Below are 144,179 nucleotides of genomic sequence, written 5' to 3' on the forward strand. Positions count from 1 at the left end.
ACATTCAACTATTACTCACTTTGACATTTGAACAGAAGAAAATAAAACAAAACTTCCCTTCAAAATATGAATGTAAATGTGAGATTCTAATGGGTATTTTGTGAAGGACCATTTTTAAACATTTTACATGCATGTGTTCATTTGCAATCAGGCTTATCGGACACTGCTAGGTGTGAGACAGACTTTGCTCAGAGTCCTGAAAACAAGATCAGGACCTGGAGGAATCATGGATCTATGATCTGTCTTCCTTCCCATGAGTAGGCCAAGAAAATATTTTTAACTTGACTTTTAAAGGTCTAGACAATGTTTTGCAGAGCAATCTGGGCCGAGAAGACTTTTCCACAATGGGAATAAACATCCGCCCGTGCTTTAGATTAAAAACTTGGATGTAAATGTCTGTGGGATGGGAGCTCTTGTTTTGCTGGACCGGAATGGTTTGTACAAGCACCTCAGTGCAATGGCACAGCGCGTAGGGAGCACTGCAGGGCGGCACAGCCCGGTTAAGGGTGGCATAGTTTACCCAAAGCATTTGATCTTTTCATTCACAAAGCATCCCTCTGCAGGATGGGAGGGGAAAAAAAAAAGAAAAAAAAATCGATGCCTTACTGCAGATGTTCTATGATTTTAATCCTTCCCTCCCTCCTCTTTTCTCTTATAATTAATCGTATCACACTGCCTCAGTTTGGATTGGTACGACTGAAACTGTGCTGATCACTGTGAGCATCCCCTCATAAATACTATTATTTGCTAATATTACACAACAGAATAGCTATCACTTCTTGCCTGGCATTTTCTAATGATCATTTGATTTGGTGAATCGATTTTTGAAAGTTAAACATCTTATTAAGTAATTGTAATAAAGTTGCTTGAAAATACGGGGAGGAGAGAACGCAAACGAACACACAGGATGCTCAATTGGTGAAGATTTTGGGTGGAAGATGTGGGCATTGGGTTGAGTTATTTAGAGGCACGAATAGCCTGGCTGGCTAGGCTGGAGAGTAAAGCAAGCTTCTCATAGTATAATTAACGATACAGAACTAGTTGTAATATAGGAGTGTCATGTATTTCTTTTGTGATATAAGATGCTTGCTACAGTGATAACAATAGGGTATCAATTATCCTTTTAAGTTTCTTTGCCTCTGATGTGTTCATTTTCTTTGCTTGCTTGCCTCTGTTTTAAATTATTCAGCTGAATTTAGAGTTCCTGAGTGGGATTTAGAGTTCCTGAGGGGGGATTAAGAGCCCTGCGGAGCCGATGGAAGCTGTCGTCAACTTACCAACCCACCCGGGACGTCTCCCCAGTGCTTTCCTCCTTCCCACCTCAGCAGGGCATCCCCAGGGGTCCGAATTGGGGGGTGCAGGCAGGCAGCTGCTCCCCGGGCTCTGCAAGCCGCGACAGCGGGGACAGCACGGGGCGGCCCTCACCATAGGAAACCCCCGAGCTTCCCTGTGCCAGCTGACTTATTTGCCTCCCCTTGAGTGAAATCATTTGCTAATGTAAGAGTGGGTCTAAAGTGTTTCAGAAGAATGTATTGAGGAGCTTAGATCGCTTACATAATTTTGAAGATTTCAGATCAGGTCCTCAAGAAGGACTAAAGTTTCTGAAATAGCACGCCTCTCCCCAGCACAGAGAAGTGTAGGTGGTCTCACCGTAAAACACAGTGACTTTATTTAGACCTCATGCAAGTGAAATTTAGTCACATCACTCCAGGCAAGCAGGTATTAAAGAGAGTTTTGACTTGAATATCAAAAACATCTGAAGAAAACAATATTTGTTAAACAAAGAATCATTTGGGATAAGACTAGCTCATGTTAACATAAAAAGAACATGCAGGGGAAAAAAAAGAGAGAAAGCAAGCAAACTTGGTATAAATCAAGTCTAAGCACTCCACCAATCATCAGCTCTCTAAATCAAGAAATCTGGCAGATTTTCCAAGTGAGAATCAATCTTCCTGTCTCTGCAGTAAATACTGTAATCCTTTTTCCAGCATGGTATAGAAAATGTAACTGCCACATTCAAGATTTATTGAAAAATAATACTGTTTGAACGTTGCTGTTCCAAATGTTTTTAAACAAGAGGTCAGAAGAGTTAGCATGGCTCTATTCACCTCGGTTCAAAATGGTTTTGGTGAAAGACATCTCCAGCTGATGTTATCACACACGTGTAGCGCAGACCCGAGCTGTAGGTACCCTCTGCACGCCTTCACAACTAAAGCTTTTAATGCAGCTGCAACTACACCATACATTTGCTGGAAAAGCTGGTTTCCTTCACCCTCCCGCATCCCTGCCAAGCACTGCTCTGGCAGCAGGGCTTCACCTGCATTGGGGTGGGGGTATTCGAAGGCATAACGTCTTCTAGGACCATGCTGGGATGCTGAATCATAGAATGTCCCGGGTTGGAAGGGACCCACAAGGATCATCGAGTCCAACTCCTGTCCCTGCAAAGGACACCCCCAAAGCTCACTCCAGGGAATTTTGGGGAGCAGCCACCACACTCAGTATGGTCATGCCTACAATACTGTCGAGGCAGGACCACGGAACCAGCTGCCCCTGGCACCCCTGGCCCAGGCGCACTGGAACGCCCTGGGCAGACCAGGCTGGCACAGGAGCAGCAGGGACGAGCAGTGTCCCCGGGCACACCTGCGGGCCAAGCTGCCTTCCAGCTCTCAGAGGAGGTATTCTTGTAGCTTAAAGGCTGGACCAGGGCTTGGAGTATCAGACATCCCAGCTTTGACCCTGCCCTGAAGAGGTTTTAAGCAGAGAGAGGAGCAGCAAATCTTAGGCTACCATCATCCCAACATTTACCGGACGGGGAGCGGAGATGCAGACAGAGGAGGTAACTCGCCTGCAGCCACACGGGGAGCCCATAGCAGTCCCTTATGGCATGTTTGTACGGCGCCCAGCAGAACAACAGCAAACTGTGACTGTCTACCAGTGCAGACCCATCACCAGCGTACGTCATCATACACACGTACACCAAAATCCTGCATTTTCCCCTGCAGCAGTGGGTTTCAAATTTCTGTCATTGCAAAGCTTTGAGTAGAAGAGCAGCTGCAAGTAGAGTTTGTATAAAAACAAACATGGCCCAAGTTGCCTTTGTTATAAATTTTCCACATCTCAAGAGCAGATTTACTTGTGCTTACCTCACTCCCCATCTGTCACACACCCGAATGTTCCTGCTCCAGCTCCTGCAGCAGGTAGTACCTGTTTCCAGAGCCTGAGGAAATGCACCTGCCAGCTCAGCTGACACCCCCTCACCTCTTGGGAGTGGCAGAGATGCTGAAAGCACAAAGAGCTCAGCGTGGAGAAAAGTACCCAAAAAGCGAGGACAGTGAAATAGGCAGGAAGCCCAGGCTAAAATCATCTCTGCCCCCCGTGCCCCTGCCTCCCCCAGCTATTTCAGAACTGCAAATCAAAAGCTCAACCCTCAGAGGACCAAACTGGGATAGGAAAGGAAACCGACTACTGTCAACATCATCGGAAAGTGACCCCTTAATTCTCAGTACAGTGTTGTAAATCATTGCTGCTAACATTGGAATAGGTTCATACAATAAGAAATTCAAGTGATTTTGTGGAAATAACCCTGAGGCAACGGGGAAAGGGAGAGGGAAAAGCCTATCATATTAAGAAACTGTTTAAATTAATAAGTCACTGAAATAACCAAGACAGCTGAGGTTTCACTAGAATTTTTAGGGACACTTTTAAGGCATAATAGTGAATTGACAAAAGGTATTCTTCTCTTTGCCTATTGATTAAAGTCTGTGGGACTTCAGCATGCTTACGACGAGACCAACCTGCAAGCGTTTCGCTGGCCCGCAGCTCACGCTGCTGTTGTACCGATCCTCCCGGGTTGTTACTGTCATTTATTAAGCTGTAAAGTTGGCAGAATTGCAATGAATGGGACCCCCTGGAATATTAGAGTTTTTGACACTTTGTGTTAACACCAGCGTCCTGGCTTAATTCCAGTTTGCTTAATTATATCCCAGCACTCTCAAATCCCCGCACTGTTAGCTGGGGAGGACGATCTCCCTTTGCCTCTCGGGCCCTTGCCTTGCTCTGCAGCACGGAGCAGCTGCAGCATCCAGTCCCGGGGGTGGCTGCATTTCAGTGGTGGGTGAAATGATGGCTGTATATCATCCCTATACCCACTAGAGATTTTTTTTAAAGTGCATGCTTCGAGATGAAATCTTACGTAAATGGGAGAATTACATTGTATATCCATTATAGCCACGGCGGGAGGGGGAGGCTCCGAGCAGCAATGTTACGGAGCGGCACCGTGAAGAGCCCAGAATTCAGTCTCGAATATCCCTTGATGTCGAACGAACAGACAGATGTTTTTCAAGCTGGCCTGGCAGGTAGGCGGCACTGAGTCACAACTGAGCTTCCTCACTTGACCTTCAAGGGAGAGACTGATCTGAGTAAAACTTTAATAAATGCATGTTATATTTATCACCAGTGAGGAAAAGAGGAGGAGAGGATATGTTGTTTCCTTCTTGTTTATCCTGTAGACTCTCTAAAAACTTATAATGAGAGCTCGGTTCGGTTTAGTTTTTAACAAAAAGCAATTTGTATGCCAGAGAGAAAAGCTGAGGTTTGATTTTCCTTCAAAGTATATATGATACAACAACGAATGTGTCTGCAAAGCAGCAGAAAGGGACCTTGCAGATTTTTTTTTCTACATTGGTAAAAATGTTTATTCTTTTTCCAAAGGAATATATGTCTTTGACTCAGTTTTCTGCAAATACTTTCACTGTCTCAGAGGCCAAAGTAACATTGAATTTGAAAATGCTTTAAGTGTCTCTCTGGAGCTGCAGTGCAGATGTGTCACCTTCCCCTTTTCCCCAGGAGCTGGGCTCGCTTATCCCCCCATCAGTCAGGAATATGCCCCAGCAGGGAGCAGTCTGATGCTCCTTCAGGTGAATATGCAATAAAGACGGGATCTGAGCTGGTGTTCAAAAATCAGCAAGACCAATTTCCTTTAAAAATTAATTACTGCTGACATCTAATACAATTGCAGCAGGCAGGCAGACACCAGCAATTAATTAATAAGCAGTTTTCAAAAAAGAGAGTATTGATTTGTTGTTCCTCATAAACCTGGAATATTAGATTGGGGATGAGACAATTACATAAAGCAAGGGAAGAAAATCGGCCTTCATGAATAAGACAAATGGAAAGGAGCCTGGGTGTCTCTGATTTCCTTACAGGATACTTGCATCCCATCAGGGTCACTGCACCATAAAGGCACATTCAAAATAGCTAACTCATTCTTCGGAAAAATTAAGTCTCTCCAAAAAATAAATACTTAAATAAACTGAACAAGCCACAGACAATGCTACCGAACTGGAGCCTCTGATATACACCCAGCAGCCGCAACCCCCAGTCTGAGGGACCACCCCATCGCAGCAGCTTTGGCATATTCATCCTCCGAAGCCACAAGGGAGGAAATGTGCTGCTGTCCCCTTCCCGCAGGTGGGCAGACGAGAGTCTTTTCTGAGGTTAAACAAAGAAGCCCTGCTACAACAGGGTCTCGCATCCATCGCCCCAGCCGCAAGGCTGACCCCCTAACCTCTGGCACGCCTCTGTGTCTGCACAGGCTGCGATCGTCCCGGCAAGAAATTACGTGGAAGTCACACAGGTTGCCAAGGTATAACCTTGCTGCAGTGTCCGGGTGCAAGGAAGCAAAGAGGCAGCAGGACCTTTAAAAGCTGGTGAGCAGGGCTGAGCACAGCTGGCTGTCAGAGCTGGCTGTCACAGCCGGGCAACCCAGCAGGTCCCCGGCAGCTCTGGTGGCTGCAGTTTGCAGGAAGGCAAATGGTGCCTGAAGGATCCTTCCCAGGACGTTTTTCACTCTTGCCTCCCCAGGCACGTTTCAGGTACTTGGAAAATTCACATGCTGGAACCAATTAAAAGAAACAACCTTCACGAACACTCATTTTTAGATAGGTGCGCTCTGTCTCCTCCAGACAACAAGGTGATACACCTGGAACCACCCACAGAGACCCCGGGAGAGACAAGCTCTCCCTGTCCCCTGCTCTCCCACCCAGCACAGAGCCACTTTGCCGCTTGCTGAGCAGCCAGCAAGGGCACGGCCACCGCTCAGAGCGGGACGTGGCTGCCGCGCACAGCCCAGGGTGAAAATTTCCCAACAGATCATTTCTCCATTGGAAAATGTCAGTTTCTCAGCCCTGGAGCATTTTCTGTGACCAATTTTGTTAAATTCCATCTTGTTTCCCTGCAAGCCTCCTTCCCTTCCAGACAGCCGTGGTACGCGTGATCCCGAGACAGCACGGCCCCAGTATCTCACTATCAATCACACTCTGTTTTGTCCTGGGGCAGAATTGTCTCTTTTTAATTATCTGCCCTGTGTGACTCCAGTTCATCACTCCAAATCACCCCTCTCTCTCTCCCCCCATACATGTTATTTCCCCCTCATAAATATGCTTTCCCATGAGATGGAAGCTCCCCTTCCCATTGTGCCCGGTGCAGGTAGCAGCACCGGGGTACAGGGTGCCCAGTCCTATCCCCCAGTGCTGCTGCTCCTTTCCAGTCGCATTCCCCATGCCTTCCCCATGCCCGCCAGCCCAAGGGAACTGGCTTCCAAAGGAAAAAAAAACCAAGCCTAATTAGTACCTGTCCTAAGCCCACATTTTTTCAGCTGGCTCCATAATGAGGTCGCTTAGATTAGAACTACAGAAACACAAAACAACACATTTCAGGGAAATTGGATGTAGCGACAGCAAGTTCTGTTAAAAAGGATTTTTCAGGTAAATTCTGCAAGAAATCTTGGGAATCCAACATTTCTCAGTGACCTCAAAGGGGCACTGCACTGCTTCAGCTCTCTCGTATCTCCCCAACATACTCCAAAGTAATATTTCTTGTTCACAGCTTTAACTTTATTTTTGAAAAACATAAATTCAAGGATATTTTACAATTAAGTGTCATTCAAAAGCCAGAAAGGACACATGCTCCCTTCTCAGAATGCCTCCACAAAGTGTGCCAACGTTTGGGGTGTTATTTGGGGGTTTGACTGAAACAACATCCTGATTCAACAGGGGAAAAAGGTTCCTGCTGAAAGATGCTGCCCTCCCCTGCCAGAGTCCTTTGAAAGCCTCTGCGCCGCATCCCCAAAAGGAGGGCGGCAGGACCCGCGCCGCGAGCAGGCAGGCACGGCCACTGCCCTGGCCATGACTCTGCCCTTCCCTGCCTGCCTGCACCCTAGCAGGTCACCCGCCTGCTGCCGGCTGCCTGTCCTCTGCCTGCCTCTTGCAAAGCCCAGGGAGGTCTCCAAAGGAGGAGCATGTCATTCGGGCAGCGAATATTAACTCTGATGACCCAGTGTTTAATGACAACACAGTCACGCACACAAATCCCAGCGAAAAACAAGCACCGGCGAGATCTCGGGCAGGCTGTTTCCATGGATGAAGGGCAGAACCGCCTGTTGGAGCTAGCTGGCGGAAAAAACCCAACGTTCTTTGGTCCAGAATTTCACGCTCCCTTCCTCCCTGCAGCGAAGCGCGTGGTTTGTAAGCTGTCAATTCCCATTTCCATTCCTGCCACACCTGTACCCGTAGAAATGAAAGGGATGCTGTAAGTCTGGGAGCTGTTAGGTGTGTCTGTGCCTTCTCCAGCTGCCTCAAAGGCTCCGCTGAGGTGCGCTTCCTAACCCACTGCCATGTGCTGCTGGCTGCCGCGAGCGCGCTCTGGTGCTGTTGCCCTCCGCAGCAGGAGCGTCTCTGCAGCCCTGGCAAGGCGCTCGCCCCCGTTGGCTGGCGGTAAGCGGGGTTTGTCATGCCCAGATGGGACGTCAAACGCGCAGAGAAGCGACAGAGGCAGGTTGAAGGGACGGCTGGGGTCGAGGAGGCAGCTTGTGCAGCGTCTCAGTGAGATGAAACAGCCTCGGCTCCAGGAACATGATGAAAGTTGCTGTTCAGCGGGCTGGATGTCAAGCCCGCGTTCACACCTGAGTGCTGCGGAGCGCGATCTGCTCCGTGGGGCAGGGAAAGCCTCGAGCGGTGCAGCGTGAGCCGTGGAGGGGGAACACACCCCGGTTTCACAGCCAGCCTTCTGCCCAGGTAAAGCCAGGGTGTCCCACGGGAGCCGCGGGGCTGCCACATTTCACATTGCCTGAGGACCAAGTTGGTGGTGAGCAGAGGTAAAGGCACCTGTACAGAGGTGCAGGTATCCCACTGTGCTGAAAGTCACTGTGACATGGACAGGACCACCCAAGTAACTACAGACCTGAGGCTTTATTTTCCAGTCTAAGTCTTCCTATATTTCTAATCTGTGGCCAGGCTTCCAACAACCTGCAATGATGCAAGTAGTGAATGAGGCTTTAAAAATACCTGACAATCCTATCCAGTGACTCCAGACCTCTGGAAATGTGTCTCTAAGGGGCCTCAGTGAAGTACTGTTCTCCATACGTGCATTTTTAAATCGTTATTTAAGATCTTCAGTCACTGGGACACCCACAGTTGCCAGTCCCTGGATCCACATCCAACTTAATATGGGGGAGATTTTCAAATGAGTCTTTCAATGTCACCTGCACTCCACAACCTCCATCTGTTCTGCAAACTATCCCCCGGAGACTGAGAACATGTCACCTCCCTGATTTACACAACATGCCAGGGAACAGGGACGTGATCACCTTGCCCCTTTAGTGTTCAGCATGCTGACAAACAACCCAATATTACATTTTCAAGGAATTAAAGCCTGACTCAGAAAACCGAGGCTTCATTAGCAGAAGCTGTTTACCTGCCGCCAGGATGAGGATGGCTGTTCACCCCATAAACCGCCGTGGGTTCGGTCGGGGAGGGCGCGCAGACTCGGGTGCTGCGCAGGCGCGTGTCAGCGCGGCTTCACTGGCTTTGATGAGTGTGAGGGGGACGTGCAAAATCTCACTGTTATAAGTTTTTGGCCTGAGAAAATTATTCTTCTTAAACTGTGCTGGCCGGCAGGTCACCTCATAGCCTCACCTCCTCACCCTCCGTCACAAACCCTTTTTCTTTTAATATATTTTATCCTGTTGCCTGTTTCCAAGGAATTTGGCAATAACTCCAGGGCCTCTAAGTTGCCAAAATTCTGACAGGTTTCACCCCAAAACAGGCTGTTGGCTGCAGAGCGGGCTGACCAGCAGTTCTGGGTCAAAGGAAATCCTCCTCCCTGGTGCTGCTGCTCACAGAGGTGCTTTCCCTGACAGCACTGGCCTCTTCCCAAGAGGCGTTTCGCTCTCCATGACCGCCTTCCAGGCAGGACGCGCTTTGCTGGGAGCAGACAGACGACTCCACCGAGCCCTGCACAGGGGTAAATCCAGGGGCAGGCAGCAGCTGGGCTACTCACACGTGCAGTACAGGTGCATATGCACAATGTAACACCTGAAACCACAGCAATTCTCTGCTGTGAAAATTTACTACCATTCATCCAGCCAAAGACAGAGCACCGAGGGGTTGCAGGTGCGTGAAGCAGCGAGAGAAATAAAGTGCATCGGACAGGCAGGCTCCCCGGCAGGGCTGGGTGGGGGCATGGGGGGTCCCAGCAGACTTCCCATTACTCTTGTAAGTACCAGTTCTTGAAAACCATTGTGAGGATGCACTCCACCCCAGGAACAGCTTGTGTAAAGCTAGAGCAGCCTTATTAGAGAGTATCTGAGCACACCCAGGCTCAGGGTGGCTGATCTCATAATTTTCTTGGAAAGTTATATCTTCCAAATGTAGAAATACGTTTGAATAGAAGGCTTCCCTGTACCCCTTTCCTCTGAAGTCTGCAGTACTCTGAGGGTTCCCGAGAAGATGGTGCATTTCCAGAACAACGCAGAACCCCCCGCAATGACCTGGAGGTGTGCAGTGGGAGTGGGGAGGGAGCACCAGAACACGCAGGTTGCACGTCAGCCCTGCCATATGTCACATTTGGAACAGGGGTCCTGTTCCATTCCCTACTCATTTATCTTCCTTTTTATTTTCTTTCTTGTTTAAAGTAGTAAATAAAACAAATACAGCTGGTCTTATGTCTTGTTTCTTGCCTTTTTAGTGGTTTAAGCCTAGGTGACAAAGACTGAACAGCATCTGAACCCTATGGGATGCTGTCACCCATCCCTGGCAGCATTAGGAACATCATCTCACCTTTCTCAGAGGTTTTAATAGCACAGCCCTTTTGCTTCTGCAGCATTTAGGTAGGGTATCACACTCAAAGGACGCATCTTGTGGCTTTTTCCTCCAAACCAACATCTGAATATGTGTGTCTACAGTCTGCCCGGACCATTTCTTGACAAACCTGAGGTTTAGTCCTTCCTTTATAACACCTCCTCCAACACCTGCAACTCTAAATGCAAAATATTGTTTTCAGAAGTGACTGAGTCAGTTTTGGAGATGGGAACAAGAAAAGGATCATCAAATACACGATTTCCAATGAAAAGCCTCCACCTGCTCAAGCAGGTCACCCAAAGCAGGCTGCCCAGGACCACCACCAGTTGGGTTTTGAACATCTCCAAGGATGAAGTTCACCTCCATCACAACCTCTCTGAACAGCCTATTCCAGTCCCTGACCATCCTCACAGTAAAGAAGTTTAGGGGTTTTTTGTTAGGTGTAATTTCCTGCATTTCCATTTGCACCCATTCCAGTTGCAGAACTGGAAGATGAATTTTGGAGTGCTCCATGCGCGCTCAGATTGCAACACAGTGGCAGAAGATCTACCCACGGGACTTGCTGTAAAGGAGCAATCCAATCAAGGGGAGTGCTTGTTTTCACGTCACCTGCAGAGAGAACCGCTCTTCATCTACTCAAAATAAGCCCTGCTTCAAAAACCATATTGTGAGCAAAGCTAATGGGCAGAAAATACCAATCTGCCTTTGATTGCATGGGCAGGAGACCTTTGTTTCTCCCAGGAGAGGGAACAGGCCCTTTGCAATAAAGAGCACTGGCACCTTTTGTTTTGGCCTGGCACCTTCTCTGCGCACGTGAGGAGCTGGCGTTGCCTCCCTGTGACCTACAGCATCCCTCCTAACCTACCCGCTCCGCGCCTCCACCGGGGCCCCATTGCCACCAAGCGACCCCAGCAGCCGGCGCAGGGCAGACCCCACGGTGGGAACGACACCTCCCCCTGCGCAGAGAGACCCCCCTGGTGCTCTGCCCTCCGGCGCAAAGAGCAGCCCTCCTCCCTCCTCCTGTCCGAGGGGGAAACAGCACTGACAAGCAGCACTAGGCAAAGTGTGTCATTGCTTAATGTGCTCATCTGCTTTTATCATGGCAGGGCTATCCTCCCCCTGCTCACCTCTGGAGCATGAGACCACATATTATAACTGCCTGGCGAGCACTGCCACGCGTTGAGAGCTGCACCGTGTCCGATGGCTGTGCCATGTCTGATGGCTGCCCATTAAAAATAGCATCAGAGGGCAACCACACTCCTGCCCGCCACCACCGCCTTGTTAAAGCCGTGTGCATGGACTATTTCCAAGCCCCAGGCACGCTAACCATAATTACAGTCCTGGGGTTGGGGGTGTTCCCCTGCCAGCGGGGTGCAGCGCAGCCCAGTCCTGGCCGCGCACCCCTGGCGCCGTAGCTGCCAGGCACACACAGGCCAGCGGGCTCCAGCTGCAGGTGAGACCCTGCTGGCACGGCGGGGAGCGGAGCGCCTGCCACGACCCTGCGGAGGCAGGATGCTTTGGGAAGCCAGAGCCCACCCCTCCTTCATGAGAAGGGGAAATGTGCTTGTTTTGACCTCGGTCTGCTTGCTCACATTTAGCAGATCCACTGACATCGTACCCAGGTCTCCTGCTCCAAAGTTTAAATATTATTTAGGGGTCACTCTCCTCCTTTGGCAAAGGCCAGCAGAAGGCTCCAGCAAAGATCTTCTTAAACAGGGACAAGTAAATTGACCTTAACATTTTTCAAGAGGGGTTAATTTCATTTTAAGGTCCAATCCTTGCTTCCTATTATATTCAGAGGAAACAAACACAGAAAGCATTTACTCTGCTGGGTCTTCCCTCATATTTTGATATTCTTCCTTTGCATATACACCAACAATACTTAGGAATATTCTCAAATCAAACCTTGCATGGCAAAAAAAAATAAATAGTTTCCAATAAATACATTTCCAGGGAAGCCAAATGACCTAATTCCATGCCTTAAGTCAGGCATGTGCTTAAATACCCGATTGAATCATAGCCTCAGTTTCTGTATTATGTATTTTTTCATAATTAACAAACAAATTGAGAAAGAAAAAAACCAGCTAGGAAGCAGGACAAAATAAGAATGGCTCTTTTTGCCCTGCATTGCAATTGCATAGCAGAGATAATGCAATGCTCTCACTGGATCCTTATGCACTGTGACAAGGCAATTTCCTCCAGGCTGCTTATTCACTATTCAACTCGTGTCTTATTGACTGTATAAATCTAATGTGAAAATAATTCCTTATTTCCCTTAAGATAGCAATATAATGAGAAAATAGCACACCCTGTAAAACAGCTAGCCTTCACAAAAGTTTTAAGTGGTGTTTTTGGGGCGTGTGTCTTCTCAGGAATGCGGTGGTTGATGCAGATGCTCTCCAACGCGGCCACACGCCGCTATACGGGCCCCAGCTCGTCTGGGCAGGAGTATGGGGGAAACCTGCACAGGTCCCTGCTGGGCCACAGCATCTGCCCTTGGCTCTGCCCCGGGTGGGTGCAGAGCAGTGCTGCACCTCCCGCACGGGCGGTGCCTGGCGGGGCTGAGCAGACCGGCGCAGCTCCCCCAGGAAAGCAGGGGGAGAAGGCGAAAAGAGGAGAAACAATTGCCAGCTTCAGCTCGCTCTTGCCATTGCTCAAATGTGCTCCAGAGGTGCAGTAAGTCAGGGAGAAAAAGGGGACGCGCGGAAAGGAGAAGGCAGAAAACGGAGAGGCGTGCTGAGAATGCTTCCTAGCACTTAACACAAACCACTGAACATGTCCAGAGATTTCAATTCCCTCAATTCCCATGCCCAGACCTGTGCCTAAACTCGCAGCTGCTTCCAGTGCAGCCCCAGCACTGCAGCGGCACCGGCTCTTCCCCCTCTTCAGTTACAACCCCACTCCCAGGGACTTTCCAGAGCCAGGTTATAAAGCATCCCACTAATTCTCAGGTTCTTGTATGCCACAGTTAATTATTTAGTGATAAAAGGTTCCCTAGTGAATGTGTCGCAGGCTTCCTGTGGAAAGATCAAGCTATAAAGTGCTCAAGGGCGAGGACTGGCGATCAAAACTACTATTGTGGTTTGTTCTTTTGGAGGCTCCTCCCTGCAGGAGGCCAAGGCTGGCTGGTCCCCCGGGGAGCTGGAGGCATTTCCTTCCAAAAGACAACTTCGGTCTCCCCCAGCTCCAACAACAACGACAAAATGTGCAAAAATGCAAAATCCACGTGTCCCGCTGTCACCAGAGGCTGGAAGGTCCCCCTAACCCTCCCCTGCCTGGCGGCCGGGGTGCCACTGGAGCCCGGCGGCTGGCCAAGGGCCAGCAGAGCAAAGCCGCCACAAGGCACTGGTCTCCCAGCCGCACCCGCTTTGAGAGCTTTCCTCCGCCTCCAGCACAGCCTCCTGCCTGATGTTTTGCAAAGGGAGCCCTGGCTGTGACCTCCAGGTGCACAAATTAAGGCAAGCTCTGCCACAGAAGAGCAGGTTTCGTCCTGGCATTCGGGCTGCGTTTCATTTTCAGCATCTTCCTTTTGTTGCATTGCATTTTTTCTTCCCTTGTTATTTAGCACTTTAGAGAAAAACAGATTAGAAATGTCTCACCAGAGGCTTTGGTTTGGGGAAGTAGAAGGAAGCAGTATTAAAAGCATATTGAATATTCATTCAACAATGAAATCCTAATTCTGCTTAGCAGTTCATCTTATGGAAGCACATTTCAAAACGAAACTTGAACATCAAGGTGAATATTAATTATGCTGCTGTTGGTTTTTTCCTCAGCGGATCTCATTTCTAAGTTGCAGTTCTGCAGAGTCTTGTACACAACTAAAGTTATCACTGAGGCTGAACAGAAAAATAACATAGATGAGAGTTATACGTGCGGGGCGTGTAGCAAATACTAAAGATTTGTAAAACACAAAGTCCACAGAAGTTTAATAAATAATAACAACTACTCAATCTGTAGAGGCTCTCCAGGGCATCACGATTTCAACAGCAGCTTTAAGCCTGGGTGGTATCTCAGGACACAGCCTCCACACAGGGGGTATCCCTCAAGGGTGGCTTCTTGTCCTGCTGCCCATATTCTACTCCAGGGTGGACAGTACCTCCGGAGGAGGAGGAGGGGAGGACCAGGACCCCCAGCTGCTCACAGGGCTTGCCCCATCTGAGCACAGGAGAAGGAGGGGGCACTATTACAGACGAGTGATGCTGGGTCGGGGTCTGGCTGGTACCTTGCGCCTTCACCGTTTTTTGTCAGCCACATGCTGTCACCTCGAGGAAGTGCATGACAGGAGGAAAAGCAAGTGTCTCACTGTCAGCTGTACAGTACTTGAACATAACGGCAGGGCCAGGCTTCATGCTGAACTCTCCAAACACCTATTTTCTATTGAAGGGTTTCTTTGCAGCCTTTACTCAAAACTATTCCCCAGCTTTTCAGAAACAAAGTCCCAGTTCACTGTTATCAGGCATGAATTGTAATGTACGTGTGCAAAGGAAGTAAGAGGAGTCAGTTTTTATGGGGAAGCTGCCTTAGGGATTTCATTCAAAATTATCATCTTCAATTTTATTAAAATCAATAGGAGATTTTATTACAGTATAAATTAAATGGGGCTATTTTCTCCTCAGATACCAGAAGCAATAGTATGAAAATCGCTTCAAGCGATGATATTCATCCAGATGCCTTAGCTAATGTTATCTATGTACAAGTGTGGAGTTTCATTTCTTTTTCTCTTTTATTTTTTCATCCCTTAAACACCAGGCATAGTTCATGAAATATGGCTGAGGCTTACAGATGATACTCAGGTATTTTTTAAAGGCTCAGGCTTGGTAATGGTTGAAACACTGGAGGGAGCTCAGGAAGGACCTGAGAAAATTATTGAGGGCTGTAGGAAATGCTCTACAGTGAGCGATTAAAGAGCTCGCTCTGTTTAGTTTATTAAAAAGAAGGCTAAAGGTGACTTGATTACAGGGTAGTAATACGTTCACGGGGAGAAAAGTACCAGGGACTAAATGGCTTTCAGTCTAACAGAGAAAACAGCAACAGCGATCAGCAGCTTGCACCCTGCCAGGCACGCGTCCTGAGCGGGAGAGCAAGGTGCTGTTGGGATGAGCCCCTGGCTCTCCTGGGAGCCAACGCTGGGCGACCCTCCCTCGCAGGTTTACACCGCTGCCAGGAACAGCTCCTGCTTTCTGCCCGTCGCTGTGCCAGGGGCCGCTGCGCAGGCTGGCCGCCTGCCGGCTGATGCGCGTTTAGGGGGCACTTGGCAGACAGCGGCCACTTCCAGAAAGCAGCAGGGACAAGCAGCCGGCTGGGAGCGCACTGGCAGTCCTGTGCTGGCTGCGGGTTTAGCAGCTTAAAGAGATTTGGGTTCACATTTTTGCAGGTAGCACCTGGTCTGCTAGAGCTAGGAAGATTTTAAACACACGTTTAGGTGGGAGTCTAGTAATAGCACTGTTTTGAGAACTGAAATTTCTAAAACCAGTCAGAAAACTGAGGTTTTGATTGAAATGCTGGGGGGGGGTGTGTGCTCCAGGAAAAACCTGAAATGCTGTATTACAGTAGATGTGAGATAAGCTGTAATAATAGCCAATATTCTGTCAAAGTTGATCTAATAATCACTTAAACTGGACTTAAGTGCTTGAAAGGTTAATGTGGTAACAACTCATTTCACCAAGCTGCCATATATCAGTAGACAAACCATTTAAATAAATATATACACACTCAAAAGAGGGTCAGCAGGGCCCCATAAATGCAGGTCATATTCTGAAATGTTGCCAGTTACTGTCACTCTGAAGGGAGAAATTGATGTTAGGCTGATTTACATAGGGAGAATCTGGCCCTAAATCCCAAAGACAGAGAAATTAAACACAGACAACAGCCGGTTACATGATATTTAAAGTTCATCCCAACGCACGATACAAAACTAAAGCATCCCCAGCCCCCCACAGATCTTACAGCCTCTGCAGAAGTCTTGAGCCAAGAGGTGTCTGTTATCACCCCGGGGACACGGGCATGCACAGACACCTTGACAGCTGCCCTGTCTCAGCCCGGTGGCTAATCGGGCTCAGACCACCGCACAGCGATCTTGTCGCCCAACTATGCAGAGTGATGCTGGCAGTGACAGAAGTGGTTGCTTCCAGGCAGGGCTGGCAGCACCCGCAGCAGCTCCTCTCCAGGAGAGCAGCAGTCCAGCCTGCTGGCCCACCCACTGCCCCCAAAACCAGCAGAAATGCTGTGGCTAGGAGGTGGATGGCTGCTAAAATGGTCTTCCTGGGCCCGAAGCGGCAGAGCTGGACCTGAGCCTCAGGTACCTCCAGGGGCAGCGGTAAGGCAGGGGGTTTGGTGCAAAGATGCTGCATCCCCTGGCTCCCACCACCCCGAGCGCGCCCATTAGCTGCCCCCCTCTCGCTGCCCTAAACTGCCTGAACGCACACCGCACAAGCCAGCGGGTGAAGATTAGGGGAGGTCAGGGAGGCTGCAGACATCCACGGCCCCACCAGCAGGGAGTGGGTCAGGCGAGATCCGGATGCGGGGCAGGGCAATGCCCACGGCCACCCCCCGCCCACGCAGCCCCTCAGGCCTCACAAATGGCAGGAAGAGAAAAATAAGGTCCCACCTGCAGGTGGGCTTGGAGTTTGTAAAGCTGAGATACACAAATGAGGGGAGCAAGGGATTATTCACTAATAAGAGGGGGGAAGGGGAGGGGAAGAACATAAATAGGGCTGTTCTGAGATTTTTGTTTTAACTAATTCCATTGAATTGGTGGGGAGAATTTACTGCAAAAGGTAGGACAGAAACAGAGATGTTGGGGCTCTCTTTCCCCCTACAGTGTCTTATACCATTACCCCACTGGCAGCCTCCGGCAAGCCACGGGGTACCAGCCCCTCGCTGTTCTGCACTGCAACACTTACTGAGGTGTCACAATGACAAAATTTGTGTAGCAGCACCTTTAGTCTTTTTCAACATAGCAGGTTTTAAAGCAATTCCTTTTCCACTTTAAATCAGACCTTTAGTTTCTTTGGCACTGGGAGAGGAAAGGGATGAGCGTTGAATAGTGATTTAAAAGTGCAAAAATAAATCCTAAGGCGTGACAACCTTAAGGGCTTTCAGGGGCCTTTGCACTCTCCTGTGCCTAAGCTTATCTTGGAGCTCACGATCGCTCTTCCTGAGAAAGTGCTGCATATTCACCCCATCCCAAAACAGATCTGTCTCCTTCCAAATGGGATCCCTCCCTATTAATGATGGAGACAGCCCTTGACAACTAGTTTAGATAAACTGCTTCACCTTCAGATACCTAAGGTTTAATGAGATATATCCCACCCTACATACAGCCCCACGGTGTTTCAGGAGCTGCTGCAGCCCTGAGTTGACGCCTTTGGGTCTCTGCACAGCAGGCGTTTGGGCTGCAAGCCCTGGGCAGGCTCTGCCTTTGTTCAGACTGTATGTCACAAGGCCCCGACACCCCACCATCACCTCTAAATGCTATTGTCACCATCACAGCAATCATACATAGCAATTAATGTCACCAGGACTCCAGTAAAGGCATAATAAATCATCGAAATAACTGGTAAAAATTAGACACAGCATATGCACTTGTCCCTTGTATGCACTTGATGCTGATCAAAGCTAAGGACTGACATATTTATTAGAGGCAGACCCAATACGGACAGCAGCTGGGCCAGCTTCCCACACACAGATTTCTCATCATTTCTATTTAAGCCCTCGAAGCTTTGATAGACACATTTCCAACTCGCTATGGTGTCGCTGCCGGTTCTACTACCACCACAAATACATCACTGCCTGCTTGCTGAGCTCCGAAAGGCTGCATGTCCTGAGGGACTCCCAGACCTGCTGGTATCACGGGGAGAGCTCAGAAAAAAACCTGTTTCGTCTGAAAACAATCCTACTTGTGTAGCATTTATTCTCTGCAGATGCTGCGTCTTGTTCTTTCTTTAATTGGGCCATTTGCATAAAAACTAGATTTCTGCATCCAAAGTTTATCAATTCTAGTTGAGGTTTTTTGTGCAGGTTTTTTTTCCCCTCCACTGCATTAGTCTTTGGTTTGGGGACACGACAATTTCTATCTTGCTAATTATGATGTCAAAACCAAAGGATTAGCTATTCCTCTAGGAATATATGCAATAAGAGGTGATTACACAGCATTCCTGGTTTTGTGCAAAAGCCATTGGCATAAGCGAGTAACACAGAAATAATAAGGACCAAATGCTGGCTGGTCTCCGTGGCTGCAGAAGCAAGCAGAGCTGGACACAGTAATGCTGCCTTTACACCAGCCGAGGACAGATCGCGTCCTCTCATCCACAGCCCCCTTGCCTGAAACCTGTGTATCGTGCATAAGGGTTTTTTCAATACCTTTCACCCTTGTTATCGGTAAGGGAGTTCACATACACTGGGACAACACCGCCGGCCCCCGGTATGACTACCATCATGGGAGAGCAGGCGTAGCTGTGTATTAGGTCCTTCAAAAGCCATATATTCAGTGGCACTAATTTAAAAAAAAAAAGAAAACCACCACAAAAGAGTAAGCGCAAACCCAAACCTACTTTCCCCTCTTGTAATGGTTACATTATTGATCTTTTGTTCATAATATTCAACCTTGATTTTTACATAATGAATCAACAAGTCTTTCCAGCCCCCAGAAGGAATAACAAATCTGAAAGCCGTGACTGCACAAAACAATCCAGACGTTATTTCATGAAACTTACTTTGCATGTAAGTATATTATTCTCTAGGACAGAAGAGGAATGGCTTAGTCATATGTGCTTTTCCCCACTCCCCCTCACATCAACAGCCTTCTGACTCATTTGAGCGTGACATTTTTAAACAAAAGCGAATGCAGCGCAAAGCCAGCCTCTTGCTTACATTTTTCCCTTGCATTTGGGAAACCTGCATTCAGGGTGAGCAAATCTGGTTACCTGCCCGACTTCATCAGTCTGCCTCTGGGCCTCGTGAGGCAGGTGGAGAGCTCGCCACCCAAGCGCTCTGTGGCTGCTGCGCTGGGGGGGGCCCGTGCCTGCCACCAGCCCCGCTCCCCCCACGCCCGGCAGGAGCTGGGTGATGAGCAGGACCCCTTCCCCACACCATCCCCAGGCAGAGTCGGGGCAGCCCCCAAGCCCCAGGCAGGTCCCAGGTCCGGGTGCACAGCGGGGGCAGCCGTGCAGCTCATCCCCGACCATCCCCGGGCAGCCGCGCACCCGCAGGTGCCCCACGAGCTCTGCAGAGAGAGGCTGAGCTGGGCTGTGAACAGGCAGCGCGGGGTCTGCCAGCGGGATTCAGCTGCTGACCCTGGAAATGCTCCCCCTTCGTCTTCTCACCCCCGTTTTTCAAGACAAAGCCAGGGAAGGTGGGCGAGCTGTGCAGCTCTGGCGGGTCCTGTCCACCCCGCCCGAGCCCAGGTGCGTCCCCGGGTACCGGGAACTCCTCCGCTGCAGCTCATGTGCCTCAGAAGGAATCAGGCGCTGCTTTTCCTCTCTTCATGTACAGTTCGCCTGTATTGAACAGAGCCATGCAGCGCAGACTCTATTTTTCCTATTTTTAAATCACTGAGCTGAAAAGCCTGTTTTTAATGAGAGGAGACGAGCTCTTTGTTAGAAATGTGACAAATAAGGTCTCTTGTACGAAAAAGAAAAATTCTGCAGGCTATTAGAAGAGACACATCAAATACAAACTGGATTATAAGCACAGCAAAGTAATTATTTCTTAGAGAGATACCATTAAAATAGTATGTAACACTTTTTAAAGCCCTGATAGACAGATAATGAACATGGGAAACTGATGAACACAGACAGGAGCCGAATTTGTTAAGAAGGAGGGGGCTCCCATGGAGACACCAAGAGATGTCGCAGGACCTCTGAGCTCTGGATCCCTCAAGATGCCTGTCCCTGGGATGTCCACACCATCACCCCACCCTGGACACCAGTTCAGGCTCTACTAAGGAAAAGCTGGTGGTGAAATCAGATCAGTAGAAATCCAGACCAGTGAAGATGGCAAAAAATAACCACACATGCCACAAAAAGCAATAATTTTTCATTGATCCCATTATTTCTGAGAGAGAGGAATTTCCCCCAGAGAGTGATAGAGTGGAACTGTACAAACAAGGGATTTTTTGGCTCACTGACCAACAGAAACAATAAACATTTTTCCAGGTAATAGAAAAAGTTGCAAAATTCATAGTTGAAATTGAATGAAACACCTTGTTTACCAGCTGAGGTTGGAGGGTTCGTTTTTCTTTAAATGAAACCAAAATAATGTTTTACCCTTGAGACTACAATCTTTTTCTTAAACAAAATGTAGAAACAAAAATGTTTTAACTTTTTAAAAAACGTAGATGGTTTCTGTCAAAATAATGTAATGTTCTCAGCACACGTTTGAATAATTTCAGTCAATCTGAGTACGAGGTTTTGGGATAGAAGACTGAATTAAATAGAAAAAATTATGAATCAATAAAACCACTTGAGGAAAAAGCAAATTCTCAGTAGGAATCCGATGGTTTTTAGCTACCTGGCCATGTTCAGTCACACTCATGGGATCCTGTCCCGTCCTTCATGACAACTGAAAGAATTTTAGTAAGATAAACACTGGAGGGCTCCAGGGCTTTTTATTGAAACTCCCCATCAGATTTCTCCAGAAATCCATATCTGATCCCAGCCGCTGAGCCGGTGCATCGTGTCGGCGGGAGTCACCGTGCACAGAGCAGCTCTGGCTGCCGCAAGCGCCGCCACCCCCCGAGGATTCAGCACCTCCCAGCAGCACCCATCCTTCAGCCTGTGAAAAATCCCTCCCTTCCCAGGTGCTTTATAGCCCTTTGTGGTGCAGATCACTTAGCCTTGGCTTGGGTTCTTTAAAACTGACTCACTGCATCAAATCGGCACAGCCAGCCATTGTGGAAAGGCGATGGAAAGGTAATTCACAGACCTGATAAAAAATTAATTTGCTGGTCACGAGCGTGAAAGCCAGGACTCAGCTGGGTTAACCCATTTCCAGCGATCCTATGACCTTCCTCGATAGACAACCTTACTGTCTCTGTGCTGCAGTTCCTTATGCACGAGAGCAGGACCATGCATGGTAGACCAGAAGAAAGCCCTGGATCCTGCAAAATGTCCCACAACTACGGCAAAAATCAGCATTATCAACAGGATAGCAGGGTTTGTGTTTCATTTCTGTCCTAATGTGTGACACACGACAGCCTTCAACATCTGCCTTTCTTGAAAGGACTATGAGTCAGCCAGGACAAAAGATGTTAAAGTTGAGAGGATTGCTTCTGAGGCTTAGGCAAACGTGAGAAACAATGAAAATTGCTATGTGGCACCTTTATGCTGCTGTGGACTCCAGGCATACTTGAATTTGAGTTGTAAGGGTGAGAAATTGAAGCCAAATCCATTGGTACCACCCACAGCTTTTCACAAGTTTATCCACATAAACCATTGTCAAACTGGGTTAAGTGGCCTAATAGCCTGTATTTACGGCAGATCATAACACAGAACTCGGCCAAGTACATGCTTATTAACTGAAGTCCAATCGCTCCCCCCCAGACCGCTCTTCATTAACTCATTTCATTAACGAGAGCGGGAGGGGCGAGAGCCCCCTGCCAGTCGCCACAGTGCCACGGCCGCCAGCAAGAGCCGAGCGCTCACCGTCCGCAGCGCGCACACGCGAGTGCAGAGCGGGCTGCGCCAAAGCCGTCGTCGCCCGGGAGCATCCCTTGGATAGCACTAAAACGTTAGCGGGTTCGCGTTATTGATCCACGGCGCTGCAAAGAAGCCGGATTTGAGCACCTGTTTCTAGCGCTAGGCAAAACTGGGGTACCAGCAAGAGCCCCTGCAGAACGGACCCCAAGAGGTGTAGTGATCGCTAGAGCTAAGGTACAGAGATTTAGCTGAGCATGGAAGGGTACTTTCTAGGAAAAAGACAGAGTGTTTCTTTTTTTTTTATTGGGAAAAAAAAAGCAAGATATAGTGTATGAATAGTTATCAGAAGAAAGTACACGGGACCTTTCTTTGTATGCTACAAATGGATGCCCTTTTAACACGCTCTCAGACAGACATTTACGGATGAGCATGCCCGTACACCTCATCAGACACGTTCCAGCTGCTCACAGCAGTCTCCCGTCTTTCTACACTCTAAACCCCCCCATCCTTGTGATCCTCATTAGGCATCACTGAAAGAAACAAATATACAATACTCCTGTTTTCTTCACAGAGAATTTATGTAGAATATCATCATTAATGTATAAAAGTATAGACATAAGGCCAATTTTAAGTAGTGAAATAATTAAATATAGCAACAGACAGGCAGGGGATGGGTAAATTCTTCATCATTTGACTCTTTAAAGATCAGATATCTTTTGGAAAGACACAATTTATTTTAAACAGAAATTCTAGCACTATACAAAGGAATTACAGAGTGAGAGCCTAGGCTTAAGGATGTGTAACATGGCACACAGAAAGATCCTGGCCTTCAGGTATACAAATAAAATAGACTTTTTCCCCCAGGGTTACTATGTCACAACAGAATTAAAATTAATACTGTATTAACCCCTTCCCTGCAGAAACGTCCACTGGCTACGTTTCTTAGGCACATTTTTTATTTCTGCTGAATTTAGGAGTGTGGAAAGAGCATGAAAGCAGTTGCTGTCCTTACTCTAGTTTGCCAGCTACGCTATCTCAGTGCAGTAATCCCCAGTACAGACAAAGCTCAAAATATTTAGACTCTTTACTGTGACTGTAAGATATGTTCTTCAAGACAAACTCCCCCAGCAGTGTTTCCAGAGGTGTTTAAGAGAAGTAGTTATTGAATAGACACTGATGTGGTTGGGACTGATGCTGTAATTGCCGCTGAGGACCAGAGCTACCGACTGCAATACCAGCCCCCAAGTATATTGGGTGCTTATAGAACTAATCAAGATACTACAAGTTGTAAATAATAATTAACAAATGTAAGTGAAAATGAACTGAATTCTAGCCTCACAGAGTTTACTGTTTGACCCTCAGTCTAGCTGCTTAATAGAGCAGAGCAAGACGAAGTGCCTGCAGCGGAAGCACTGGAGAACAGCAGTACTGACCCTTTCGACCCAATGGACGTAAAATATGGGACACTAATTTGCTTTTCAAAATGTAGGGCAAATGACCAAAATAAAAGATGCAGCAAAATTAGTAGAGCAGAAAAGTCCAAATGATGTGGTAATAATTCATTCTGTTAAAATCAAATGCCTGTTGACACATGGTGTAATTCAATATAGCTATTGTTACCACTTCATGGTAGCAGGGGAGGAACAACAGGTCATGGCAAAGAGTGCTCTTGCCTTTCTTCCTTTTGCTTTTCAAACACCTTCCATCCCCCCTTATTTTTTTAGCGTACTGCTGGCAGGAAGTCAGATCATCAGTGCCTGAAAATCAGCTTCCTAATAGGCTTCAGTAACCCGTTTTGGACAGTAAAACCTATTCTCTAGAAACATATGCATGAAATAAAAAAAAAGGATGTTTATGCTCTGTTTTTCAAAACTTATGTAGCCCCAGCTCCTACTTATTCCTTTTTCTTGCTTTCGCTTCACAGAGCACATGAAGGGTCACTGCATTCCCGTGAACATGTGTTATTTACAGGAGGCATTCGATAGGAAGAGAGACTGAGGAGCTGCTGCTTGCAAGGGGGTGGGGTTAAGCAGATCGGTTTGATTCCAGACTAGATAAGAAGGTGATCGGGAATCTGGGCACAAAATCATTTCTTCATCATCCTCAGTTAAATCTATAATTCCGCCAGTCGACCACTACTTCAACTTTGTCTTTACATGGTTGTAGCAGCAACCATACAGTTTCATGCCAGTAGAGGCTATCAGGTAAAACACCCAAAAATAAAATGTTTCAGATGCCAAGAGACTGGGAATTCGTCTTCCACAGCAGTGGGAGGTGAATAAACTCAAGATGCTTAAGCCTTAGGAGTGAATCTATCATAACTAGGTCAATCTGGACTGACACAAGGGAGCTTAAATGAGGAAACGCCCATTGACCAGAAGACTTAAGTGCAGAAGAATCCCTGGGCATTTCAGAATATTTGTGCGCTGCTATTTCAGATCTGTTCTCACGCCCAAGTTGATGCTCAGGAACAGAGGAGCTCACTCAGGGAATCTGGCCCCACGCAGGGTAAGACCTGGCAATGCACCCGAGGTACCACAAGTCCCCTGGCATTGGATTAAAAAAAAATATCAGCAGGAATGGGAAGAGCACTGGCAAACCCAGAGCGCCTAGTGAACGTGGGAGGCTTGGAAGGAGCTTCAATGAACCCGGTGGTTCCAATCATCTTTAGAAGGTCATAATATAAATTCAGAATTAACACATACTGTATGGTCTAAACTTCGGGTTTCGTTTACTCAGATTTACACCAGCTCTTAGGGCTGTTCCCTGGGACCTCATTTATATGGGAAGAAGTTCCCACCCTTTGTTATTCATCCAGTGAGACAGAAGCATGACACATTTGCCTGGCGGGCAAGATCTCACGGGGTGTCCAGCGGGTGGGGGCACAGCGGTTGGGCAGCGGGGCGAGGACCTCCAGACAGCCTGCGCAGGGAGCTGCATTGCCCCGACTCCTCGACGCGGACTGCCTTTGCTGTTCTGTTACTGCAATGGCAGCAAGCTATGGGAGAGATGGAGGCAAAGGGACACAATAAATGGAAAAGGAGAAAGAATTTAAGAGGATTTATTCCCCTCATCTCTGTAACAGGCATGGAGTGCTACAGATAAAAACCGCTCCAGTCCAAAACGTGCGAATGCATGCCTGGCTCTTGATCATCTGCTCAGACAGAATGGATACAAGTCTTAATTAACGCTTGATGCAGGGTGTTGTAATAATGATAAATGGTGCAATGAAAGTGAAGAAGTGTTTTCTACTTCCTGCATTTGACTTCTGCAGGGGAAAATGGCTCATCCTCTGGACTGTTGTGAAGGTATCCATCACTGTAAGATTTTCACACTTACCTTCTTACACAGAAAATTGCAGTTTAAGAGCCTGGCGCCATGTCTGAAGTAATCCTATTTGCTTCATACAACAATACACATGGATGTTTAAGAATTTCTGTCTTAATTCATGCTTTCTGCTTGACATTTATTTGTGTCACCTGCAGTGCTTACCAGCCGCCGTCGTTACAAGCCGTCTGTGCCACAGGGCATTTCAGATGACTGGGAATTCCACGTCTCTGGAGAAAGATGGATATCTCCCTTCCTAAGAAAATTATGGGGCAAAATATCTACTAGCATAACTTTACCAGCACTTGACCTTATGTACAGAACTCTCATTTATCCTGTGGGTAATAATGGATGTAGAGCAGCATTTAATCCCATTTTTATGCTCCTTTAGAGTGCTGTGAAGCCTTTCACCAAAAACAGGCCCGCCCATCTGTTGAGATGAAGACAGCTAGGAGATGATAAACTTCCTTGATTTTAAACGTTTCCAGAAGTCAGAGAGCCTGAGACACTCTCAGGACCCTTGAAGAGGCTGATGCACGAGAGGTCTCAGAGCAGCTCCATGCACAAGCAAGGGGGAGCAGTGAGGCTCTGGGGCAAGGTCACAGCTGGCACTTGCGGGGGACTTGTAGCCCACACCCACGTGCCTCTTTGGGCCTCATAAACACCCAGCAAGCCCATGTGGGGAGAGCACCTCATGGCAGAGCTGCCGCAGGGCTGCCGGGGAGGAGAATCCGCGGCGCGGGGGTGGGTACTGGGCTCTCGCAGCACCCCGCTGCTGCCTGTCCTCTCTTGCTTTCCTCCCTTGTCCTCTGCATATGGTAACATGCCACCAGCATTCCTCCCTTCATAAGTGCACTGCAGAATTCCTCAAGTGATGAGCACAGGCTTTTAACTCCAGAGTCTCACTAATGAGTAAACAGACCTGGGAATAAGGTGCCCGAGGACTGGGGTAGCAGGCAAACCCTGGGCACATTTGGTCTGAGACTCTCTTAGTCCAGCTGTGCACACAGATCCAGAAAAATAACAGCTCTGCCTGTGGAAGGTAACACCGTGATTATTCATCTGTGCTGTGCAGTGGGAAAATGCTGAGAGAACCCCAGAAAGGGAAATGCATATGGGTTTTTTCTTACCAACAACCCACACTTCTAATTAATTTGAACATTTAGCCATTCTAATTAATGAGAAAACATTATTTGAAAAACAATGTTTAAATACTTTAGTTTTAATTTAATCAAATATTTAATAGCACTGTAATTAATCTTCTAACCGTTAATGAATTAAATCATGGTCCTCCTGCAGTTTGATTTATAGTGTTGACTTAACTTCAGAAAAACTATCCAGCACTTGATCCTCTGCTGCTGTATTATGAACTTAAATTTAAAACAATAATCTCCATCATGTGGGCCAAGATCTGCTGTAAACCAGCGAGTGCTATTCAACTTCAATCTCGAGCACACGCTTTCCTACACTGTTAATATTTGCCACTTATTATATACATTCTTCTTAGTAAAAGGTATACTCAGAACATAACGACTGCACGTACTGGACTGATATAACATGCCTTGAATAAGGGGAAAGGGTAAGTTGCTTTACCTGATAATCAGGGTAGAACCTGACAATAAGATTTGGTTCTCCCAATCCTCTGGGCATCAGCTGAGAATTAAAATGGATTAATATTTTACCAAGGGCCACTGCTACCTAGTGCAACCTTTATGCCACTGCAAATATAAAAAAGGTTGACCACTTCACTTCTATTTTATGAAAAAAATGTGAATTTGTAGGACAACCACCACAGTTGTTCTATCTTTTGTTGAGTAATTCCTGGCACACCAGTCTTTTCCCTTCACAGACAGCTTTAGAGCTTCCAACCTTCCTGCTTTAATTCTCCAACTGTCTAGAAAATAGATTCCCATTTCATTTTGACAATAAGATTTTTTTTAAAATATCCACAATCACACCAGAAAGCAAAAACATTGCAAGTTTTCAAGAAGTGAAAATTTCAGTGACACTTCAAATACATTTCAGGATTAATTGGAATACTTCCCATATATTTCAAATATTTGCTTGGTTTACAGCCCTTTGTTTATAAAAGGGTTTATACAACCGATGAAATATGCATTGAAACAAGAAATCACTTCCAAACAAAATGACTACAGCTTTTTGTAATAAAAATGTCAAAATGGAATGCCACAACATTTTAAGAGTGCCAGTATTCCCATGTTTTCTCATAACAACTGAGATGATACCATCTCACATATGGAGACAGAACATGTCCAGTGGCCTTGCTGAGACAGCAAATATTAGAGAAACACCAAGTTCAGTATTCTCCGGCTAACTCTAAACTCAGGGCCATGCCCTCCCTAAGAGGGGGCACCTGCTCAGCCTGAGGGTACAAAAACAACGCGTATGGTATTTATTAGTGCCTTTTGAGGAGATTCATAGAGAACTACAACAGCCATCTAAAACTGAAGGAGCCTATTGATTCCCATGGACCACTACAAGAGCTGAAATGACTAGTTCCTGGCTGAGGAACCTCGTTAAAATTTGAGGAACCATGTCCATTCCCTTGGCCATCCGCCCAGCACAGGAGGGCTTTTCAGTTTGTTATTACACCACCGATAATCTGAATAAAAGAAGCATCCAATTTAACAGAAAGAAGTGAAAATACATTTTGCAACAGCTGTCAAAACCTAATTACTTATCAAAGCATAAAAACAAATCCAACAATGTCACTACTGCCATGAGAGATTAGGTACTGAAACATGGTCGTTCCCATTTCAACAGCCATCAGCCAAACAGTAATGCTCCCGCTGCTGCAGCACTGTCACTAGGGGACACGTGAAGCTGGTTTACAACCTGCTGGGAACCCAGGGTAAAAAGCTTTTCCATGAGCAAGCTGGAAAGAGAGGATTTCAGCCTCAGGGGGAGAGTAGGTCTCAGTATTTCAGACGTTCCTCTGCATTCCCGTGTCCGCAAACACAAGGTGCTTGACCATTACACAGAATTGCTTGGAACTGTGACTGGGAGCTGTCGACAGCACCTTCTAGCCTCGTACAAAACAAGGGCCAGACAATTTCCCAAGCACATTCAGTAGACTTGGGAAAGAAACATCCATTTTTCATTTCGGTCAAAATTTTAAATTAATGTCTTCAAATTATCAGTACAAATTTGAAAACTGACTACTTTCTTCCCAAAACACGACAACAAGATTGAATGATATTTGCCAATAGGATATCCATCCTGTAGCAGCCTTTAAACCTGAACAACTCACCATCTGTTCAGAGTGGAGTTAAATACTCCTCCCTCCTGTGTCTCTATTTTCCTGCATATTCATTTATCTCCTTTGATTCTTTCTTCTTTCTTCTTGTTCGCTACGTGCGGTTTACGGGACTGTGATTAAACCAAGACAAGCAGCAAGGGGCGCGGCCCATGGCGAGACAGGCATGGCAGCTTTTCCCACGCGTACGGCACACGTGTCTGTGGGTTACTCAGCCCTTCCACTGTGCTGCCAGGAGGTGGCTGTCCCCCGCTCCACAGTCTTCCTGACTCGCGTTTCTCTCCCTGTTACCAATATTATTACAGTTAATAACAACAACTTGTGTTGTTGTACGCTGATATGCCCCAGGGGAAGAGATGTCTGACGTGCTGAATGAATAACTCTTAATACTACTTAAAAGAAGTCATCTTGACAAGTTGACGTACAAGATTAGTTGTCATGCACTGCAGTGCTTTGCAATGAGCTTAGACTCGAATGCAGTGTACAGTTCTATAGACAAAGCATTAATAGCACAAAGGGAACCACCCTTGCATCCTCAGCTAGTGTAAGCCAGCAGTGCTTCACCGAAATCCGGGCACCTGCTCTGAACGAGGCAGCTGAGAATTAGCCTCATTTCCGCTGTTAAACCTAGTTACATCTCACAGTCACCACATGGTTTTAGTCCTTACGGGCCTGGAGCCTGTTACAGGCCAGGCATCGTGACCACTAAGAAGCAGCAGCGAAAGAAACACACTCCATCTCTTAGGGGACTTGAAGTGTGCGTAATTTCCAACTTTATCAGCAACGTCTCTCTCACCTGCGATCCCAGAAGCCTCTGGCTTTGAAGGCATGATATGTCCCTTAGCTTCTATTACATCAGGACTCCTTTGAGTCCAAATAACAACAAAACCCCCAAATGTAAAATACAGAGCTTCCTGGGGGGACTTGAGTTTAACGCACTGGGACCAAAAGCCTCAGGGTTATTTCTCAGCCATGAGGCAAGATACCACGCAGTGTTCCTCCCCAACATCCATCAAAGCCCCGGTATCGGTTGTTTCACCACAATCAGCTATTAAGAAATGAAGACCATTCAAGCACTTAAAGCTGTTTTTCTGGACATTCACACAGGAGGTTTCTGGACTTAGGAGATTTCTGACACAGCTCGGTTGCCTCATTCTATGACTGCAGGAAGAATTGGCTCCCTGTTAACAAGGCAAATGCCTGTTTTATTTTAAAGTATTTTCTAATTATTTTGAAGTGCTGACTTCCCCTAACGATTGCACAGCACACTGGATTGTAAGCATAGATGCAGCCTGAGATGGTTGCCCCTTCTCAGCAAACATCATCTTTGCAATGAAAGCCACCTCAGCAGGACCGGTGCTGCACACTGCCAGGAGGCACCTCAGGTAACACAAAGCCAAACTCACTTGGAATGCCTACCGAAATCCATAGGGGTTTGCCTGGAGAGAGAGAAGTACATACAGGTCAGGAGAGAAGTATGGGTAATAGGAATTAGTCCCTGTGATGATAACATTACAGCAACCCATCAGAGGTTTAAGGAAACTATGAGAGTTATCCGGAGAAGCTTTTCCCAATGTGTTATGTCCCTTATTCTTCCCGGACCGAACCTTCACCTCAGTAACCAATGAACAACTTTAGGTAGTTTCAGTTCAAAATTACAGAGAGACCGTAGTATTTATTTTCATTTTAACATAGAAGCAGACAAAACCGTCATCTCCAGATTAAGCTGCACTTAAAGCTTTCTAGATTTCTTAAGAGCAGAAACAAAAATTAAGAGCTTGATTTTGAAACTCACATTTACTAAACCAATGCTCACACAGAACACCAAGCTTCAAACCACCCTAGATACTGCTAGGCATACCTTAATGTTAGCTGGCTTTCAGTAGCCCGCTGTTTGCCACAGTGACTTTTCTGTTAGGTTTCATGATGTGCAGAAACCTAATAATCACTGTAATCAGGAATAAACTGTGGGTTTAATTGACTTGTACGCAGATGTATTAAAATTGTTGTAAACCAGAAAAAATTAACATTATAGAGATATACTCCATCACGTATTATTTATCCCCATGCCATTAGCTCATTAAATTAGGAATGCATAAAGTAGTCACTGCTCAGTAACTAAGTCAAATTAATACTCACTTAATTAAAATACAAAATAAGCTTTAAGCAATTCCATTTAATCTCCCTGTTTACAGAGCTGACTGCTAAGCAGGCGGTGGCTGCAGGTTGCCTGGAGGTGCTGTGAGACAGGAGCGCCCGGGCTTCTTCCACAGCACTGGGTGGCGCAGGGGACAGCTGGGTGACACCAGCTCCTCGTGCCTGAAAGTCGTTGCCGCTCTTCATGACACACATGCGTGTTGGGGGAATCTTACCAGGGCTGCACCAAAGGCACCGGTTATTTTCAAGGCCCTGCAAAGTTCTCATTAACCACAACACAAGGCTTTTGTCTGTTTTTCCACCCCAGCTTCAACCTGAGTATCCCAAATCAGGACAGTTGTACTTCTTACAAGCTCAATTCATTTATTCCTTAACATAACTTTCCTTGTTAAATTAGGAAGCAAGGATCCAGCTGAGAGATGGCAAATGTTCAAAGCGCACACAGCATCTTCACCACAGAAGAACAATGTATATCTTAGTGGTTTGTACTTGTTCTTCCCTCTTTACACTTTGCCATCAGATTTCTGAGTATTTTTATGACTTTATTCCCCTTTATACAATTCTTCAAGTCTGGCTGCTACGGCAGTCCTAGGAATATGGTATCTGCTGCTTCCAAACATTAGAATAAACAGGACTTAAGTTTGAAGTAAAAAAACCAACCAAACAAAAAAACCACCCCACAATACGAAACAAAAGAAACACCACCAAACCAGAGTATCTTAGTTCAAATGTGAGTTTCTCAGAAAGTAAGTTATTTTGAGTTAAAAGAGGAAAAAAGACAGAGCTTTATTTAAAATCCAGTAATGCGATCTCATAGATTCCCACTAGAAAAAGCATAGATTGCTGAAGACTTTCAAATCAATCCTTTCAGAAAACAGGAAAAGAAAGGTGATTGCTTCTAGACGAAACCTTACCATATCATCTCACCCCTGCAGGGGTAAGGGAAGAGGACTTCACATCTAAATGCCAGCCGTGCTTCTGGGCTCCTTCAGGCCGCCTTGCGGCTCCAGCAAAGCCCGCAGCACCACATGTTGCCCAGGCTGGGCACTCAGTCCCTTTGGGGTCTGCTGCCCTCCTCTTCTGGACAGACAGCTCCCTAAACTGCTCTCAGCTTTCAGCTGTTTCTCCACTGCTGTTATCAATATCCATAGGAAGTAAACCCTATTGATTATTTTTTTTTAATTGGAGACTTCAGATGTTTGGCTGGCAGCGCAGACTGCAATTCCAGGCTATCCATGCCAGCTCCAGCTGGCACACCGCTCGATGCTCCCCTCCTGCCTGCCAGAGCTCTGCCCCTGGAGAGGACGCGGAGGAAAGCAGGGCACTAGCAGCTGCGCAAGCCCAGGGCCAGGAACGGGCCACGCCAGGAGCCCACTGCCCCTTCCTGCTGCCAAGCCGAGGTCACCCCATGGTGCCTAGGTGGGCTACCAAGCAAAATCACACACACACAGTGCTTAGATATTTCTTTTGATGCTTCAAAGGCACACCCTGGTTGGTGGTCACTGGTCATTTCAGTACCCCCTTTCCCTTCTCTGGAATACACCGTGCACATGGTCTGTGATGCAGCTAGTGCTTAGTTAAAAAATATTTTCTTTCCTGTAAAAAGCAAGGAATAGAGCCCATATTTCCAACAGCCTAAAATTCATCTGCCCAGCATAGCAACAAGAAAAGAGATATTATTCTGAAGGAGAATAAAAAAAAACCTGGATGGCTTTAGCTTGAGGAAGCTGGGTTAGCCAAAGAAAAACATCTAACTGGTAGATAAATGCACCATGTTCAGTGTATGCTTAAAAGTATGCAAGGCTGTGTTTATGCATGAGAAATAGGAGAAAGAGCAAAAGCAGTAGGAAAAGGCTACGTTCCAGGCACTTCTGCCCTAGAGCAAACTATTACTACTGTTCTTAAGTCTCTTTGAAATAATAATAAAAATTAAGGATGTATATTGAGTAAAGAGTTTTGGGGCCAGCCTTTTTTAATATCTTTATCGATGATCTGGATGAGGGGATTGAGTGAACCCTCAGTCAGTTTGCAGATGACACCACGTTGAGTGGGAATGTCGATCTGCTTGAGGGTAGCAAGGGTCTGCAGAGAGACCTGAACAGGCTGGATCGATGGGGTGAGGCCAATTGTATGAGGTTCAACAAAGCCAAGTGCCGGGTCCTGCCCTTGGGTCACACCAACCCCAGGCAACGCCCCAGGCCCGGGGCAGAGGGGCTGGGAAGTGCCCGGTGGAGAAGGCCCTGGGGGTGCTGGCTGACAGCCGGCTGGGCATGAGCCAGCAGTGCCCAGGTGGCCAAGGAGGCCACCAGCCCCCGGGCTTGTGTCAGCACTGCTGTGGCCAGCAGGAGCCAGGCAGGGATCGGGCCCCTGTGCTCGGCCCTGGGGAGGCCCCACCTCAAATGCTGGGCTCAGGTTTGGGCCCCTCGGGACAAGGAGGACATTGAGGTGCTGGAGTGTGTCCAGAGAAGGGCAACGAAGCTGGGGAAGGGTCTAGGGCACTAGTCTGATGAGGAGTGGCCAAAGGAACTGGGGGTGTTTAGCCTGGAAAGAGAAGGCTGAGGGTAGACCTTATCGCTCTCTACAACTACCTGAAAGGAGGTTGTAGTAAGGCAAGTGTTGGTCTCTTCTGCCAAGGAATTAGTGATAGGATAAGAGGAAATGGCCTCAAGTTGTGCCAGGGGAGGTTTAGATTGGGTATTAGGAAGAATGTCTTTACTGAAAGAGTGGTCAGGCATTGGAACAGGCTGCCCAGAGAGGTAGGGGAGTCACCATTTCTGGGGGTGTTTAAAAAAAAATTGTGTAGACATGGCACTTCGGGGCATGGTTTAGGAGGTAGAGTAGTGTTGGGTTGGTCACAGAATCCCAGGCTGGAAGGGACCTCAGGGGTCATCTAGTCCAACCTTTCTAGGAAGAGCCCAGCCTAGACAAGACGGCCCAGCACCCTGTCCAGGCGACTCTTGAAGGTGTCCAAGTCAACCACTTCCCTGGGGAGATTATTCCAATGGTGACTGTCCTCACTGTGAAAAATTTCCCTCTCGTGTCCAATCAGATTCTCCCCAAGAGAAACTTGTGTCCATTCCACCTTGTCCTCTCCATGGGACTCCTTGTAAAAAGGGAGTCTCCATCTTCTTTGTAACTACTCTTTAAGTACTGGTACATGGGGATAAGATCCCCTCTGAGCCTCCTTTTCTCAAGGCTGAATGAGCCTATCCTCGTATGGCAGCTTCCCAGTCCTTGGATCATCTTGGTGGCCCTTCTCTGGACCCCTTCCAGCCTGTCCACATCCTTTTTGTATAGCGGGGACCAGAACTGTACACAGTGGTCCAAGTGTGGCCTGACAAGTGCTGAGTAGAGCGGGATGACGACTTCTTTCTCTCTGCTGGCGATGCCCTTTTTGATGCAACCCAGCATCCTGTTGGCTGCAGCAGCCACTGTTCGCTCATGTCCACCAGGACCCCCAGGTTCCTTTCCACAGAGCTGCTCTCCAGCCAGGTGGATCCCAGTCTGTGCTGCACTCCTGGATTATGTTTTCCCAGGTGAAAGACCTTACACTTATCCTTGTTGAACTTCATAAGGTTCTTCCTGGCCCACTCTTCCAGCAGATCTCCCTGCAGAGCAGCTCTCCCTTCCGGAGTGTCTACTTCCCCACTCAGTTTGGTGTCATCTGCAAACTTCATCAGCCTACACTTTATCCCAGTATTTAGATCACTTATGAAGATGTTGAACAACATTGGGCTCAATATTGATCTCCGGGGACTCCACTTGTGACAGGTTGCCACTTGGAAAAGGAGCTATTTACAACCACCCTCTGGGTGCAGTCTGTCAGCCAGTTCCCCACCCACTGCACAGACCACTTGTCTAGGCCATAACACATTCATTTCTCTGGGAGGAGACCGTGGGGAACCGTATCAAAAGCCTTGGAGAAGTCCAGGTAGACAATGTCCACTGCCTGCCCCATGTCAACCAGGCAAGTCACTTTGTCGTAGAAGGCCACCAGGTTTGTCAAGCACCATCTGCCCTTAGTGAAGCCATGTTCCCAGTCGTGTGCTTCGTTTGACTTGTGATGGCCCCCAGGAAGATTTGTTTCATAAGACTGATGGGCCAATAATTAACCAGATCCTCCCTCAAGCCCTTCTTGTGGATAGGGGTAACAATTGCCTTCCTCCAGTCCTCCGGGACAGCCTTCATTGATAGTTGGACTTAATGATCCTAGAGGTCTTTTCCAACCTTAATGATTCTATGATTTTAAGATGAACTGAAACATACACTTTACGACTGCACCAGCCCAGCAGAGATGATGGGCATGAGGCTAGGCTGGAGTAAATTTATAGGATCTCTAGACCTTAGAAAACCTGCTCCTACTGTGTGGACAGGCAGTCCCCTCCCACCCTCCAGCCCCAGAAAGGGGGTGGCTGCCCGGGGAGCACCCAGCAGGCAGGGGCTTGGGCCAGCACGCTGGCACAGGACAGGTGCCCAGCCCACAGCCAGGGGTGCAGGTGCTGAGGTGCTCCTGCAAGAATCTTCATCTGCCTTGGGAAATGGCTGAAATAAGCATTTTCCTTGTGTAACTCAGGCATTCCCTCCATGTCTGCTGTCCTTGAGTGGCTGCAGACCTGGAGGTCAGCTGAAAATTTATGGCAGCATTTAAGTCTGTTCAGGCTCTTTTTAATGAAATGACATTGAGGAAAAGAGAGAAGCTGGGATTATGATAATACTGTGTTTTAAACAGAATGATTTAAGGCTCCCCAGAGACACCTATTTTGATAGCATGGCAAGGGGATGATACCCTTGCTGACAAACAGGCTTTGCGGTGGCATGGAGCCTCACGAACAGTGGCGGTACAGCACAGACGGCTCCACATCAGGGCAGCGTGGGTCCGGACATGGCCAACACCGCAGAAACAGAGGGAGATGAGGATGTGCAGAGCTGAGACTTGGCTGCCAGACAAGGTCTAAGCATGTCATCGGGCACTGGCACAGTGCCTGGGTGCAAGCATGACCATCACGGCCATAGGGAGCACATGGGGGCTGGGAGGCACCCGGCGCTGAAATCAGCTGAGAGACCTTAGAGACCCAGAGCCCTAAACACACTGAGAAGCATTCCTGCAGCCTACATGCTCTGGATTCCCATTTTATAGTTGTAAAACAGCAGGATCAGTTCTGGACACAACAGAGTGGTATCGTGAAGATGGGCATATTTGACCTCAAAAATTTTATGACGCAAGGCAAAAAGGTGCTCAGAAATGTATACAATATCTATATCTAACACGGAAAAAACAGCATCCACAAGCACAGTACAACAAATGCATTAGCCCATTAGGTCTGGATGAAGACACATCAGAGCAAGTCCCACTAGAATCAAAACTCTGACAGGCCATTAGCTTAAACCCCAGGATCATGTCTTTTTCTACCCTGTAGAAATTCCCTACCGCTCAACTGTAGGGAATGCTGTTCATTAATGTTTCCTTTCACATAGCACAGCTTCCCAGTGAGAAAGTACTTCTCCCAGTAGTTTTATACTGGGGGAGGTTAAGATTGGTTTTTTCCAATCAAGTATTTCTCCCTTCTTCTCTGTTTGCTATGCAAGCAGATTTCTTTGCTGTAGCCTTAGCTTCATTCCATCTTACAAATGGCTCTGCTCTCCAGAAGGCAAGCGGCTTTTCAATGAGCAAACCCTCAATGTAATGGATGAAAAACGTTATAAATAACTAATAGTGCTGCAAACACTGAAAGACTATCCATCTTTCAGTAAACTGCACATGGTTTTTGGGATTTGTGACTTCTCCAGATCACCTAAAAGTAGTGTATAAATATAAAATATTGTAGCTATCACCCTTTATTTCAGCAATCAATTTTGTTCCTATGTGATATTCATGTTTTGCAAAATGGCTCTTTAAAAGGGGTTCACTCTGCTATTCGTGAGCTAAGTGAAGATATACTGTTGCATATAGAGGAGTAAACCAGGGCAGAAGTGAAGGTGTTTTACAAACTAATTAAGAGTGTGGTTTTCTGAGGAATAACAAGGAAAAGGGGTCATGTAAACTTTGCCTTAGACAGCCCCTGACTCCTCCAGACATTTGTAGCTGTTTTCTAAGCATGCCCTTAAACCTCGCTAATCCTCAACACCTGCATTGCAACATTTACCTGCCTACACCACTGGTGTGTAGAAATAACATCATATTTATTAAATACTTGCTTCTTGTTGTTTGGTTGGATTTTTATTTGCCTCCTGTTTAGCAAATTGAGTGCTGTGAATTGACTCAGCTTGGCCAGCTTACTCTGAAGCCAGCAAAAAATAACGAATGTAGCCAAAGAGGAGCATTTATCCATTGGAAATGCCATAATGCATTATTAGCATTTGACTAACAGCACTGTCTTAGCATCCCCGCCGCTTTCTTATACTTTGTACATGATTACACAACTCGGCTCCACAGTCCACTGAGGATCAAGTTGCAGAGGAGATGACCGGCTCACACAAGGCACAGGTTAGCTTCTCCTTGGAGTAACAACATCAAAATGCCACTTCATTTTTAAAAAACCTTGCATTCTTCTGCCTATTATAATTGCAAACACAAAAAGTCTGCCCTCCTGTGGCAAGTTAAGGGTGCACGAGTGCAGAGTATTTACTGACACTGCACTTCTGGCAGAGCAGCAGCGCTGGCCTGGATGCTGCCTGTTACATGTGCTCCAGGGCGATCACCCAGAAGGTGCATTTTGCAATTTTTTTATCTTGTAAATTAATTTCGTGGGTGTCTTGTGGTTGTTTTCCATCTGTTCTGGCTGGTTAGGCTGTCTAGGAGCCAGACCTGAGAACACAAGGTGCCTTGCAGCTATGTACGCTTTCCATGGGGTGCGGTTCAGGGGCACCTGCCGGCAGGTGTTTGCATCTGCCCAAGCCTGGATTCCTCCTGCTGTGACAAGTACTTTTATAGCTCCTTCCGTGCTGCAAATGCACTTACATGGTCTGTAACAGCCACTGTAGAATTGTGATCATGGCAATTTGTAGCAAGCCTGCTTCTTTGGATGCAAATTAACTATTTTGGATGACTTAACAATAATCACAGTCATTCAGTAGACAAAAGAAAGTGGAAGCTTTCAGGAACAGGGACAAATATCACTTTCTGGGTCAGGAAATAACATAAAATAGATAATATTTTGAAGACCTAAGGTCAAACAGCAGTACAGCTGAGCTCACGTCCCAAACAGATTTACATCTCTGCATTTTCCTGGCACTTGTACATGCTACAGCACTTTTTCAGCCACACCATGGAATAAGATTTTCAAGTCATTCCTGCTCCAGTATGACTCACTACAGGCACATCTCTGCATTGACCTTTATGTTAATCTCTGACATATTCATGGGGGTGGGGTGCGTGAAATGTGAGAACACAGTACATTAAATCACATCCGATGCCATAGTTCAGACCCCTGTAAATTTAAATGTACTTGCAGTGCACCCCATGAGTGGAGCCGTTTCCTACCAAACCACTTGCTAAGTTGCAATCCTGTATAAACACATCTACCTCAGATCCTCATGCTACAGTTACCTGCTAATTGGTCTTCACCCTAGTTTAGTCTTTTTTTTTTTTCCTTTTTTTTTTTTGCACATAGAATTCTTACAGAAAGCACCAAAGCAGTGAAGCACCTGGCTGCCAAATTTCTTTGCTCCAAGTTCATTCTACAGTAAGGGTACAGCAAAAAAAAAAGTATGTTTCTCCCTCAGAAGTTTTATAGAATGAGAAGGGCTTGAAGCTCTCAATGCTCACTAAATCCTTGAAAATTTGTAATATTTCTGATTTCCCTGTCTCACGGCTCATTTTTCTCCTCTTACAAAGCGTGAAGGAAGACGACCATGAACCACAAATTCTTGGAGGTGTGACTGCGTGGATTGCACAACCCAGACAACATTATTAATCTCATGAATAAATCAGAACCCATCAATAACTCCAAGGTGGAATTTCCATGCAAAGGTGCTTTCACAAGGCCCTGTTTAAATGCTAAGTATTCCTCTCAAGTTCCAGTGCTATATTTCAAGTCCTGAAAGTAACATGTCAGTTCAGATAGCAGTGGTGCCACAGTCACACCTAAGGAGCCCATACAGCTGCAAAAGACCTTGCTGATCCCGAGCCTCCAGGGATTAATCCACCAGCGGTGATGGGGGAGAGCCCAGCTACAGGCTGTTCACCAGTGCTGCTCAGAGCTTTCCTTCCCAACAGCCCCATCACAAGTAACCCTTTGGGAATGGAAGAGGCAAACATCTCACACCCCAGAAAGCTGCTCTTGAGATCAGAGGAAAGGGGTGAACAGAGCAAAGCCCTGCAAGAAGCCTTCATACTGATAGAGCTGTTGTGACTAAAACTTGTTGCTTTGGGGGAGTCAGAAAGGCTTCAAGACAAGAAGCTCCTAAACAAATTTACAGTGATGACATTTGACCTTAGAAAAGCAGGTGTACAGAACCATAGAGATAAGGAACCGCAGAGCAAACACTAACCCAGAACAGACCATCCCTCAAGGACAGTACATATGTGATCTCAGAACTGAGTTCGCACGAAAGCAAAAGTTAACTAGCGGACACAGTGAGGAAGAGTATATCCTTCATCCAGAGACCCCTGACGGCCACCCCGAGACACCAACAGGCATGTGCAAAGGACATTTGCATATGATAATGAGTTCTTGGAAAAATAATGCATATGTATATCTTTTCTCAGAAAACTAATGAATATGTATGTACAGCTTGTATAAGCTATGCAACTAACCCTGTGCGGGCACACACATGAGGAGGAGCAATCCTCTGTGCATCCAGCGCTGAATAAAGAATACCTGCTTAATGCTCATTCAGACTGTTGAGTCCTGATTTCAGCTTTTCACGGCACCAGTATCTCCCTTGTTAATCAGCTAACCAGCCCAGCACTGTTGCACTGGCTCACTGGGGCAGCTTTTGCTACCTGCAATGCAAACCGCAGATCTGACACTGGTTATTTTAAATGTTAATTAGCTTGTGGTGATTTCAAAACTTTTGCTCTCAAGTGCCATGTCCTACATGAGCTCAGCCAGGCCTGAGCAGGTCCATGCCCCAGCTGTCCCTCACCTTTCCAACCCCAAGGAGTAATAAGGGATGAGATGATGCTTGCTGGTGATACCCAGCTCCTCTCCTAGCAAGGAAAGCATGCAGGAGCTTGTCTCAGAGTGGGAGAGAGCAGCAGCACCACTGCAGCCACTGCAGACCTGCTCTGGAAAGGCACATGGAGGTGGGCCAGAGGACAGGCACTGCATGGCAAGCGTTGATCCTCAGGCCTTTGTTTGAGGCATGGCTCCACACGGAAAGGCACCCGTGTTCATGCAGCACAGTGCTCGATGGCATACCTGCTCTTGGCACCCCACGGGAGGTCCCAAGTGGCACAGGGACAGTGCCCCATGCCTGACGCAGTCAAGGAAAAGGCACCAGTGCTGACACAGAACAGCCGTGCTCTGAACAGACTGTATACATCCTCCAGGGAAACGGCTTTCCTGAGACAGCCAAACCACCACCAGTCTGCTGGCCAGGGAACTTGGTTAAGCCATGAATAAGCGTTCAAGTTACATGCTGTTTGGCCAGACTGAACCCACTGAGATTTGCTCCCTTCTGCATTTGGCCACTTGCTGGAAGCTGGGCCAAGCCCACTGCAGCCTCCGTCGAGAGCAGGTTCTGCCACAGCTGTGCCAGCCAGACTGGCAGGACCTTGAACCACAGAGCATCTCCAAGGCCCATGGGCAGGGGTCTTGCCCCAGCTGGTCAGGGTGGATGGACCTGAAGCTCAGCACATACCAGGAGACCCCACGGCCAAGAGTGCAATGGCAGAAGCCTGACACCATGGTCCCTACTGACTCAAGCCGAGCTACAGACTGGGAACCTGCACACAGTGACCCACCATTGCTCCTGATGGTGCCAAGACCTCCTGTCTGGCCACGGGCACCGCTCAGCTCCTGCGTCCCAGATTTGGTCCCTGCTTTGTGCCTCCTCTGCTCCAGAGATGTAGTCAGAGCCACGGGAACACCCTGCAGCCCTTGGTGCAGAAAGGGGAGGCGAGGAAGAGAGTGAGAACAAGCTGCCCTTCTTTCCCCTAGGAGTACTTCCAAGATTAATCTCTGCAGAGATAAGAGTCCTAAAATATTTATATGAAGAATTTCATGCTTCAGTGTAAATCCCACTGTAAGCCCTACAAGAGCGATAGGGTTTTTTCCTCCTCCCCCCTTTCTCTCCTTGGCTCTGTCTCTCCTCACACATAAAAATAAACTGATAATATCCAGCTAGGCTGAATAAATTCAAAGCTATTGAGCTGTAGAATTACAATTGCCCAGAGAAAAACACAGAAGGAAGCAACTTTCCTTCCTACAATGCAGGGGTGAGTAATGGAGCATGAATGTGTGAGCTGAGCTCCTGCACCCTCCTGACTGACACAAATACATATCACCTGGAAGACGCCAGCTCAATTTGAGGTCAGACACTGTATGTGTTAGAGCTGAGTGAACAGTTAAGCTTAAGTTTGCAGATGACACCAAATTGGGCGGGAATGTCGATCTGCTCGAGGGTAGAAAGGCTTTGCAGAGGGATCTGGACAGGCTGGATTGATGGGCTGAGCCCAATTGTATGAGGTTCAATAAGGCGAAGTGCATTGCCAGGGGGTGAAAGAACAACACTATCATCGTAGCACAGAGCTACCAAATAGCATAAAGAAATCAAAAGTAATTGTGAGAGGTACAAGCATCATATAATTCCTAACACCAAGTGCCAAACTTCTGAGAGCTGCAGGACTGCTAAGCTCCCTCCAAAGACGAGATATATTTCAGCCTACAAACCGGTGATGCACAGACGAGGTCGTAGCTCCTGTGACGACCGATTCACTGAACACAAGAGCTGGCATCAAACTGCTGCTCCACAGAAACAATAGTGGGACACTTTGACCCTCAAACTCCATGACAACTCTAGTACCAAAATAGTTTAATAATAGTAATCTTCAATTTTAGAAGTAGTTTAAGCTTCCTCCATTGTGATTATTTTTTTTCTCAGTCAGCTGTGGTGCTTTTGACAACCCCAGGGTTAGCATGCCTGCAAATAACCTGTGCAGAGAATTAATCAAAGCTTCTTCACCACACCAGTCTGCCAGTTTGCCTGCAATCCAGAGTTAAGCCGGCAAGGGAAGGGTCGCCTTAGACATAATTGTTGTTTTTCCTGTTGACATTGAAGCATGGCTGCTGATAAGAGGGCTCGCTTTGAAACACGGCAAATTTCAGGTAAGAAAAGAAAAGGATCCATATAAACTGCTCCTTTCATTTTGCACAAGCCACCGGAGAGCTACCAACCCCCTCCAGCACTGCTTGGGCAGGTGCCTTGTGCCGGTGTAGAACCACAGGCCAGAGCCAAGATGTCCTTGCTCTTCCTACCAGAGCTGCCCTGCCTGCCCCCTCCCTCCTTGCCCTTGCCCAGGCTGCCCAGTCTGGGGCAGGTTTGTCTGAGCACAGGGCGAACACGCTCCCAGCTATTACTTCCAGCGCGGCACAAGGGCTAAGGCACCCTGAGGGTTCAGCTGGTGCTGCGCAAACATCGTAAGTGGCAGGGAGTACCTGGAAAAGCTTCCTGTTCTCGATGAGCAGGCAAAGGTATTTATCAAATTATTGTTAGCTATAAATTAAGCAGAAATGTCTTTTTATAAAGAGTCTTTTTCCATCCACAGAAAGGAAAAAGAAAAAAGCCTTCACACACAGGTGCCCGCAAACAGCACAATCCCATGCTGCCTTTTCCAGCATCCTCAGCCTTTGTCCTCTCCTGGCAGTTGTTCCCAAGCCCTGCGGTGCCGTGTCCAGCTCATTAAGCACACGCCTTGTGCTTGGCAGTGCTTCCTACGGAGTGACAGAGGACAGGGAACGAAGAGGGGTTACGGCACCCTCCAGAGCCCTGGGACAATGGGCACTGCCTCCTGGCTCCCAGCCTTTGGAAACAGCAACAGGTGCCTCTCACCAGAACCCGGGGTCCTACTGCACACAGGCAATAAGAATCGGAGTGAATAGGGCTGACAATGTAGTTAGAGAAGATATACATTTTTCTCATTGTTGCCTGCTAAATTTAAACATGACAAAGCACATTATATTTCTGCCTCAACTTTATCACTTTGGAAGACAAAAGCTTGGATGTTTCCCAAATCACAGTCCAGACTAGAAGAGCTTTTTGTTAAGTTTCTAGCAGAAATAGTTATTTCAGGCAGACTAATGGAAGCGTTGCAAGGGCAAATGATGTGAGCCCACCACGTGGGTTTTTTTGGAGGATGAGAGCATGCTGAGGGAGCCCAGCTTACAAACAGGACAGGACCATCCACTGTCTGGTGACCAGCACACAACAACTTCTCTTACAGTTCTTAATTGTAGTCTCACTCCATTTGAAACAGCTTTGAGCTGCTTTCAGACCTTCCCTGACCTCCATATCTACACAATGATTATTCTTTTCACATTGCTGTCCCTAGAAAGCATCTGCTTCTTTTTCCTGTTGCTTATACCCTAGAAAAACCTATCATCCCCTATTCCAAAACCTGCTTTGGCCATCTGCATCCTTCCTGCAACCGCCTCAGGCCTTCAATGGGACCCTGAGACATTTCCTCTTCTCCCACCTAGGTCCGTTCGCTGGTGACAATCATCATACTGCAAGTCCCTTAGACACAAAGGCACATCTCTGAACAGAATGATCACTCCCACATGTACAGAAAGATGCTTTAGAGAATTTTTTTTTTCCTCATGCAAGAGTGAGGCTGTAAACGGAAGGGCTCCTTTTCTACAGTCTCAGGCTTCCCCTGCCCACATGATCTTGGCTGTTTACCAGTGCCAAACATTTCCATTTGTCACCGGTGTTTTATGGTTGTGACACTGAATTGCTTATGCAGGCTTCCAGGGCTGAGGGGCTAAAATAAAGCTAATGTAGTATAATGCACTATAAGGATTTTTCACCTTCATTTCTTTGTTGGCCTCGGTTTAGTAAATCACCAAAACCACAAGGGCGCCAGAATCCCATATGCAGATATCTGGAGAACTTTAGAATTGCATTATTTCTGCTACTTACAAGAAGATAAATTATTCTTCAACATTTAATTTAGCATGTTTTCATCTCAGTAAACAGTTTATCTAGTGAATACAATGCACAGTAGCAACATTCATAGTCTGCTGAAGCAATTTCTGTATTTCTTCAGTTAATAAAAATAAGAAAATTATTCCCAGCATTTTAGGAACAGTTAATGCTATGGTAATGTGGTAAGATACATAATTTATTGAAACATTAATAGGCAATCTCTTAAAACGTATTAACAGCCTCATATCATGGAGGAGAGCCTGAAGTGCAGTCTCAGTAATATGCACCTACTTAATTTTGAAGACAGTTCTGCCCTTAGCAAGCAATCCTTCCCTGGGGTGATCGGCTTTGGGTGAGTACGATCAAGTGTTTGGCTTTACTGAGCCCAGTAAAGGCTAGCCCCTATCAGCACACACCACGCTAACGGCGAGTACAGCTGCGGAACTCCTCGAGCATATACTTAAGTTTACAGAAAAGGAGAATTTTGCAAGGTGTTTCCAAGGTCAGCAGAACAGGGCAAAAGGCTTCAGAGTCAAATGAAGCCTATGTTTCCAAAAGGAAACAAAATGGTGGCAAATTCATGCCTCCTGTAGTATCATTGCTTCTCTTAATGTAAGAAGTACATGCACTTAAGAGACTAACACTGGAGAGAAAGGCCGGGAATGTAGCCATTAGCTTGTCATCTCACTGCACAGGCCACGTAGATCATTCCCAGCCCATTACTGTCGACAGCTTCAAAGTTTGATGTGGTTTTTAGAAAGTAACACACAAAAACATTTCAATGCACTGTTCCATGCTGGGCACCCATTAGAGGAAGCAAGTATGGTCTAAGCCTTCCCATGTAGTTTTAATAGGGAAAATAAATGAACTTTTCTGCCAATATTGTGTCACCTTGTAAATTCCCTTCACAGCAGAGCAGCAGAGTGAGTAGTTACATGAAGCAGACACTGGATACTAATCCACCATTCCAGGGAATTACAGCACGGTCCTGAAAACAGTTTCCTATTAACGCCAGTGGGCTTCGGCTCAAATGGTTATTTAGCTATATTTGGTGGCTATCTGAAGGGGCTGGCTGCTGAACTGCTCGCTTCTTACGTTAGACACAAGAAGCAGCTACCTGGGTATGCAGCCCTAGCGTGAAATTAAGGAGTGTTTAATATCTGGTATTGTGTCATCCAAACTCTGTGCGAATGTTACACCACCGTGGGTGCTAGAAAGCAAACCCTTAGTCTTTAATGCCAGACAGCTAGAAAACAGAAGAGAGGTTTAGTCTCGAACTTTTGCATTGAGGCAAGACTAATGCAATGATTTGGCTGGATGGAAATGTCACGCTGAGTACCCCCACCATGCAGATTATACCTGCCAGTTATAGAAGCACTCAGTATGACGAACAAGCCAAAAAAGAAAAAAGAGTGCAAAACACTCATTGGTGTAATTAAACAACTAATCCAGGTATCAACGCAAAAGGTGCATCTATGGTGGGACAGGGATGAAAAGGCACGTGCATTGTATGGTGAAAGAACCAAAAGCCAGGCAGAATTTGTTCTTTATATCCACATCCATTTGCATTGTCAGTCACCTGCACAGAATCAGTTAGAGTTTTGAGCAAGATATTTTCCAGATCAAAAATATTTTAAAGTTCTAGCTGTGAGGACTTGATATCAATGGACATAGAAATTACTGTAAAAACCTGTATAATACAGTAGCAAATTGCAGCCTTTTTAAAATTCAGTTGTGGAATTCAGTAGCAGGGACAGTGGTAAATGAAAAGAAACAAAATCATAATGCCTTCAGGACAGAAACAAAACCAGATCCTGAGCTAGAGTAAATCAAAGCAGGTCTACTGACATCAGTGGAACGACGTCACGCGAAGCATGTGGTCCACCATTGATAATTAATTCCTGCAGGCCATTTTCAATGGTAGGGAAGCGCAGAAATAAAGCACTGGTCACCTGAGAGCAAACAGAAAGCACAAGCTTGCAGGTGGATAGAAGTACTTCAGCCCTTCAAAAAGCCTGTATGTGAAACAAGACCATTCTGAGCTTCTTGCTGCCGTGACCTGGGTAACTGAGTCCCAATAATTGGAGTAGATCTATAATGAGAAGTACAGGAGTGGCTATAATTTTACATTGGAGATTTCTTACTCTGTTGCTTTCCTCAGCACGAATACTACAGAATGAGTGAAAATGATGAAGATAAACAGCGTGGCTGTTCCCCCCCTCGCTACAAAATTGCAGTTCTAGTGTCATAAATTGTGATCTCTATAGGGACAGAATGAGCCTGCTTTTCCAAGAATTACTCTTGGGCTTTGTAAAAGTCACACACCACAATACATTTAATATAATATCAATTTTATAACATAGCATTGTGAGACCTACAGCATTTAGCAATAAACTGTAAGTGCTGATTTGCCGTTGCCAGAGCTGTTCCCATAATAACATTTAAAGTACCATGTTCAGTAAAGCCTTTTCTTCACTATACATTGATTTGTATGATCTTAGTCAGAAGAAACCTAGCTGCCTTCTGAACACGTCAGCAGCATAACACTGAGAACAACCCGAACATTTACTCGTTCTCACTTCTAGTCACCTTGCAGGTGTTCTCCAAGCATTCAGAGAGCAACTCTGCAAGGTGTCCTCAGTTCCCTACCAATTCTCCCTAACTTTCACCTCAGGAGAGGGAAAAATAAGATCTTTCCCTTTTAGCAGTGCTAATAAGACAAACTCTTACTCAGGGTAGGTGGAAGAGCTGACCAAGAGGGTTGGGGAGCTTCTTCCACCATCAGTGTAAGTTACAGGCTTTGGCTCACGCACGCCGGTACCAGGGTGGGCAGCGCAGGAGGGAAAAGTTTCCACCCATCACAACACTCATTACAGGGAACAGCTGAAGCTGATATTTTACAGCACTTTCCACTAGTCTTTTCTGTAATAAAAGGATAGAACAACCCAATTCCTTGAAATGTGATTAAGACGCAGGGCCTGATTTCTGCCTATTGCAGGGTATCCTGACTAAGCCTCTTTGACATGTATTCATTTTTCAGATCAATGCTTGTTATTAGCTTGCATGGTTAGCTTTGTTCTTCTATTAAGGAGGGACACCTGATGTGCCCTGACAGCTTTACTCATATTTAAAAGTGACTATAGGCAGGTACACATATATAGGGTTACTCCAATTTCATCTAGCTTGTCAGCTGCTGAAAATAGATTGACAAATACCTGCTAATAACCTAAACCAGTGGAAGAAATCAGTCTTAGGAGAAAAATAGGCAGACTACAATTTTTTGGGTTCTCCAGAAAATGGTTTTCCTTCACAACTCAAAGCTTCAGAAATTTCTACAGAATGTGGAGCAGCTCAGGACATGTGGAAACAGGGTGGTCCTAGTGGTTAACTATGGATTTAAGAACTTGACCCGACTGTACCAGGTCATGACCTAGCCTTTCTTTTTCAGCATCACAAGCCTGGTTCCCTCCTGAGACAGGTTACTCGGTCCTGCGGAAAGCAGCTGTACCTTCTATGGAACACAGACATCAAAAAAGTCAGCTAGACAACTTCCCCATACTTTTTAAAACAGATAATTCAGTCTGAGAAAGGAATAAAAAATACCGTCCTCCCAACCCCATGTTAAACTTCTAATTGATATTGCAATTATTGTTTGTGGTGTTTGGGGTTTTTCTTATTACTGTTACTGGATTAGAAGCATTTGGGGAATACTCAAGTTTTCTGTCCTCTTTTACAAAAGAGCCTTACGTGACTTGCTCGGGAGCCATTTCTTCTTTGAGCAGCCCATCAAGTTTCCTTACTTCAAATTATTTAAATCTTCCAGCTATAGATTTGACCACTGACAATATGCTTTTTGTTAGATTCCCACATGAATGATGATTTACTCCAGAGAATGGCAGTGGCCAAGAGGAAGCCCGAGTTCTCACTATACACAGGCATCCCCATCAGCATGAAAGCACCTGAGGCTGGAGAGCCCAACTGTCTCACCCTTAGGAAAAGATGACAAAGAGCCTTGCATTGCAGAGGACATCTCTAGAGAAAACAGATTCTCACACACTGTCTCCTTGAACTAAGAAACAAATTCTTAAAGAATATTTCCTTGTGTGCCTTATTAATGGAAACAGCTACATAGTAAGGAAAAAAAATCAATAGTTTGCTAAAAAAAATCCATAAATCTTCTACAGTATAAATGCTGTCTTCTTTATAGTAATGGTCAATACTGAATATTAATTGAAAATCAATGGTACCAATAATATTTCAGCTAAATATGGACTATAGCTCAAAGTTTTCTTGTATTGCCTGTGTGATGCTTTCTCCAATATAATCTCAAGCACTTCATTTTTTGGCTATAATTAAAAACACTATCATGTGCTGCCTGAAAACTGATCACAGTCTGTTCACAAAAACCTGCTAGCAAATGTATCATCATGATCACAGCCTTACACAGAAACTTCTCCATGGAGCCAACACGATGGTGTACATCCATTTGATGATCAATTAGGCATTTGGGATACACAAGGAGAGATTGTTTTTTCCCATTAGTGGGTACAAATGCTGCAGTTTAATTTAGCCAAATTATACCCTTAGTACCTTCCTAGAAGCATGGTGTTGAGTGACAGGCATCTTGATTTTGTAGAACAAGATCTGAAAGAGCATGGCACAGAAATGCTGTCTTTAGCATGTCCATAGGGCCATTTCACTGCCTATCAGGACAAACGTCCTGGGGCACTAAATAGATTACATTTATAATAATTATGTTACAATTGCAGTGATGGATTCTGACAGCTGTAACTTCTGCAGGGTTATGACTGGAATGCAAAATTGTGTATTATCTCATCATACTTGCAATTCACTTCTAGGACTTCAGTTTCCATCAGCAAGACCCAAAAAAGATGAAATTAGCATTAGCGGTGGTACATTTCCACTGTAGATTCATGGCAAAAACAACGGCCTCATCTCAGTTAACTCTCATATTCATACCCCTAATAAGGTACAGGTTGATATTAAGTCTGGTAGTAAGAGAGAGCAAACAGATCGCATTGTACTGAAAGTCTAGAAGAGGTGCAACAGCTTAGTTTATGGAAGTCCTCTTTGACACTGAAGTTAAAGTCATCTATCCCCTAGCACAATCTATAAAAAACAGAAATACAGAAAAGTTGCTGTACACTGGTTTTCTTTTACAGTTGCAAATGAACATCAACATAAAGGATAACTAGTGCCAGTAACTTAAAAGGACAAGGAAATTCATGGCAATAATTAAAGGTAATTGAGAGAACGTGAGGATCTCTGGTTCTTGTCCAGTGGAAACGTTGTCCACATGAGCCTCAAGTCGCATGCTTTTCTGGACAGCTATTCTGCAAAGAAACAATAGGGCCTGCAGTCTAATAATTTATATTTTACAGTAACAGTAATTTATTTTTAAGTCTATCTTGTCACCAACCTACTGAATCCTCCTACAGCTCCTCCAGAAGATATCCTGAGGGTTGACCGAAATGGTGGACATTGGACATGGCACATCTGCTTGCAGGGCAGAGGACAAAAATGTCTCCAAGACTGATCACCTCAGAAGACGGATGCCCACCTCCAGCCTGGAAAGCCATCTATCCTCTGTGCCAGATGGATCCCAGCTTCCCTCAATCTGTCCTGTTTTTATTATACACTTAAGAACTTTCTGCTCAAACACTTCGTTTCCTCCCACCCAGGACAGCACGGTGCCAGGGAATCAGCCAAGTGAGGCATCCCTTCCCCCGTGAACCTGGCTCGCTGGCAGCTCCCACCCTGCCTGCATGGGACAGATTGCCCATCCTCTCAAGGCAAGTGCTTTATTCCTTGTAATGTTTTAAAAGCCAAAATCAAGAGAAACAGCCTTCATTTTCATTATTTCATTCTGAACCCATTCACACAAGTGTGTGGATAAGCATCCGGGGTCTGCTGCGCGTGTCCTTCCTGTATCCAGACGTGTGCCTTGCTTTGTTGAAGAAAAGCATTTCTTTCCATTTTCTGACCCCTCATCCAGCTCCCTTCTCTGACCTTTTCTGGTTGGTTGGTTGTTTTTCTTTAAATAAGGGGGAAGGAGAGAAGACTCTCTCAGCTGGTTAAAACAGTTTGATGCCATGGAAAATTGTCTCTGACACAATGAGTGCTACACAAGTATTCTCTCAGCTGTGTTTCAACAGGATCTTTGCACATTGATCATCTAAGGAACTGCAGACAGAGCAAGTGCAGCCATTTTTATATCTTGTGCCATAGGCATGAATCTGGGGTGCAGCCCCCAGACGTGCTGAGGGAGAAGGGCTCAGCATGCAAGAAACAAAGGGCTAATTGCAGGTGCCACACGATCTCACTCAAAATTGAAATCATTATCTGGTTGCTATCTTTCATTTCACCATTTCCCAAATACTGTTCCACTAATATTTATCATAGCTTTGTTTTAAGGAAACATGTGCTCCCTAAATCTAAATATTTGAAGAGTTTTGAAAAAACTTTGTCCAATGTAAATCACATTTGGCAACCTGCTCCCCTGTATAACTAAGTAACTTGAATCTCTCATAGCATTTCTAGATCACATCTTGTTCCTGCCTTCCTCTTGCTATAGTTCAGGCTGATGTTTAAGCATACTCCTATATCTACACACTATGTAGCCTGGCTAGGCCTACAGGCAGAGAATTACAAGCAGGACTAAGCCCTTGGATTGCAACAAGTGAATTCAAGAGGAAAGCTTGACAACTATGAACAGAACCAAAATGAATAAAAGAAGGAAGTGCTGGCAAAACATGAAGAAATTCTTATCTGAAGTCATTCCTTTCCACAAGTCTTATTTCTTTCCTGTGAGATTTCCAGAAGTACCATCATGATCTCAGCATGCATTTACCCTTTATGTTGGGAATGCCTGAAAGAGCATATTATGTAGAGGCTGCCCTTACAGTAAAAGAAGAGGAAAGATTCAAGATGTTTGTTTGGGGGTGGTTTTTTTTTAACTAGTCTGTGCATGTATTTACATGGCTTCCTAAGGCCCTTAATACATCCAAAATTGCGTAAAGGGGAGCAGAGTTAGAGCTGAGATAATGTATTTTCTTCCCCTCTTTCTAAACCAGTCTAAGTTATCTGGATTGCACGGTTCGGTGCATCCCAGCTCCACGGCCATCTACACCCACACTACCACGCACTCATGCCATTCCTACCCATAATTTAAGTGGAGACAGGTTCTCCTTACTTAGTGCAATCTAGAGCTACAAGCAACTTAAATGAGACATGGTTCTAACCGCGTCAGAGGCATTGCGTGCCTTACATGCAACAAAGGAAAGCATCAAGTAGGATTTTGACCCCAACACCAATTGTTGGCGTGTGGGGCCTGAGGGATTAATTAATTCATGAGCTCAGCCTACCTAAGGCAGCACATATCTGCCATAAGAGAACAACAGAACGGTACAACAGGATTTTGTAGGTGAAACAGCTACAATTAAAATCCCTGGAAATACAACCTAAGATGTAAAAATAACAAAGTTGTGCAAAATACTGTGCAGTTTCAAACCACAGCTAATACAAGTCAGAATGGGGGGGACGGGATGGGGGGACACGACCCATATTACAACTATGAAATAACTTTTTTAAAATGCCAAAATGCTTTATATCATTTCAGTTTGTTTCAGTACAAACTGCCAGCAAACTTTGGTATGAAACATGAAGGCATATAACTTCACTTTTAAAATGTATGTTTTGACCATGTATTTTTTGTCCCTGACCATTTCCTTGATATCAATACACTCATTTTCAGTGTTAATGAAATAATTCCAAAAGGGAAAATGTCCCATTGGAAAACTCTCTATAGCTGTAATCATGAACCATAAGTCCAGACTGCCAAAAGGCACAGCACGTATTTTGGTAAGTGAAGTGCTTCAAATCAACTATCGTCCTGGAATACCTTAATTCAGCTCTTGACTCTGAGGTTACCAAACCTCTGAACATAGGTCATGGGCTCAGTTGTGCCTTGCCATGAGCACTGATGTGAAAGGAACATCTCCAGTGACTATAGGACTCTCCAGGACAGTAGAGACCAGGCATGCTCTTTCCTTGGTGCTATTCTTAGACTGAAATATTCATCCTTAAATTGCTTCTGTGTCTCTAACCAGGTTGTCTGGCAAGCTGACAGACAAATCTTAGTAAAAGACAGACTTGATAAATATGCCAGGAGAAGTACTTGCAGTCTTTTTACACAAAGAAAAAAAAAAAAGGGGGGGGGGGGCGCGCAGGGGAATTAGAGTGAGAATAAGAAAATGCAAATTGCTCAGCTGCCCTTGCTCAAAGGATGACTTCTGTAAAAGGGCAGTAAAAAGAAAAAAAATCATTATTTATGTCAAACAAGGCAAGGCAAAATATTTAGGTTATCTCTTTCTTTGCCTGAGGTACAAAACCAATCTTCTGGTATCTCCTAGATCGCAGCAGGAGAATGATTATTACCAGGCTTGCTCCCACTGAAGTTGTAACAAAGACCCTCCCGAGCCCCACACACTGACTTGAAGGTGGGACGTGCCATCACTGTTCTGCAGCGCAGAGCTCGGGTGAAGGCTTGGAGACAGCGAGCCAGAGGATCACAAAGACAAAGAGAGCATTTCTGTTTCTTTCTACTTGTCCCAGGGTCTGACCCCAAGGCTGTAACTTGAATCAAGGATCCTCTATAATGCATGAACAAGAAAGATGCTTTCAACAAATACAAACTTGATATTCTTCTGTAATCGCATGTTTCACAGAGCAGAGTTTCAAAGAGTTCTGGGATATTCATGGTAAGCTGATGAGAGTTGCAAGACATCTAAATTCAGGCTACCTGAACAAGCTGCCCTGGGCTCCCTCTGCAACAAATGGGTCAGACACCTCCCGAAGTCACGAAGGGTGCCAGCGGGAGGGCTAAGTCACCCCAGGTGTACCTGTCTACCTCTGCTGAATAAAGAAATAAAGTAAAATTAGATGGGGTGGATCCAAAGCCATCTTTGTAATGTTATTAGTATCAGGAGGTTTGGGGTTTGGCTTTTCTTCTTCTCTCCGGGTGGGACCTGGACACAACGGTCATCTTGTTGTCCTTCTGCCTCTCCTGCCTCCTGGCAGGGTGCCTTCGAGGGCAAAGCATGATCTGAAAGCTTTCTCACCAAGCCATGTCTCTCCAAGACTGAGCCCACAGATAAGTGAAGCTGTCATTCTTAATAGCTTTTACCCAGCCTGTAGAGGTAATGCAACGATGCTTGCTTTTATGTGTACGCATATGTCACTTCTGTTAGTGGCAGGATACACATGGGAATTAAAAGGAGCTGGCTAAATTCCCCCAGGCTCAGGTCTCCAGTCTGAAAGATTATTGGTTCTGAGCTCTGGCATTGCTTTGCCCACAAATAAATATAAAAAAAATCCCCTGCACTTTCAAAAGACAGTGATAATTAAAATTTATTCTGCAAATGACCCAGCCTGATCCTAAAGACTGATCAAGTGAATTTTGTTCTTTTATCAGTGACTTTTCTTGGATGTTATGCACTGACTTGATCAAGCTAAAGGAAACAGAAGGAAATCTAAGATTATAATTCAGAGGAGAAAGGATTCTTAGCAACTGTTTATTACTATTTAATCAAAATAAAATTAGGTGAAACAAGGCAGAATGGTGGTCCTGTACCACTGTGTTACTACAATTTAAGAGAACACAACAGGTAGTCATTTATTTTCTCTCCAGTTTTGCTTGAGGGACCTTAGAAAGTCATTAAAACCAAAATGAAGTAAATGCACGACAGGTGAGAGAACATTCAACAAAATGTGGATGGGCCAGAAAAGTCAGAACTATGTTTGATGTGTCTTTAACAGGGATAAGCAGCAGCCATGGGAGTCAGAGTTGGCAACAGCTCCTTCCAGCTATAAATCCAACGCACCAAAACAGATTGACCCCCACCAATTTATTTTTTATTTAAAGTGCATACCAGTGTAGAAGTCTTCTCCAGTTTTACCACACATTACACACAGCTAAGTCCCTTACCCCAGCCAGCCCACTGCAAACCACCCCTCTCCACTGGGCCGGCCAAGAACTGCAACCAAGCTTGTTACAACAGCGCCGTAGCCGCCTGCACTGAGCTGCTTTCCTGAAGCTCTCAACAAGTCAGTAGTACTAAACGTACTGGCCAAACCTCCTTTCTCACTGGGTTTCCTGCTGTGCTACTCTACAGGGTCTGTTGTCCTGAAGGGCTCTCTGCAGGTTCCCTTGCCGTCAGCCTGCCAAACATGAGGCTGCCTGTGATTTATAGGGTGACTAATATTGATAGTCTTCGAGAAAAGATTTACAGATATCAAACAGTGACCTTTCCAACATACTGATCTACACAAATCTGGCAAAACTGCGTTCTTCCCATAGACGTACACATCCCTAGCGTCCAAAACATGCCTGTTTACTTGGTGCAGAAGGTGACTGGAGAGGCAGTAGGAAAACAGAACAATTCCCCCCCAGCAAATTGCACAAGGACACAATGCAGCACACAACGGAGCTGAAGAATGCCTTTCTTTTAACTTAATTGTGCTTTTTTTTTTTTTTTAAGGCCCTGAAGACAAACACAGCATTTATCACACCATGGGTTAAGACCAGTTTGAGGCTGTGGAAGGACTGTTTGAAAGCATAGTGAAGTATTAGCAACCCAGTTCTGCCAAGCTCAGGGGAGGCAGCTCCAAGCACAGGCTGCAAGTATTTTTCCTTGGCAGCCACTGAGTGCCTGAAGAGCTGGCAACAGCTCTGCTCCTCCAGTGCAGAGACAAGAGCATTTATGCCCCCAGCCAGGTCTCAGCATCCTGCTCCCATGGGGCTGAGCTGTCGTGAATGCAGGGCCTGATGATAAATGGGGCAAAGTAGTTTATCAGTGGTAAAGGATACATGAAGCCCTGATCTCTCCCATTCACAGCCTGTGTAGTGGCAGAAGAAATCCTGTTTCTTTGGACAAATGTTTTAAGCTACTTCCTGAAGTCAGTGATGCTCTATCACATCTCTGCCTGCAAAGCATTTTGGACTAACATGCTCAAAGCATGTTGCCCGCACCCTTGGACGCCTCTGACCTTGAAAGGTTGGCAGCCTGAGTTTAAAGGGTGCTGATCCTCAGAACCCACTAATTGCAGTGGGTTTTGCAGCTGCCCAGCAGTTCCCTGGCCAGGTGCAAGGGAGATGCTGTGTTACCACCTAGTAAACTTTCCTCAGCTTCTAGTAGCTGAGGGTACAACCTGCTTTGCTATCCTACTGATGATTCCCCAGCTCAGCAACTAACTGAAAATCTTCACACATGACAGATTAGTTGCCATATGCTGACTCTGAAGCTCTCAAAGACGACCCCCAGTCTGTTTGTCCTCATACAGCCACCCTACGCTTCTCCCTGTCTCACGCTACCCACAGATGGGCAAGTTAAATTCGAGCTTGCTCATACTTTATATCTGCCTGACCTGATTCACTAACTACAGTGAAGGCATTAGACATTTCTGATACACCTTGCAGAGCAGAAATGGTGCGCTAGGTCCACATGCCGAGTTTGCATTACTGAAAGGGAAATCTCTGGTACCCAGGGAGATTTCTTCCAACTCTCCACTGGTTTCTGCTTCCTTCTGACCCAGAAAAACCCTCAGGAGTAACCTCGAGCCAGGCTGCTCCCCTGCCTCTCCACGAGCACACAGCAAGGTGCAGCGAAAGCCTGAGCCCAGGCAGCCAGGGCATGGCACGGCACTGCCTCCTTCGCCTGCCTGCAGCGCTGCCCAGCACCTGCTTCTGGCCACAGAACGAAGCCAGGTTGGCTTGTCCCAGTTTGCTCCTTGCCAGTCCTGGTGCCATCCAGGGCCACCCCCTGCCTGGCTCCCTGGCCAGGGAGGCCCTTCTGGCAGCAGAGGTGCAGGAGCAACACCCTCCCAGCACGGGGCAAGCCTGTGCAGGCCAGAGACACCTCTCCCCCATCCTGGCTGATGGGCAGAAAGGCTCCCACCAGGACAGAGAGAGCACGTCAGCGCTGAGACCGCCTGGCGCTGCTGCTGAGCACGTCCCTGCCACACACAGGCTCGTGGAAGCTGCTGTCGCCGGAGCAGGCGCGAGCATAGGCACACCGCTGTTACATTTACAGAAAGCTTTGACAGTTCTCCGTGTTGGGGATTAATGTGAAGTGAGGCTACAAGGCAGCATTACCAAGCAAGCACAGCATCAGATCACCCAACAAATAGAAAATGGGAAAGACTGGACCCTACATGCCCACCACAGGTCACCAGTTAGTTGGTATTTTCACACGTCTAGATTCTGATTTGTAGTAAAGTAATAAGCCATATTGCCAGCTGCTGTAAATCAAAGCCTACAGCACCCCGCTGATTTATGACACCCAGGACTCCCGCCCTGTACATCACAGCTCCTTCCTGGCTGGGAGCTGCATCGGAGGACTTCACAACCACTTCAGAAACCTCTAAAATGTAATCACCTCTACAGTGGAAAAGCTCTGGAAAGCTGAAGGTAAGTCTATATCTGAACTGCCGTGGTTGTAATGTGTTGAGATCTACAGCAAATTAGCGTCCATGCCATTATTCTGTTCAAAACCAAACCATGTTTAAAGCAAGTTTAAAAAACACTTTCTTTATGCATTTTGTTCAGTCTCAAAGGAGACCTTTGTTGCTAGAGAATCATTATGCTACTGTCTGCACCCCTGAGGTACTTCGTCAAGCAGTGACAGGCGTCCATCATGCACTGGTTCACAGCTGCAAATAAACCTGGCAATGGCAGTTCCCTCCAGCTGCTCCAGGGCAGCACGATCCCCCTCGCCCGAGCAGGGACAGCGCACACGCAGCGCGAGCATGTGAAGAGAGTCCTCCTGCCTCACCGCATCGTGGAGTGTCTTGAATTGGATTTCTATCTTCTGTGTCCAAAATTAGCATTGCTGCAATCCTTTACTTTCTACAGGTCTAAGTTCAAAAGTAACAGCGTATAAAAGATGCACAGAAAACATTGCTTACAGCCTTGCATTCAACTGCCGTTAATTTTACATTCAATTTACATTAATTTTAATGAGTAAGTTCATGCAAATACAAAGCCAGAAATATCCACTTATCAAGGATCCTTCCATGAAGGGTCACTACATGCCCAGAACAGGCTGTTAAAAACAGTCAGGATAAAACACACTATCAGGGAAGAGGAGGAAGATATCAGATAAAATTTAGGAACAAAGGAAGGGAGTAACTGACAGAGGAGATAACGCAACTGAGCAGCAAAATTCGACAGCCCTATTAGCAGTTCTCATGCACAACTGCTGAGCCATCAGTTAAAAATCCAAGCAAAATGCATCACCACTAATGGCAGATATCTGTGTCAGCATCTTCTGTAGGGCTGTAAGGGGAAGCAGTCACAAATTAGAGGGCTGATAACCAAGGTGGCAATTCCGGTGACAAGAGCTTTCTGGCAAGCCTGAATGGATAGAGAAAGTGAACACTGAGAACCTTTTCCTTCCACTCAGACCCTGTGGAAGCAGCCTCAGACTTGGGAAAACTGGGCAAAGCAGCCCCAGCTGCACCCACTCTGCCTTCCCAGAGAGACCAGAGCCTCCATCACAAGCCTTTTTTCTCCAAAACCCTCCAGCTAGCAAGTCTCCCTGGAGCCCTTGCATCCTGGAAGGTTTATGAATTGCCAATGTTTATATTTAATCTGACTTTCAAGAAAGATGCATTTGCACTTGACAATGGCTTTTAGTGAAGCTGTTTTAATAAAACACTAGGTAGCTTTAAAGCCTTACTGAGATTGCCACTTAGGAACAAGAAAAAAAACAAAAGGGAGAGAAAAGTTGTCAGCCAACATCAATGCCACTTGACTTCCTTTTAGTCACCATGAATGTCTCGCGTATGAAGAGACATACATCCCTCACACACTATTAAAACTCAAATTATGGTTACCCCTCACCCAGGCACAAGCCTGTTCCTGACCGAAATAGTACTAGGTGTCAAAGACAAAGAGCAACAAAAGGAACCTAAAGAGGGGGACATTCAAATTCAGTTTGATTTATTTAATATGAAATCAAAGTACTTTACCCAGCTGGTCACCAAGGCATCAAGATCAGACTGAAAATGAGAGGGAACCCCTAAAAGAGGTGAGAGAGGGGGCATATCACCTGCAGTGAGCAGCAGAGTTTCTTGATCCCTGCAGGTACAAGACAAACTGTGGTACTGGTTTGCTTAAGCACATTCTCCTTATAATTAAGTTTAAAACAAGTCTGCTCCACATGGCAGCCAACTGCTACTGCCTGGCCATGTCTCATCTGAGGAGTACCGAAGTGCTTTCAGGGGGAAGTACGTATCTCCGACTTTCATTTTGGCACAGCAGGAACACACACCACATTATCATTGGGTCCGATAAAAACCATCAGTTCAGGGGAAGAGGTGAACTGGGTAGCTGCTCCAGCCTTTTCATCCACGTTGGTGAGCCAAGATAAGCTATGGGTGCCCAGAAGCAATGAGAGGCACTCCTTGCACGTCCGCCCACCCCGGAGTTAAACACCAGTCACAGCAGGCCCTTGCTGCACAAAGGCGGGAGAACACCCTTCTGGGAGTAACGGATGTCCCACGCCATGATCACTCAGAAAGGAGGTGCTTTGGTTGCATCTGTCTCTGCTGATAAACATCAGGACTCAGAGCCCTAAACCACACTTCTGACCAAAGCCCTGCATCTGGCCAGTGCAGCCACCTTTGCCTACACCAGCCACAGATCCGATTCTTGCACACCTCAGCTCAAAATCTCTCATTAGATTGTAAAATCCAATTCACAATCTGTCTATACTGTCATATTGTTTCCAAGAAAACCAGTGAAAACACAGCAAAGTACATTTCCATGTACTGCATTTGTGACAGTGAGCTGATCTTTTCATAAGGAGTTCAGACCTTAGAGGCTTCCCCCCCCCACAGTTCCCTCCAGGAAGGGCCCTGAAAATAATAAAAATAGCAGTATTTTTCTAAAGGATTGGTACAAACAGCAAAAATTCCTCACTCCAGAAGCACCCTGATGAGCCAAGGTGTGCAAGTTTCCCAGCTTTATATTTCCACAGCCTTAGTCCACTATTTAGAAACACAGGGCTGCCACAAGATACCAGTTCACACCCTCCCAGCCTCGCCAAGGCAGCGCCGCAGCCGCTGTGTCCGCAGCCCCCACCTCCAGGCAGTGAGCAGGTGGAGCTGGACCATCCCAGAGCCATTCCTCTGCTCTGCCCTCCGGTCACCACCCGTGCTGCCCACCACGCCGCACCGCGAGGAGCGAGCGCCCCTCTCCGAGGCAGGATCACCGCCCCCATCAGCGGGGGCCACCGCACCGAACGCCGCGGGGATGCGCGCCCTCAGCTCCGCAGCACCTCGGAGTCGTCGCAGGAGCGCACTGTGCTCCAAAGGGGTGATTAAACACAGACCGCTGCTGAGGTTACGTTCGCTGTGCCTCCTGCCCAGGGCGAAGGTCAGGCTGCAGGCAGTGTGCCGTTTTCATATACAAGCGATGTCTGGCAGAAGCAAGATCTGCACCGGTTCTGAGATTTGCACCAGTTTCCCCCTAAGCCAAGAGCCTGGCCATTTCGGCCTCTCACCCCATAACAGAGGCCTTGCTCACTTCAGTGAGAAAAGAGAAGAGTTATATTATAAAGGATTAGCAAAAAATGACAATTCCAACAACTGGGTTAAAAGTCTGTCAATGGAGAGTAGATCTGTTGGCTACCGAGATCAAGAGCGCCTTGCACGGCCATTGAGCGACCCTACATCCTCTACGGTGAAATAATGATTGATTGCACCAGCCCTATGCTGAACTTTGCTTACCTTGCCTTGAAGACTGTAGGGAGAAAACAACATAAATAAACAGCCCCAAGGTACATTAACTCCACTGGAAGGAAAACAGATGATCCTGTTGTAAAGTATTCATTCAATAATTCTTCAAAACCGTAACTACTGATGTAACTTACTACCGCTATGATCCAGCCATTCTTCCAGAACTGTCCTTCCCACACAGATCGTTGGGCATCTGAAGCAAAACTCAAGTATGGCATCACTAACCTATTTGTTTTAGGTTTTTGATTTTGTGGGTGTTTGTTGTTCAGCTGGTTTTAAGATGAGAAAGGAATAAATACACCCAGCTATGTTAAGCCCAACACGGTCAAAAGCGCAGCACTGCGCTGCCTCCGTGTTTCCCCCCAGCGAAGGGGCTGCTGGAGGGGCTCGGAGCAGTACCGGGCTCGGTACGTGGTCACCCAGCTGAGCTGAAGCCAGCCTGGCGGAACAGAACTGGAAAGCTCTGGTGCTATGAAGTTTCCCCAGACCATCCCCTGCCCCCTGAGCTCAGGGTCAGAAGGCAGTGCACATCCGCAGCAGTTCCATCCAGCCTCAGGTAGGTGAGCGAAGGAAGAGGCAGCAGCTGATGCCTCGTGCCGCTGCCCCGTCCCCATCAGCCTGCCCTGGGCTAGCCCCAGGCCAAGCACCAAGGGCGCCGTATGGACGGGATCAGCCCCAGATGTGCTGCGTTGCTGCCTGCCACTCCTGGCAGACAGTCACACCACTTACTGTGTTACTTGGCCAAGTACAAAATCAAATTAATTTATAGAGGCAGGAGGCTTTGATGCAGCAAACAGGAGGGCTGCTTTTGTTAATATTTGATATTTTTGTTACAGCTGAATATAGTTTCCCACTTTGCCTAGGCTGAGGCTTTAATCTTTGAATTAAGAACTTCTCTATAAAAGTTCAGCAGAACACATGTGGTACATGATATTTTAAAGACTTTTGTCCAGCTTCACCCGTGAAAGCAGATGTGAAATGCCTCTCTGGACCAAAGCCCATCACATCCTGGAGGGGAACCAAGAATCAGCGTGTGCTCAGGTTTCCCTCAGCACCAGCAGCACCAGAGCCAGCCCGTGCAGAGCTGGTTGTTACCAGCACCAGGGAAACACCGAGCACATCCCAGGGCCTCTCCAGGCACCTCTGAGCATCAGGAACCAGTGCTGGTAAGGCTGTGGTGGGAAGTGTCTCCACCCTGAAGCAAAACACCCTGGACAAGGCTAAGCTTTACCCAAAAAACAAAAAAAAGGTGGAGTGGGATGTTTCCGTGAAACACAAATACTTTTTAGGAGAAAAGAAGGATCAGTGAATACATAATTTTAACTGAACTTTTTTTAACGACCGCTAATTAGCATGTATTTTAATAACTATTGGACCTTTATACAAAAAGGAAATAAACCCTGCTGAACAATACTTCCTGTAACACAATACCGTCAGCGATGCTTCCCTATGGCAGACAATCAGAAATGGAAATTTATTTAGCACCTCATTGATTAATCATTATGCCACAGCTCTTCAGCAAAATGGAATTAAAAGGAACCATATAATATCGTTATACAGTTCGCTTGTGAAGAGCAGAGTGGGACACATCTTACTGCTTTGCATGTTTTTTATTACAATTTCACTTATTTGGATTTTACTCCTTTTTAAGTTGTTTTCTGACTTATGTTTTATCCATTGTATTATTGCACTTTCAATGGCCTGTAGCCCAAATGGAGTCAGATAATTATGCCCTGAATAAATGCTAATATTTACACCAAATGCTTTAAATATCTGCATAATTGCTCAGACCTGTACTTATTTTGCTGAGCTCAGATCCCCCATCTCCAGTGATTTTTCCAGTCTTGCTCAGCAGGGAAAGAGCAGCCCTTGCATGGCAAGCACCACCACCGGCACGCCTGAACTCCACTTGTGCAGAGGGACCACAGCACCCCACCACAGCTCTCCCACCTGGCAGATCACCGCAGCGGTGGGGGGAACCCACACACAGCCCCCAGGTGCTGCAGGTTGCCCAGCCGTGGGGGGGTAACCCCAGGTGCCATCCCCAGCCTGCGCTCATCCGCCTTACCCTCAGAGCAGAGGGGCTTTGCCCCAGTCCTTGCTCTCCTACTATACTGAATCATAGAACCATTAAGGTGGGAAAAGATCTCTAGGATCATCAAGGCCAACTGCCAACCCATCACCACCATGTCTCCTAAGCCATATCCCCAAGTGCCACGTCTACAGGTTCTTTGAACACCCCCAGAAATGGTGACTCCCCCGCCTCTCTGGGCAGCCTGTTCCAATGCCTGACCACTCTCTCAGTAAAGACATTCTTCCTAATACCCAATCTAAACCTCCCCTGGCACAACTTGAGGCCATTTCCTCTCATCCTATCGCTAGTAACTTGGCAGAAGAGACCAACACTTGCCTCACTACAACCTCCTTTGAGGTAGTTGTAGAGAGCGAGGTCTTCCCTCAGCCTCATCGCTCTGAAGCTGGCCACTACCCAAATGCAGCAAGAGGTGTAGATACAAAAGGCTGGTGTGAACCCACACAGACTCAGAAGAGCAAAAGAAAAATATTTAAGTGTTTCAGAATATTTTGCTTGTCAGAAACCAGCCCGCTGGGACCCGACCTTCAAGAGACCCTTGAGGACGGACATATGGCCGGGCAGATAACCACTGACTAGAGCGAACCACCCTGCTGCCTCCGGGTAGGACTCAAAGCCAAACTTCACCTTGGCTTCGTTTGCAAAACAGGTCAAAAAGTTTTCCACAAGACAGTCAGTAAAGGCAACACCTCCATGGAAAATTCTTTACACATATTATTCAGGATGATATTTGTGTTAATCAAGAATTTGTAGGTCAACGACTTTAAAAGCCTTTAGGCTACAATTAAGTGCCTGAAATTCACAGGAGAATCAACATGGAAATTAAAACTAATTACATTGCAAAATAACACTTACTGTGCCCTTCTGTAGCACCAAAAATCATGTCTTGAAAGAATTAATTCTCATTACCAGGGATTAAAAAAATAAGAGAGGAGGCCTTCTGCAGTGTTTTAAAGCTTCTAACGGGTTATCCAAATATGGGCCACAGAATATTTTCAAATATATCACATCTGTAACTTCAGGTATCACAATCTGGCATTTGCCTTCTGTATTTTCATATAGTAAGTTTACTTGGAATACTTGCGATTTTGCTCCTGATACTGGACAGTCAGAAACACCTGTGCAGCCTCCAGCAAGGCTGGGTTTACATCTCACCTGCACTGACAGCGGTGGTTTCACTCCTACATCATCAGGGACAACACGGGAAAGTTCCTTTCACCACATTCGAGTTCATCCTCTATATAATGCAAATACCCAATGTTAAGTCCTATTTTGAATCATTTAAACTATACCTGTCTACAAATATAGTAAATTAAAATTGTGTTTATTTGTATCACCTACTTTCATTAATGATGTCTTAGCAAGGTATTCTAACCGTATATTTAAATTTAATGTAATTAGTCCCACTGAATTTAACAGGCTATGAAATCAGGTATGTGTCTGACTTCAGGAGAATAGACACAGGGGCATCTTGTTATTTCTCTTGTCATATTTAGGTAAAAAAGAAAAAATAGGAAATAGGAAATGCAACTACACTGAAATGGCCTTTTTTTGCGGCAGGGTGGGGAAAGCACCAGATGTAAACTTCATTTTAGCAGCAAGGAAAAAAGTACTGTCAAATTTCTACTCTACTAATGTACAAAGAGTTTTTATTTTACCCTCTTTGCTCTAAGCTGGAGCCGTAAGGTGAAATATTCTCTGCTAGTGAAAGTGCATGCAAGCCTGAACACACTGGAACTCAAGGAGAAAATTGTACATATACAAAACTTACAGTAAATCCCTTCCCAAATTACACTGAGATGAGTTACAACCGTTGGAAAATTTGATCATCATATTTCTGGTTCAAGTTTATAAAGTGGTTTTCTCAAGTCATTTCCATGTTTTCTGGGCCGTACCATCACCCCTGAGCAGCCCATAACCCCCTATAACAGTGTAGGTCGTGCTACCAGCCCTTAGTCATGAACCTTGACAATAGAACACATTTTAGAGCTGTATTCACTTGCCGTCACCTTCAGTGGTGAACAGACATTACTCCAAGGCCGGTCTGGGGCTGGGTTTCATTTCCCCAGGGGCTCCTTGCCCACGGTGGCGTCAGGCTCACGGCCACAGCTCACACTCTGGGTTTTGCCTCTTGCCCAGTGACCTGGGACAAGTGAGTTAACGAGTTACTCGGAGAAGACAACATAAGGGGTAAGGCTGAGCCCTCTGTCACACCCGCCCAAGCTGGCAGATGGAAGCAGAGCCAGCGCCAGGTCCTGCACCTACCTGGGGGTGGGCACCCACCTCTCCTTGACAGCCTGAGATCCCACAGGGAAGGCTCAACCCCATGGGTTTGGGATCAACCTGGGGCAGCTCTGCAGCCATCGTGCGGCCAACACACACAGCAACGCTCAGCTGCCATTCTCCTTGAATCACAGGTTTCCTCTAAATCCTGCCATCCGACAGCTCCCCCTCTGATGCAATATTTTAAGATATCTAGCACAAGAGCCAGGTGGCAGCCACTCAGCATAAAACCAGACATTTTTTCCCCACTACACAGTAAATAAATTGCATTCCATTTTTTCAAAGCTTTTCAATTCCATTTCTATTCAAAAGTTTTAAAAGTTCACATTGCCGGAGGAGTCCAATCCCATTATGATTAGGTCTGTGTCTGAAGCAGTGTTATATGTGTGTGTATATATATATATTTATGGAGCTGCAGCTTCTTCCAAGAGGATGCTTTCAAGGAAGTACAATCAGGTGTGACGCCTTTTATGCAGTGCAAGGCAAAAGGCCTTTAGTCTTCTGTGTCTAGAGTCCTTGGGGTTGTTTTTTTTTTGATAGCTTCTGTCGTACACCTTCCTGTTCCCCCAAGGTACTAGGAAAATAACTAACAAGTTTTCTAATATAACTTTTTTCCTACAAGACATGTATTGAGACATAATGCTTGATCAAGGAAACAAATCCTTACTTTATACCATTGTGCAGTCAGCCAAGCAATTAAGTTCTTATAGCTTCAAGATGCCTCCCAAGACTTCACGTGTTTTTTTAGAATGCAGGTCAGAAGGGAACCAAAATAAAAACTAAAACCCCTTTTTCCAAAGCAGCTATGCATTTCCTACCTTCCCAGGGAAGCCGATTCATTCTCCTCTGGCTTTATATTTTTCTTGCTTTCTTAATGATGCTCTGTCAAGCACATGTTAAAGTTCCAAGGAACCGACCCCTAATCTGTGCCATTTTTTATTTAAATTGCTGCTGCTTCCTAGCAAGCCAAGTCTGCAATAGGCAGATTTACCAAGATAGGGAGGAGAGAGACTTGTTAAACAAAGCATGTGTAATGGTACCTAACTTGCAAATATTTATCACTTGTAATTTCACCCGTGATCTGAGTACTGGTGTACTGAGGCATGCTGTTATTTACATGACAGCGTCCTAAAAGTAACTGATGTAGTTTTTAATGGTTTTACCACGTCTTTCCCAAAAAAGCTGTTTTCAAGCTTTGGAAAGGCACAATAGAAAGAAGAAGGATGACACATGGCCTTGCTGAAATTACATGTTTTCTCTTTAGATTGCAAAGAGCGTGCAAGAAGAGCTGTCCCACTACTCAAGGGGCAAAGGAAAATCCAGACTTCTCTCTCCACTTAGCAACAAATTATATTTTTCCCTCACTTCTAATAAATTAGAATCCCATTTTTCCTCAATCTTCATCTTTCCAAGCCTCACATGAGAATAGCACAATAAAAATCAGACATGCATAAATTTAAAAAATAGCTATTTCCAGATAGAGTTTTATGACATTCTAACATAGAACAAACTCAGTGCAAGCAGCAGGGACTCGTGCACACACAGCACCTCCGCTCTAGCACCGATAAGGATGATAAACCTCCTTCTAAGCTAAAACCGTTGAGTTTAATAGTTTTAGCTTGTACTTTAGTCACTGCTAACTGTTGCCAGCTCTGACTTTTACTGGGAGCTGATTCCCAAAACACCTGAGCAAGCAATAGCTTGCTTCCCTAGCTAAAAGGCCAAGGAGATCAGACACCAGTGAGGCACAGCACCAAGCAGCAAGTGCTGGTGGCCCCACACTGTCACCAGGTCCCACAGCACCAAGGCTTTGCCCCGGTGATGCTTGAAGCCAAGGAACTGTAGCACTCCCAAGCACCAGGAACAAATCCAGCTCAAGCTAAACCTGCTAATTACATTTTGCTTTCTGATCCATCAGGAACATAAGAAAAATAATGAATTGTCACTGAAAAAACATGGGATTTCGGCAAGTAAATGTTTGGAGGTTTTTTTTAGCTTGTCTTCTGGCTTTGATACCTTCTGATTACACTCCAGACATTCTCCGCCTTTTCTGCAGTCAGAAGCAGCAGAAATCTGCTCAGCAGAAACTCACTATAGTAGCAGGATGTTGCATTAGGTGGATGCTTGACTGAACTCCACAATAATGCTAATGTTTTAAATAACCTTTACATTTCTCTCCCAATAACCTGATTTCCAGGGTTGGCATTTAAAAAAAAAATCACAAGACTACTAAAATGCAGTGTGGAAGATTGATATGATATAGCTCTAAGTACCTGGGGAAGAGAAGTTTTTTTAAAGTTTTTCAATTATTATATGTAAATGCAAAGGTTGAGCAGCACAGCACTTCATTTGCTCCTGATTAATTTTCCTCCCTGAAAATTTTCCCTCTATTAAAATTTTAGTATATTCACTTCTGGTCAAAATGAAGCAGCCTGTTGCATACTAATATTTAAAGCAATCTCTATATTTAACTTTTAAAATATTTAAAAAGTATTAAGATAGATATTTGGGGGGTGGAGGGAGTTGCACAAACCAATTAACTCCTTCGAAACACTGCCATTACTGACAGAAGCAGGTTAGCTCATGGTGTTTGTGAGATCATGCTCCAAAGCCACATAGCAGTTTTGCAGATCCTTGTTAGCTGATGTTTCAGACACAGCTGAAGAGAGAATGTCAAGTGGAGAGCAATGAAAGGACTGAGCAGAAAATTCACAGCATATGTACACCCATGCTTGCTGGAGTCAGACCTCCTCATGGATGAGTATAGGAGAATGCTCACCCCCCTCCCAGGAACTGCGCCTTTATGCTTGCCAATTACTTCCTCGTGCTTATCATGGGAAAATTTACTGACAGTAATGCCAAGTCAGGCATTGTTGTGCAGGTAAAACCATCTTTTCAATGGTCAACAGGTTCAGAAAATGCTAAAAGGAAAGGATTCTTCCTGTTCTGCAGACAGATATTCAGACATCAGTTTTTTGGTAGAGGAAAGAGTAAATCTGAAAAATTCCTGATGACTTCTCATTTAAGACAGCGGAGAAATTTTAATACACACTCTCCTGCATCAAGCAGTTTTATTTCACTTCAGCAGGCGGTGGTAATTTTATTCACAACTAGCAATAAAAGATTTGCCTTTGTCTCCAGTCTCTCAATGAGATACCAGAAGCAGTGATGGGCACAGGAGAATGATGCTTTTTAAAAAAAAAACACCATTGTGTTTAAAAAGGTGACAAGTATTTCCTCGGTCTGTTGCTTGGATTTTTCCATTGTGAATCACTGCAGCTTAGATAAATGAGGTCACTGGGTTTGAAATGCCAGGCTTCATTATCTCTCCCCACTCAAGCAGTTGGACTGGCTCCTGTGTCAGTAATTGGTTCACCTGATATTAATAACAAGCTCCCTGCCTGTAGAAACCATCTATTCATACAGTGCTAATGGGAGAAAGAAGAGGAGAAATGAAAACTATGCGGGTAAACAAATTACGAGGTTATGCTGTTGTTGCCTATCAAGTGGTGAAAGGCCATTTACCAACGATTTGGAGAAGGCAGCTCAAGAAACTTTGTTTCTGATACATAAGGGAGTACAAGAATTGCACAAAGTTTTAGTGACCACGAGTAGCTGGTTGCTATTATTCTGGTGAAAAAGCAGCCTTTAATGAACATTCCCATGTGAATATTGTAGAATAATTATCTACTGCAAGATGATAAACAAATAGAAGCTCACTTTCAGGAAAGAAGCAGAGCCAGAGCACTGAACAATGAATGATAAGATCATGTTCAACTGTTTAAAGGCCTTTTCTAACTTAAACAATTCTAGAAACCCTGCTTACAGGGAAACTACTCAGAGGATTGTCTTCGCTATGAAAAAATGTAAAAAATAGAACACCTTTGCAGCTGTCAGACAAATAGCGGAAAGGCGAAAATAGTTTTTCAAGTGAAGCTAACTTGATTCCTGCCCTCTTCCCAACACTGCCAGGTTGCTTTTTGCTAGGCCTTCAGGTAAAAGAAACCCTGAAACTGGTCAGTGTCCTTCTGTTGTATTGAAGCCAGCAGAAAACTCATTACAGGAATTTCTGCAACAGTGAGATTTTTTTTTTAAGAGCATTCAACGGTAGATTAGACCTGCTCTCCCTGGAATCAGTGGGAGCCCCAGTGCTAACTGAGGCAAAGAGAAAAGTTAAGCCAAAAGGAAGCTTCAAGTCTTTCAGAAAACTGCTACAGATGAACGACTGTCTTTCAAATGAAGTGTTGAGTTGCTTTGTAGCTCTGTTTAAAGACACATTCACCACGAGTGCCATTGGCACTAAGCAGAATCACCTTGCTGTGAAGATGAAGGCTTCCCCTGCATACGTTAATGCATCAGTTCCATCGGGAAACTGATCCAGGCTCTTTCCATACACACACACACGCCCCCCAGCTAGGTCCAAGAATTACCACCTCACACCCATTGGCGTTAGGCAAGTCCAGAGAAGAGGACAAACCTGTATGACAGCCCTGGTGCTAGGAGAAATTTATTATGTCCTAAGACCCCTTTAATGAGCTCAAAGGCAAGGATGCAGATCCCCACTGCTTTCAATGAAAAGGAGTCATCTGCACCATTACAATGCACAAATGGGACCGATGACCACAAAAGCACTGGGGCACCGGCTGTTAGTGTGTACCCAAGGTGCTCAAGATAACGGTCCCTGGTCGGGCCTGCAGCTACGGCTGGTATACACCTAACAGTCCGTTCACAAAGAGTCTCGACTGCCTGTTGTCACAGCGAACAATGCCACTTCAGAGATTTGAAAGGGATACATACAGAGTTGTCCCCCCCTCCCCACTCTGGCTGCTTAAAGCAATTAGCCTAGCAGTGTTTGCATTGTACCTACTGCAGTATGGAACACCTCAAGTCGGCACTTTGCAAGTACTTCAGCCTTAAGATTAAATACTTATTGAAAATCTGGTGTGTTAAAGAGACTATCAGAATGCAATTTCCTATAATTTTGGGAGCTTGCTGAAACAACAATTTATCCTTTTAGGTTCAACACAAAAATTTGGGATGGAATCCAAGCCTGGTGGGCTAATCATTAAGTAAAATACTACCCCTGCAGCTTGCCACTCCACTTGGTAAAACAGCCTCAGATTTTTTACCTGAAAAAAAAAAAAAACAAGAAAAAAAACCCCTTGCAAACTACTTAACTTTAAGAAAAAGAACCGAAAATATTGTTTCCTATACGTTGCAACTTACAGCAGTGAACAGCAACACCAAATGGAAAATACATTTTCTGATGTAGCTCAGGGATACATACAGAAATTCTTAAAAACATTTAACCTACCTAAATGCCGAACTCCTAACATGAAACGGTTCTCTAAAAGATTGTACTCAGACCTGGTTTTCTCAGATTCGTTTCTCCATTTACTGTTATGCATGTGTAGAATTCTTACAACAGGGCCGAGCACGGCCAGTGTTTGCCGTGTCCCAGCTCCGCAAGCCCGGCCTCGCAGGAGACCAGCTTGCTTCTCTTAAAGGCAGCACCAGGAAAAAAGATGCAAAATGTAACAGTGCTCCTTCAGGACTGGATCCCACTTATCGGCCCACATCCCAGGGCACCATTCATCAGACCTCCAGAGGCATCAGACCTCTCTACCTCACCTCATCAGGGCGCTCCTTCCCCAGTCAGTGAGCAGCAGGTACTGCCCAGTCCGGCAGCCCCCCCACCCACTTGGGCAAAGGCTAGCAGTGATTAGCCCAAATGAAGTGGGATTTTAAACCTTCGTGTCAGGCAGGCATGCAATCCCAGGAGAAATGTGCTTTCCCCCTAGGGTATCCATAAGATGCATTGTTTCCATCTTCTCTCAGCCATTTTAAAATCCAGAAGCCTGTTTCTCTCTACACTCCCATGGCTGAGCTTGGGTTACTGCTTTCTACACTCCTCCAGGGCCACAGTGTCCTGACAGTCGCACTACGATACGGTTTCCTATTCCTTCCTACTGACCGTACTTCCCAGAAGCTAATCTTCCCCTTCACCATACTTCACTTCCTTCATAACAAATTTTCTTGGCAACGATGGCTAACAGTCTATCTCCACAATTAATTTGGTTCAGAAAACTGATGACCTGCCATCCGTGACATGATGCAGAGGGTGCAAAAAACAGCTCACATGCTTGCTTTTCATTTGAAAAGCTGCTGTCTGATCTCGTTACTTTAAAACTGGTGTTCACATCCTCTTCTGAGCTGGTGCTCCTTTGTGATGACAGTCTATTTTGTGTCAGGGGTGACCACTGTCTTACACTGAAGCACCTCTCCGATGGGGTCAGATGTCTACAGCAGCAGCAGCTCCACCTCAGACACTGACACGTCTCACTGTAGGACGCAAAGTCACATTCAAGGTATGGTTTCTGAGATTATTGGTGATGCCATGTTTGTAGCTCTCTAATGGACAGAGAGCTTAACTGGGATAATAGAGTGTAAGAGGGCATTGACATAGCTTATCTCTTACTAGCTTCGCATTCTGTAAGGCAAGGGTGTAAGGAAACAGAAAAGCCAGGAAAACAAACTGCGTGGAAGTAGCAGGAAAAGCTGAATAAGCACAGACAATGCAGTGTCAAAAAAATGCAAAGAGCAAAGGAGAAAAATCCAATATGAGTGCTGACCAGAGACCTCCATCTTGTTTCTCACCCTGCATGAGCAAGCAGAGGTCCAATGATCACTTGACTGCAGCACCATCTCCTCCTCCACACCTGCAGCTGGCTTAGGTCCACAAATGGAAAGCAGTGCATTATTAGCTGATGCTACTAATGTCATTCCTGCCTCTGGCTACAGCATGACCTTCAGGTGTATTTACTGTAATGTCTCAGCTCCTGACTTTAACAGACACCAAGCCATGAATAAGATTTCCTGGGGGTGGAGGGGGGAAAATAATCTATAACTACCTGAATTATCTTTGAAGTCAGATAGACTTGTGAATAAGGATGAGCTGGTACATGGGACCTGGTTTACCCAAGATGCAAGTATACAACTGCAGTGGAAATGCAGAAGATATTTGTCAGCACGAGGAGTTAGAGCACAAAAGTCTGGCAACATGTTTGATGCTAGTTAGCTCTGCATGAGCAGAATGCAGCTGCATCTTACAGAAGCTATTTATGTGACAGAGGAAGGGATGTGAAAACAGCAGGAGATGGAATAAAATCAGAGGGAAACCACTCCAAGCCTGACGCTCAGTACCGTCAGGACTGCGCAACATGCTGTACATCACAAGAGGGGCCCATCCAGTGCCATCAGCTTCATGCTCCTGGCATCAGGAGGTATGCAAGGTACCATCTAAGTCAACTGCTGTCAGCTCATATTGTTCCTGTGTTAATTAATCTCGCTTGCCTGCATCCTGGATATGGTGAGGTTTTTTCCCCAAAAGCTCCTGTCCCGCTATTGGGCAGATGAGAACACCAACACCTAGTCCTGAGCCTGCATCTGAACTAGGCAGCGCACTGTGGATTTCATCTGCTCCCGCTCTCCACAATCACCTAAAATTCATTCTTAGCTTTGGACCAAGGATTACTCAAGCTGCATTTCAGATTTAACTCAAAGCTATAACACTTAACACTCTCTGTATGCAGATGTAGTAGACAACACAAAGCAAAAAGAATGAGACTCCTGGTCTTTATTCTATTAATCTCTAACAGTACTGCGGAATTAGGATCATGTGCTGCATAGCTATTGACTCCAGCAAGGGACAACCTACTGGAGGGAAGCTGTTCTAAGAGCCTGGCTTCTGTCAGAGCGCTAAAAATCACTAAAATCACACAATACTGGATGACTTTAAGTTTTTTCCTCATCTAAACTTGGATCATTTCACAGGTCAGCAAGTGCTCGGGTGTCAAAGATCAGCAGGGCCAGGACATTGCTGCTCAGGGCCCAGACGGCCCAGGGGGACTGGGGAGACAGTCAAGGATGTTTGTGTCACACCACCCAAAGGTCCACCCTGCAGACAGAGCAATGTACTTTCTTGTTCACCATAATGTGCAAGAAACCTAGTTTAGATATGAGTGCCGCATGATCTGATTCAAATTCCTTTAGAGATACATACTCTTGTATTGATCCAATATCTACTGGCTACATGATTAGAGACAGATTTAGGATTTTTTTAAAAAAAACTCACAATACCAGCAGCTACTGTTGATGAGATGTTTTGCTGGCAAAGTTAATGAAAGCCCTAAGGTACCCTTGGTTCAAGCACACTCTTTACCATTTTAAGGCATATACAGTGATTCATGGAAAGGAACAGAGCTCCAAAGTGGTACTAAATATAGTGATAGTGCTGCAGATATTACAAGCAGGTACTCTGAGTCAGTGTAAGTGGTGTCTTATCTTTTTAGATACCCGTCTACTGGCCAATGTATAAATATAACTCATCTTGGGTCTTTTGTTCCTTTCAGGATAATGTTTACCCTTCAGTGGAATGACATGCTCATCTGGTAGAAGCACTTCAGCTACACAGATGCTATGTGATTGTTTCCTTTTATTCACACAAGAGGTATCTGAGTTTATATAAAATGCAGATAGTAAGTTGGCTTGACTCCTAATTTGGAGCTCTCTATTGTACATTCATGGCTTAGCAGAAATCCAGCCAGGCCCTATTTATAATATCTATAGTGTTTAAAATCATTAGCCTTTCTACCAAGGTGTTGCAATTGCAAATGGCTGAAAAGCAGGATGGTGTTTCAGCCACTATTCAGGTATCACCCACTGTCCCCAGGCAGTTCTCACACAGAGAACTCATTCAACTAGAGCAAAAAGGAAAATTGCTTTAAAGAGAGCACCAGTTACTATCTTGAAAAAACATTGACAGTGTTTGCATTAGCTTCTGGAGATATTACATCTAAAACCATACTAATGATCTGTTCCTGAGAGAAGTAGATGACCTGCAAACCAGTCAGACCAGGAGGTGGGAACTGTGGGAAGTTCCTCCAGACAAAAAAAAAGGCAAAACACCTTCTCACAATGGCTAGAACCAGTGGGGGAGAGCCAAATACCCCACTCCTCCACAAAAAAAGAAACCCGCAAAGCTGAAACTGGAGCAAATGTCTACAGGAAAAAAAAATGCTACTATTAAACTCACAGAACTAGTAGAAACCACCTCGTTTTAACTGTGTTCCTTCACACTCTTCATTTATGTCAGAAAAAGTGATAAAAGTCAAAGCACTCCTAGAAGTAACTGCTGATGCCCCATCTCTGCTTGAGCTTATCCATGTTTTGTCAGGAGCCATTGTTGATACCAGCACGAAGCATTATTACGAACCTCTTCAGTATCTCTCGAAGTGACACAAAAACCTACCCTCAAAATTAACCCCAAATGATCCTCACAAGAACTGGGGAGCATTCCTTGATTCTGGGCTGCCCTATCATCCACCCACTGTTTGCAGAGATGATACTCAAAGGCTTCCTCCTCTTTGAATCTTCAAAAGAAGACTGTATCAAACAAAAGGACAGACCACTAACATCTCTTCACTCTGGTGTCAGAGTCCACAGTAGAGAAATGAGTAAGAATGACATCAAAAATGGAGAGAAGAACTTTTCTCACTTTCTCCAGAAAGCTATGCAAGACTCTCTAGGCACAGGCATCCATGCATTGAAAGAAAATGTCAAGCTTGACAAGAAAATCAAGACAGGAACATCACAGAAGAGTTTAATAGGTTCCTCCACATGCCAACCATCATGGCCAAGGAGCTCCTAAGGCGCCTTGCAACAAAGTGCACTTCGCTTTCTCAGGCATATCACTGCTTCAGTGTGGTCTTCTATCAAGCAATATTAGATTCAACTTGAATAAAGGTGTAAAAATCTGGCTATAAGGGTTAATTCTGGTCCTCATTTCCCAGACTGCTCTGATTTTACATCACTACTCTTGAGCCTGTGGCTTTGCACAACAGACAAGGGTATTTCCTACTTTTCCCTGTGTCAGCCTTTTTCAGTGGCAACAGTCCTACTGAAATGAAGCTTTTTGTTTTGTTTTCTTTCAGCCTTCAACATGAATTCATGACAAACATGAATTTGTTCCCTCCTTACTGCCTTTCTGAAAAAGAGGCATTTCTCCCGTATATTTGTCTTTGAGCTTCCCCAGCCACTAGCAACTACTAAAACTCAAGCTCATCCTTTGATTAAAAAGTTGAATGCTATATAGCAGTTAAGAATTAACATGCTAATGAATTTTCCTAAATAATTTAATCCAACATTACAATCAATGGTAGTGATTGTCTCTGTGAAAGGAAATTGCGAAAGGACAACTACAATCGCTCTGCAGACAAAATCCTTTGTTATCAATTAAGGTAAAGAGCAAGTGTCAGTCACGTTTACTAAAAGCAAGCTCAAGATTTACCTGGTAATGGTCCAATATACATTATCTCAGTGCTGTAACATGATAGTGGGCAGACGTCTTTGGGCTGACAGTGTTTAAGATTACCTGCCACTTTTGAGGGAATACAGAGCAAAAACCTAATCTTTAGCTGATGTTGAGCAAACAAGGCATCCCAGTTTTGATTTCTCGGTCAATAAAAGATGTGTAAGGTACTTATAAACTCTCTCTTAACCTTACATCTTGAAAAATGCCAATTTGCAGGAAGCAGACATGGATATTAGGTAGTCTTTGTTTGCTGGCCAAAGTCACAATATTGTTACAGCTGATAGCACTCAAAAATAACCTGCCGGTGAGAGTAGGAGAAATTGAGCAAGTCAAAAACACTTCCCACCTGAATGTTTTACCTACCTATCTGGCATGAGCAGCCTCATACCCTCTGAACGTGCTTCCTGGGAACCCCCACGTGAGGCAGCAAGTGGTTCGCTCAGAAAGCATACTCTGCTACTCAGAGTGCAGGATGTCACACTGGAAACCCTTTTGGTAAATAACCTTTCTGGGTCAGACATTAGCATTGCACTCTGGTTAATTATATCAGCAGGACAATATTAATAGCAATTCTTACTTCATAACCGTTCATTTCAGACCAAGAGCTTTTTGCTCCAGCAATTTATCTGGCTGCCAGCTTTGAACTTGCTATTTATCACAGTCTGGGGGTACTAGAGATGCCTAACAAGTCAAGACCCAATCTTTTCCATCTCTTTCAGAGCAACGCACCTGTTGCCTGGTGCAAAGTCAATTAAATATATTCCTGTTGATTACGTAGCCTACAATTCAGCGCTTGGTACAGAGGGAGGGCTGGCTGCGTTCAGTAATACGCTCTGCCACAGGAACCTGAGGAAGTTCAGAGCTCCCATTTGAAAAAACAACATGCAAGGAAAGAAGAGCATTCCTGTTACTCTCAGCTTTTTTTCTGTCTTGCTAAAATACAAACATTTGTGCTGAGTGATATTATACCCTTTCATTGCTCAGAAGGCACAACATGCTATATGCTATTTTTGCAGACATCACCCTCTCAAGACAGGTAGAAGACACGCAACACATCTGGACTTTAAGCTAGGTGAGCTCCCACTGCCCTAATTGTGCTATAATAGCTAGCCTGGGCCCTAGACACCCACCCAGCACAGCTGAAAGGCTATCCTGCCTTTCATCCCATGTTCAGCAAGCACAAGAACTGGATGAGGCACTTAAGGAATGAGGCACCTTGCTCAAGGTCATGTGCTGATCTGGAGTGCGGCCTCTCCAGGACAGCCCCCTGCCTCTCACACCACATCCAGTAAGCACAAGGGCTCGATGTGGCATCAATTTCTAAATCTTGCAGAAGAAACTTGCATATTAGACTCCAGCTTCAAGTCCCAGTAAGGTGTGAATTATTATCCCACAGTGCCCATCTAAATCTTATAATGGCACAGACTAGGCATTATGTGATGATAATACCCACATTGTAGAGCCTTCTTCCAATAATAAAAAGGACATAATGTTCAAATTAGTAGGTATAAGCCTTATTATTCTCTCAGACAGTTAGGATTTTCAATTTGTAAAACAAAATGGGTATGGGTATACCCCCACTAACTGGCTTCTCAGAGTGCAGGATTTATTGCTCTGCCTCATGTTCCTAATTTGCACTATGACTGGACGAGGCATTTGTTGCTTGGAACAGGCACTAATGTATCTTCTCTGTCTTTGAATGAGCTTTCTGGAAAACAAAATGCAGTTGCAGTAACCATTCCTTACTCAGATTCATCTAATGATGTGCAGTGTTTCACAGATTATTCCAATGACAGAAGAAAAGGAATGAAGGATTTTAATGGATGCAGGGATACTAAGCATAGATGGCTATCAGCAGAAAGAGCTACTAATTCCCATGGGCAAATTTCAATTGCACTATTAAACTGTCTCTGACAAAAGAAATCTAAAAAATTCTCCGCGAAACCAAACAGCCTCTCTGAAGAAAATGCCACGCTTTTGACAGAATTGTTCAAACACACATACAGACTTCAGACCATCTGCAGGCTCTGCTGACTTCAGTGAGAGATAAAGATTAGTTCATACAAGTGAGGATCAGACCTAAGGATCGGCCAAGTAGCCATGTGGGAGAGAGCAGATAGGAGTAACTTAGTCCTTGAAATCTTAGAAGTCTGAATCAAAGACCAGTGAAATCGATGAGAGTCCAAGGACCTCACTGGGCTTTGCTGACATGTCCAATTTCATGTAGCTCACTCCACACAGCTTCTAGGTTACTGCTTTCTCTATGCACAGCCCCATCCTAGACACTCTGCCCTGCTCACCTTGGGTGAGAGGAAGAATAGGCAACGAGAACTGAGAAGACAAGGAAACTCAGCACCAGCCAGTTCCATAAATTTTGCAGTTTACTGCAAATATTAGTATCCGGGAAATTTGGATACTTTCTGCTTATGCTGATAGTGTTGGGAAAACAACAGCAACCTTAAATCACTAGTTAGTGGTCTGAAAAGAAAGCCGTGGGAAGGATGGAGCCATCTTAGCATCTCTCACCACCTCCCTCCCACCCCCACCACGGAGGGCTCGCTGCAGCCTGCTGCCGTTCCCGTGCCTTATTTGGCCTAAACACCAATGCAAATTCCAGCATCTCCTGCTTCCAGACACGCAAGTTGAAAATTAACTTTGCTCTTTCTTGCCGACAACACGACATCCATCGCAGTCAGCTGCTGTGCCTCAGTCAGCGACGGCATCAGAGAACAAGCGGTGTCAGTACTGGTGCGAGTGGTCTTTGCTGCAGCTGCACACAGCGGTTCAAGGCCTGTTACACCAGGAAGGAAGATGCTAAGATTCACAGGGGTTTTTTGTGGTTTTGTTCCCCAGGGCTTCAAAGGATAAAAGGAAAATGGGGATTTCAGAACCACTCAATGCCCAGCTGAGCACAAAGTCAAGCCATCGAATTTTCAAGTCAATTAACACAGTAGGAGGGCACCCAGCACTTCTGAAAAAGCATCCCTTATTTAAATGCCTCAGTGAAAACTGGGCTCCCTGAAACCGGGTCTGAACTTCTAATGTCCCTGTTTACTAGCCCTCTGAGTTATACTTCATACTTAGAAAAATGGTTTTTGTCATATTGAGTAACATCTACCTAAAGCAACGGGTTAACCCAAATAATTTTCCAAATTCCCATTTTTCCAAGAGATACTTAAAGCACTCAGAGAGTGGCTCCAAGTACAGTCTCCATGGGCAGGCTCCGGTAACACAGCAGGAAGGGAGAGGAAGGCAGAAGGAAATTATGCATCAACTCATTCACCACTCAGTCTGTGCAGCTTTTTCACACTTTGTCTTACCCAGAGACATCTTTTGATTTGTTTCCTCCCCTAGAGACAAAGCACTGACAAAATTCAAAGGAAGCAAAACTGGCAGAAAAACACATCAACTCAGAAAATCTTGTTTCAGGAAATCCTGGCCGGTTCTTCAGCTAATATAAATTGCATCGCAGCAATAAAGTAGTGACAATTTCAGCAACTTTCTGGCACTTTCAGTATCAAGAAACAAATAAGTATGAAAAAAAATCACATTAATAAACTGACATTCATAGTAGTCCGTAAAAGTACACCACACCATCTCTACCCTGTCAGCAGCAGCTCTGGCTGAGACAGAACTGAACAAAGGTTTAGAGCATGTTTTTAGATAAAACCAGATAATTTAAAGCTCCAGCATGTTTTCTTAGCAGATTAACTTCTTTATAGACATAAAATGGAATCAACTTTTTGACCGCTTGCCTTCATTCACATTTAAAGTGCAATTAGTTAACCTGTTAAACCAAAAGCGTAACACATTTCTTGACTACTCACAGGAAAAAAGTTAGATATATGTCCAAAAATATAATCCAACTTGTTCCATAAACCGTAAGGATAATTACTGTTGCTTCTTCTTGGCTTTGCACAAGGGGAACGAAACAGTTTATGAAATTACACAGCCTACTGTTCCATTTTCCCCCATCCATACCATTCTAGGGAAATACACTCCACACCAAAGTTTCATTTCCCAGGGTATTTAGCCCAAATCCTCTTGGTCTTAAACCTGTCCTAAAAACATAACAGGCAAGTGATGGGTGCTGGAGAGGAACCCTCACGCGAGCTATTTCTTTAGGTGCTGTCAATTGGCGTAAAGGGGGCACCTCTCCAGAGCAGCGGGTGTCATTGTGGGGACAGGATTCTTGGTACTACTACTGCGAGTTATCTACCTGAGAACCCACGAGCAGGGCTGAGTTCTTAACTTATTACACTAGGCAGGAAGTGGAAGTATGGAGAGAAAGGTCACAGCACATTCCTGCTGGGGAGCCGTTTGGAGTCATAGGCTATAGTCGGAAATCCTAAGCACAGCTGATTGCATGCCTCCAATGGAGAAACATGTATGCACACACAGACTCCTGTCCTCCAGCTAACCTTCTGTCCATGGAAGGAGAACAGTCCTTCAGCATGCAGAAATGGAAGCAGCCACAGTCAAATCAGGCATTCCTTCCTCCCCGCCTCCACCTTTTCAAGCACTATTGCTGACCAAGATGAACAACTCACTGTATCTTTTCTAATGACTATCTATTCCACAGCTGACATTTTGTTAAACTACAGTAACTGACATATCCTCAGGGACATTCTAATGATCAATTAAATTTGTAAGCTGTGGCTGCTGAACTTCATCCTAGGAAGGCTGGCAAAGGACGAGCATCAAGAAAATAAGGAAAGCGAACAGGAGTTGAAAACAATCACATTTTATCCTGGGGAAAATAGAACTTGTAGTGCACTACCTCAAAACCATACAAGATTAACATCCCAAATCCAGAGCTGAATTATGTTCAGGTAGCACCTCTAGTCTGTGGAGCCAGCTGGTCTGTTGCTTCTGTGATATCTGTGCTGTAAGAGACTCAACCAAGAATGGATGCATCTCAAAACAGGATTTTTCTTTTACCATCAGTCTTGAGACTATATCAGAAGAACAAGATTTTGAGATGAGATAATGTTACCTGGGCTGAAATAATGTTGCCAGTCAAGAGCACAGGAGACTGCTCAACAGTGGCCAAAAAAAGTGAGGAAATGGGTATATTTAAGATCATACCCCGGCCCATCATGTCAACCAAGTAGTATGTTACTGAAATGAGTTTAACATACTTAGTTTGAGTACAGTTTTTGGACTAAGTGGCCTCAGAGGCAAAATAGTTACGCACAATGCCGCCTGACCACAACTCAGGATGCACCGATACCAGCCCATTAGTCATCCATGGTTCCCAATTTATAGAATTAGACACAACTGATATATTTCAATATCTTCTGTAACTAAAGGTTAGATCAGCTATTAGATTTACTGAAGCCATTGTGAGGTGGTTCAGCTGCTGCTAGTGAGAGTCCCAGGAATCACATTTCTTCCAGGGATGGGCCTTTCACAAAAGCGCAGCTGAGCGCTCAATCCACTTACTCCTTGGACCAACTTTTCCAGCCACGGGCTGAAGGTTGTTTCCACAGTTCTCTAGGACAAATATCCTGCAACATCTCAAAGAAAACTCCTCAGCATGAACCAGCTTTGTCTCTTCCATGGCACCATTGCACCTGTAATATCGCTAATTAACAGCCAACCTGTGCCCAGACTTCTTCCAGCTCTCTGATGAAATACTGGCTTCTGGGGCAGTGTGAGGTTTACAGTCTGGCATGTTAAAAAAAAACAACAAAATCAATGAGAGCAACCAACACCAAAGAGCCCTGTTTGCCCAAGATCTGGACATTTCCAAGGGCTAGCACAACTATTTCTGCACTTCTCAGTAGCAGACCTGCCACTGTGAGTGTTCACAGGACTGGCATAGACAGCAGCCTGCTGTTCAGAGTCCTGCTGTGCCAGCTGTTCTGAACCACTATACTCCTGCTGTGCAAACAGCTCTTCCTGCCTGCCCACACAACTGTGCTTCCAGAGTGATCATATCATTGCATGTTTCACACAAGCCACACGTGAGGTTTCAAATACCAGACCCAACATCGTAAGAGGTTACCATCTAAAGCCATCTTATTTAACTTGTCAATCATTCCTTTCGATCCAGACTATGTTTCATCTACTTGGTTAAACTAATACCACGAATACTTGGAAACACCAAATGTCACGTAAGAAAATTTAGTATGAATGGTAGGAAGCTCCCTTAGGCAGGGGTTCATCTTTTGATTGGTACATGTGCTAACACAACAGTCTCATCCTTCTCTGGAGACCCTGGGTTCTTCAGTACAAATAATATACAGTAATTGTTATAAGTAAAGGTTAAACCAGAAGACGTGCAACAGGAAAGTGCAGTACAGGATCTAAATTACTTTAAAAGTCAATGGGAAGCAGGGGCCCTAAATCAGTTTTCAACTGCAGCTCTCTGTGCCCAAAAGGTTTTTCAGGACTCACAAACGCAATACACACCTGGCACCCAACCGATCGCTCTCAGAAACTGGTGTCTAACTCATTAGGAGGCCTGGAAATTCCCACTAGTTACCTATCTGCACCTTAAACCACGCATCCAGTTTTGGATATCTGGCCCCATGTCCATTAAGTCTTAGAAAACTCCAGACCAAAGGCTCTTTATAATGTCACTCCTTCGGCAATAAAGTTAGCAGCTGAATCAATACTGAGCTGACACTGGGAGCTGTCTTAAACCTGAACGACGAATTTATTGCACTGAGTTCATGATAGATAGAGTGCAGCCTGGATACAGGCCAAAGATGCCTGTCTCTACATCTATGCTAAAAGCCAGTGAAATTCCGGTTGCTGTCAGAGTTCCTGATTGCTCTCTATATAGCATGCAGAAAAAATGGGGATCCGCAGCCTGTCAAAATGGTGCCAAATGCTTACCCACAAGGCAATTCATGCCTTGCTCCTGTTATCCCTTTTTCATAGGCAGGAAAAGGGGAATGGAAGAACTAAGAGCTTTCCTCTAGCCTACTCAGCCTTCCTGGAACAAAGCTGAGAGCAAAGGAGGAAACGGGAAACATTGTCTTTTTACATCCACACTTGGAAAACTGGAAGAAAGCTGGCTGAATTTCTGTTTCAGATATTCAGATATGACATTCACACACCCTCTCTGCCATTTAAAGTGCAATGGCCCATGTCTAGAATATTATTCCACAGTAGAATGAAGTCCTTGGTGGAGGGAAGAAAGCAGCAATATCCTTAGCTGACAGCACCACAAGGAAAAAAACCTTATAAGGGTGATATTAGAGCCAAGAGCATCAAGAAATAAGCCTCTTATAGTATGATTCAACAGTTTTTAGAAACCTCCTCTTTCAATGGACTTTACTTCATGCCCTTGGGGGCCCCTGAGGTACTAAGTAACTGCAGCTCCATGGTGCTTATTCAGCATTCTTAAAGTTGCTAATCCTGTGTGGGCTCAGTTCCCAAAAAACCTGAAAAAAGTCAAGCTGGGATAGCTCCAAGAGTATCATCACCCCACCAACGATGACATTATGAAACGGTGGTGCCATTTGGTTGCAAGGTTTCATTATGTAAAGCTATTTGCTGTATTGGGAAAAGAATGAAGAACCTGTCACACTACATTATTAAAAGCAAGGAAGCTGCCGTATTACATTTCTTTGATCTGCAAAGAGCATTATAAAAATGCACCAGGCAATATTTCTGCATAGCCTTTCTATTCTCTGTGCACTATAACATAGCTGGAACAGCACTTTAAAGTAGCGGCTTGGATGAGTTTCATTTTGGCATCTTCAGCCACATTACAGATGTACTGAAATGCATTCTGATTAAGCGCTGGAAGGAGGACAACTTCAATACTTAACAGTAGAAGGCATGACAGGCCCTTATTTTTTTTTTCCCACTGCTGAAACCTGCTTGTGGTCTTCTCATACACCTAACAGCTACTTAGGAGGTTCTTCCAGATTCCCATTACAGTACAGAGTCCAAGACATCGGACGCTTCTCTCCACGTGGTGCCTGTTCACATGAAGAGCTGTTTCAAGGCAGAACAGTCCTGTTTCAGCAGAGGAGCACGTCTTAGCCACAGCTTCACTTCCATGATCCCTCAACCTCCTCTCACTATACCGTGGCTACATCTATATCCACCCATCTCCAAGCCTACTTACGCACAAGAGGCCACAGGATGCCTGGGGCTGGTGCCGTGCGCTCACAAATCCAGGTGGCATAGCTAACTTTGCCCATACGTACCTCTTACTCTTGCACATAAAATCAAGGCTCATCTAGGAATTGTCCTATGGTCAGCAGGATCAACGACTACATGCTGATCAAGACGGTTAAGAGAGAAGGCAGAGGGTAAGTGTAGTCCAGAGTGACCCTCAGGCATAGCACAGAGCCAAGCTTCCCCCCATCCCCACCTCCTTCCTGCCAACCTCACTTGAAGCCCTGCGACTGCACACACGAGACTATCCTACACCATCTTGTTCTCCCACTCATTGCCACATGTGCATTCTTCGCATAAGATAGAAGCATGGAAGTTGAGTGGGGTGTATTAACAGATGTTAGTACTCAGCCATGAAACTAATTATACAAATATTGGAGAGGAGCCTGATCTTGTCACAGGCGGGTGAGGTCACACTTCCCATGATGAAGCAGCACGTAACTGCTGCAGCACCGAACTGGATGCTTCCAGCAGGTAGCATTACAGTTCGTCTGTCCGTGGGACTGCAGGTTTGGGACGCGGCTGCAGGCAACGAAGCACAAGGGCATAGTATGGGGTTTCATTTACCAGGGCAGCATCAGTACTACTGTGGGTAATGACTCTGAAAAAATAGAAACCCTGCTTGTGTTAATAAAATGAGCAAATTTGCATTTTTTCCCTAGAGAAAAATTTCTTAATACCATCAGACAAATATCTAGCAAAGAGTCACATAGGACAGCCAAGCATCTAACAAGCCCAAACCAATCCTTCCTGGCTAGAAATCTACACATGAAATCAATTCTAAACAAATTCAGTGCTCAGAAGTACTATTCAGAGGATCCCAAAATGTCTGTTAGTCAAAATAAAAATGATTCAGCTATCTCTGTGCACTACTTGATTTGTTAAGATCTTATCAGCTGATGCACGGTCTTGTTTAATTCTTTGAGGTGTATTTAAGGGAAACACTACTAAACCTTTCACACTTAATAGGCAAATAAACTGTAATGTAGTACGTTAAACATTTTAATGAGAGTTTGCATACTTACTTGCAGCTATTTGTTAACGGCATTTGAGCAATATTTGTATGTGAATTTAAAGTGCAACTGAATTATACTCTGGAGGTAGATGCTGTTTAGTACTCAAAACTATGTAAATGTGTATGGAAGTATGTCTTAGATCTGTGAAGTCCAGAGAAATTAGACAATATATACCAGTACATCAGTAAAAAATTAGAAAAATATATAGTATTGTCTAAAGTCCACTGTAGAACATGGCAGTCTAGTAGATATAATTGCTGCTAAAACCTTGTCAGCAGCAGTGAAGCTAAAACAGATTAATAAAACAAGCCTCTCATTTGAACTAACAGCAAAGTCTGCCTTAGCATGCACAGTTCCGACCTCAACCAGAGAAAACAATCTGTCTATTCAGTGATCTGGAGGGGACCTGACTCAATTTAACACTGGTGCTAACATGCTCGCTGCCTTCAGGAGAGTCATCTCACCTCTTTGGACTACCCTTCTTATTTTTTATCCATTTCATCATTTCATCTGCATGATATGATACGGTCTGTAGCAGAGCTACACAAGTATTTGTAGCTGAAGGGAGTCAAGTTTAAAAACAAACCTTCAGACAAAGATAAGCCCAATTCTGCAGCTTTGCATCCCAGCTGCAGGGACCCTGCAGTCATCCTTCTGTAAATAAGTTCAGAAAGCACCTAGGAAGAAGTCTCAGGTATTTTATAAAGTCATCCAATTCCAAGGTCAGAGCACAAGTTAATTAGCCCATCTCTCAACTCAGCTTCATTTATCATTAATTCTGAGGTGAATTACTTGATCAGCTTCTTAAAAATTACTCTTAGTCCTTCTCTTTGGACTTGAATTAACTATCATTGTTCCTATCATGACATTGAGAGACTCCAAGACAGACCAAGTTTATGTCAGACAAAAGGTAAATAAATAAAAAATCTCCCCTAAGGATCTGTTACCTACATGAATGCCATCTATGCCCCAGGACAATATTGTTCCCAAATCCCTCCTGTCCCACCGCTGGAGTGATTTTGGTGCCCATTATTCCCCACCAGCTGTATGCAAACACAGATGGTTGCCTTCTGCCCTATCACCTCAGCACCCAGCAAGGCTGGTGGCAGGCTTGCCTTTCCTCATCCCAGAGCACACCAAGCCCCAGCTGGCCCCAGCCTGCCCCACATCCCTGCCTCGGCAGGTTTTCTATGCCCTGCAGTAGCACAGGTGCGACAGCTCCATGAACAGGCAAGTTGTTAAACACAGGCCACCATCCAAGAATGAAGATCCACATCCAAGACATCTGCTCTCCTAATATCCTCTTAGCCCTTCACATGACTCGGCCAGCTTGTTTTCCAGATATAATTGTTTCCTTTCATTTGCTTTTCATTTCTAGCTATTTTTCCATGCAAATCCTTGTAAAGCCTCCTGTAGAGAATGAGTTTAATTGCATACTCTTTGTCTTTCTGCCTTTGGGGAAGTAAGTGACAGCACTCTCCCAAGCTCAGCATCAAGGGCAACATGAAATATTTCAGGACACAGGAAAAACCCCACGAGGCTTACTTCCAAGCAGCTTTAAGAGACCAAGTGCCAGAAAACCGATATTTTTCCTGATTTAACATCCCAGTCACGGTTTTCTCATGCTATTTGTTTAAAAGCCTGAGCTCCTCTTAGACTCTTATTACCTGGCTGGATGCTTTGGTTTTGAGAGGAGGGAAAGGGCCAATTCAGCCGAAGGCATTTCTCTCCATAGGCAGAGTAGCTGTCACGCAGCCCGGATCAGGTTTGGACGAGGTCTAAGCTGGAGCGCACAAGTGCTCTCGCTGTCACTAATGCAGCTGGAGGAAGAAGTGCAGCGGGTGGCGCCAGCCCCCAGCGCCCCCCAGAACACGGATGGGGCCACCGTGCCCAGCCGCCACCCTGGCCCGTCACAGCCGCCAGAAAAGCCTCGATACCACGGCTGAGAAGACATTGCACAGATACAAGGATTCATCAATTCTGTTGTGAGGTTCGGAGGCCGAAGCAAGTTACACGGAGCTCAGCTGGCTACTTGGGAAGGGGAGCTTTGCCGTTGTCTCCCTGGCTCAAGATTTCTTTTTGTCTCTGTTACACTAAAAATAACACCAGCTGATAGAGCGATGGCATACTTATATTGTCTCCCTCTGTTTAGAACTATTTTAACAGTTTTGCTACCTAAATGCCTGGATATTGTGGATTATCTCTTAAAACTTGTCTAAATGACACAGAAGCAGGATTTTGGTGGAAATAGCAGATCTTAGCATGACGCAGCTACACAGTTTTCATTTAATTGAGAGTAAATGTTTAATTACATTAGGGATAGCCACAAGAACTTCTTAGGCCTATGAAGGCAGCCAAAGGCAATTTAGCACCTGGCTCATAATAGAGTATGAAATGGAACAGACATCTGTGCATAATAAAATAGGCAAAACTAGCACTGTTCGATGTCCAATTCACTTTGCGATTGTTGACTGAGGCCTAAACCATAAATTGATGAAATATCTTCGTTTTGATGAGGAACCTGATATCTCTATCTTTTGGGGCTTCTAAATTCAATTGGTTTTTTTCTCATTTATTTTCATTCAGACATTCAAACTTTACACAGTCAATATTAATGCATTGCTGGAGGCCTTGTAATTTAGCCAAGGAAACAATTTGACTACTGCAGAGCAAGTACTGGCTGCAGCTGACTTCGGCCAAGAAACCCCATCACCAATGGCTGTTAATGGTGAATTTCCTTGCAGTGCCACAAAGGAAAGGGAAGGATTGCCAGCACTGCACAAAGCAGTATCAGGGACTCAAATTTGGTATGTCTTGCGTCCCGAGGAAAGCACAAATTCTGACTTCACCGGCATTTTGCTCCCAGCGCACAGCTCCAAGTGTTTACCCATCATTTCATTTGCACTGACAGAAGAGCCTGGAGCCCCTGTGAAGCACAGAGGGGTCTCTGCAGGGCGGGGGAGGGGTAGCGGCACTCCCACACGGCCACTCTCCCTTTGCCAGGAGGACATGGTGGAAGGAGGTCCCAAAAGAGGCGGCAGAAGTGCTGACTTCTGCTTTATTGACCAGCTGTACGGGTACGGGCTTGCACAGCGCGACCAGTGCTGGGCTTTATATCCCCAAACTTTCTACTTTTCTGCCTCTGGAAATCCATATAAGTGTATTTATGACAAAATTCAGTGTTTAAGGTATCAGTTTCCATGGTTGCAGTTATGTTTCAAAAATTTTGTATTTGCTTCCAAACCCACGAGAGAGACTTTGACAAGCTTTTTTCTGCAGCGCAGTCAGTGAGGGAGGGGAGAGCCCGCCCCGGTGAAGGCCCTCACCTCTAGCTCAGGGACAGCACCTGCGGGGCCGGCGCTGCTGACGGCCAGCCAGTCCCCCGGCTCAGAGCAAGGGAGGGAAAGGTCATACTCTCCCTTTCCACCTACATTAACGTTTAAGTTCTCAGGCCAGAAATAGTGACTTTAAACACTAAGCATTAAAATAAAGGTCTGTGAGAAGAATGCCAACACCATTGTAATGACCCTCTGCTGCAAGGATGTGACTTCAAGGTGGGCTGCTCAAGGCAGGCTCAGGTCTCCATCAGGACCACAAGTGACTCAGATTTCTCATCCTCGGGGAAATAGGAACACCACAGATAGATTAACTCCAGTGGCCATGTCTTACTCTGGCCTCGATGCATAAATCAACCTTTCTAGAAGATGGCCGTGCTCCTCCCGTTTCATGCTCACTGAACTAAGGAATCTGATGACAATACACTGCTGCAGTTCCAGGCCAGCAATTCAGACAGGAACAATTTGTTGGCATACCGCTCCCCAGCCAGCATTCAGAGTGCCAATGCGAATCCTTCTTTAAACTCAAAGTAGTAACCCAGGCCTTTATTCTCCTGTATGAGCTCTTCGGCACTTCATTTCTCTCTAACCTTGCTGAAATCAGGACCTAATTCCCAAATGTGCCATAGTCCACACGGTAACTTACACTTTCAGAGGGACTCGGTGCACAGAGGGATGCCAACCTCCCAGATGGCCATACTCATTTTGCACGTGTGAAAATGGTGGGTCCGAGGCAGGGGACCCCACACCCCTAGGCTCTTTCTTCTTACCACTGCATCTTAATGTCACCAGAAGCATTCTGCACAGATAGCAGGGACAGCTTCAGTGGTCCCTGTGCTTGTCACAGTTAGCCTACCAGGCAAACAGCAATGCAATTGATTAGCTTTAAAGGAGGTTTGCTTATCACAGTCAATCCCATGCAAAAGCTCATGCTGCTACAACCCTAATACACATGGCAATACCTCGTAGCACTTCATTAAGGGAGGCAGCTGGCAAGACTTTTCCCAGCAAGATTACCCACGAACAGTCCACTTGTCTGGAGTCAGAAGGGGAAAGCTGCTTCCTAAAAGGCAAATTGCAAATCTCGGTTTCTGCCTTCATGAAGGTTGTCATAGGGATGCCATGATGAGAGAAGCGGTGTTTCACTGGCCCCGATTTTTAGAACAAACATACATATGGTAGCATAGTCCGATTGCTTACTGCCATCAAACGCAGCAAAGCAGCAATAACCCAGATGTCAGAAGTGCATTATGCACCATTAATTTATTTATTTTTTCCTAAACTGCTTTATTGATATGCACGATGCTATGTGCAGGACATATCCTACACCTACATTATTCTGCTTTGCAAGCTTGGGGACATTTGTAATAATGAACTCTGCGTCACAATGAGAGTTTTTGTCTGCTTACCTGCGAATCAAAACTGAATCAGTTATCCTGAAGAAAAGAACAGAAGATATGTACATGCAATTCAGTCATACTAGATACCACAATTTTCATTCACAACGTGGAAATTCCCTTCAGTGCTATGCCAACCACAGCAGGATGGTCCCAAACCAGGCGTTACTGTGGCACTCAACTTTCCTGCCTTTTGGTAATATTCCTGTTGGCTCCCATTTGACTTTTCCAGGACCACAATACCTTGGTTTCTCAGATTCTTCTGTGATTAATAATAGTTAGGTTTTTCAACATTCTTTCGACCACTCAGCCCCTCACTCACTGCAGTATTACCAGTCATTAAGTGCATGATTAGAAATTTGTGCTCTAAGAGTCCACCTCTTCCTTGTATCTCACTCCATGAGCGCCACCCAGGTATCCCAGTGCAATACCTTTGCCCTCTGTGCTCACAAGTCCAGCTAGCATCCCTTTGTGCAGAGGCAAACAATGAAACACCTCATGCCATTATCCCAAACTGATCTTTAAATGCTTACTCTAATTATTGTCCTTTCCAGCACAAAATGGCTGCAATCTGTAGCCATTTTATAACTTGTTCCCCATATTTTTTTTCTGATACTGTATCAAGTGTCTTAGTGAAAGCCACACTGATGAAAGCTTTAATTCTTTTGTCTAAGAAAAGCAAACGTACAGGGTTACTCCAGCACACTATTTCTGATAAACCTACATTGACTGTCTTCCATTTGCATCCCATCTTCAATCATTTTTTCCCCTCTAAAATACATTCTCAAGTATTACATACTATAAAAGTGTCAGTTTAGTTTAAATCACTAAGAATCTATTTGAGTTAAATTGGCATAACCCCCTTTAAAACCAAATGAAGGATGTTTAGGCAGAGTTATGAAGTCATTTAAGGAAACTTAACCGGTACAATTTTCAATATTAGCAACATCAAGATACACTTACCTTATGCAGGAACTAGTGTCAATGAAGACCTTTCCAAGTGAATTAGAGAAGTCTACAATAAGGAGAAGACCACATCATCGCTGCCTCGACAGTTCACTGCTCTCAGTTTTAGCTGCAAGTTTCTGCCTGGGCCAGGCAGGAAGGAGCCACTGTGAGACGGGAGGTGACAGGCTGGCACCGCAGCGGCCTCGGCAGCTCAGGAGGAGCCGAGGTCACCGCAGGCAGTGACAGCAATGCCATGGGCCAGCTTAGCCTACTAACCTCACCGATACGGCGTACTGCAGGGCTTTTCTGACGTGCACGTACACACGTATTGGCGCTTCACGGGCCACAGCAGCATCCCAGTGCCCCAGCTCAAGGCAGCCACGCTTCCAGCCACCCTCCAGCCCACTGCCAGCCTGTTACTGACCACGACTCCCAACAGCCCATCTCACGCAAACGAGGCAGGATTTTGCACACTTTACAGATGAAAATGTCGTTTCATAGCTAAAACCACCAGATATCTCATCTGCTGGGGTTGCGACCAGTTTGCTTTCTTTTAGTTTTCATTGCCAGAAAAATCTTATTTGTACCTTGAAAAACAGAACAATGGTGTAATTTGAACTCAGTGGTACTTAATGTAAAAGGAGAAGGAAAATTAACAAGGTGTTTTTTTCCACCTGGAAAACTTTTACAAAGTCAGAAGTAAAAAAAATTCCTGTCACTTGAAAACATGAGTCACAATTTAGGCTTTTCACAGATACACAGATTTGGAAGACATCAGTAATGCTTTTGAGTTATTCTCTCAGCACCAAACGCAAGATGTCTTCTCTGAGAAACTGAATGTAAGTTTTTCCCCTACAGATACCAATACACACCCTGATCTCACCACAGTTTAAGATTGGCTTTAGGCTGAGTTTAAGCCAACTGAATTTAAGTCAGCTGGGAAGGAGTTCGAACTCATCTGAAAAACTACTTCTAAACTGAACTAAGGAACCTTCTTTCAATGTTTCCTCTGGTTTAATGGCACTATTACTTTCTTCAGAAGTACAATTCAAGTGAACCAAGTTATTTAACTTTTATAGGTTAATACCTAATGACATAAAAGCAGCCTACGGGATAAGAGGTGGATACCATCATTAAGAGTTTGTGGAAAGTTAATTAAAGATTAATTTTCACAGGATTACCCCCCTACTTGCTGCAATAATCAATTACACACACCTCTGTAAAGGAATTAGGAAGCTAAAGTTTCTTGGAAAATCGCTCCCTCCCAGTTGCAAATTGAAAAATTTTGGCAAGTTTCTTTAGTAAAGGTAGGACTGAGGGAAGAATTATATTTGCTGTAGTCCTGTGCTTGTATAATTAAATGCAAGACAATTTCATTGTCAGTGAGAAAAAAATAGTAGTGGGAAAACATTGTGCCAGCCAGTCATTCACACAAAGCACTCCAATCATTGCCCTGCCTTAGCTCGCTGTCTCAGCCAGAAAAAAGCCATATAGAAGCTTCCATAAAAATCAGTTATTAGCATTACAGAAACTATCATATTATCTATTAATCAACTCACCTGTGTTAAAGCCCAACATACAACAGAATATTAGTATGGGAAAGCAACTACCGTACCGCTTCTACATACTACGCTGAACCAGTATTTCTCACTCCATTGATTTCAGTAGCCATTGGCCCACATTGCTTGTTTGGCAACTTCTCTTGACTTGGTGATATTTGGTAATTAACTTCACAGTTCCTGAAGTCTTGGGAATGTGAAAACCCTCAACTTCCCAATGAGAAACAAATGCAATTATAGGCCTAGCAGTTAATACAAAAAAAACCTGAAAATGAGAAAAATTAAAAGGCAAATACAAAGACTCAAAGCATGTATTTTAAGTCCTGATACATTCAAGTGTGCTGTTCTGTTCTTTTTCACATGTGGGCTTAAAGGTATTGGACGTGGATCCCGTCCAGATTCGCTACGATATGGCGAACCAGCTGTCTGGTTCACCACAGCTAAGGACAGGATTGGAATAGCAAGCCTGGAAACGCTTTGGGTCATGATGCCTCCTACACAAAGCTGCTTTGATTACTCAGTCTTCCAGACACTGCTGCCTTTTGGGATGGAGTATTGCACAGGACAAATTCTTACATGGCTTGGAGACTATTGGGTTATGCCGGTTCCTCCCAGCCGAGTGCCCGCTGCCACCAGCGCTGACGGGGCAGAGCAGCCCGAGCCCCCGGAGCTCCCCAGGGCCTCAGCGCTGGGAGCACGGCGGGGTGCAGCTCGCTGCACAGCAGCGTACACCGCCACGCACAGCGGCAACGCGGAGCTCGGGTACCAGGCGTCATTCTTCGGCACCGCAGCGAGAGCTCTGCATGAAACCCGCATGCAGGCGCTTCTGAGGGAGCAGGGTGTCAGAGCACGCAGGTTTCAAAGCAACTTTCCAAATAGGTAGTACAAAAAAAGCATAAGGCATCAGCACCGCATCGGCTCGTTGAGCAGGTGTGATGCTAAAGAGGGAAAAGTGATTCTGAAGTGTTTTTCTGTTGCTTGGTTACCCCATGCTGGTCGAAGATTTTGCTGGTTTCCCTACTGACTTCGTCCTAGAAAGCACACAAAACACATTGAGCTGCTACAGGAACACACCCTAAATCTGTCAAAGGCAAATCACAGTCTATAACAGCTCTGTGTTTACTAGAGCAGCTGTGGCTTGCCCACTGAAGCTAGTTCTCTTAAGTGTTGTCAGCTGTGTACAAATGGACACGGGAAATTTCACGGGGAAAATAGTTTGTTAAATATCCTGTTCATTCAGCTATAACTGATCAAGCATTTTGCTTGTGCTGAGACAATACTGGCATTACCTAGTTTTAAACTTCAACACATCTGTATGACAGTGCTGCAGATAGGTCCACAGCTAAAAGCTCAGCCTTGGAAGCAGTTTTTTGTGAACATGTAAAGTCCTGAATACAAAGGATACCCTGCCTAGTGTTTCTTTGCTTTTGAAGATCCGAATTGAAGCCATTTACTATTGTTCAGCCACTGCTATTTTAGGAACAGTACTCTTCCCTCCTATTTGAGGAAACCTATTCACAAGAAGGAACAGGCAGGAGGTCACAGCATCTTGCATGGTACAAGCAGGGTGTCTGGGAACATCAGACCTCAGAAGTAACTGAGTTAATGGCTTTTCATTATCAGCAGATGCAGAATTGTAGCCCCCAAATTCAACATGTTCACAATGATTAACACAACAGCTTTCTCTGTCATTAGCCTCTCTATACTTTATCCAAGTCACAGAAAGGACCATACAGCAGTTTTAGAAGGTCTTGCTCATTATTGCCTCTGGATCTTTTTAAGACATGGATAATTGACACGATAAAGCCCAATGGTGCTGTGTGCTGGATTTGTGACCCAAACAGTGCTTCAGCTATTGCTGAACTGTGCACCCACAGCATCGAGGCCTTTTCTGCTCTCTGGTTGCCCCTCCAGCCAGTGACAGAGGAAGGAGGCAGGAATAACCAGCTCTACAAATACAGGGTAAGAAACAAGTGCCTATGTAGCAGTCGTGCAGGAAGGTGTCTCACAATTATCGTGGGCGATAGATGGAACGTGAGTCAGCAACGTGATGTTGCTGTAAAACATCAACTGGAAAGAATCCAAAGGGGAATGATCTGAGGTCTCAAAAAATTGGTTAAGAAAACCAGGTGAAAGAACAATTTAGTCTAAAGAAAGTAAGACTAAGGAGGTCGGGTACCTATGTAAAGAAGGGGAAAAGCAGCTAACATTATCAAAGGGCTCTTTTTGAAGGCATTCGGACAGGCTAAATATCAAACTGTCGAGAGTACGCTCCGAGACAGTCAATCTACTACTGAAAATAAATGCTTATACAAGAAAATGGCTTCTCCTAGAAGCTCTGAAGCATTGTCTCAATAGAAGGAGAAGCTTCTGCTCTTTGAAAGAGTTAAGTACATTATATTTGACCATATATTTCCAGGGTGGGGGGGAGGAATCCTTTAAACTAGTGAAGCACTCAATTTACTGAAAAAGAAATGCAATTACCTTCCTCTGAGAAATTCCCCAGTGGATCATCCAATTAATTCAAAAAAATATTAACCTTCAAGGGTCAAACTTCCTGTATCTAATCTCAACACACCATTATTTTGTTAATCAGTTAAGAAAACATTCAGAAATATGCGGGGGTGTCTACATAGCACGTGTACATTTACACACTCTTCGGTAATAGAAATTATGTATGGTAATTAAGAGGATCATAGGAAAACGGGCTTATATTTCAGCATTATTTTAAGACCTGCAATTGTTCAATCTTACCCATCCACACAAATATGTTGTGCCAACTGCCAATCACTTTCATAGCATATATTTACTGATAACGCTTCAGTATGTGCTAAGCATTTTCTGTGTTCTCCAAACCATTAACAGTGATTCACAGCCTCAAACTCCTGTGAGGATATCAGCCGGTGTGCCAGTAGTTATCCTGGAGAGAGACTGCACCTTTTATCTGCTGATGCAGTTGCCATGAATCTCCAAAAGCTCACGAGCAAGGATGAGAGCTGTCGCACACACTGAGGTCTGCCTGGGGAATCTTCCACTGACCAGAGGGTTTTGCACCCAGCCCCTTCTGGAGTAGGGGCTTCACATCTGCCTACCACCAGTGACACAAGCCTACAGGCAAGCTGGTTAGCTCAACGTGCTTTCTAATCAATGGCCTAATTAGAAACAGGCACACTAGAGCATAAGTCATTTGACCAATTTAAAGATCTACCTTAGGATGCAATGAACTGCAGGACAGAGACTTCATTTCTTTTTGTAGATATTAAAAATTCAGTAAATCAATACATCAGGCAAACATTTGGGATTTCTACATTATTGACCTCTGAAGTCTGGTGACATATCCCATTCCTGATGTCTACCGGCGTGCTTTTCACCACCTCCCGAGTAAATGATCCCCTTCTGCACCATTTCAGTAAATGTCAAGATTTCAGGCTGGCTGGTATTTTGTTCAATGTGTTTGATATCTACAAATGTACTACTTAATGTCATACAGGCCTGCGTGAGATGTTGGTCCTAATAGCTGACCACCTCTAAAAACAGAATCCTAAAGGTATTGATGTCAAAAAAACCCAACCCTGAAGCACCCAGCAGAAAGAACAGCAACAGTGCATCCCGCAGGCTGAGCCGGATAATGAGCTGAAGGGTGGTACCTGAGCACCCGCGCCGCGCCGCTCGACAGGAACAGGGATTGCTCACTGCCCACCAGGTCGCTTCAAGGCCAGTCTTTAATTTTCTCACTCATCCAGGACACCAGACAGTGAATTAGCATTCTGCGCAGTTATTTTTGGCTAATAATCATAACTCCTCTTTCCTGGAAAAGCACAGGAATGTCACTGGGAATTAGGCATTTACCGCTATGGAAACAGACTCACAATAATTTGCGTAAGAGTAGTGAATTACCTCTAGTTGTACCTACGCATTTCTAGCCTTCAGAAAAGGGTATAACTTCAAAATAAAAAACAGAATTTTCAGCATTATATATCTTCCCCACTTTTCCCAATTTCAGTTAATAAAAATTTTTTTCTTTCCTCATCTAGGAAAGATTTTTTCCTACAACGCCAAACTGATCTTGTTTTTTTCTGACACACCATTTGAAGGAAAAACAATAACATCCTTAGCAGTACTTACAGTGGGATAATAATACACCTCATTCTTTGAGCAGGTCTGAAAGTCAGAAGCACTGCTAAAAAGTCCAGTTCTAACAAAACCTCTAGTGCACTGCAAACATGTCACACTTATGCTTTTTCCCCTAAACAATTTCAGTATGTGCTCCAAAAGTGGTATTTTCAGAACTAAAAGTTAAAAACATCTTCATTCTACTATGTAATATAATAAACAAATTAACACTTAAATAAAATCTGAACATGTCAAGAGATTTCCTACCAATAATTTCCTAAGCCAGATTAAAAAAAAATGTCAAAACCCTAAAGTCCCACACAAATGAGAATTTGCATTCCTCTCCGCATGCTATTATTATGCTCTGTAAATTGTATTTTTATAATGGGTGTACAATTTACGATTACTTACCAAATTAGCAGAGCACCTCAAAAACCCATTTGTTGCTATCCATTACAGAGCATATTTTTTCACTTTTGGGCCAGGCTTTTCAGTGGTGCCCAACGGGCACAAGCTGGAACGCAGGAAGTTCCACTTAAATATGAGAAAAAAAATGTTCTTCCCCGTGCGGGTGCCAGAGCAGGGGCACAGGCTGCCCAGAGGGGCTGTGGGGTCCCTTCCCTGGAGACATTCACACCCCACCTGGACGCGGTCCTGTGCCCCCTTGCTCTGGGGGTGCCTGCTCACGCAGGGGGTGGGACGGGATGAGCTCCAGAGGGCCCTTCCGACCCCCACCAGTCTGGGATTCACTTCAATATTATCTTGTAAAAGCTAAAATGAATGCTTTCCTGGTAATGGCGTGGATCACTACACTGGATGCCACTCTTTGAATGTAGTAGGAAAATGTCATTTACCCCACAGAGTTGCAGCAAGGCTCTAATTGATAAGAAGAAAACTAAAATGGAGCAAATCATGTATTTTATGGTGGAATTGTTAAATTACAATATATTATAATCATTGTGGAAACAAGTTTCTGTCCTGGTTTGATGAGATTTTAATTCAAGCCTCCACTCAATCTCTTCATATTTGTAAATAAAGGAATTCCAAAACTTAAATAGCCATCAGTGTTTAATTGCAGAATTCACATAGGTGGAAAAGGTCAAAGGGGACACCATGAACACTGGTGCAACAGCAGCACAACGTTACCTAACTCAGCACCTGACTCAGGCCATGGGCTTAAGCAGCATTGCTTCTCAGGGTGCAAGAAAGGCGTGCTGGAAAGAAAATACCGTTATAGAAAGGTACACTTAGGGAAAACAGACTTTCCAGTACTTGAGCCTCTCTTTTCTGGTTACAAACGGGATGCACAAAACTCAAAGATAGTTTACTGTGCTTAAATTCATGGTGTTAATATGGTAATTTGGGAGAAACTGTGTTATGGAGAAAGGCGATGAGCTGAGAGCGCTACCAGCAGGAGAAGAGGTGACGAGGTTAAATATCACAGGACAGAGCACATGGTACTCGGGTGTTAGCACAGGACAAAGCATTCCCAGCCTTCTCCCAAAAGATTTGCTACCTCTGCGTCATACCCTAAATATTTTCAGTTCTGTTTTTTTTAACTAGTCCAGCCCATAGATGAAAAGACACTTTTCCCTAGAAGTTTTGTTTTACCTACACTCAAATAATTGCATTTTAGCACAAAACTATTTAAAAAAGAAATCAGTCATTGATTATTTTATCCTGTATTTGCCCAAATATTTAGAAACAGCCACAAGGAGTGAAAAGAGCGAGCGATAACAGTGGCAATGCTTGCCACTTAGAAAAATCTTAAGCACTGATGGTTAATGGTGTTCACTCCTGTAGCACTTACAGTCACAGACTGGCACCCCTTTGGTCCAAACCACAGACACGAACAGAAATTAAGGTAATAGTTCATGCTCACTGTGATGTCATTAAATGATTGTTTCTTCATTTATTCAGAGGCAGCGAGTGCTTTGACCAAAAGCTGCTCAAAGTGGATCTTCTGAACATGTGAGCGTTCGGATGCATGGCTGCAGTAGTCCTGGGACTAAGTCAGGCTTCAGCATCCTTCCTCCAGCCTCTTAAACGTCTACTTTTCCTCCACTGCAGGCACATATTTCTTCATAATTGCCTTTCCCTGTGCTGCTGCTCACCGGGGAAGCTGATGCTACATCCATCCCTCACTGCTCAGCACTGAGGAACAGAAAGGGTCCTGTTTTCCTCAGCCCTAATAAATATTTGCATGGTGTCGGTTTTCATAGCTTCCTACTAGAAGCATGTAATGATACGTATTTATGTGCTACCCATTTAAGAAGGTGACATCAGAGCAGGAGAGAGATTAACCCCCTACCACTGGGACACTTTTTAAAAGTGTTCTTGCTATCAGCAGCTCATTTAGAGGATTAGTTTTCTTTAAAAGCTCTAATAAAGATATTTGTCAGGTGATTTGGAGGATACGTTTCAGCTATTAGTTTACTTCATAATCAGCAGACTCAGACGTTTCCAGCTGGGCGAGCTGCAGGACACAGAATTTGTTTCCACTTTACAAAGTTTTTAGCAAGTTCTGTGTATTCCTGAACGCACGCACACAGAGCCTTTCACCTGGATCGCTCTGGGTACTAGAAATCCTGCTGGAATACAAAAAGGAGGGAGAAATATCCGGCAGTCAAAGCGGGAGAGATAAGGAGATCAGCAACCCGGGAAAAGACATCCTAGATAAAAGACACTGTAGCCGATTATCCAAGCTGCTGCTGAGTTGACAGGCTGTTCTGGTTTCAGGCAGAAAGCCTGTAAGGATAAAGGCTTTCCGGCACTTAGTGTGGCACTTCACACCGATCTTGAATAAAGAAGCCTTTATTCAGACTGCACAGATTCTTAAAATTGTTAGAAGTCAGAATATTCATGCTCTCAGAAATACTTACTTGTAAACTAAAATGCCTACGCAGTGACACGGGAGCTCTTAGCTGGGGAGCAGCTTTTCTATCAGGCAGAGTAGCAGTGCCTGTGGTCAGTGAGGCAGGGTCCCAGCAGCACCTGCTGCAGCACAGACAATCCAACCGAATGGCTTGTTCTAAAGGGTTTCAGGCAGAGAGGAAGCCAGGCTTTTGAAAATGACTAGTCTCACCCAAGGAACAGGGATGCTAGTTAGCGAGACTGTGAGCACAGACCTAGGGGTGGTGGCACATTCAGACCATCAAGCACACAAAGCACACAAAGCACTTATTTCTGTGTAAACAGACTTAAATTCAGAGCAATTCAAATTACACTTCAGGAACTTAACCCCAATTCAAGCAATGCCTATGCAAATGAATAGTAGCAGGACTCCCACATTTTATATAAATGGGAAGAAAAATGGGAACAATCATGCCCACCTGCACCAAGAGGCAGTCTCATTATACTTTCAACATCAAGTACCTCTCAAAAATTTACTGGAACATGCTGGTTGACAATCTGAGCAAGCAGCTGTCAAGAAATTTGTCATTCTGATAATGTTCTAGGTATGAAAGTCAAATGCTAACAGACCTGCTTGCAGTGTAGAGGAGCAAAAGATTGAGACCTTTTAGTTCAAAGGAAGCGGGAGCCCAAAGCCCTTCTGATCCGGTGATGACACGAAACCTGTACTTATCCGTCTATTCTGCTGATTCCCAAGATATTCAAGAAAGTAAAAATACTTATGACAAGCAAGCTGGCAACAATGAGAGTCATAGGATACCTGTAAAAAGGGTACACAGCTGTAATAAATTTACAGCGATATTTCCGCACTATGCTCTTGGGACCTCCACTCTGCCACTTGGCCTTTTTGAGTCAGACATTTTAGCATTTCTCAATCAATGATTTTTCTCTCAACACCAACACAGTTTTTGAACCCACTTACAGTCTTAAGTTGTTAAATCACAGATGGTGCAACAGACATGGAAACCGAGTTGCACAAATGGTGAATACAAGAGAAGCGCTTCCGCTCCACGCTGAAAGCCCATGGAAGGAGCTGAATGAGAGATAAGGCAGATGCAGACTGCACACAAAAATTTCTCCCCCACATTGTGTGCTGCACCTGTATGCCTGCCTTCACCCCAGGCTGACTCTTTACAGATACCAATTCCTAGCCTGTTAAAGTGTACCTTACCTTTTTCTACTCTATTATTAAGGGATTTTCCTTATAAAACTCTTCAACTCTCAGTATTGATGGTCTCGAGGATATACTTTTCCCAACAGCACATTTCTAACGTGCCCAGCAACTTTTTTTGTTTATATTATCCTGAATTATTGAAAAGATTTGATAGCAAAATATGTTAGAAATAAACAAAAACAGTGAATCTAAAACCGGAAACACACAGCACTAAGTCAGTCAGTGGAAAATGTTTCCCGACGTGTGATACTTGGTTCACATCATCCTGAAAATTGCAGGTTGAAGATAAACTATTGCAACAAGAGATTTCCTTTCTGAAAAGTCAGTTGATTAAAAATATTATATGAACTGATTATTTCAAGAAGCCTCCTGTATCTGGCAGCACTTCCCTTTTTCCTAAAAAGGCCTGAAGGTTGACTTTTGTCAGATAAAATTATTCCAGCAAAGGTCCACGTGCAGAAGATTATACAGTTTCCTAACATAAGCTGTCATAGGGCATCACAGTATTTTGTCTGTAGCCAGCAATAACTTAGTCTGATCCTTTGCAATGCTGATGTTTGCTTTGCCAGAGACCTCGCAAACTGCTCAGCTCTTCCTGACGTTTATGGGAAACAAACTTCATATTACACAAATTCCACTTCCACCTACCCTGAAGGCTTTGTGACCCCACGATCCCAGTTTTCCCACAGCACGGGAAGCAGAGTGGGGCCCGCGCCTCCCCAGGGAGGGACGGGGCATCGCCGCTCCTGCCGGAGCACAGAGGCTGTTACCACCAGCAAGGGTACTGCTGCTGCTCAGCTGCAGCTCGCCATTAACACCCTCCAAATTCATCCCTGTGTTCAGCTGCAAAGCTTCAGATCACTCACAAGCTGGAAAGCTGGATCTTTAGCTGCAATGTCCACAGATAGAAGAGCAAGCAGGTGGTCTGCAAACGCTACTGGCAAATGAAGCTGCAGGCCCTGCTCCCTAATTTTGTCAGAAAAGGAAGTTTCTCTGAGCATCTCTACTCAGAGTTGATGCTCTAATTTACCCCATCAGCAGAGACAGTTTCTATTGAGTTGAAGAACCTGTATTTCAGATGATTTTCAGCTTTCCCCACCTTCAGAGCTCAGCACCATTCTTTTGAGTATATAAATAACTGTTTGGGTTAAATACAAAGAAAAATGTCTGCTGCTCATTTACTAAAGCTGAGAACCTTTCCTGAAAGCCTACCAGGATTTATCACTCCTGTGTCTCACTTCTGATGACATTTTGCTCTTCCCCTACATGATTTCTCAAACTGACCCTTGCCACATGCCCTGGAAAGAAGAAAGGTGCGCAGCGCTGCACTCCCACAAACCACCCCTGCGCGTGGGAAGGGAGCAGATCTGATTACCGCAAGCTTACTCAGCAAGCCTCAGGTTTCCTGCGCCTTCAGGAGGAGGGAAAAGCCAGGAACGAGTTGAGTATAGCCACTCACTCATTTTTAAGTGAGGGGAGTGTGGGCAGGCACCACATACTCATGCCTGTCCTTACAGGATTGATCAAGTGTTGTTAAGTGACAGAGATGGTGGCAAGTATTAAAAGAACAAGTGACACGCACACGACATCTGCAATTAAAACATCTCCTCAAGTATTAACTGTAGCTTTCACTCCCAGCGCTCGCCCCCTCGGACCTGAGGGACTCTCCTGCCAGGTCTGATGGGCACAGCTGACCAGGGACAAGACTCAGATCTCCCCACACTTCCAGCAGCCGTGCCCACCGCCCAGCCTATGCTTTCAGAGACAGCCTTGCAGGCTCCTGGAGCCCAGCCCTGCGCCAGAAGCAGCGCTCTCCCACTCCTCCGGCGCACAGGCGCCCTCAGCCTGCCCGTCCCTCACGACAGTGCCGCTTCCCAGTGCCAGGAAGATGCACAACAAGATCTGCGCAGTTAATTTTTATCCAGATCTCTGATCACACAGACAGCAACGTAGTCTTTATCACTGTTACCACGCTCTTCATCCAGTAATGCTTAGCCACGTTTCAAATACCATTACATGCTGAAAGATTTAATCGAGCATACTCTCAGTTTGCAGAGAGCATAAGGCAGGAGAAGCATACTGCTGCAATGGCACAGAAGATGCCAACAAAGCAAGAGCTGGAGGGGAGAGAGGCCCACTGAGACACCTGAAGAAGCATTTCTAGGGCCCAAAATCTTTTTTGATGTAGGTGCCAGGCAGAAAGCACACTCCACCCCATGAACTCTCCTCATAAAAACAGAGGCTGAAACTTCACAGGAAAGGGGCCAGGGGCAGAAATCAATGGAACTAAAATCAGCACTGAAAATGCCTGCAGGGGAAGCTCAGCCCTTGTACCTGGTTGGCCATACAAGGGGCATCACACCAGCTTTCTAGACTTAGGGTATTTAGCCTCCAGCACAGGATTTTACAAATTACTTGGAGATTTAACCTTCCAGCGCCACTACAATCAGGGGAAGCATCAACCAAAAGCAGGAGACCCAAGTGACTCACCAAGCTCCCATGGCAAACCTCCAGCTGAACTGCCAACGCAGTCACGATGACCATGGCCAGGCTGTGGTAGAGCTGGGGCTGGTGCTTCTGCAGCATAGCCGAGGAAGGGAGCATGGCTCCAAGCTGAGCCTAAATAGCACTAGGGCAGCCACAGCTGGGTGCGGGGGCCCAGGTGAGGCTGGTTGGGGCCAGTGGCCCATTAGCACCCAGTGGGGCACACCTGTGGTTCCTCTCCAACTGCTGGGCTCCTGAACAAGGGGGGAGGGCTCCTGATTCCCTCAGGCCTAAATAATGTGTTTCTGAATAATGACGCCGATTTCTCTTTTTCTCAGTGTTTCAGTTATACCAGATCCCAAAACTAGTGAAATCAAGGGAAATCTTCCTACTGATCCCTCAGGCATATTGGACTAGGCTCTTATTGAGCTATTTGTGGCATTTGGGTTTTATTCTGTGTTACAGAGTGTTAATCAAAGCACTGGTGACACTATCAGAAAGACAATGTGACATTTTCATGCCATTCTACCAGTTAAAACAAGATTCCATGAAGAAGTTGACCTTTCCTCAGTCGAATTATAAATGTCAAAATTGCAGGAATCCATCTTTCAATTACTGTCACCTTGAAAGTGAAAAATGCTGGAGGCATTATACTTAAAACATTACCAAGCCCAGATATATTTCAAAGGCAATCTCCCCTTTCAGGATGGATTCTTCATTTCTGAAATGCAATGAATCTTAGGCAGCTTTTCCGCACAATGGTGACAATACTGCAGATTAAGCCTAGCTTTAAAGCGGGAAGGACTGTCAGCGTGTTGGGGAATGAGAGGAGCACGGCTGCCCCAGGAGGGAGGGCAAGCCAGGAGCCGAGGGTACCCGCAGCACGGGCTGGGAAGGGATTGCACCAGCAGGACACGGCCCCACAGCCTGAGCAAGGCAGGGTGGGAGCAGCCACCGGTCGCGCTGGCAGCCCAAGCACCACCAGACCACGCAAGGTAACGAGTCACCTGCAGGAATGGACCAGCAGGATGTAACCTGAAGCAATGGCTCTTTCTTCTTCTCTACTCCCAGGGCAGGAGCCAGCCCTCGAGCGCAGGGAGCCCACACAGTGCACTAGCCCGCGCAGACCCCAGCCCCGAGATGTGGCCACCTTCTGGGGGGGAAAACAGCAGCTCCAGGAGAACCCGCTTATGAAGGCGCTGCCCTGGCACTAGTCTGACACAACAGGCTACAAAACAGCCCTCTCTTAATTTCCCTGCTTGATATTCCCTGCAGTTCATTAGGTTCATATCCTCTAAATTTAGGTCGATGATACAGCTTTGAGTCCTCCCACTCTTTCTATGGCCTTAAAGCTTTTAGGAAATTATATATAATTTTTTTACATAGCAAAAATACATTTAAGGGTTTTGGCTTTGTTTTTTCTAACAGAAGTAGCTGTAACCACATACAGATGAAGGACCCATGGCTTGGGGCAGCAAGAAGAAAAAAGCAATTAGAAATGTGCCTGCGAATGTAATGCTGTATTATTTATCTCAGGATTCTACTGAATTAGCAACTACGTACAAGTGCAAGATGTATTTTTTTCAAAGTTGCCCCAAACAAATACTTAGAATATTGTTTCTACCTTTGCATATAATTATGGCAGGGGGGTTACCGGATTCCTGCTCAGTTCTTGCAGGTCCTGTGCAATCAGTATAACTATATGGTGACCATCAACATGTGCAGACACTATTAACTCCTGTTCAAAATTACTTTCTCAAAGAGCCCAAACAAGCCCTCCGGCTTGATACAAACAAGGATCAGTAGGAGATCCACTTAGGCAGCAACATGTCGGCAGTATTTTTGCCTTAAATATGCTTTTGTACCCCTTGGGTGTGCATGGCGTCAGTACATCCCGTGGCCAGGAGGTTGCCTGTCCTTCTCACCCCAGGGTTAAAATATTTCACTTTTGTTTGTTTGCATCCTAAAAGAAACCCGATAGCCTCTGCAGGAGCTCCGGCAGCCCACCCCGGCAGTGAGGCAGGGCCCAGGGAACATCACGTCATACTGGGAGGTGGAGATGGAGGGTCCTCTCCGGAATGGCATTGGCTCGGTGAAAGGCACCTCTCCAAGTTGCACAGTCCTCCCTGGGCCAGACACGCACCTGAAACCACAGGTTGGCCTGGATGGGGTTTGTTATTAGTACCACTGCCCAAGAGGGACCTGTGCGCTGCTTTCTAGCTGCCGGTGCTGCTGGGGAGGCTGTCGGCTGGGGCAGGCTGAGCCCCGGCTTGCCACTGCCCGACTCAGGTCGCTCACATCGGCCCTTCTCTGCACAGTCTCTCGAGTCATTTTCTCACCAGAAGCCACACTAACCATCATCATCCCCTCCATCAACTACCACCAAGCCAGAAGGGATAAAATGCAGCATTGATTACTTTTCCTTTTCTAAACACCCACCTTCAGATTATCATTCATGTTCCTTGTCTCCGCAAGCTGCGTACTCATGTCAGAAGTCCAAAAAGGGTAAAAGAGTTCAACTCAAAGTGATGACACTCCAAAGGCTCTTCTCAAGAATATTCTTTACTTCAGGGTTTTAATCAGAGAGCAAAATTAGGCTGACACTTCATTGATCCCTTTTCTCTAATCAGATCAGCCAGTGGAGGCATCCTTTTTTTCTTCTACATTGGGGCTGACAGTTTTAATCTGTCTCGTATTTTGCCCTTAACGAAGATATTTGTTTAATTCCAGGATGCAAAAGATATTTCTTTTATACGTGTTGCTCAGCTGGGAAGAAATACCACACCACCACTACTAGTTTCTGTGTCCCAGAAACACAAGGGACCCCAAGAGGAGAGGGCTTTTCTTAGCACCGCTCAAGCACGTATGCCGAGATGAGCATTGCAGAGAGCTCACGGCAAATTAAGCGGGAGAGGACAGAAGTATGGAAATGACTAGCATGTTGCCTGCAGCGCCAAGGCGAGCTCCGTGCCCGGGAGAAGCAGCTGGGGCCCGGAGGTGCTCGTTCCGGCCTCCCCTGCGAGAGGGGGTGGAAAGCACAGCACCAGCAGCAGGGAAGAAGGGCCCCTGCTTCCTGGGAAACAAGTGTCTTTCTAGCCCCCTTCTGCTTCTGAGGGTCCCACTTCTGGCAGGAAACTTGCCCCCAGGTGAGTTCCCTAGGAAGAAGAAAATAAAACCCAGAACCAATTTTAAAAACTCAGCCTGAAGCATCTACAGAAAAGTTCTCTTTAAGGGGAAATGCTGCAAGGAATAAATGATCCAGAGTTCCTGCTGCTTTCCAAAGACAAGTTGCATTTTTCCTTTTGCTTTCTCTCCCCTTTGAAAAGAACAAGACTGTGAGTCCAGCTTGTCAAAAAAGTAGCAAATATTTCTGTTCAAAGTAACTGTACACACCAGGGTTGAAATTTCACACAGGCTCTCCTTCTATTTCAGTTCTATTTTATATTTCAAAACAGGGTCTTTCTCTGCAGAGGTGAATGTCAAGTGTTTAATCTATCCATCGGTAGAGCTGTCCCACTATCCGTACACCCATGAAGTTATAGGATGTTCACAATCATAATATCCGAGCACCTGCTCTTTGGGAAACGGATTGCTACTTTAAACACAGAGTTTGGGCTCAAAAAAGAAAAAAAGAATATATACCAAAGAGTCCATAAAGACCGCTAGATTTCATTTATTGCTTTCCATTTCCCAAAGGCAGCACATACTGCAGTGCTAAGTGACAGCCTAGAGCCCTTCGATAGATGCATAATCATTTATTAATTACCTCTAAGGCAGCCAGAAGCACTTGGACGTAGCTATCCTACAAGGAAACTATTATGAATCATTATCATGACTTCCCTGGACTGGTCTGCAAGTTTCTTGAAAGGATTACCACAGATTAAGAAACGTGATTTTCTCTTCCTGTTCTCACTCATTTTATCCCATCTTTTCCATTTCATGTTCTTTCCTCTCATGGTAGCAATGCTGAATATTAACAAGACCTATGCATTTAACTGTGCTCAGTCATTTCCATGCTAATTAATTCAGGTTCCAATATCTGCATTTTGTGCAGATTTGGTAAACCCCCTTAAATTGGTAATTTCAGCCCAAATCTTCTCCCATGGCAGAGAGAACATTTCAGCTCCTGTCCATCTCTGCTTACGATGTCAGTGCAGGGATTACTTTAATTAAAATGCTAGGTGAGAAAATCACTAGAAAGATAACAAACAGGCCAGGTCACCCACTATCCGTGGCTGGTATTTGTATGGGATTCTAATCCAATTTATGAAGCTTTCAAGCCAGTAAAACAATTAATTTAAAAATGCATTTCAGTCAAGATGAAAAACTACGTTGTCGTGTGCTTTGTTTTTTTAAGGTGCAGGATGAGTAAGCCACAGAAGACAACAGAGTGATTACTCCTAAGTAAAATTCATCAGACGTCTCCTGGCTGTTTATATACAACTTTAACACTAGTTGAAATACTTCAAATACTTTGAAAGTGATGTTAGAAGACAGTGTTTTGCTACTGTTAATTGCTTTCATTCAAACACCTCGCACATTAAAACGTCAGCCACAGAGGAACACGTCGTTATCCCGCTGGATTTAGCGTTGGCGCCGCCTCACCTTGAGCGCTGTGTGCCGTGCTGGGCCCCACCGCTTGAGAAGGATGTGAAGGTCCTTGAACACATCCAGAGGAGGGCAACCAAACTGGTGGCAGGGCTGGAAGGCACGTCCTCTGAGGACACCTCGTTTGGAGAGAAGGAGGCTGAGGGGCGACCTCAAGGCTCTCTGCAGCTTCCTGCGGAGGGGACGCGGACAGGGCGGTGCTGGGCTCGTCTTCCCGGGATCCCGGGACAGGACAGCTGGGAACGGTTCAAAGCTGTACCAGGGGAGGTTTAGCCTGGACATCAGGTAGCGCTTCTTTACCGAGAGTGTGGTCAAACACCAGAACAGGCTTCCTCGAGACCTGGGGAAGGGGGTTAGAGCAGTCCCTGCTGGAGTCTCAGACTGCAGAAATCAGGACCCCGCTTATCCTCCTCCAGAATGAAATTAAGTTGGTTACAAACAGTATTTGACGATAACCAGGTACATTTTACAGTTCCACTATTTAATCACTTAGATTTGCAGCCCAGCAAGATGAATGCGTTGAAACCTTTTTATTCTGATTCCTATACTACCCCCAGATATTCACACTCTGTGAATCCAGACTAAGTGGGACATGAGTTCAAATCACATCTGGTTTTCAATCTGATTTACGGACACCAAATCTTACTGCATTGCACAAGCCTGGAATGACGGCCACACATGGCAAAAACTGCCCAGAGAAGATTCTGCTGCCCTGGAACACTCTGTTCTTCCCACCTGCAGGTACTAGGCAGCTCTGAAAGCCTTCAAAAGAATATTAAATACTCATGAAATGTTGCTGAAATTATTAGATATGGGACCACTATGCGAGTACATAAAATATCATTACCTTACATTATGTATTTCACTGAGCTCAAAATTGTAATTATTACATTGGGTTATGTTACCATTAAAAAAAAATAGTAGGAAAATCAGAGTGATGCAGCAAAAAAGCTCTTTACCATACAGTATTAAGTTAAAGTATTGAAAAACAGGATAGTGTGTAATTAGACAAAAAGTGTATCCAAGCAGATATTTACAGTCTTCATTACGATGCAGGACAATAAGTCACTGAAGGCAAAAATATGCTCCAAATACAATAAAAGTCACCATCAATTTTGCATGCCAGAGGAACCTTTAAAAAGATCATTTCCTCCTGCAAATAAACTTCACCAAAAAAATGGCTATTCAATTGTGATGTATTCCATTCTTCTGAGCAACTTTTTCCCAGATTTTCAGTTTGCTTTTTGGCAGGGACAAGAAAAAGGGGAGAAGGAAGGGAAATGGGGATGGAAAAAAAAAATCTGTCTCACCCAGTATAAAATATATTTCATAGCAAAAGCAATCATGAACAAGAGGAGAAAAAAAGCCCTATTTTTAATGCCAAAGCTGTATCATAAAATAATAGTTTAAGAACTCACTGTATTCATAACCTCAGCTTCAGTACAAATGCTCTATTCATTAAAAAGAAATACAGGGTGGCAGGGCTGGATTTATCGCTGGAATTTGCACGCTGCCGTAAAGAATGTCCTCTATTAATGACAACAGCTGTTGGTTTAATAACCCTAGAAAAGATCATTAAATTCCTTCATACTTCCCAGAAACAGATGGAAGAAATGCAAAAGTGTTAAAACATATGGGAGAACATATTGAAATCCAGCAGCCTCTTGGAGCGGCTAGGAATCCTAATGCCGCAATCTCCCGGTTTACACTGGTCTCCTGGCGGGTGCCTAAGGTGTGTGTATTGTGGAGATTATGTAAATACTGAAAGAGGATAGAAGAGGCTTGATGTGCCGTAGGCGGCATTTGCTCTGGCAGTTTATCATCACTTACGCTATGTTTGCAGGCACAGATTTCTTCTCCCTCTATTTCCTCGTTAGCTTCTTTGCACCTAGAACTTGGAAACGTAAAAATCTCCCCACACGGAGGAATCCTTTCATCAAAGAACTGATAATAGGCCTGTGAATGTAGGTCACCTTCTGCACTTCCTAGAACAAGAAAAAGATTCATTTCAGGAAACGGGAATTTCCCAACAGCTTGAAGTAGAAATCACAACAGGTCCCCAAGTGCAATTTTTTCTGTGATTAGGGACATTGTGGCGTTCATACATTGGCATATAATTTATGCACAAGCCTTAAACACTCCACAAGAAAACCCAGGAACCTTTGAATGAAATGCTGTTGGCGTTGTTGCTCATACAGGCAAACAACGGTGGCAAAACTTGAAGCTAAAGCCACAAGGAAACTAAAATGGGAGGCCAGCCATTTCCACCTGGTGTTTGCAGTACGCACACCTCCTCCCTCCCTCCCTTTTTTTCCTGTTTCCCGTTCATTTTGGCTTCCCCCAGCACGTGGCAGAGCTCTCCGATGAAGGCCAGCCCGGACTCAGCTCGCTTGCGGAGCCAGCCAAATTCAGCACCCTGCAACCTTCCACAAGTGCAGGGGAGAGCAGGATTGTCCTGGCCATAAAAATGATAAACTGGAGCTGGATGGCTGCTGGAAAAAAGTCTCCCCGTATAAATGAGCTGATGGTACACATAGGGAGAGAGATACGGCTAAATGTTTGTTGGTTTTCCTCTAGAAGACTATTGAGCCACCCACACAGCTAGCAATACTGCAAACAAAACACAAAACCCCCCATGAACGTAGAACAGGTACGGCTCTACAGCTTTTGCAAATTAACGCTGATTTGGGCCGGCTGGGGAACTTGTCCCCAAACATGCATATCCAAGAGAAATGCCTTGCCAACAAATTCTTGGGCACATCACCAATAATGAATAACTGGGACCTCCTGGAAGTGCCAGTGGTTCAGTTCTGCACAACGAAACTGCTGTGGTTAAAGGCAAGGAAGGAAATCTCCTGACCTGAAATTCAGGTGCACAGGCTCCTGCCCTCATCAAGGCTGCTTAAAAGACTAAAAAGAAAAAAAAATATATTTTTTCTGTCAGAACTTCAACGGGATTTTTGACCAGCTTTATTTGCAACAACTGATTTAATTGTAAAGACCAGACTTCTCTGTAAGAGGTGGGATCAGGATTCAAGAGGTCTGGAACTAATTGCTTTGTGATTTCTGAGGCAACACATGCAATTCCTCTAGAGAGAGGCCAACAGAGCAAGGGCAGCTCTCCTGCTCTGATCACCTCTGATGGCTGTAAAACAGAGACTCTTTCTCCAAAGGTCACATGCTTCTTTTTTCAAAAAAACCCAAAATATTTATTTCTGCAATGATTATGTATTGAGACACAGGATGTTATCTTGGATGTTCTTGCCAGGTTAATACAGTTCGGGAGGAGAAAGGAAATCTTTGATAGCACAGATGGAGGTATTAACTGTCAAACTTTGCAAATCAAGTGCTTGGAGGGCACATAGGTTGAAAAACGCAATAAATCTATCATTACTAGTTCTTTGCTATTATCATATTACTCTGCCTGCAAACAGCTAGGGATGACTAAATAATGCTTATTTGCATTGATATGTGCCTCAAGCTCTCCAAAGTGAATTCTAACTTATAACTCAATTAGCCAGTTAGAACTAACATGATTACAGACACACAATGCTGTCTTATTTTCCTGTTGTGACTTCCCTTTCTTCTGATTTAAGTTGCTTTAACAACACCACAATGTTTTAAATGTTGCTGCAAGAACTGTTTTTCCTGGGTTCTCTGATCTAATCCTTTGTTGTCATTTTTTCTGCAAGTTGTAATAAGCAACTGTACCCCGCTTGCTACAAGACATCCCTGCCCTCTCACTACATACATCAGGTGTTGAATACATGGATAACTTAAATGAATGGTGTTTTATTTATTGCTGAATCCTCCAGTGGATGAGAATAAGGATCCATAATTTTCCCTTTGCTGGAAATCTTGTCAAAATCTTTGTGCATTTCTAGCAGCTTTCTCAAACAGTGAGTATCACATCTCAGTTGTGCCTTGTCCAGGGCAGAGTTTTAAACCCACTGCCCAGTAATTCCCTAGGTTGCCTCCGTTTCTCACATTGCCTGTAGGGAACCACCCCGTGCCTGGCTTTACACCCCTTCAGCCCTTTCTCCCCTGCTTCTCTCCCACCTGGAAGAGCTGCCGTCCCTTCTGCTGCCTTCTGGGCACATGCCGCTCCTGGGTCCTGGTGATCACCCCACCATCGCTGGCTGCACGCTTCCTTGCTGTCCTTCGCCCCTTCGAGCCGGACGGACCACGGTGCAGCACTCAGCTATGGTGCATAAGGATAGCTAATTTAGAGCTACCCTTATCTACCTATAACTAGAGTTATTTCCCAGTACGTACACTGACACTGAATTTCATTTTACATTTTCCTGGTCAGCCATTTACTGAATAGCCATAGAAAGTCTTTCTGCCGGCTTTTTTACAGCTGGAAAAATACATTTGCCATTTTATTGGTCCCTTTTCCAGGGAAATGGTGACCAGGTAAAGCAGCAGGTCCTTCACAGATCTATTTGATCTCACATACCATTGCCCCATTATGAAAATTACTAATTCCAGTCTTTTCCAGTTGTTTAACAGGACACTAATCATCAGGAACACCTCTCATTCCATAACAGAATATGACAGAATGAAGAAAGGAGCATATTTTTCTAATAATTTTGCCTGATTTGAATGGTTATAGCCATAGCCATCAGTACTTTTCATAAGACTGTTACAGGTATAAACGATATTTCAAGTCACAAAAGGCATTTTTAAAAGGCTATGGCCCACATCTCAGACCTTTCATATGCACAGAGATGATAAATGACCCTGTGAGTCTGCCAATGTAAGTCACACTTGGGTCCCTACCAAGCACCCCAGCGGCTTTATTATTAAAGCATGATTTGGAACAGCACAGCAGACTTGGGATCACACCAGCTCCCTGACCACCACCTCCGCTTGCACCACGTTACGCTGTGTTACTCACAAGGCTCCCCGTGCCTCCTTCAGTTATTAATTCTGTCAGGAAATACAAACTGCCTGCATGGACTTGAAATTAAGCATTTGTCTACTTCCTCCAATGTCTTTAGCCTATGACCTTTTTTGTTGTTTTCTGGATCCCTTTGGAAGACCCAGACAACACAGTAAGTAGAACCCTAATCAACATGGCAATTTCTTTTGAGAGCAAAATCAGAGGCATTTTGAGAAGGTTGGATTGCCTCTACAAAATTTCTGGCAGAATTGCTTTCAGTTTTCTCAAAAGCATAATTAAAAAAAAAATCCAGTAGGGATATTTATACTGGGCCAAATTCCCCAGAGGCCATGTTGATTTAATTGAATCTGCAGTAGGAATCAGCTCCGTCCTTTACGTTTTCAGCTTTGTTTCTGGATTCAGCTGGGTGTTATTTAAGCACTTCAGTGAAAAACTGAACAATGAACATTGGGGGTTTTTTTGACCTATATGCAAATTATCTCTGCTCTCTCTGCTCAAAATGCCAGGTGTTTTTTCTCCTCTACAATTAGCTCCTTTATGAAATGTCATAGCAAAGCTATAAGAAAAACTGGGCTCTTTAATGTTTCCTTTGTTTCAAGTCTTGTTGCATTTTCTGGGTAAAGAAGAGGAAGAATGAGAAAATACTCAGAGCCAGGCCTTCAGCTCAGGCCAGTGAATGAAGCCCCAATGAAATCAGTTCGCATCAGTTGCATAGATGGCAAAAAACTTTCCAAATGTAATTCTTTGGTTTTTGCACTCCCCTACCTCCATGCTCTCTTTCTGATTGCAAACGATTGTTTTAGACCTGCATCACACAGCACTGTGCCCCAGCCACACAAGCAGGGCTGGCGCCACGCAGCCTCGTTCCCACGCCTCGTGGCAGTTCCGCTCGTCACGTGGCAGCAGCACAACCAGTTCATGATGTGACAGGAGCACAAGCTGGGATAGGGCTGTAAAGCTCTCCTAGACATGGCTCACCTGTAGCCAAGGAAGATGGGATTTTTGTCACGGAACCCCAAGAACTGCTAGAGATGAAGGACCTGCTGCGACACTTCAGAAGTAATGCGACACAAATCTCTAGAAGACAAAGTTTTGGTGCCGGTACCACCCGGCCGCAGCAGTGCTCACTAATGGAAAGGTGCTCAGGATTTCAGAAGATGAAGAGTTCATTCTTCAAAAAACCTGTAGACGTGGCACTTCAGGGCATGGTTTATGAGGCCTGGGGGTGTTAGGTTGATGGTTAGACTTGACGATCCTAGAGGTGTTTTCCAACCGTAATGATTCTATGACCATCACAAAACAACACACATCTGCAGGCTGTCAAGGGCTGGCATAAAAAGAATGATGATGATCAGTCATGCATATGCAAAAATTTAATAATAAAAAATTAGCAAGATGCCTGGAACCTGTGCAAGGGTTGCTCACCAGCCTTGTTAATGTCTGTTTATCAGCTGCCAAAAAAGGAGACCAGTTTAAGAAAATACAGGTGTAAAGCCCCTCAGAAATTATCCTAGCATGAGCTAAGGTCTTTGAGTGAGTTCTTTAACGTCTTCCACACAGAACAAAATTAATACATGGAGGAAAAAGATTTCACTGGGTTTATAACTCTGTCCTCAAACTGGGAATAACGAAAAAGTTGAGACGGATGTCCAGGTCTGTTCAACACCTAAAAGACAAGGAATGAAACAATGGTATTTGTCAGCGTAAGAGCCCAGCGTAACAGCACTCTGCCTATATTGCACCTGCTGAAACATAACAGCAGACATCGAGATGTTTCTCACACAAGGAGAAACTATCCTGCAGGGTAGACCTTAGAATCCAAATGACAGAGGCCTGATTTACAGAAACCACAGAGCCTGCATGTATTTCCATTGCAATTTTGTTGTTTCTTGTTTGGTTGGGTTTGGGTTTTTTTAGTTTTTTATTGTTTGGGGCTTTTTGGGGGGGTAGGGGGACATGACTGGGGGGGAGGGGCAGGAGGGGGGGTGCTAAAGTGAAGTGCAGACTGAAAAACAGCCAGGCAGAGCCTCAGTGGTTTTTCTTTCAAGCATAGTCTGGAATGCATAGATGGGCCAGCAGTCACAGAACAGACACGATTTTATTCTCCCTGCTCTGCTCGTACAGACTCTGACCACGGTAAGGCAAACAGAGAGGTTTTCCTCAGGGCATGAGAGACCAGCTTCAGTTTTCCTGACAGCAGTATAACTGAGAATTAAGAGCTGATTTTGTCGTAGTTACCTCAAGGTATGATCAGTGAAACTATTTTTCATGCAAGCAGGTGAAATTAAGATCTGATTAAGTCTGATTAAAAATAGTTCCCCGCTCAACGGTCTGTCTGCGACAATAACTCTAAAGGCTCAAAAGGAGGGTAAGTACCAAATCCAATTACTTCTCAGAGGCACAGCTGTGCACTGGAGTGCAACTCATACTTGTAAAATAGCCACTTTCTCTGTTTAAGATAAGCCTGAACTCAGAGAAATCTGTGGAAACATAAGAACATTTAGTAGTTCTGTTTCCCTTACTGCATGATGTGGTGAAACCTTGTATCTCACAATATGCTGCTCTTTTATATTGCTTTCCACTTATACATCTCTAAGCTCTAAATAGTCTCACTATCTCCATTTTGCAGCTGGGGAAGCTGGGGAATGAGCAGGAAAATATTTTGCCCAAAGTAACCCAGCAGATAGTGGTGGAGAACACATTAGAAATCCAAGCCATAAACATGTCACAGTCTTCGCACAGATGGAGAGGGATTTCTTACATTTTTCAGTTTTTCTGAACAAATGTACATGAGCTATGGAAGAATAAAAGTACCCAACGCCAAGCCACTGTAGAGTGCCTTCCTTCTTTCTCTATTGCACATCTGAAATAAAACTCTCCATGCCAGCCAGTAATGAGCTTTTCTGCACTTCTTCACCGGCAAGGTAAGGACACTAATTTTCATTCCAATGGAAGACAAAATTGCAGCCTGAAATATCAGTACATACTGAATATGTGGGCTGAACAGCAACACAATAAGACAAACAAAGTGGCTTACACCTCAGGTGACATTATTTTGCAGTCCCGGCAGGGACTTTATCCAGGGCCAGCCTTCTCAGACTCCTTTTAGGGGAAAGAAGTCTGTCCTCTGCCTTTCTGGGCAGCTGGGGCTTCCTGGAGACGTTTTGCTGGCATGCTGAAGAAAGCAGCACTGCCCCTGAGCCATGTTGGGCTCTGGAGGCTGGGGACCAGAGCATCAGTCGGTAGAAATAGGTAGGTTCAACAGTGCTGAGAAAGTTTTAAAGGATTTCAGAACTGAGCATGGAGGACGTGCAGAACTGTGCTACCAGAGGAGACTCCTCACGCCTCCAAAGTGGTGCCAACAGCCCTGAAGTAGTAACCAGGTGGCACTGTGAGTCCCAAATAGTCTGGACTAGGAGCTCAGCACAGTCTCTCCTGGCCTCACTGTCTCCCCGTGAGCATCTCTGCTCCTTGCACACACATCCGTGTCCGGGCGGGAATGCAGGTCCCTGCAGGTATCTCCCGCTGTGGGGACCGCTGCACGGGGCCAGCACCAGCATCACCAGCCGTAGCAGCTGAACCACCGCCAGGAAGGGCACAGAAGCCAAATAATGGCACACAAGAGCCACGGTCTTTCTGTGCCTTCTCAGCTTTTGACAAGATTGGAGAGGTTTGGCTCCTTGTCATTGCTCTCTCAGCAGAGTAATCCTCTGTTTCTGCTTCAGAGCTCTTCTTGGTATTACCGGGTTGCTATTCTCTTCCTCATTTTCTATTTACCTCTTTCTCTCTCTCTACTTACCTTCTTTACCTCTTACCTTTTCTATTTACTGCAGACAGAAGGGAAAATGGCTATTTGTGACAGTATTTTCTACTACTCAAGGAAATGCTTTCAAGCAGCAGCTGAATTTTATTTACTGTTTCCTTCCAGTCGTTTCCTGAAAGGCCCAATCTGACTTTTACTTTGCAGCATCTTCCCTTTCTGTGGGCTCCACACAGAGATCTGAAGGCCTGCTCAGGACGTACCCTGCCCGCCCCAGCCCAGCCCAAGGGCTCTCAGCTCGGACGAGCCACACCAACCACTCAGGTATCCCCATCTCCGGCGTGGCCACTGGCACCCACAGGAGGACAACACGGCGGCAGTCGGGGTACACACACCCTGTGATGCTGCTGACCCAAAGCCCAGTGACAACGAGGCTAACCTCACATGTTATTGGGCTTGGACAGCAAAAGAGGCGAGGGCCTGAGCAGCAGAAGATGACATGCAACAGGACTGACCAGATCCTTCCGGTTGAGAACACGTCACAGATCCAGCCCTGGGCGTGTTGTCCTTGCCCTAGGTCAGTCAAAATGGCACCATTTTATATCATCTGTAACGGGGACAAATGGGCAATGTCAGCCTTGAGAGGAACACGTGCATACCAGCAGCATTTTCATTTTGAGGGGTAAGAAAATACCAAAATGCATAAAACAGACCTTCTATCTGGGGAAGAAAACACTGTCAATAAGACAGAGGGAGAGAATTCACAAAGGCATCTTCCTCCCTCTGTGTTTCCCAGGAGGTCTAATATCAGTACGCTTCAGCCCTCCCAAATGATTCATTTAACCTTCACAGTTTAATCATAACAATAATATTTGTCCTTTTCTCACAGCACCTGATGATTGCTGTATTCATTACACTGGAGCCGTACATCCTCTGAAAGGAAGCACTCAGATGCTAGTCAACCACAAGGCATATATTTTCTCCCCGGGTGCTAGCCAAGTGTTTGGAAATAACCTTTGTAATATACAGTAACCACTAGACTGTAATAGCTTTTGTTCAGCTGCCAAGAAAGGTTATAAAGTTTTGCAGGGATTTGTTCTGAGCAGATTCCCCCCAAGTTTTAAAGGACATTTCCAAAGTCCTTTTTGCCGATTCTTCCCTCCCCGGCGACTCTCTGAGCACAGCTCGGCCCCGTGCGAGACGCGTCTGGCAGGGGTCCGTCCTCCCGCAGGTAGGGCCTCAGACACCCCCTGGTGAAGGTGGCCCAGGGGCTTGTGAGGTGGCCCAAACCCCACTGTCCCCAAAGCCCAGGGAGGACGTCACTTGCGTCCTCGTAGTCAAGAAACTGGAAGTCGCGTTTGGGCTGTGACTCCGCTGGATTAGGTTCAACATCAAAACCCTAGAGTGGGTTCAGCTTCCTGCTGGACTCCCATGGCTATTCCGACCACACTGCCGGACCCGGGCTGGTTTGCTTCAGGCACAGCCTTGCAGACGTGAAGCTGAAAGCCCACCCCAGCGGCCCCAAAGCAGCCACCACGGTCCTTCTCAGGCCCTCCTTTCCAACACATCATCTGCTCTGAAATAGCCATTAGGCAACACGATATTTTTGAAAAATCAATTTGGTGAGTCTCTGCATACTGAAGCCCTTGAAAATACTGTAAGACCTGACTGCAAGAAAAGTGCCTTATCACAGAGGAGAGTAAGAGCTGAAGCCAGACCCTGCACCCATCCAGCACCTGCCCAGCACAACCGCAGGCTCCAGCAAGGAGCCCAGGCACTTCATGCCACGCTGGATCAACGCCCCAAAGCAGCCGCTCAGTTGTTCCCACGTGCAGGGATGCGCAGGCCCCATTTTTCACATTCACAAAGTCCTCCCAAAACAGCAAAAAAAAGGTGAGGTCCCTCAGACCTCTTTTCTAAGGGGCAGCAACAGGTGACAGGAGATGGGAACCAGCTGAAACTGATGTCTGACACACTGCCCTCTGCAATCACTGTGAATAATAACCTTCCCAAAGATGACATATTCCTAATGAAAATGTGGGCGAGGGAGTGACTCAGAGGACCAGACCACAGAGCCGCAAGCGGCTGCGCCAGCAGGGGCCATGCGGTTGCTAACAATGCTCGGGGCCTTGCTCCCTGCAACCGCTCTGGCCCGGGGGGCTGCACAGGAGAGCCCCAGTCCTCAGGCAGGCTTGGCGGGGCTGCCACCATCCCAGGCAATGCATTGCCATGGCAGATCAGATGCCCTACCAACACCATGCAGCTGCAGCGCAGCTTAAGCACCGGACCAGTGACGGGACCGCGTCAGCAACGGCCCCGCTCCAGGGGCTGGGGTGGAACCCAGCTGCTTCTCTACAGGGGGCCCTCTGAAACACCCTTTTCAGTGCCAGCCACCCACCCTGTTGTGACCCTGCATGAAATACAGATGCCCAGGGCACAGACACACACGCACACGCCTGAAAACAGTCCAGATAGTGCTGCTGCAGCTCCTGGAAAACAGAGAATGGGTTCGCAGTACACAACCAGGTAAATTCTCTTTTCCTGCGTGGCTTTGAGGCACCACCCAGAATCAAGCCCTAATTCACAATAGAAAATATCGTATATAGGCACCTATGTACAAAGCATCATTCGTATGATGAACATATGACTCTAATCCCCAAAATTACAAGCGCCTCAAATTCACCTGGCATCAGCATCGATTTCAGGACCTTTGCACCCTCAAAATCCTACCTTTACAATCACACCCATCTCGCCACTGCACTCCCAGCAGCCAGCCCACGGTTATACCAGCTTCCAGTGGATCCCCGTGCTATCTGCCCCTGAAACAGCTCGTGCTGTTTCCACCCCAAAGTTAAGATGCAGCACACCTTGTCATCATTTACAAATTACCTGTTCCGAAACATTGCCCTCCCGTGAAAGCCAGGGCAGGATTTTTCTTACAGAGCACACTTCTTATTGCAAATTAGGCCCTTATTAAAATTCATAAAGGATAAATTTAAAGGAGAAAGGCTCTACTTCTTCATTCATCTAAGTCACAGATTACAGCCTATTTGTCAGATTCTTCCTTTCTTAGCTCCCCAGTCAGCTGTAATCGCACAGGAATCCATGACAGAGGATTTAAAGGCTTGTGACAGGATAGCATGTAGTGGACACTAACTCCTTCTGGTATGTTACAAAGTAAGATCCCATTTTCAGTTCAGGAAAATGAATTGTACATATTACTTGCTGAATTTAGAAAAAAGTGTCCCCACGCCAGCACAGGCCATGGGAGAACTAGTACCCGTTCTGCTAGTATTATCCCCCCACATGATACAAATATTGACCCAAATATTTGTCCCGTGTAGGTCAATGGGACTTTATTGACTTCCTCTGAAAAACACCTGCTTGTTTTAGTGCATGATCCAAACTGCTAATATTAATTTTCAATTAATGTGCAGACAGCTATGTTTGTGTCTCACGCTGAGCTGGCCGCACACCTTAGGAAGCCGTCACCATCAGGTGCTTGTTACCACCCAGAGAGGAACCCATCCTCATTGACATTTTAGCATGGTCCTGGTGAAGGTCTCTCCTGAGAGACCCAAACCTCACAGCGAGATGCAGCACCTGAGCACACAACCATTCCGTGTCCATATTAATGCCGGCAAGTGTTGCGCTTTGTTACCAGTGTTGTACTTCCACTGTGCTCCCACCAAGAGGGACCACATCCCAGGCCGTGGAGGGACTTAACCTCCAGCTGAGGTTGCAACAGCCTTATATAGCCAGAGAAAAAAATCACACACACCCCCCAAAAAAAGGCCCCCCACCCCGCAAACAAAGCACCCCCATCACACAGACGCAGCCCCTGTCCCAGGGACATCAGCACAACAGGATCTCTCTCCCCACACAGTCCAGATGACTGAAATCTCTGCAGCATTGTTTGGCCAGAGATGGAAAGCCTGGTGCGGTATTAGCATGGTTAGAGTCAGGTGCTTTAACTATGGTATTAAACGTACAAGTCAAGCCTAAAGACCTGCATGTGTCCAAATTTCTTTTTCTGTTACCCATCTGCAATGTCCTATATGTTGCACCTTGGCAGACTGAAAAATATCATCTAATACTTTCTATACAGTAGAAGAGTTTAACTACACAGTTTTTGCTTCAATGTTATTTCAAAGGAGGGCCTCTTAAAAGTTGTTTCCATTTTCTCCTAACTGTATTCAAACAGTACCATCTGTTTATCAAATGCAGTCTTTCGAATGCATGCTCCAGTAAAGTGATAGATGTAATAGATTCATTAGGCCATTAATCACTGATGAATTGCCTTAAAAATAAATATTAATCTTTGTTTGGGAATTTTATTTTTCTGTTCTGATAGAGGATTAAAAATCTGCCCACATATTAATGTTCCAAATAATGTATGGTTTGCTTAAGTGAAAAAATAATCCATTAGATTCGAAAAGACAGTCTGATAAAATGTTTTCATTATAAGATGTATATGTTATGATTTAGACATTTAATTAAATATTTCTCTGCCAGGGCAAGAGGTATCTTCCTTCTAGCTACTTAAGACAGTTTAATAGATAAAAAGTGGAGTTTATTCAGCTATAACTGAGAAGATTAATACCATTTCCTCGTAAGACCAGCTCCCACCCAGTTACCCCGACCGTTATGTCTCTTCTGCTGCCACCCCAGCTTACTGGAAGCCAGCAGTTTGACTGACCTTAGCAAGGCCTGGCCAGGGCTAAACATCTGCTCCCCCGGATAAACACAAGCATCAAAGCTGGGACCCCACAGGACAGGGTGCCCTTTGTACGGGCACTTGCATTTAAAACAAGACAAAATCTTTCTTCAGCAGCCGGACTGCAACTCGCTGACATTGCCGGCTCAGGAAAGCAGGAGCTGAGCCGTGAGACCCTGGCTCAGGGGAGGGATGCATGTGGCTGCACACAGTAGCCTCTACAAATTTTTTGTCTTGTTATATCATTTGCAATGGATTTTGTTCGGTTTCGTATCTCCTCGGTAAGCTTGGCATCGAAAGCAATTCCTACATAAACAGGCTGACAGGCAGTTTGTGAGCCATCTACAGCACACTGCACCCTCTTTGTGTACACAAATAATTATAAGTTCACTCTTTCGAAAGTCTTCTTTTTCTTCAGCAAAACCCAATTACAATATTAAGCCATAAATCTAGGTCTTGTCTCATTGTTTATTTATGGTAATTTTCATAAACAAATGGCTCCTGTCTTCTCTAAATTGATAGCACAAAATGAGCAAGTTTATCAAAGTCATCCCAAACTCTGTATAAAGTAATCATGTTTTTGTAAATCCGACTCAGGTATGTAATTACTGCAAATAATATTTCCGGCATTACTCACTTGAGCAGAATGGCATTTCAGGGAAATTTTGGCTAGTAATTGATTGGTTTGAAAAAACATCATTTCATTTCACAAGGATACATGCAAGTTCATGTTTTATTTATAAACACACTCTTCTACCTGCCCCTTCACATACCTGCCTACCACAGTGCATCATCGCCAAGCCTGGAAATTTAACCCCCCGGCTCTCTATTCTGTCCCAAAGAAACCCTAAAGGTTGAAAGGGTTAACTTCCTACACCTCTTTTTGCTTTTGTTTTGCTAATTCAATAATAAACTGTGGCCCTTATCAATGTTCAGGTAACTTTGTTTTTGAACATGTATATCAGCAGATTTCAGCATCAGCTGAAAATCCATTTTTCATTCATCATTCCCCTTGAGGAAAACCTTGCACTTGTGCACACTCTTTGAGCCAGTCTTGGGAAGATACGTTAGGGAGGGAAAATTTATCGGTTAATTCTTCGTTTTGTGGAACTGGCCTTTCATTCCAGGGCTCTAGTAAATACTCTTAAGTACCTTGGTACACTATTCTACTGTCATCATTATTATTTTTATCCTTCTAATCCAACTCTCTCTGAAGTCAATGAGACCCCACAATAGCAGCCCTGGTGGTTAAAGTTCTCTGTTACGCAGAAGAACTTTTGCACAAGAACAAAGCCTGTAAGCTTCTCATGAGTATCCAAGTACATTTCTTCATCCCTAGCACAAAGCACCCGCCTTCAGAAGATGAGAAGACAGCAAATATTCCTTCTTTCTCTAATGATGATATGCTGTAGCTGCATCACGTGCTGCATTTTAAAACATGTGACTCTCTTCCTTGTCAAAAACTCTAAGACTGATAGCACATCTAAGACTATTAATCTTGGTTGCAATCAAATCAGTAAACTATTAAGGAGCACCTCAAGCATTATTGCAGGATAATGTTGAAAGACCCACCCAAATCGGACCACATTGTGCAAGCCAGAAGACACAGTTATCAGCTCAAAGAGCTACCCACCAGCAGGGGCCTTGGGGAGGAAGGAACAGAACCTCCAAGACCTACATGAAAAAATGCATCAGGTGGAAAAGTCCAGCCTGGAACAGCCATTCTCTTTTCTGAGACAGAGCCCAGGGCCCAAGCCCCCGGCCCATACTGCCTTATCCTCCCTGCCTTTCGCATTCCTCTTCAGCTCCATTTCCTTTTGTAGTGGTGACTTTGGATTTGAAAACCAGTTTATCATCAAAGTAAATTGCTTATGCACTGTCACAGAGCATGTTTTCAATACAACAGTAACACGTACCAGTGAGTTATAGGCAGTTTTAGAAGGGAAAGGTTCCTTTAATTGTGAGAAATAGAATAGATTTGTATATTGCAATGAGGAAGCACAACATTTTATTATTGGCATCTAATAGCGTAACAGATTATTTCCCCAGATAGATATCTTATTAATGCCAATCTGTTATGGTGCATAATGTAGTTATTAATACAGACCAAGCTCTGTTCATTCTCACAGCTATCAGTCTGAAATTCAAGATATGCTTTTGTGTTTAAAACATCACTCTGAAGCTACAATCATCAAATATTAATCAGCCAGCCTCTTCCAGAGCTCCATATCCCTTCTCCCCAGAAAGCCTGTTTTTTGCAAGGGGTTAGATTCATAAGCAGCTTTAAGTGACAACCCTTTGGAGCTAACAAGCAATGCATTAGAGTCTTTGTGCATCACTAACACTTCAGAAAGAAAATAACTCTCTTTTATTTATTTTGCCTAGCCAGTGTTTTGAAGGTCAGAGTATTCCTTCTCAAGCTGCTGGGTATTTTACACTTCAATGGAAATAAAATTAGTCTGCAAGTACCTTAAGAGCAGTATGCAAATCCCTTCCCCCTTCCCATTCAATAAATGGGGGTGACCCATCATTCCTACTGAAAAGTAGATGGAGATTGGGGAATTCAAAGCTTTTGCACCCTGTCTAGGAAATCCTGGTTCTGTCAAATCAACTGAAAAAATGTGTAGGAGACCACCGAGAATTGCTCCTCAACACCTGTTTTTAGCAGCTTGGAGCTTGGGGATTTCAATTGCTCCTATCCTTCCAGGTAAGAGAAAGAGTGAGCGCATCTCTGACGCACCCAGGCACAGCGTTATAAAGGTTCCTCTGTAAATCAGGGCCAGTTTCTTGAAGACACACACCTCCTGTATTGATGGGCAGGGAAGGTAACTCATGGCACGTCCTCCCCAGGCAAGCTGCCCTCCCCACACACGCAGCAGGGCTGGCTCTCTGCAATGCCTCAGCTTGCACCAGAGCTTCAGAAAACATTGTAGTCATCTGAGCTTCAACGTGGTAAATATTTTACCAATTTGCAGATTTTCATTAGCACATGTCACTCACTATCAACTTTTTTTTTTATTTTTGGGCAGATGCAGCACACTTGGTAGGCCATTTCTGAGACCTCCTGTCTTCTGCACACAGTGACAGCTTGCCTTTGCAGCATTCACCAGATGGTGAAAGGTCACAAGTGTGCTAGCCAGAAAGAGGGAATTCATAGCACCTGTGACAACCTGCACTAGCCATAAAAAGCCAGTGCTCTAATGGCTAGAACGACTAGACACAGCAGAGCCCAACTGAAGATGTAGGCATGTCTCTCATCCATTTCACCTGAATTTGTGGGGCTAAATTCCTAGCTTGGCTTCTGGCTGGAGGTTCTCCTCTCTGCAGGAAGGCGACTGCAGCCAGGCCCTGCATTCTCCCTCTGCAGCACTTCCAGCCCGCCCCCAGCTCCCTGCTTCTAGGTACTTTGCATGGCAATGATCTTCCCTCCCACCCATTTTCCAAATCTAACCTGGATTCCCAATGTGCCAAGCTCTCTGTCATCCTCCCTTTTGCACCCCAGGAAAGCGGCCCGCTCGCACCTTTCCTCCCCAACCACCTACCCTCTTTTCCTGAAGCCACCACAGGAGAGCAAAGCGCTGGGTGAGACCCTCTTCCAGGCCACCGAACAGAGGAGGAGGTGGCTGGCAGAGCACAGCGCCCAGGCAGGTCCTCCGGGGAGACCCAGCTGGGGCAGGGGGTCCCACTGCCCCCGCAGGCACCGCTCCCACAGAGTGCCAGCAGCCTCAGATGCCTTATTGCTTCCAGCTGGGATAATTGCCCTTCTCAAGGTGGCACCAGGCCCCTGCAGGGAAATGATGGCTCCCTGGGACACGGCAGCAGCTCCGGCACCGGGGGTGTCTGTGTCTGGAAGACACTCCGGAGATGCTGACTTGCCAGGCACGGCTTCCCTAACAGGCTGCTTCCCTGCTGTGACTCTAAGTTGCAACGGCACCTCAAGCCTTCTGCCCGCTGTGTCTCTGCAGTGCCGATTGATTCCCAGGTCTGTCTTTACATACAGTGTTCAAGCCATAAAGATTTATAACTACACCCTGGTGTCTTGCAAGTGGTCCACCTCAAGAGAGAAACTAAAATGCAATGAACGGCAAGTAAAATACGCTGCTTGCATCACGTTAACTCCCACGGTGGGAAGAAATTTGCTTGAGGGGTCTTAAATGCACGTTAACAGAATATTTTTTCTAAATCTGTTTCCATATCAAGTACTGGTTTCCTCTTTGGTAATAACTGAGTGCTTTGTAATAAAATGTCATGGTTCAGAGGTGGCTGCAGTCTCGCTTAAACTCATCTGTCCCACTGGAGGCAGGTCCCACAGCGTCTAAATTAAGTTTGCTAATCCTTAAAACAAAGTTGCCTTCAGAGTTTTTTAATGTCCCGGACTAACTGTCCCGGGGGCTTTGATTTACCACGAGTCTAAACCAACACAGATTTTTTGCCATCCGCGGAGCCGAGTGATGCCAGCAGCTCTGTTCCTGAGGTCTCTCATTCAGCTACAGAGCTGCAGGCAGCCTCCTGGTTTGCTCAGTGAGAACAAAGACGTGCCTGCACCCTGGGAGAGCAGCGTGGTGTTGTTCGGGCTGTCACACACTGGTGCTCCCTCACAAGAGCTAACCAGGATCAGCCTCAGCTGGTGCAGCAGGGACAGCTGTCCCTCGGAAGCTGCCCTGAGAACCTCAGCCTGCAGGAGGCACCAGTGGGTCATTAAGCTGTTGGAGGATTCACATGGGTAGAAATGGGACTTAAGTCTAGGAAGGCGAGGCCCTTTGCTCCTGCTGTGCCTCTAGACCCTAAGCACAGGGCCAGCCAGGAAGCTGGACACAAATCATTACAAAACTGATGCACAAGGTCCTTTTTTGAAGGTCCTTAAATTGGCCTTAAATTGCCATACCTTAATCCTCCACAGCAGCTGAAAGCTAATTTATCTTTGAATGAAAACATCTGCAAGAGCGCTAATGTGTTTTTAGATATGCAGAGACCTCATATTTTTAGCAGGACATGCCTCAACTTTCCTGAGAGCTAATGTAGAGATCAGCTGCAATGCAGGGGTCGGGTCCGCAACACGAGCCACTCAAACCCTCATTGCAGAGCTGTGGTGATGGAGATGAGATATCAGGGACAGCCTCAGCACAGAGGCCCAGGCTCTGAGATCCCCCTTGTAGCCAAAAACATCACTGCATCTCTGCCTCCTACATTCTTTTATTTGGTTGTCAAAAGATATAGTTCACCTACAGGCTTATTCCTGCAGAATTTTAGAGGGAAGCTGGTGCCAAACAGGGCCCTGGAGCTGTCTGCCTGTGCCGAGGCCCACGATAGCTGGCCCTCACGGTGGTTCTCCTGCAGAAATGGAGTAAATCCCCATGTGCCTCTGTGAGTCATGGCTTCACTTGTAATGGCGCCAGATGCCAAACCTCAAATCCCTGCTTCCTGCTAGGCCAGTTGAAAAACAAACAAACAACCAAACAAACAAAAGAACCCAACACAGAAGCCTCCGCACACACAGTCCTTTCCCCAGCAGAACCAGCTAATAAAGAATGTAAAGGCACACTGAGGTTTTACTGGGTTATGCTTCAATCTTTATTATGAAGTTTATCAACTATTGAATAATATTTCCGTGCATTATTCAGCAACCTTCTTTCATTTAAACAGGCATTTGGTAGCAGGAAAACTGGAACAAACCATTTCAATCATAGATCTATAATAATCTAAATAGATAGGCTTAGCAGAAATAAGTCACATTTCACAGTTAAAGCCCATTTGCTGGACTCATTTCATCTTCTAAATTTGTTGCCACTCCTCAGGAATGGCACGAGAGAGACTCAAAGAGCACTCTGGTGCTTGGTGCCTTTGGGGAGCACGGCACAGTCCCCAGCACGCTGCAGCCCCGCAGAGGCGCAGCAGGCAGCGACGGCAGAAGCAGCCGATGGGCACCCAGAGGCCCCGCCAGCGCTGCAGGGAGGGCAGCGATTTCTGCCTGGCTCCGTACGGTCCGGGCTCACCCCTGCCATTTGCAAAGCAGGAGCTTGAGGAGGAGGCACTCATTCATCCCAGCCAGGGTCTGAACCTGCAAACCACAATTCTGTTCTCACTTAGGAACAGGTATAGCGCTATCAAATTGAATCAGAGCATATAGTTGTGCTTTCCAGCTTGAAAGGCAAACATTTCAATCCCTTCACCTTTGATCTTGCAGACGCTTGATCTGCATTAAGCCCAGGACTCATCCCGCTCACACACCGAAATTTGAAAACGGAGGATAAGCCTTTATAGCACTGTGAGCAAAGGCATTCTGTCTTCCCAGTCAATATCTAAACTTCGGCAAATGAGTTTCATTAGGAACCTTGCTAACGAAACGCCCCTTTGAAAGGCCGGTGCCTGTCTCAGCTTGCTGAAAGCACTGCAGAAGGCGCGGGGTTTCTCAGGTGCCTGGGCTGGACTCTGGGGTGTTCTTCTTGAGCGTCATCCTCAGGACGACACCGCAACGTGTGTGTGTGTGGCGGTTTCACCTTACTCGCAAAACAATCAAACCATTTTAATTATCTCAATACTGTTTATGCACAGCAATAAAACGGACCTGTTAAAGCTGAATCATTAATCATTTGAGCTAAATCAATAAATGATTATATGTGCCGTGCCACTGTGCTCATAAACAGAACCTTCCAGACCTAGACATACTGGAGATAAACACTAACCACACATACATGTGCAAGAAAGAGAGAAAACAGCTGTTCCTTGGAAAACTACATTTTTTCCTAAGTGCTTAATAGTGAGATTTGTAAAGTTCCTGAGCTGTAAACTGATAATTTCTTCCTAAAACGACTACAGGCTTTTGAAAATTTTATTACATCCATAGCAGATTCATAATTACCTCATCTGGTATTATTTATGCACCATGCTTTCAAACACTGATCAGGCATGCGCAAGGGCATGCAAACGTTAGCAAGGTGATCGCTACAGGCCCAATTGTAGTGACGGGGGTCTTGACCTGTTCAGGAGCTTTATGTAACAACTTTCCTGCAATAATCTAAAAGTTGTGAGAGGAAGAGGAACAAAATGTAGACATCCAGTCACCATCACACTCCATTTTAATACCTGTGACATGTTGGAGGAATGCCTATTTAATTATCTCCTAATTAAGAGTCCTCCCCACGCCCTCGCCTCTCAGCTCCACTCCCCCGTTCAGAGGAAGCCACAAGACAGCCCCTTCTAGGTTACGTGACGAGCTACACAAGCAGTAACAAAGCCCACAAGCCATTTTTCTGCTCATACAAGAGCGTCACCAGGCGTGAGCCCTTCGCCACCACTGCCCAAATCCATGCTGGCGGCCAGGGCTGGCCCTTGCAGGGTGACCCCAGCAAGGAGCTTTGCCATCTCTGCCTCGAGCCAGCCGCTGCCCACCTCCCCACGCGACAGCACCGTCAGTGAGGCAGACGGCCGCAGGGCCGGTGCGGTGCCGGCGGCAGCCCGGGGCGGGCTCAGGGGAGGAGAGGGGCACTGAGGAGGAAGCACGGCAGAGATGGTGAAGGCTAGTAATTGGAAGGACCTGCCTACGCTGCACATATCCCTGGCTGGTCTAGTCTTCCAGCAGAGAGGTGAATTGCAGCTAAATGAGACGCACCACACAGCTTCCACGTACAGGCATAGACGGGGGAACATGCCCTGCCCTTGTGCCAGGCAGGGAGTCAATGATCCGAACAGTTTTATTCTGCCATGCATTTTTGTGGGTCCTAATACACTCTATGAAGACAAATGGAAAAATGTGGAATAATGACTTGGATGTGTGCTTATTACTGCAGTCTCTGAGGCTTTCCGAAAAAGGTCAGGGGTAGTCTCTGAACTTGTAAAAGACCGAGCACGTCTGAGTGCTGGGAACTATTTACAGAGAAGTAACTGGCATTTCCAAGGGCATGAGACACTATTTCAGTAATTCTGGAGATTTATTTCAACTGGGGAGATAGTGTGATGTTGTAAATTCACCAGGGTGGGAACACTTGTGCTGACTCGTGAGGCTACGGCCCACCAACGCCCCGGAACAGGACATCACCACCCCTGCAGCTGCAAGCGAGGGCCAAGCTGAAGCCACCCATCTCGGCAGCAACCCAGCACTGATGCGTTCTCTCTGCAGGGTGACAGCAGGCACAAAGGCCAGGGGACCCGCCAACAAAAGCAGAGAGTCTGTCACAGGCCAAAGTGAGCAGTGGGGCACAGTCTGATACTTGCTAAACTATCCTGGGAACCGCACGGTCTCGCCTTCCCCGTTTTCATCACGCATAGGTTCTCACAGGTTTTGAAAACAAATGCCTGGTTTAAACAGCAGCAGGGGTTAGCGCGCTTCTGCTCCAGCTTGAGGCGTGGGCTGGCGAGCACCCGTCAGGGTTCACCAGACATGTCTCGGGGGGGGTTCCCAGAAATGTTTCTGACACTCATGCCTGGCTTCTCGCCGTCCTCCAGCCTCCTAACGCTCACGGGCTCAACGTAAGAGGAGCAGCTCTGGGCCCTCCGTCAGCTTGCCCACAGTATAAAACAAGGCTAATGACACACAAGACCCGAGCAAGGTGCCCAGCCACAGCTGGAGGAGAGGAGACCCCCCATGGGTCAGGTTACAGCGCACAGGCCCTGCCAGCACCTCCTTCAGGGATGCAGTCCTACCCCATCGGCTGGTGCCGGCTGAGGGGGCTCGGATGCCTCTTCGAGAGCTCACGTGGCCTGATGCTCACAAGAGGAAGCATTGCTCCATCAAGGTCTGCGCTTAAACTGAGCCCAGGCTTTTTCAGAGCAGAGCACCGGGCTGGATCCCTGAATAAAGGGCCAAATGCTGACAGTCTGAGTGCGTTAAATGCCCACTGGCTGTCAGGCGCTTTCACAGGCCTCAGGACAGTGTCAAATGATACCAGGAGTTTCACCCATGCAGAATTTACCCTACTACCTTTTTAGTTTTCTAATTTTTCTCTTTTTCTTTACTTTTTCTACTACCCCAAAGTACATTAAAAAGCCAAAGCTGTGAGGAAGCCATAGGTTTGCATTTTTTTTTCGTTTTCATCCATTGTTGAAAGCTAAAAAATTTGTGGGTTTGAGGTTTCCTTTAAACTACAAAGACTTGAAACACAGCATTAGGAAAAGGAATTATGAAAGTCTCTGACAACTCTGGGAATGGGAGCTTTAAGAAACACCAAGTATTGCAAGATCTTTAATAAAAATTACAAGACCTGGCAGCACTGCTGCTTTAGTGACTTCCTATTCTCAGCACTGGGACATAAAAGCATCCTTCCCTGTGGTGCTTACCCTGAGACAGGGAGTCACAACCAGGTGCCAGCGTCCCAGCTCCTATAAAACCTCTGTGTTTTACCTGTTTCAGTCTCTTTGGAGACAGAAGTCTTCCTTTTCAGAGGAAGCGTTGTCTATTTTCAGCATCCATTTCCAGGACTGAAATTCTTGCACAGGATTAAAAAAAAAAGAATGCTCCTCTAAGAAAAACTACATAAGATAATACAATTTTTATAGTGCATGAAAATAACAATAAGGATTCAAGCTTTTGTTGAAATCGATGAATCTTCTATTTCAAAAGATTTTGTGCAAACAATATTTCCTTGAACTAATACAATACATTGAACTGAAAATTTTAACTTTAATATAATTACACCAATAGAGCAGTCACATTCCTCCAAACAGCTACTCTGAAGATGAGATTTTAAAGCATGGTTCATAAATATAGGAACAGAGAACAAAATAGCTTCTTTTTTGATAATTAAACAGTTAGCAGCTAAATTGCATTGTAATTGATTGGAAAATTGCTTTTTTAATGAGATTTAGTCACTAGGAAATGGCTTTTTTCTTCAATATGCCAAATGTGCATTGGGTCATTTAAACAGCAAATTGCCTTACTGGCCTCCTATTTAGACAGCCTAGATTCAACTTTCTGAAGGAAAAGATGCACCATCTGATAGATGAGTCTCAGCCTTTCCCGGGCTCGGAGCAGACATTAGCCCCAGTGATCTGCTGTGTCTGGGCACCAGACACCTGAAGAGGACAGCCACAGGTCTGCAGAGAAGGGAAAGGCAGGTGCTAGAGCTTACCCACGCAGCAAATAAAATTCACATCCTGCAAGCTCTGCTCTGGGCCATTGCTGCGGGCAGGGTCAGGAGGCGATGCTCCACCCCACAGGTGCTGCTGCAGCAGGGACATGGGACGTGAGCCCCATCCACGTGCCTCCGGCCTCCCCCCTCTGCAGCTGAAGAAGTTAGAATGAACAATCCTCTCCCAGCCGAAAACAACAGAAAAAAAGACCCTAAACGTCAGGAATGTAGGATTTCACACTGTTTTGTTACAATATTAGCTAAAGTCTCCTCCAAACGGCCGTGCTGAGGTCCCCAAGATGACCTCTGCGATACTGATGGGTGAGCGCAGGCGGTCACCGTCGCCAGCCTCCCTGCTCTGGCTGCCCATCGCTAGTCCCTCAGGACCGCTGGGCAGACTCCCGCGCCCACTTCCGGCCTCCTCTGCTGTTCTCAACTTCTTCAAAGCTTAGCAGGTGACGCTGAAAATCAGAAATCGATATATCAGTTTATTGACGTCGTAGTTCATAGAAGTTCCTTTATACAAGCCTTTGCATAAAATAAAGACAGTCCTTCCTCAAAATGCCTGTATAATCTAAATAGACAAGGCAGACAAAGCGTGGGAGAAAGTACTGGATTATCTTTTTAAAGATGTATTATATTAGGCCTAAGATACTACTATGATTAGTACAAGGTAGAAAAAAAAAAAGAGAGTAGCCTTTCTTCAAAACTAGAAAGTATTAAAATAATTGTTTTCAAGGATATACTCAGGATACAGTGAAAAGGAAATATTGTCCAGCTGTGTGAAGAGCACCGGGTAAGTATGTATTGAAAATAAGTTATCTGACAACCCTTTAGTTAAAGGAATTTTCCAAACGCTTCAGGAACAAAAGATTTCGATGAATCCTGATTATTGTGAACAACATTATGTACAACAACAAATGCAGTATACAGTTAAGTCAGATTTTTATTGTTTCATTTCCAAGATCTCTATTGATGTGACTTGGATTGCAATATAAACAGCAGTGATTGCAATCATTTGTTGCTCATAGCAACAGACAAAATTAAAAGGGCAAACTACAAAGCTGAAGTGGCATCATAGTTGTAGCTCCTTAATCGCATGACAGTAAAATGACGCGTGCAGAATGGCAGCGGTACATGCAGGTATCTGCGAAACAGGTTTGCTTGCAGAGATCAGTCATTTAGGTCAGGTTCTGAAATCAAGGACCAGCAGCAGCTCTCGTGTTTCTACCTGTTTTCTCTCTCTGTGCGGCTCTGTCTCTACAGTTTTAAATATCTGGGGAATGGGGGTAGACTTGAAAACAAGATTTCAAAGCGACATTATGGACATTTAGGCCACTTCTCCATCCTCCTGGTTTCATATTTAGAGCTCGCTCATTACCATTATTCACCAGTTTCTGCTCCCCCCCCCCAAAAAAAAACACAAAATGGAAAAAAACATGCTGTCATGACCTAATCCTGCAGCACAAGATGCAAATACACTCAAACAAAACCCACTGCCAGAGTTTTCATCAAAAAACATGAGAAGCTAGTTCCTGTAAAATGCTCATATTTCACAGGAACTAGAACTATAGGAGCTTATTACTAGAGTAAGGTCATATTTTAAGTATGTTTTCAATCCTGTTTTCTGGCTTTGGCGTAAAAGAGAAGCCAAAAGCCTGGACCCGCTGGGTTCTTCAGCTGACCTCAGAAAATACACGCAAGATGGGCACCTCTCAGCTCCAGGTCTCTACAAGAGGTAGAAAAAAATTTCCCTCTTCCCACCTTCTCCTGCCTCACGTATTTGAGTAAGTTCTTCAGAGCATCACTTTCCTCCTGTATTTACACCCTCCTGACCTCGACGGGGCCATCAGCACAGCTGGGGGAAGGCATAATACTCATACAAAGAATAAAAAGAAACAAAAATTCACCATCTTCAGTCGGGCTTCCACTAGAACAGAGATGTGCTTCAAGGGGCCAGTTACCCTGTGCACACAGAGAGTATCGGTAAGCAGTGAAAGCGGGGAAGCAGGTAGCGTGTTGAGATTATTTCACTGAAGTGTTCAATCAAGCTAACTCAAGGGCATCTTTGAAAACTGGGTATTGGAAGCACAGGCTAAGGGTGGAGCTTAGATCTTTAGGCATGCCTGCAATCAGGCATCAAAACCATTTAACATTCCAGTACTAGATGGGGCAGAAAATGTGTATTAGCAGCACATACAGAGGTATTCAACGATACATTATTGACCTCTGGTGAGTGTCCAGCTATGGAAATCCAAAGATATTCTCTGGTCTATAAAAGGCAACTATAAAGTGAACTTCTAAATTTTAATTAATTTAATGGCAGTTTTCTTTATCAGCTGTCTGCTGGAGAAGTAGTGAGGGCCAAAGGCTGAGCTGGCCCATTCTGATGGATCATCTGCTTCTGCAGAAGGACAAGGCACTTGGCCACATTAAGTGCCAGAAGCTGAATCTGAGTCCATAATTAACTGTCACACACGTCCCGCTCACAAGAACTGGCCAGGGGACCTTCAGGTTTGTGACTTCACCACCTTAAAGAAAAACTGACCCATGAACACACTTCAGTAAAATTTAGTAGGTGAATTCCTAGCTGATGTGGGTAGATACAGCTTCATCACAAGAAGAAATTGAAGTGCTCTCAGACAATTAAAAAGCAATTTTAGGTGGTTTGCCTGCACACCAAAATGGTGGGTTGCTTTAATCCAGGGGACAGAAAAGCCAAAGCAGCATCAGTGGCACCACGGCCAGTGTGACTGCACTCCTACCACCGACAGGGAATGACCCGCAGAGCACAGACCCTTCCTCCGCAAAAGCTTGGCGCAGGGGGGCATCCGGGCTTTCGCCTGCGCGTGGCCCCGCAGCACCGTTTCTGGAGGTGGGGGGCAGAACGCCCACCTCCCCAGGCACCGTGAGCCCAGCTTCCGAGTCTGACCCGAACGAGCGAGCAATGTTTTCTGAAATGAAACTACAGTGCTTCTAACTTCAGCCCTTTTCATTAGCCCTTTGTTACAACGACAATGGGAGGAAAATAATAGTGCCTAAAGGTACCCGAGCCACGAGTGACAGCAGATACAGTAATGCGCATAATTATAATATTCATAAGTAAATTTTTGTGATAATTAACAAAGACAACTGTCATCTTTTGTTCTGATTACCTAAAGATATGTTCAAAGTAGGCTTGCATAATTAATTACCAAATGTACAGATCCTTACAAATCCTTGGAGGTTATTTCAGGGAGCTTGTTCACGGAAGTCATCTCCATAATAAACCTTATTTGTCACTTCCGAGTTTATAAATTAATTATGGTGACGTAAAGAGAAATACAGCTTGAGTGTCAAGTGGAAGATAAAGCCCAGGGATTATTATTAGCAATGAAAAAACAAACCTACAGGAAGGTGAGAAGCCTCTTTGCCAGTTTAGAGGACTTCTGCAAGGCCACGTCATGGTTGGCCTCAGGAGCCGGAGGCAGCGCCGGCAGCATTTGGCCACGCTGCAGGAGGAGCACGTTTAGACCGAAGCCTTTCTGTGCAGTCCTTGGTGCAAGATCAGCAGCACGCGTGCCTGGCCGGACTCCCCCGTGCTCAGGTGTCCATCACCTGTGCCCAAGGCCATCGTTGCTGCCCACGGGCTCGCACGCTGGCCGCTCCGGGCTGACTCTGGCCGGACCCAGCACCACATGGGAACAGCTCTTCGAAAACTCACCCTCAGACCTCGGTCACCTCTCACTCAAACTGACCCTGAGCGCCGAGCAGCACCTCAACGCCTGTGCTCAGACCACCCAAATAACAAAGTGTCCCATCCCTCGGCTGGAAGCAAATGGAAAAGCATATAAGGAACCACCTCCTCTGAAGGATGCTTGTCTGAAAAGACCTGCTGAAACATCTTTTCTGAAAGCAGAGACACAGCCTGCAGCCCCAGAGAAACAGGCCCTCCAACTCTGTCACTGAGCAAGTGGCACTTCTTCCAAGGCTTTACTTCTCCTGACTGCCTTCCTGCCTTTCTTCCTTTCTGACTTTTCCTCTGCCTTTCTTTGTTAGATTTGGGCATCATTTATTGTTATAAGTGATTAAAACAAATAAAAATACATTTAAAATTTAAAAAATAAAAATATTAAATATAAACAAGACCTACTGACCTTCAAGGACAAAGATGCAAAGTTTACAAAATAAAATTCGTTAAAAACACTAGAATAAAATCTGTCACTTCTAGGAACTTACGTGAAGCAGTTTTGTTAAATCTAATCCACATTTAGCTCTATATGAATACAATGCAATAGTCACCTGCCCTTTCCTGGGGAAATCATAATTCTGCAGCAAAAAACAGTCCTGGGACTGCTTCCGTCTCTCCAGACTCTCAGATATTTTATAAATATTCATGATTCAAGAGCTTCCTCAGTGAGGAGGTTTCTGTAACGTCTCCTAGGTTAGGACTCTCTTACTTCTCCCTGGCAGGGAAACTCATAATCCGCAGCCCACTTTGAGCAAACACAGCTCTGCAGATCACCACAGCGTGTTAAGAGATTATGTGCAATCCGGTGGTGTGAGGTTAATATTCAATCAAATAAATTTCAGAGAGACAAAGTGGGAAGATTCATCTAACACAAAACAGAAGTGGTTGTGAAGTTTCTTTTCACAAATTAACTGATTAGGAAGCGCTAGCGTTTTACACCTCTATTACAACTGGAAGCAGGGAGAGATGCACAATAATCCCACTGACAGTGTCAGAGGACAAACTAGTTACCCTTACATTTTAAATTATAATTAATGGAAGAAAAGCAGAAGAGATGGCCTCTTCCATCTGCATTATTCCTGCATAGTCTCCTTCATAAAACAGAGGAAGAGATTTTTTCCTCACCCACCCCCCGCCACTGAGTCAAAATGCAAGCTACAAATGTAAATAAACTCATCGGAACTAATTACAACTGGAATATTAAAAGCTAATAAACCAGCAAGAAATCCTATCCATCTCACTTCCAGCTAGGGGAGCTCGATACTGAAAGATGATAAATAGGTGCTCTAAGAAGTGGCCACAAGACAGCAAGAATTCGTCAGACAAAAGGCGGCAAATATCCATCCACACATTCGCTGTCCATCGCGGTGTTTGGGGCGACTCCCTGCATCCTCCCCCCGCACTTTAAGACACCGGAGCACTGCTGGTGCACAGCTGTTTTCCCAGCTGCGATGGCACTTCCCAAGCAGGGTCCCTGCCAGCAGCCGGCAGGAGGAAGCCCACGGGGGTCACAGCCCCAGCAGAGGCAGCTCCGTGGCCCCAGACACCATGCTGGCTTCTAGAAGTCAAGCAGCAACAGGTCGAGTCCCGTTTTCTTACCTAGTGGTAGGCCATAATAAACAGTTTAAACTCCTACTGCAGACAATCATCCTTTGGCAAAGTTTATTTAATACAAGGTTCTGCTTATCACAGTTTACACTATTTGGATTTTTAAATAAAACTTCAAAGAAAAATATACAAAGAAGATCCAATTACACATCTTATAATAAAATATGCATGCATAAAGGTATGTCATAAAAGCAACATAAAGCAGATTTATTCCAGCATTTAAAAAGTTGAAGCTCTCAATAGGGAAATATAGTGAAAGCTCAGGCTTTTGAAGAATTAAATCTATTTCCAGTGTTTCTACCAGCCATGTTATATGTGCTTTAATAATGTCCACAATATTGAAGCACAAAATCTCCATGAATGATGAGGGACTTGATATTGTTCATTTTATTTTAATGTATCTACAAAATTATTTGCATACTTCCTTATATTTTTCTATTTGTTAGTGCCATAAAAATAAATGCTTAAATAAAAATACATTTGCCATTCATCAATTTTTAGTGCAGGTTATTGCTTCTCCAATGAAATATTCAATATGGGATTCATTTTTATGTGTTATGATGTGTGTTTACATTTATTTCCTTGGTATTGCAAGAAAAAAATATGTAGGCAACTTAGTTTAAAATCCGATTTTGTCACATTTCATTGCCCTCTCCAAACTGGAAATACATGCCTACAGGTTTTGGTATCTCAGAAAGTATGCTTCTATATGTTTCCACTATGCATCAGTGATTGAGAAAGTCATTTAAGGAAGTCTAACTGGTATTCAAAATAAAGTGTCTTCTGCAACAGATTTTTGGAAAAATATTCTGCACGCCCTTCCTCAATGAAGTTTGGGAAAATACTTCTGCTTAAAGAGAATCATTTTTGCCCTTTGATTTACAGCTACCCTGTCTGAAAACCCTGAGATTAAACGATCCTCTCTTGATGTTCTGTTGTTGCTGTCTTCGTGAATCCACTTGAACAACTCACTTGCTTTGATGCATTAAGTAGCACAGAAAATAGAATATAAAACCCCTCCAGAGGATTCCAGCTAAGCACAGACCCAGCGTCATCCACAGGTACACGCTCTCAGCCAGTTACACACTCCTCCTCACACAGAGCAGCTGAACCTTTCACTAAAATGTGAAAAAGCAGATACAAATACACCAGCTCTTGCCAGTGTGGGTGCAGGAGCGGGAATGGGTCCCACCACCCATCCCCGCCACCCTCACTGTCCGGGGCCGCACCACAGTGAAACCAGCTCCCTGCTCTCATGCCCCGCACAAAGCGCGACAGCTCAGCCTGAGCACGGGGAGCTCAGCAGGCACTGAAACGTGGATGTCCTGGTATCATCTCATCTTTCTCAGATGCCTCTAGGCAGACAAGTACCAGCAAAACCACCCCTTTTCTGCCCTGCAAGGAATACAGCCCGTGCAAAGGCAGTCCTTCACTATTATTCAGAAAGTCTCACTGTAAACAGCATCTATCTTAGTCACAGAAAGTTCTTAGTGCTCCCTAGAAATAAAACATCTTGGCCTCTGAAGAACACTGCCATCGCTCGGCAGAGCTTGGCCTTTCACACCGGTATCTGAGGATGGCACGCTGGTGCAGGACACCAACCATTCATCCGGTTACTGCTCCTGCTATAAGACATATTAAAGCCAACTCTTCACTGGGTCTTGAGGATTTCAAAGGACTGGAGGACAAAGGTAGGAAAAAAGCTTTCACAGCTTTTGAAGTGACCATTTAAAGCCTACTCTTCCACCCATAAGGCTTCTGTACAACAGACAAAATTAATATGTTTTCTTCCTCGGGACTAGAGATCAGTATTTTACAGAGCACTCTACCACGTATTCCCCACTGATTTTCTTTAATTTGCATTACCCTCCTGCTCCACCCACAACAAGGCTTCCTGCACAAAACCTAGGCACATCATAAGAACCTGCTAGTGTCATGAGTAAGGCCAGGGAGAAGCAATTATGATTCCTCTTGGCCAACATCTATGGGCTCTTTTTTTCTTTTTTTTATTCATTCTGTGACATTGTTCTAAGTAGCACTAGTTAAAAATAGCCTACCCCTTACTTAAAAAACAGCTTTTCAACTAAATTAATAGGTCACAAAAAGGCATAATAGGCTCTCCATTCAAAAATGGCAGCAAAGTTATGCATCCGTTTGAATTCATGCAAATATTGAAAACCTTTTCTGTAACAGCTCTTATGAGCAAATCCCACTCAATTCTACACATACAGTTCTCCATGCCTCAAGAACAGCACAGCTCAACGTTATAGACCAACAAAGGGCACTTTTACAAGCACAAGAAACACCTGTTCTCAGTGCCTGGTGTCAGCACCTAATGACAGAAGCTGCTTTCCCAAATCAGAATAATGTACTTGCAAGACATCCCAGCTGGCAAACTGAATTTTGACCTAAACAGATATTGTGCAGAGACCTGTTTTTCACAGCAATTTTCTATTACTCACTAAAGTAATTCTCTAACTGGCAAAACCAGCTTTACTGTCAACTCAAAAAACTCCCAATCTTTTTTTTGTGTATTGGCTGGAAATTCAAGCTTTCTGCACAAAAATACAACATTCCGTTGAGCTATAGCCTCTAGCTTGAGTAAGGGGTTTTCCTTTCAAGCTCACCTTGAAGAGCTCAGCAATTAGAGAGAAAGAAAAAGACTGTTAAGCTTCTCCAAGCTAATGATAGTTATTAAATATAACAAGTTTACTTGCATCACAGCAGAAACCCAATGGGTGTTCATGCTGTACGTGCTGTTCATACTGCCAAGCAGCAGCACAGGTTAGTCTGGGCACCGCGCACGTTCACTGCTCCTGCTGCCCCCCACGCACACCAGCATGCTCAGCACCAACAGCTGCCACCACCCCCAGCCACAACCAACTCCGTAAACCAGCTTGCTGCCTCTCCACCAGCGCCCTTGAGGCCAGGTCGAAGCCAGCCCCAAGAAGCCGCGTGGCAGGGAGGCGGGCAGTGACCGTCCCGGGGCCGGGGCATGGACACACCACCCATAGGGGAGCACCCACGCGGTCTCGGTATTCAGGGTACTCTGCCCAGCTGGCCCCATCAGAGAGCAAGGCCACCCCAGGCGATTGATGAACAGGAGCTGCATTACTGAGAGACCCCTTTTTGTGAAGATTTTTAAAAAGGAGGAACAAAAGAAAGAAAAGAGCTTACTTCAGTGTTGCTTTGAGACAATCTCTATGCAGCTGCAACTACCTCTACAGAACAGCCCAGGATGAGAACTAGCTCAGGACTGATCTGTGTATCAGCCACTCTTAGTAACTATTACAAGTTACTTCTAAAAGAGCAATTTTCACTCCTCACCTTCACCTCTACTCATTGTTTCCTCTAACACCCACGCCAGCTCTTCACATTTGCAAGTCATTATAAAAAGCATATTCCTTATTCCTGAAAAGCACCTTTAATATGTTGGTAGTGCTGGCACTGGGCTCCAAGGTCTGCACAACAGGCAAGTTACTTCTGTGGAAAACTCCCTGTGGGGTAGCGCAATCTGACCTATTACAATGACAATCAACTTTCAAGAGGTTCAAGCCTTAGGGATACGTAACTTCTGGCTGGTAAAGGCAGAACAAACTCTAAGAATCAAGAAGAGATATGAAACTTTCATCAGATTTGGTAGAAAAAATTATTTTTGGCACAGCAAATGGACTGTAAGAAACAAGTCCATTCACCACCTTGCCCCCCTGAGGGGATGGTCTAGAGGTACTAGAGGGAACTGTGCCCCAGTCAAAATTTGATACAGCAGTTTATGATGTTATAACCCCATCCTCCCCCTCTGTGATCTCCGAATATAACACAAAGCATAAAATCTCATTTCCTTGCACTGCCTCCAGTCATGGGAAACCAGTTTTTGATATCTTGTGCAGGCCTGCGGGAGTAGCAGCATCCATTTCACAGAAGGAAGAAGTGACACTTCTCTGTTGAAAGAATAGAGAAGAGCAGAAAGATCTCCACGCAGTACCTGGCAAATCTTGCCGTTTCTTGCGTGTCATGCCATCGGCTCAGACACGTGGCTCCTTGGGATTTTATGCAGGTGCAGGATACCTATTTCCACAGCCCACAGATGAATTTCCTTCTGCTCTGCTGCCTCTGAAAGGTTTGCCACCGCTGCAGGGAGATCCCGACCTACCTTAGTTCAGTCATTTTTATGGCACAGGCATCAGAGTGGTGAAGGATGAATCAAGTTGCTCATGCTGATTGCGACACCCAGCCCAGTCTCTCAGTAGCCTCTTTTCCTCCTGCCCTCCCCGTCATGACTTGTTAGGGGGCTTCACTGAAAGGATGCAAATTGCAGAACTTTACTGCCATTGTTATAACCTCATTTCTACACATTCCTCATATTCAAACCTGTCACCACACCACTGTTCTGGATGCACAGCATAGAGATGCCCAGAATTGCACTGCGGTTAAGAGGAGGTGCAACCGCAGACACCGCCAGTCAAACCATCGACGGCTGTCTCTAGCTTCAGGGATCTTTCAATACACTGAATCTATGACTTTCCATCTCACGCCCCCGTGGTAATAAATCTCTGAGAGCAGAGATGATAGAAAGAGAAGCTGAGACAGAGAGATAGTAGCGGTCATCTAGTCCCTAAGACTGCTTTTCGATTTAGCCTGAAAGCTTCCATCCAGCTCCCTGCTAGGGACACCAGCACCCCTCTCCTGAACACAGATCACAGGTGCTCAGCAAACTCCTCCTCTCTCCAGCAACACCAAAGGAGTACATAGTGCCCTCTCATCCCTTTTATACAGCCCCTGTCTCTGCAGGGAAATGCCCTGGCCACAGCTGAGCCCAGCCAGGACCAGCCTCCACAGCACACCTGCAAACACCTGCGAAACTGGTTTAACCCTACGCCTGCCAGCAAAGAGCATTGGGCTGGCGCCTCTTACACTACTTCCCTGGCATTGGAGGTTGTGAAATTCCACAAGAAGAATGAGAATGCTGCCATTTGTTTAAGAGCACACAGTTTAACCTCCACTGTTTCTTGTATTTCAGGTTGGTCTTTATCAGTATATTAAAGCTTTCCTAATCATATGGATTCCATTTTTCAAAAATGCTAATACTAAAATACTAAGAGGCAGCATCTCTCAAAGCTGTCTGGTCACCATCAATTGCTGCCCCATGCCGCATGGAAATCCCAGCCACAAAATTCACACCTGCCCCAGAAGTCCCCAGAAACCAAGTGCCTAAGATACATGCCCCCTAACCCCCTAGGCCCCTACAGCGTTATCAGCCCTACGGCAAACCGGTATCAGAAGTAAAAGAGATACCTATGCTCCTAAACAATGAGGTAATTAAAATCTTGGCAATAAGAAAAATATAGGTAACATGACGAGAGTTCAGAAATTGAGACAGATGCTTGAAGAGGCTTTTGTCGTAAATCCTCTCTCAGTTAAAGGAAAACTGTAAAGATTGGTAAAACGATCTTTTACATTTACTTGTGCACCTACATTTATGTATTTTGTACATGGGTGAGAGAAAGCACATATGTGCTTTCAAGCATCTGTGTACATTACACACATGCAGACACACTCAGCCTACCTGTGGAGAACTTGCACAGTTTACAGAGACAAGCGTTTGAAAACGAGGCATATCTTGGCTGCTGTTGCCCTTGCTTTCTGAACTCAGGTCCCTTGTGCATGCTTGCTACGATATGTCTTTAATGACCTCCTGATCTGCACTCCTTTCCCTTCTGTGGTTCTTGTGCCACTGGGAAGGATGACTGTCACCAAGGACCTCCTTGGCCACCTCAGTGGCCTCCCTTCACAAGGCATATGGTCAATTCAGCCAGCTGCGGTGATTAAAATGACTTGTAGCCATGCAAAACGATACAAAGACTGACCTGATAGTGAGCTGCTTTGTTGCCTTAAAAGAACTAGCACTTGAAAGGACTAGCACCTCTGCTCCAACAATTGCCACTGGTGGTGGTTGTCAATGGGTGCTGTCACCCCAAACTCACCTGTGTCCACCAGAGCTACCTGTGAGGAGTCTCCAGCCCTCTCTGCCCTGCACTGCTACCTCAGAATCATAGAATCATAGAGGTTGGAAAGGACCTTTAAGATCATCGAGTCCAACCATTAACCTAACACCTGCAGCCACTGCCTGCTTCAAGGGTCCCAAAAATGAAAATTATTTATGTTTCTCATTGAGAAGAAAAAGAAATTATAAGGGTTCTCTGACTGTCCACACTCTATGTAAGAAGTATTTAGGAAAATAAGACACTTTCCAGATTCTGTCATATTGATTTCAGTGTGACACTTCAGGCATGATTTAGCTTCCCCTTCCCACAACTTCCCTATAAAATTTCTGCTCCAACTGTATTTAAGTCCTTTCTAAAGATCTGCTTCTGCTATGATGCCCACATAGAATATTTATGGTGGTTATTCCCCTTCTGACGGTTGTCCTTAATTTGCAAGCATCTGTGAGCATAAGCCAATGCTCCTGAACTGTGTGAAGGGATTCCCTTGCTCAGACAGATCCACCACAAGCAAATAATGAATGCAGAAAGCTGACAAAATGCACAACCCCTTAGCTGTGTGCACAGCACCTCACAGACCAATATCCTAAATTTGCCATTAATTCTTTGATTAAGCACGTAACTGAATGAGGCTGAAGTAAAGCAGAAACAGCAAAGCCATGCTACTTGGCTGCACAGCCTCTGCCAATTGCACTGGAGGAGCTACACTGTACAGTGCACTTTGTATAACAGTTTGCGATTGAGCATGATTCCAAAAGCACCCATCAAACCTACTCTGGTCATAAAGACTTCACCCAAGTATAGTTATTGACACATTAACCTGTAGCTGATAAATCATCTCTCATTTATTTCCTCCTCGCCTTACCTAAGAAGGCACCTGCCTTGATGTGGAAAGGACTGGTCTTAAGAAATGACTGAGGTGAACAGTTCCCTTCTTTCAAATGTTTGTAGTATTTTTGGTGTGATTCGTTAGATGTGCAGAGGTCTACATCTGCGCTTGTTACTGAGACACCCTTTGCAGTCAACAGAGAAAACCAGGCACTTCCAGGACACAGTCTGCCTTGTGCTGAAGTAAACATCTAAAATGAGCCAAAAGAATCACATCCCAGGGCCCTTGCTGGGTCTGAAAGACCTGAGGTATGTACGGCACTGTGGCCATCTCCTCTGTAGGCATCTGCAGCTCTGGGAGATTAATCTTACCATGCTCTACTGATTTGCAAATACTAATGAGTTTCTTTTTCCATTTTTCCCTAGATCACAACATGTGCACTGCAGAAGAACCAAACACGCTGAAAAGCCTTTTAGGAGCCAGTCACATCCTCTGATTCAGACACGATAGCCTGATTTTCTCTCTGTATCCGCAGACATGGACACTCACACAGCAGGAACCACCACGGCACTGCTCACACTCAGTTGCAGAGCAGAGCCCCGAGTCTCGCTTGCCAGAGTAATCCAGCCCCGATTACCATCTTTGCAGGACACAGGCACTGTCATGATCCACCCAAGCTGCCCTGAGGCTTGGTCTCAGGGTAACTCTGAGAAGGACTAAGCATACCTTTAGTCCAATCAGCCACTGAAGAATTCACCACAGACCTCTGGCTGCCTCTCTCTCACTGATGGGTACGAGCGCAACTTCCCAGCCAGTCGGAACATTTTTCCCAAGGGGCTTGCCAAGCAATCATCAGTCACAACGGTTATCATTATACTTCATGGGGTAGAAATAAAATGCCACGTTTTTACAAAGCCAAGAAAATGTTATTCAATTTTTCTTTTAAAACCAAGCTGTTGGCCTGACCGACTGGCATGTTTATCAACCTGCTCCCTCCCCACACCTTGTAAGGGGCCTGCATTAAAGAGTTTGCATTAAATCCAAGGAGGAATCTGCCAGCAACGCTTCAAAAATGAAATGGCGTGACACGTAAGGATGCACAGCTATATATAAGGCTGCTGTCCTTTTCACATGTTCTTCTATCTTCTGGGAAACGAGATTGTTCTTGACAGTTGTTAATAAGAACTGATCTAAGTAGCTGCACCGCTTCTGCACACATCCAGGCAAAGACAGCATCAAGGCCTGCGGACGGTGGGAAATGTGCCTTTCTGAAACCAAAGAAATACACGGCTCCGAAATTACTGGCAGCCACCCAATTCATTTACTTTTAACACTCAATCTCCCCCACTGTTTACTTGCACTTTTACTGCATTTCTTTCTGAATTGCTGGGAAAAAATATTCATATACCATAGGAGATCACCAGTCATAGTGATATACCTGATAGACTGGGGGTTTTTTTGTTTTGGTTTGGGTTTAGTTTTTGCAGGTTTTTTCTAAATAATAAAAAAAGTTGTTGGGATCAAGTTTCTGCCAAGTTTTTTCCCAGTGTGACTCAATTCAAGCAACCCTTCAACAGCAAATGAAGAGCTGTCAATCACGAGGAACTATGCAAGTTGGATAGTTGGGTATGGTTTGTAAAAAATATGCTGCTTATTTTTTCTTTAAATGTGCTGAAGTGGTATGGGGGCCTTGTGTGGCTCTTAACAGGTGACTTTTTACCCTGTGGATTATTGAAAACCCACATCCCACAGAAGACTCAAAGGTACCGAGATCCCGCATTGTCCTTTGCAACAGAACCACTGAGCAGCAGCGGGCAAAGCCCAAAATAGGTCATTCAGCTTCTCCCCATCAGCTCACTGCAAGGTATATTGTCAGTTTAATTTCTTTAGTTTAGTTCCTTCTGCTTCCCATAACCCTGCTTTCGAATCACAACAGTACATGGGAGCAGGATATACCAGCTGGCTTTGCAATTTCTTGTACACACAAAACTCCTGCCTTCAAACAAGATTAACCTTCGAGCAAAATTAAGATACACACAGCACAGAGTGTAGTGGAGGAGAAGCCACCAGCATACAGCACCTAAGAAATGGAGAGATACAAGGTATGATTCACTCTGGTATCTCATAGATTTGTATTAAAGTTTTCACTATGATAAAAGATGATTTTTAAAAAAAAATATATGGAGAGGCATGTAGCCAAGCTTTTACCAAAGAAGGAGAGTCACACAGAAATGGATTGCCTCCTGCCACTGCTAAAGAATAAAAATGTGTTTTAAGCTTCAGGGGAAAACACTGGAAGTGCAGTGTATTTGAAACACTGGCAGTGTTTCAGGAGTATGATGCCATATTCTCTGAGCACCTGTCCTGGTGAGGCTGAGCTTCCTCTTCTTACTCAGAATTATACTTTTAATCTGACAATCATTTTCCACTTGGTAAATACAACCTACCTAATATTTTTTAAGAAACAGACAATAACAAAACAAATCCTCATTACCAAGCAGGATGGTTTCACACTTATTTTCATGGTTTCTCTAGTGTCTTCCAGTTCTTCCTCCCAGGGCTAATCTAGGCCAAGTTCTTGCAAACTTTCCCTGTTGAACAGGGAAGCGCACATTGATTCTTTATTGCCATCTAGTGACCAAAGCGATTTCCACTTTCACACCAAACTGGGTTAAAGATCTGGGGA

Source organism: Phalacrocorax carbo, chromosome 17 (genome assembly GCF_963921805.1).
Source record: "Phalacrocorax carbo chromosome 17, bPhaCar2.1, whole genome shotgun sequence".
NCBI classification, from domain to species: domain Eukaryota; kingdom Metazoa; phylum Chordata; class Aves; order Suliformes; family Phalacrocoracidae; genus Phalacrocorax; species Phalacrocorax carbo.